The sequence below is a fragment of the Epinephelus lanceolatus genome, chromosome 4 (assembly GCF_041903045.1).
Source record: "Epinephelus lanceolatus isolate andai-2023 chromosome 4, ASM4190304v1, whole genome shotgun sequence".
Taxonomy (NCBI): domain Eukaryota; kingdom Metazoa; phylum Chordata; class Actinopteri; order Perciformes; family Serranidae; genus Epinephelus; species Epinephelus lanceolatus.
In genome coordinates, this window is record NC_135737.1 from 33,127,787 (window position 1) to 33,238,527 (window position 110,741).

The following is a 110,741-nucleotide window of genomic DNA, read 5'->3' on the forward strand; positions in this document are numbered from 1 at the left end:
TTTGATTGTCTGTCATTATTACAATGGGAAGTATTTCAATTCTGTAATGTATTTAAAGTGGTTGCATCCTGTTCTCTTTTCTTTTCTTTTTTTTTTGACGCCATGTTTGAACAACCCCGAGCTTAGTGTTTTAGACAGAGGTGATGAAAGAAAAACATATGTGTATTTAGGTTATACATATGATACTCTGCCACAATTAAGAACCCAAATTAATCTGACTTGTATACATGATGCTCATACTGAGGACTAAAAGCAGTCATCTGTTAATTATTTGTTCTGTTGAGTTCTGAGTGCTGGTGGTCTTGTTCTTCTTCAGATGTAATGAACAAGGACATTTTTTGACAAGGAGACAAATGGATGAAATTTTGAGATTTTTTTTCTCTTTCTTGGAATAAATCTGGTGAAATGCTCCTTTGGTTTCTGTCTCTAAAAGTGCACACAACACACACAAACTGTAGCTTCACCATGAGGTCAGGTGACAGTAGGGCTCTGCAACACTGATTATGTCATCACAGTGACATCTCTGTTGATCCTGTTGGACTAACCCACATACTGATACTGTATAAGCATGCCCAGATTAACACACTGGGGGCCCTGGGGCAAAAAATCTACCACAGTCCACTACAGCAAACTCCCCTCTCCACATTCTGCATGTAGGTGAAGGAAAATTATCATAACTTGTATCTGTACAATATCCAAAGCTCAAAGATGAGGCTTCAGTGAGGATATGACCACGTTATATTTAGCCTAGAAAATAATGTATTAACCTCATTAAACCAACCAACTGAGGTAAAATGAAATCAAACAGAAATTTGTTTGGGAATATGCATCACTTAAGAATTTGACAAAGGTCCATTTGAAGGGTTTTACACTAATGTTATGCCTAGAATGATGCCTATGTCCATACACGTCTGTATTTAATTAAATTAATTAAATTAAACCAATTAAAATGTGAAAACCTTGCTAGAAACACAAGCTATTTAATTTGAAATAATTACATTTTGTTTATTTGTTTATTTATTTAACCTTTATTTAATTAGGAAGTCCCATTGAGATTGAAAATCTTGTTTACAAAAGACACCTGGCCGAGGTAGCAGCCAATCAAAACATGTTCAAAATGCAACAAATACAACATATAATACAAAAATCCACAATAAAACAACAACTACTCAAACATAGTGGCCTCTCAAGAAAAACAAGCACATGTCTCTATCGCCACATTATTTAGGCTGCCCTTAAATTCATCAAAGGATTTAAGTGTTTCTAATTTTAGATCTATTTAGAATTTGGCATCCCTGTGAAAATCTGAAGGTATGGCTGCCCACTACTGTAGCTCACCTAATAAAGCAGGCGCTCCATGTATTGGGTCCTTGACGCAGCAGCTGTGGGCTCAATTCCAACCCACGGCCCTTGGAGCATGTCATTCCTACTCTCATGCTATAGCTGCTCTGTCAAATAAAGGCAAAAAGTCCCAAAAAATATCTGTAAGAAATCAAATCTAAAGGTATTCCAGGTCGTAAGAGAACCCATGAATTTTCTGTGGGAGTAATATTTGATTTATAAATTTGAGAAGAGGGACATGAACATACAGACTTTGCATGCAGAGTTATGCAAGTACATATTGCACCAATAAGACCAGGGCAATTTAAATTAAAAATACAAAAAGCAGAAGAGCTAACATACACATCCCCTTAAAAGCAAATGAATCCCAAACATACTGAACCACAAAATCTTAATCTGCCAAGAGGTGCAGCCAGAGAGGAGTCCATACAGCTTGTCCAAACACTCAGACAGCATATCACAGCCCAAACCCACTCAACAGCACCAAATTAAGCTGGAACCAAAAGAAAACTCCCAACAAGACATATAAAAATATATGTAAATCACAGTGGTGGTCTTTACACCAGAAAATTCTCTGACAGCAACAGAGAAAAATCTAATAAAACCTTAAATTAAGAAACAATTTTACTTTACAATTTGCACATGTAGATAATGTAACACTGATAGGGGGAGGGGCAGCAGTTTTACTTTTAATACTATAATTATTTTCTTCTGGCAATATTTCTTTACTTGAGTAAAAGTTTGAGTGCTTGGACTTTTAACTGTACTGGTGTATTGTTTCGTGGTGGAAGAAGTATTAAGATCAAGTAGCAATATAACTGTAAAAATAGTCAATTGCAAGTGAAGGCCCTGCATCTAAAATTTTACTTACAGTAAGTTCATTTACAAATGTATCTGCAACAAGATGTACCTTAAGTTTCAAATGTAAAAGTACTCATTATGGACCCTTACAGTGTTATATTACAATAAAATAAGATATTATTTTTGCAATTTTACTTTACAGTATGCACTTCTAGATAATGTACCACTGACAGGGGACTATTCTGCAGTATTTTTACTTTTGATAATATAAATACATCCCTCTGGCATTATTTCTTTACTTGAGTAAAAGTTTGAATGCTCTGACATTTACTCAAAATGGTGTGGAAGAAGAAGAAGCAATATAACTCAATAAAAATAGTTCATTGCATGTAAAAAATCCTGCATCAAAAATCTGATTTAAGTTAAATTACAAATGTATCTGCAACAACATGTATTTTAAGTCACACTTATTATGCACCTTGACAGTGTTAGGCTATATTACAGTAAAATAAGATATTGTTATTGTTGCATTAACATGTAAGCAGTAGCCTACTTAAATGTTGTAGCTGATGGAGGTGGAGGTGATTTTAACCAGTGTGCACAATAACACATCACATTTTATGAGCTGATAACACAATATTTCCCTATGAGAGATAGTTTGAAGTGTAACATCAACTCAAGTAAACTAAAAGTAAATTAGCCCACAATTGAAGTACAGCTAGTGGAGTAATTATACTTAGTTACTTTCCATCACTGGTATTTTTTAGTTGCTATATATGGGATTACTGCTCTTCCTTGACTCTGCTTCTAGTGAAGAAGACTGACTGTACAATATAGGGAACTACTGAATAAACCGTGTAATATAAATAGTCCTTGCTGTACTATATGTGTGACAAAGTAAATTATTGTAAAGTACAGGTGTAACTAAAGTTGAGAAATTGTTCCAAATAATTACTTTCTCGCGTGACTTGGAGTGCGTGAGCTCTGCGCAATGAGAACTGCAGATAGTCCGCCATTGCTGTATGAAGAACTATCGGATTTGGCGTTTGGCTGTCAACAATAAACTTGCGGTGCCGGGACGCGGAGCTACGAGGTCGAGTGAAAGCTCGTCGGCTGCTCCATAAACCAGTAGTCACCCCCGTCCCTCCGTGGAGAATACTTTCATGTGAATACAGAGCCCACGGACGAGGCAACCATGTCCAATCTCAGCAAAAGCGGCACCAAGAAGGACACCAAAATGAGGATACGGGCCTTTCCTGTAAGTGCACACCGCAGTAGGTGCTCTGCCTGCCCGGCAGGCGGTGACGCGATCACCGTGGTCTGGGCTGCTAGCTACATGCTAGCATGCTAACAGGCTAACCAGCTGAGCAGCAGACTTAGTACCTATCCGTAAACAAAGTGCAGCCGTCAAATGTATCAGTCGCCCCCACTCTTTGACGGCCGGTTGGGTGCTTACTCTTTTATATTAGCAGCACAGTGGGAAGTTTAATTAATCACTTTCATTGTCTTTAACGTTTAACTGCCTCACAACTCCCCAAACGTTAGCTAGCAGCGACATAGTCGATGCTAACGTTAGCCCTGACTCTTGACACTTGTTGTTTTGACTGCTTTTGGCTTTCTTATCAAATGCACGACGTGTTTGTGTCTGAGCTTTAAATTTGACTAGCATCTGTGCACTATAATGCAACCTATATTTCCACATGTCTGCAAAAAACAAGCAGCAACGTTGCTAAGGCTGCAGATGGATGCTAAAAAAACCAAATCAGTCAACCCAACGTTAGCTTTGGGTTTGCATTAATAGCAATATCATTGGTAGATATTTGTGTCGTTTCTGTCTTTATTTCAGTGTTAAAATCATGCTTTAGTGTTCCTCCCCTCGTCCACCTGGCACTCCCTTTGTCTGCAAGTCACTGATAGACCTCATTTATGAACTGACCTCATTCTGCTTAAACTGAAATTGAGTCTGTCTGTGACTGGCTGAGTGAGACTGCACATCAGCCAGATACTTGTTTTGTTACTCCTCTATGAGTAATTGAGTAATTACAAGTTGTGTGCAAGCTAACTTGTGATAATACAGAGAGGACCTTCACACATGTGAGCCCAGTCCTGACAGACTTGCTGGTAGAGCAACATCTTGACATGCATGTGTTTGGGCTTGTCTGCTGAGAGGGAGCACACACTGTTCCTCCTCCTTAGCTGCAGCACACATGTGTAGTCTTCTCCTTTGGCCAACATGCCTTTGGCTATTGAGATGTCCACGGGAGCATCTTAGTCCAAGCTGGTGCACCACAGCTTTGTGCTGTGCAGAACTACATGTTTTCAACCATTGTCAATAGTGGCTGAGAAATAAAAATCCTGCTCCTGCATTTTAAATCCCATTTGAACTCACAGTAGATTCCAGAGCACATAAGTAATGATTGTACAGCCACATGCAACATTTAGAAATGTTTTCTGTTAACAGATACAGCTATGCAGAACTGCAGTCCAGCAATATCACAAATATTTACATACCTAATTGTTCCTTAAAGTTTGACATTAACTGACTGACCTATATAATTAAAAGCCCTTACTCAAAGTGTATAGATACCTCAGAGAGCTGATTTTCTAAGAGCAACTAAGGAGGTTGCTCCAGTAAAGTTTTCTTTGGTTTAAGCCTTTCTGGGGTACACTGCCTAACCACTATCCCAGCAATTTGCTGGCTTAATTGGGCTTTCAGCCAGATTTGCAAAAGGTAAACTGAAAGAGGAAGAGTGAAAAGGAAACAGTGATTCATTCAAACTAATCAAAATGAACCAACATTACCTTAGATGCAAACATACCAGCCATATCACATATCTCAGCATTTCTAAAGAAACTGAAAGTTGCGCCTTGGTCCTCAACACACTGTTGGTACTAAGAAGTTGAGTCTTTTCTTACCGTGTGAGTTTGTGTTAAATACAATACACGGAGTCAAAATGTGCTGGCATGGCAACGGCAGTCCTTGGAGCTTTTAATGTAGCTGTCATCTTAGTACATTTCTGATGTAAGGCAGCTTTTTGGCCTAATTGATTCTTCCAGGTAGATCTGTCTTTCAGGTTTAATAAAACTCCTCTCTTGTTTTCTATAATCAGCAGATAATGAATAATTAATTGTGAATTGATTATTATAAAATATTATACACCTTTACCAAGCTTATGGTTATCGCCAGGGACCAATACAGTAGACGATTTATTCCACACTCCAACTCCTGGCCCACATTTCCAATGCAGAATTTGAATCTGAGGACAAAACTACACAGAGGTGAAAGTTTTTAGGAACAGCATCAATCTTGGTACTAAGTTTTGGTACAAATAATCACAGGCGTTATTCATCTTATTCAACCCATTACTGGCTGCCTTTTGCAGATGACGATGGATGAGAAGTACGTCAACAATATCTGGGACCTTCTGAAGAATGCCATCCAGGAGATTCAGAGGAAGAACAACAGCGGCCTGAGCTTTGAGGAACTGTACAGGAATGCCTACACAATGGTGCTCCACAAACACGGAGAGAAGCTCTACACAGGCCTACGGGAGGTCGTCACAGAACACCTCATCAACAAAGTAAGGCTAACACAGATCGCGAGCATTTGCAAAACGTTAGGCGTGATTTTATTTCAAATTTTGGGAATGCACAGGCAAGGTAATTAGCCCTGTTGAAAACATATTCATAAATCCCTAAAATCTCATAAATCACTGTATCATCAGCAAGCAAATATGCTTCTTTCCTCTATCAAAGGAAATTATAACACATAGAGTGGTGCCCCCTTTTAGGGATGGTTAATTTGCCAGACACTTAATGTCAAGTGATGCCATGTGGCTCACAGATTGAATTATAACATGCTTTATGCCCCAGTTTTTCGTTGTGTTTATCATGTATTTGACTGCTATTTAGCTTCAGTGCATAATAGATAATTATCAGTACATATTTGTCTTTAATATGAGATACTCCTGTGAAAATGTATGATTGGATCTCAATCTAGAAATGCTGGAATTATGGTTGATCTACAGTGACAGTTTGAGATACAAAGAAAATTGACGTGCATAGTTTCTACAATAATTAATTAAATCATGGAGCTGAATTTAAGATGGACAGCCTCTGCTCTGTAGCCTACTTGGTGCTTAACAGAATCTGTCATAGCCTTCATATTAAGATTCATGTTACTGTGTAGGCTGTGTGTCATCTTTCAAAACAAAGGTATTACCAGAAACCATGAGCTGTTTCCATTCATGAGCAGCCTTGTGAGGGTGAGTGAGTATTAAATGAAGTTAGAAAGCCAGGGAATACAATTTCAGATGGTTTTTTTTTTTTTAGATTTGTACACTCTTTAAGGATCACTCTTTTTGACAGATTCCCCATTTCTGTGAGTGGCTCCAAAGTGCCCACGTTTGTGGATAGGGTCCTTGAGTTGTAATCTTGTTCTGGGTTTTCAGCTGCATGAGGCTGGTTATCTTTCTACAAGCCTTTCATTAAACAGGCTTTGCCTTGTTTGTTGCAAGTGCAGCAGTATGTCTTTGAATGGCACCGTGACAGAGCACAGATTCTTCAAACTGGACATTTAGTTGATTTGTTTGCCTGGAGAAATCCATTGTAAGTGAAATGGTAGACCTGTCAAATGTCAGTGAATTGGATTATTTTGAGCAGCCTGTAAAAAAATGCAACAGCGGTCCAGTGCTGATCCTGTAACTGTGAGATTAATATGTTTTCAAATTCCTGCTGATAACTTCGAGAACCCATCAGTGAATGTTTTTCCCAAGCTGTCTCTTGCTTTTTGTTGCATATAATTAGTAACAAATTAAGCTTGGCCGTGATTTCTGTAGTGAATGCTTCTGTGCTGCTTACAGTGCTCAGACACCCAACAAGCAATATTTCAGTAGCCTGCTGTTGAACAGCAGCCAGATGGTTTTACAGCTTAATTAAATGTACATTCTCAACTTGGCAGGTTTAGTAAATTAGCAGTCAGGGAATATCAACAAGTGGCAGTTCAAAGACAAGAGAACCGACACCTGTGTATGTTTTTATTATCTTATAATGATCCAAATATCACTTTCAAAGAAATACAGTATTAATGGTTCTCGTGCAGCCTGAAAATCTACAAACTTATCTCCTCTACATCAGCCAGACTTAAGCATTAAAAACAACTCAAAGATTATGATTTTCTCTCACATCTCAACTGTTAAATCTGAAAGATATATTTTACAATATATGTTCATTATTATTGCTATGCAACAGTCACTCTGCTTCCCAGTTTGGTTAAATAAATTATCTTTTAGGCCCAATTTTTGCTGGTATTCTGATTATTGGCAGAAGGATTTGGAGATGAGAAATTTCTTTTAACAATGACACTGTTTGAGTTTACACTCTCAGCTCAATTTGCTGCCGGGCACTGACGAGGCGGCTAGAACAGCAGGTGAATTTTGAAGCCAACATAAAAGAAGCGACAGATGAAATTTCTCTAATTTAATCTTGGCTGAAGAAAAGCTTAAAATCCTGCCTGCATTCGTGCATGTCCGTTCATCCACAACCAGACCTTTCACTGAAAATATTACAGCTGCAGTTGGTGACTTTTATGAGAACAAGTTTTTTGTCATATGGGCTGAAACTGTCACTGTGTTCTGAAAGAAGTACACGAGACAGATAGTCTGTGAAAAAAAAAAAACATGCCCCTCCTTCTCCTCCTACAGCTTCTAACTGCATTTTGCTAGAATCTACTGCAGCTCACCAAAAACAATCAATCAGAGCCGAAAAATCTCTAACGCAGCTGTCAATCATGTCAGTCATGTCAATCATGGCTCATGAACTGTGTTCAAACTGTCAGTCTAGGCAGTGCTGATCAAACATGAATCAAGATTCTGTAACTGCATTGCCTATTTCTCACCTCAAATGTTTTCAGAAACATATTTTAATGTACTGTTAGGCTGTGAATGAGAGTTCGCTCTGGCTTTCTCATTCACAGTTAAATAGTACACCGAAATAGTTTCTGAAAACATTTGAGGTGAGACAAAGGCAATGCAGAAATAGAATCTTGGTTTGTACTTGATGAGCGCTGCCTAGTTTCACAGATTGACCGTAGTTCACAAGAGATTGACATGATTGACAGCTTGGCTCTAATAGGTTGTTTTCATTCATGTGCGGGAATGCCGTTAAAAGTGCTACAAGGCAATAGAGTAGGTGGTAGAATATAATTTTTGTCACAGATTATCTGTCGCAAATCATCCACTACAGGCATCAGTGTCATGTGCAGTGAGTAGGACAGCAGTGCTGGAGCTGGCACCAAAACGACCCATAATGATCATCAATTATAATCATATGTTCTGCATTTACTTTCCCAGGTAGAAAACAAACAAAGCAATTGTGCTTAGGGCACAAACATGTTTTATTTATCAGAGATACCAACTACGGCTTTAGGGTTTTTTTCTCTACGAAACCTCTGGCGTTCATGGTTAACTCAACTTCCTGTGTTTCCCCTGTTACTCCAAAAGACGTGGCAACCGCCTCACATAAAGTCTTCTTACTCGATAATATCTAATATCTAGAAGCTAATGTATGAAATCGCACTCATGTTTCAACTTAAGTTATTAACAGTGGTCCAATATAGTTTCATAATTAATAGCAGAATCTGAATTTTCAAATAGGTTTTCATATCCAAGGGATTTGCCTTGGTATTGTAGTGCATAACCATAAATATAGTTAGAGAAAATAAAGAAGATTAGCCAGAAAACAGTGAGAAAATATATAAAAATTAACAATTAAAATATATATAAACTATATATGTGTGTGTGGTAGAGCTGTATAGTTTGTGGGGGAATGTGAAAAATATTAACAAAGAATGAGCAAAAGTTCCCAGTCTGAAAAACGTGCAATACAGAGATAATATTCCAAACGATGCGTGTTGCGTCAGTGTTATGCATTGAGACAGCTGCAGAGACTGCGTGTTACTGTAAAGTTTATATATTACAATCATTAAACACAAGGTAAATATATGTCAGCTGCTGTAATTTAGGTATTGTTTGATATAATGTACCTGCAACATTAGACACTGTTAGAACAGGTGAACATAAGAGCAGCTTCATTTTAGCACCAACCAAAAATAGCAACCTCATCATTACCTTTGTAAATAAGCCATGAGTGTGCACAATGAGTCTTTGATTTAAAGGCATATTCAGAGTCATGGCTTTGCTTCCATCTTGAAGCTCGACATTTGATCTGGTTGTTAATAAGAAGATGTCAGTGAGTCTGTGAGGGTTGATCTTGTGTATTGGAAAGTGCAGAGGCGATAATTCATCATCTCTGTCCAGAAGAAGAAAGAAGGGGAGGTCGGTGTGCCCTTAAGAACCTTTCTCTACAGAGACGTTTACAATGCTGAGTCACACTGCAGTGTGACTATTATCAAGCTGTTGTATGCCTGACTAGTCGAGAAAGGTACTAAAGAGACAGCAAAGTAGGGTCACATTGAAAGACTGCATGAACAAGAAATCACAAAGAAAGTGTCAGCTTGATGCAGGAGCAGTTTTTTCTCTTCAGCAAGGCGTTAAAAAGATTTTAGACCTTCGTCAGGCACTGTGATGTCACTAAAACTTGGTATAATATGCCCATCTCATGCATGTGTTTGTTTCCCTCAAAGGTACGAGAAGATGTCCTAAACTCTTTAAACAATAACTTCCTTCAAACCCTAAATCAAGCCTGGAATGACCATCAAACAGCCATGGTGATGATCAGAGACATTCTGATGTATATGGTGAGTAGCTGATGTGTCTGGGGATTCTCAATGAACACATTTACACAGCTTTATAACAGCACACATCAGTGAGGGGAACACAACATGATTATAAGTTAATACAGGTCATTATTTAGAAAAACTTAAGGTACTTTTTATTCATATGTGCTCTGACCAAAGAAAGACTGCCCTCTGTCACAGCAGTGTAGCTTCATGTACACATGTAGATTCAAAGTGGTAAGGAAAGTTTACTGGCTGAGCTACAACAATAAAAAACAGCACATTCATGTAATGCTGTTTGCCTTCATTCTCTAATGTATTTAAAGTACCCATAAAACAGAAGTTAGAGCGTGTTTAGGTTCTGTAATGTGACCAATGAAATGGAAAATTTTAGCGGTGTACAGTTACAAAAGGGATTTAAATCAAATCCTTCACATTTGATTGGACTGCCAAAAAGTGGGAGGACTGTTTGTCTCACACTCACTTCCCTCGCTGTAAGATCAAGAGGAGGACGAGGGAGGGTTGAATGAATTAGACCTCCGCCGCATTGTTTTGGAAATAAAAACAAAGGTTTTGCCCACAGATATCCAAACACACATCTCTCTCCCTATCTCATATTGCTCCGTTAGCTAGCTACATCCCACAAACTTTAAAGTGTGGGGTTTTTTTTTTTTTGGTGTGGGTAGGTGGTCACATTTGATGGGATGAACTTTTGAAAATGCCTGTGAGTGTAGGATAGGTCATCAAACATTTGAAACTGTTTTACCTGCTTTTAGAGAAAGGGAAAGACAGAAACTGTGATGTGATGTTGATGTTTTTGTAAGTATATTTGGCATATAACAAGAGATAAATGATCAATTAACACAGGAACACAGAGTTAAAAGTGGTAAAATGTATTTTTCATTTCATGGGTGTTGCTTCTTACTCTTAACTTCTGTTATTACCACAGTAAAATAAGACTTTTGTGATTGTATTGGCAACTGTAACACTGGTATAATTACATCTCCTTTGGCATCAGTGTTTGGGACATAAACTTGCTTTCAGAGAATGGGTCTTAGCAGGATTAAATGTTGTGTAGAGGGATTGTTGTCAGTGCAAGAAATTGTGTGGAAATACACCGTGGTCGTATTTGCATATATATCAACAGAGAAGCGTATTTAAAAATGAACCAGAAACTCTTTAATGTGTCGTTCTTGCTGAGTCATTACTGAAGAATGAAAAACACCAGGTCTGCTTTACATGATAGCAATATCTTAGTTGTTGTGTTGTTGTGTCAGTACATAAGTGAGATATATGAAAGCTGTAGGCAGGGTCTGGAAGTCAAAATGAAATGAAATTAACCATGGTATCACATTAAGTATCACAACACTTGAGCTGAAACCCACTTTATAGGTCAACACAGAAAGACATTTAACCATATAAAAGATTATATCCAGTGTTGTCCAAGATACTAATTCTCCTTTTTCTGTGTTTATCCCACAGGATCGAGTGTACGTACAGCAGAACAACGTAGAGAACGTCTACAACCTGGGTCTTATCATCTTTAGGGATCAAGTGGTTCGTTACGGTTGCATCAGAGACCACCTTCGACAGACCCTGCTGGACATGATCGCACGCGAGAGGAAAGGGGAGGTGGTGGACAGGTAGCCAAAGACTCACAGACAGCATTGATTGCATGACAGTTTAATTAGTCGCCAGCTAATGTTGAGAAGTTAATATTAATTTAAGTTGCATATAAATTGGGGTGAAAATGGAATCAGCATCCTTCATATTTAGTCAGATAATTAAGGAAAATGTTAAATAATCACAGGGTGCGTGCTTTTGGCATAAACAATGAAAGAGCTTCAAAGTACATCTGCTACAATTAAACTTCCTGGGATGTTCATTGAAGCAGCCTCTGGCATTATAATATGTGCTTTTGATGTGCAAATAATCAAAAGTTCGATGGCAGCCATAGTGAGTGGGAAATGAACATCCAGATATATTTTTGTTGTTGTCTTTTTAGATATCGCATTTATTTTCTTTTTAATTACTGATTGTGCCTTCTGCATATGTCTTTCTTCTTCTCTCCACCAGGGGGGCCATTAGAAACGCCTGCCAAATGTTAATGATCCTCGGCCTTGAAGGGAGATCAGTTTATGAAGAAGACTTTGAAGCGCCGTTCTTAGAAATGTCTGCAGAATTTTTCCAGGTTTGTGAGAGAACATCATTTCTCTGACTCTTCATTGTATAATCTTCTACTTGGATCCTTATTATCTTGGCTACTTGCCTGGGTCCAGACCTTTGAGTCCGCCCACTCTACCGAGTTGACTGATTCATCTGGCATCCTGACATTAAACAGAGATGTTCGGTTAAAATTAAAAATGATACCGTGAGCGCTGCAGGAGGACTTACACCTTTTGTCAAGCTGTTGTCAAGTGATGCGCCAATACCAATGAGGAGTAATAACAACAATGACGACCGCTATAGACAAGATGGCTGCTATTATTGAGGCTATTATAAATCAAAATGCCTTCTCGATATTTCCTGACAACTTAGTTTGTTTTACTTCATTCTGCCCCACTCTTAAAAACCCAAGCAAAACAGGTATGTTGGCATGGCTACGCATCAGTGTGGACTTAACATCCACCACAGAAATCAGTTAGAATGGACGCAATGCCAGACTAAAGAAGGCAGCAAGCGCTGTCTGATATCAGGCAGCTTGGCTACATCTTCCCTTTTTGGGTTCCATATCAGTAAAAGTAAATCTAAGTACAGATGATTCTTAAAACATCTGTACAGCACGTACATACTGTTGGCCAGATAACTAAAACTATACAAGAAAAATGCAAAAAAATGGACAGGAGTTTGAGAAGGATATTGTCTTTTACAGCTTGTAAGTGTTTCTTGTTTTCACTCAGATGGAGAGCCAAAAGTTCCTCGCAGAAAACAGTGCCAGTGTGTACATAAAGAAGGTGGAAGCCAGAATCAATGAGGAGATTGAGCGGGTGATGCACTGCCTGGATAAATCTACGGAAGAGCCTATTGTCAAGGTGGTGGAACGAGAGCTCATCTCCAAACACATGAAGACAATCGTAGAGATGGAGAACTCTGGCCTGGTGCACATGCTCAAAAACGGCAAGACAGATGGTAAGAGTGCTGCAGTCCTGTGCTGCTTGTGCTTCATGTCCTAAGCATTTGTTGCTGATCATTTATTTAAGTTAAACTTAGTTAGTTAGTTAGTTAAATTTCATGCTTCACTCCAAGATAAATGAGAACCCAAAATTCCCAATTCTCTTTAATAAACTGTTTAACTGTCACTCACAAGAGATTTATGTTTTCCTGGATTGGTAACCCCTTGCTGACGTCACACACGATAAGATACAAGGAATGTAATTTTGATGATTAGATTTAGATGAAGATGTCTGTAGCCTCAGTGATGCCATCAGAAAATATTTTTACATCAGTACTCTCAGAGGTGTTTCAGTTCACTCTGCACCTATAAGCCTCTTTCTGAGCAGATCTCATTGGTCGGAGTAGATTTCTAATATGTGTGCTTGTGTGTGTAATCGTGCATATCCATCACAGATTTGGCGTGCATGTACAAGCTGTTCAGCCGGGTTCCCAACGGCCTGAAGACCATGTGTGAGTGCATGAGCTCATACCTGCGGGAGCAAGGAAAGGCCCTCGTGTCGGAGGAGGGAGAGGGGAAGAACCCTGTAGACTACATCCAGGTAAGACGAAGGGGCATCAGGACACATTAGAGTGCAGGGATGTTACTGCTCAGTCGTGTGAATCGGCGGGATCATGTTGTAAAATTTTCAATTAATTTGCTTCTGCAGGAGTAGGAGGATGTTCTGATAGTACACACGCTCTGCTGAAGCACACTATAACCTTTCAGCCGCACATATTTTAGGTGAATGAAAGAGATCTAACCTTGTTAGAGTTCATGGAGTAATTTCCACTGGCTCCGCACGCTTTAGCACACCATTGCGTGCCGAGCCTTGACCGTAAAGTACTTCCATAGCCTCCCAGCGGAGGATAACTGTTCTGACCCCCTGCGTTTGTGGCCACAAGCCATGATGGTCTCTGCCCTCAACCACACTGTGTCACTGCACTGTGCTGAATAACATGTGAGGTCATTCAGGCCACTAGAGAGCAGGCACTCATTTAAAAGTTATGTTCATCTCCCAGTGCTTTTAAAGCTCCTGTGTGAAACAGTCTTGTGGTTTGCAGTTCCGCTCCGACATTCCTGCTCTTACTCTTGTCAAACCGACAGCCGCCTGACTCTTTGTTGATGAGACCAGCTTTCCTCTGCTGTAGCTACTGTCGGAGCTGTAATTGCAGTGTTAAGCTACTGCTAATGTAAGCTGCTGCTGTGTTATCCCTAATCACCCCTGTCTTTCCTGCAGGGTTTGCTGGACCTGAAGTCACGTTTCGACCGTTTCCTCCAGGAGTCCTTTAATAATGACCGGCTCTTCAAACAAACGATTGCGGGCGACTTTGAGTACTTCCTTAACCTCAACTCCCGCTCGCCTGAGTACCTCTCACTCTTCATTGATGACAAACTAAAGAAAGGCGTAAAAGGGGTGAGCCCTCTTAAGGATACATACTCTTATTTTAGGACACGCCGCAGATGTTACTGTCCTGCTTATAGACTGTTTCCAACATTAACAGTCTAGATGGGCTCTTTTGTATTTCCTGTTGGAATGTGTCGCAGTGTATGTGAGTGACAGCTGCTGACAAGAAGTAATCATGGACCCATGCAGTTGCCTAGCAATGCAGTTCCAGTTAAAGTGTCTATTCTGGATTTGATAACACGTCGCAACATAAAACCACTTAGATTTCATGCCAAATCTCATATCACCCAAACAAGCAATGCTATTATTGTTTGTATTATTTATCATATACAAGTAGGGAATATCCTAATTAGTTGTAATGTGTCACGTGTTGGAGTTGCTGTGTATCAGAGGCAATGGGGAGTCCAGAGGCTTTATCAGATTGGCTCTGTTTATGACCTGCATCATGTTTTTTTTTGTCCAGTTGACAGAGCAGGAAGTGGAGTCTATACTAGACAAGGCCATGGTGCTGTTCCGCTTCATGCAGGAGAAGGACGTGTTTGAGAGGTACTATAAGCAGCACCTGGCACGCAGGCTGCTCACCAACAAGAGTGTCTCTGACGACTCTGAGAAGAACATGATCTCCAAGCTCAAGGTGAGCAGGAGTGTGATATAACCAGGCTATTTTCTTTGAAGTGCAATAATGAGATTTCAGTTGAGATTTTGGTTGAATGAAAAATCTTGAGAATTGGTCATCTAGCTCCAATGATTGTTTGTTGTTGTTCCTGTGCTTTATAGCTGCCTGTCCAATCCAAAATGTGCTCTCAACATTTTTCACATCCCTATGAAATTTTCAGTGTAATTTGTAGAGTCAACTTGTGTGATCTTGTTAACAGGGTTAAGGACATGCTGTATCAAATTCACAAAGAATTGTTGACCACCATATGACTGTTGATTCACCTTGAATAGCTTTTGATTAACTAAATGTGATCCTTCCTTGTTGCTCAGACTGAGTGCGGCTGTCAGTTCACTTCTAAACTGGAGGGCATGTTCCGTGATATGAGCATCTCCAACACCACCATGGATGAGTTTAGACAACATCTACAGACAACTGGGGTGAGGAGACGCTGCACGCCACAACTCATTCTGTCAAAAATAATGAGCCCATTTGCGATCTGTAATCAGTACATGGCTGCTTGACTGACTGAGCATTGCTGCGTTGCTCGGTTACATAAAAACAATTATGCATCTAACTATCCATATCCTGGGAATACATGGTGCTAATTTCTGACTTGTGCAGTGCTGTCACATGGTTTTTAGTCACCAGAGACTCTGACACTGTATCTGATTTGTCATTGTGGTTTGCTGAAGCATGTTAGAAATTAAATTAGTTAAGTGTGGAGTATGAATATTAATTATTTGTGTGTGTTTTGCTTAGTCATAGCTTAAAAAATCCTGTTTTTTCTCATTTATCTAAATTATTGTCTCCTTAAGAGGTAATCAGTGATTTGTTTCAGATATAAAGCACATGTCGTTATTTTTCGTCTCACTTTTTTTAAACTCAGTTTCTAACCTTAATTGCACCAGTAAAAATTGGTGTACTATAGTAGTGAGCTACAGGGTGTCATTGCATCAGTGTAGACTCAAACCTGATTGTGTGTCTTGTATTTTTTCTAACTTCAGGTGTCTCTTGGAGGGGTTGATCTCACTGTGAGAGTCCTGACCACGGGATACTGGCCAACACAATCAGCAACACCCAAGTGCAACATCCCCCCTTCACCGCGACATGCATTTGAAGTCTTTAGAAGGTCAGTCAGTGTCACACTTGAGCCGCGTTTCCACCAAACTCTTTTGGTATAGTACCCTTAAAACCAGAACGTAACCTGTACCTACATGTATCTAAACCCTGGATTTGTATCTGCAATCTGTGTTCTCACAGCAGACTACTTGTAAACATAGGCAGAGTTGTTACCGTATAGAAACAGCCGCACCTCACTGATCATTCATGGATTGCACACCGATCTTTTCAGAACAAAAAAGAGCAGGAGTGTTTACAGTCTCTGTCACTGTGGGGTATTTAAAAACAGCAGATGTGTGCATTGAGTTGTTTCAGAGCAAGAGTGACAGTTCCCTCTCAACAAATCAACAGACTGCAGTGTTTCTAGCTCCATCTTTTACTATCAGATCAGTGTGTGAGGCACCTCAGCAGAGGACCAGTGAAAAAACAAGCTGGTGTGGAGTTGTTTTATTGGTACCATCCACAGCTTTTGACACTGTAAAAATAACTGTTGTAATGTGTAATGAACTGAAGTGGACTGCTTGGTGGAAACGAGGCTTAGGAGTTTATTTCTTATGTGTGAATGGTTTCATAACAGCACTCTGTTCTCAGTCGAGGGGTTTCTGAAATGTGTGATGCAAAATTAACAGTCCTGAAAAGCCACATTATGTTTTGTTACAACCAGAGTAACAATCTTCTTAAGTTCCTGACCTGTTCTTGATGATATAAGCTTGTGTCTATCCCTAGAAATAGAATTATCATAAGTTGATGCCATGCTGTATTTCCATGCTCTTCAGGGGTCTGCTACATTGAGTGCCAACACTTAAGTTGAATTAATTGTGGTGTGTGGTTGACTCTTCTTAAATGTTTGCCCAGAGTGACTCTCCTCTGCTTGTAGGTTTTATCTTGGTAAGCACAGCGGCAGACAACTCACACTGCAGCACCATATGGGCTCTGCAGATCTAAACGCCACCTTCTACGGTCCAATCAAAAAGGTACGTGCCGCCTTATTTCTAAAAAGCTGCATGCAGTGATTATGTCAAAGAACACAGTACAAATATCTTTTGATAGGACAGTTATGTGTTGCGTAACAAACAAACACAAACATTCTAATTTATAGTGTCATGTAAATTTACAGTGGAACAAAATAAGTTTTGTTGAAAAGTTTAGAGGTCTGAAAGTTTCCCTAAGAGGTGTTTTTAATTTTCAAAGTTTACTTTTAAATGTAATGTGTCTAAAAACACCTTGTAACATCAAAGTGAATACAAAGAGTTATGGACGCAACTAAATGTGATTAATATTTGTAAAAACAACTCAGTAATTTTACAGAGAATGCAAAACTGTCAAGTTATTAGCTCTGGTAGACTGTCGTGCCATTTTTTTTTAAGTAGTTGGGATGCTTTTCTATTGTGAAGATGATTTAAGTTATTTGAGTAACAAGGGAATCTACATCTTTAGGACTACACATGATTGCTTGTGGGAGGCGATTCTGAATCATGTTCTTAGAATCTAATCTTTCGTCCCAACATGTCAAAAGGAGGATGGGTCAGAGGTCGGAGTGGGAGGAGCTCAGGTTACTGGCTCCAACACCAGGAAGCACATCCTGCAGGTGTCCACCTTCCAGATGACCATCCTCATGCTTTTCAACAACAGAGACAAGTCCATCTTTGAGGTACACAGTTTAATACCTTACAGCCCTATGCAGTGTCACAGTATGTTACGGTTCCTGTGGTTTGACAAAAACAGTTTGCCATGCCAAGAAAGACAAACAGCCAGTTAACTGATAGTGAACAGTTTCAGCAGGAACAGGTACTTCTAATACAAGTTTCAGATTCCTGCTCTTCTCACTGTTACGTCTCGCTTACTATTTTATCATGAAACTTGATCTTTGTAACCTGCAGGAGATCCAGCAGGAGACGGACATCCCAGAGAGGGAGCTGGTGCGGGCGCTGCAGTCTCTGGCCTGTGGGAAGCCCACTCAGAGAGTTCTCACCAAGGAGCCCAAGTCAAAGGAGATCGAGAATGGCCATGTGTTTACAGTCAATGACCAGTTTACCTCTAAACTTCACCGTGTTAAGATCCAGACAGGTACAAAAAAATCATGTTTCTTAAGGGGTACAGTAACATAATGCCTGATTTTGAATTTTTGACAGATTGTTACACATTTTATTTGTTGAACGTGGTCTTGTTCTTTTTGAAGATATAGAACAGTTCCTAAAATTGCAGCACTGAACTGTAATGCAGCTTTAAAGACAGGGAAAGGTATTACAAAGCATTAATGTCATGTCATATTCTAATCTCATGGTATTCAGTAATCATTTAAATGCATAAGCCCCATGTACCACAGTAAAATAAACTGAACCTTTCACCTTGTCACAGTCAAATTACTAAACGCACATATTCAGGAAAAGGACATGTATAACTTCAGTCTCACTGCTTGTCCTTTACATTTTTGTCCTTTGTTGTGCACCACCCAGTGGCTGCTAAACAAGGGGAGTCAGACCCAGAGAGGAAGGAGACACGGCAGAAAGTGGACGACGACAGGAAGCATGAGATCGAAGCTGCCATCGTTCGTATCATGAAGTCTAGAAAGAAGATGCAGCACAATGTTCTAGTAGCAGAGGTCAGTAGGCTGAAATGTTTTCCTTTTTCTCCCACATAAGCATATTCTTCCTATACACATCCTCTTCCTTTCAGTGAGCTCCCTGGTGATTAACTTTGAGTATGATTTACAAGAAGTGGTGGTGACTGACTGGAGTTGAAACTAAACACCCCACACAGTCAATACAAGGACGTCTTGCTAAGATAGCTTCTTTACATATGACGTCATGCATCAGTGCGCTGTCCAGATGGAGGGCAGGCAACTGGAGGCAAAGAATACCAGCACTGCACAAATGCCTAGAAAGTGAGCTGATTACAGCCGTTGAAATCGATCAAATAGGTAAAAAGCAAGGGCCACTGTAGGTCCCAAAAATAGTAGGACATAAAGGGGAGGAGTTAAAAAAAACTCAGAGAAATATCGACAGATGTGGATCAAAAATCTCCATCTTAAGTCTGAAGGAGCGTAGTCAACTAATGCCAGATGTTAAAGTCAAAGCCGCGAGTTGGATGCAGTTAACGTCACAGTGTGCTTCAACAACCTCTCCGTGTTTTTAGCCACGACACATATTTCTAATGGCGTTTCACCAGACCTCTGGGAGCAGTTGGACCTAAGTAGTAGCTAAAGTTAGCTAACATAAGCTAGTAATGTTGGCCTGACAACGGTGCATCCATGTACAGAGTGGAAATATAAAAGACAGGTATGTTTAAGCACATTTAGTCACCCATCGTCGACCCAACCGCACACAGAATAATTACTGTCCACTAGACTCTTGTATGCTGTCATTGGCATCCTTTAGTAACGTGAAGAGGTCTGGAGGATGAGGTAACTTGTTACGACAGTTGTTCCCACATCAGGAAAATAAGGCTAATTGTGTGAAATAAATCACTTTTCCTTGTTTTGTACGGATCACGTCCAACCTGAGTTTCAATGTTCTGACAATACCTGCAGCCTATAAGTTCATCCAACCCTTATGTATGTAGTCACGTTCCTCTATTTACAATTCATGCAGTGTGTGGATTTATCACTTCCTGCCCTCCATCTGAATTTTGAGCATCATTCTAGTCACATGATTTCAAACAAGCTATTAAATAAAAATGCTTTACATGTTATCTTTCTTTTGATGGCAGTCTGTCCACTATATTGTAGGAGAGCAGAAAATGAAAGCAAAAGATGTCAAACAAAGTGATGATCATTGTGAGAGCAGTGATGACGATGATGGGATGAAAAGTACTGATTTCTCGTATTGTTTTTCGTGTCTCCGCAGGTCACACAGCAGTTGCGAGCACGATTCCTCCCTAGTCCTGTAGTCATCAAGAAGCGCATTGAAGGACTCATTGAGAGGGAATATTTGGCACGAACACCAGAGGACCGCAAAGTGTACACTTATGTAGCATAAAACACGTGAATCCAATGAAAGCTAACATCGAGTTGAGAGAAACTGAGAGCCTTGTTTTTTTTTTGTGGACTGCTTTGCATTTGAATGAACTCGGAAGTGCTTTCATCATTGATTCTGGGAAACACTGGGAAGCTTAACTTTTCTTCCATAGAAATGTGTAAAAAAGAAAAAAAACGTGCAAAAGATGGGGAAGTTTTCTAGCAATATTAGATTTCTTCTGCCGAGAGAGATGAAAGGAGGGGGATCTAGTTTTGTATAAAATCATGTTTCTTGTGGCCTTTGGAGAGAATTGGGTGAGCCTGTTTGCCAATTTACTGTGTGCTGTTGAGAACGAGCGTAAACATGTTACAGCAAACGTGCGGCTACACGGAGACCAAGAAAACATTTGAATTCACTCCCCTCTTTTAAATGTTGATGTCAATGTGTTATGTTTGTTTTTTGTGGCACATTGATGGCTGTACAGGTTGACAAGACACTCTTGGCCTTTTCCTTCCAGAGGATTTTAAATTTAAAGCGAAGGACAAAGTGTTAACTGGTACAGACCTGGTTTACAACAGCAGCAAAAGACATTTTGAGTACTGAAGAAAACATGAAGAGTGCTTAATTTATGTTGCAACTATGTCTGTTTTTTGAGGTTGTTTTAATGTCTGATATGAATTAAGTGCACCTCACATAGCTGAAATATTTAATGCCATTTTCAATGTTTTGGCCAGGTCTGTACTAGTGGTTAGAGAGATCAAGAGCTGTAGCTTCACAGCATGCTTTTATCTAATGGATCAATCAGGGGAGTAAGATGCATAAAAGCTCCATAAATGGTGTTTGGTCTCTCATGACATTTTTTTTACTTCAGGCCTGCTGTATGATCGGCCAAAAAAAAAAAAAAAAAAAAAAAAAGATTTATCTCCTCTCTGAAACGGAAGGTTCCTTGTGGTGCAGCTTACAAAGATGATTTTTTTTTTTCCATTCTCGACTGCATTTTCAAATGGGTGGAACCAGTCTAGCACCATGTTCTAATGTGTACAAATTGTAAAATAATTATTGTACTCACTGCAAAGGTGGATTGTACAGGGCCTTGTTTTCATCATATTAAATGTAGAATAAAAAATTAAGGGATGGTTTTATTTTGTTCATGTGAAGGCCTTGGCAAACATCAGAAGTACTGGCCTCTAACCATAATTAAAGCTTAGCTTAGTGTTTGCAAGAGGAACTCTGGAGGCCTCTTAACTACCTTGTTTACTGCAGTATTTTCAGTGCAACTCTTCATCTTTCAGTTAGTTTTGTTGAAACTATTTTGGGCAGGTGTAGAATTAGCTCAGTGGTCATTTTGGAGGCTGCAGATGTATTATTTACAATATTTATTCTCTGATATAAAATGAGTGAACAGGATTTTAGACACTACACAAGTACCACAAACTACAGCCCTCAGAATAACCACAAAGTTGAACACCTCACCCAAACAGTTCCAACAAAAGCGTTATATGTTAACCTTTATGTTAAATGGAGCCCCGTCATGTTCAGTGTTAACTCCAAAACTAAGACATTTCAAAATAAATAATCACATAGATAGACAAAATGTTTAACACAACACAGAACCTTATTATGGAGCGTTATTTTGTCCTGCTAATTTATGGTTTGTTTCAGGTCATTTTTATTTCACAACTGAAGTTTCTATTTCAAGATTTAATTGTCAGCTCATTCAGTCCAAAGTCTGCCCAGCTGGTCTTAATTGACAGACAAAGACTTGAGGATAAAAAGTTGTATAATGGAATAAAATGGCACTGTTTATTAAAAACCTTAGAAAAAAAATAATCAATTATCTGGATTTTAAGCATTTATAGCAGGGGTGTCAAACACACGGCCCGGGAGCCAGAACTAGCCCGACGTGGTCCAATCCGGCCCTTTAGATGACTTTTCAAACCAGATGTTGATGCTCATGTGAAGGCTGAGAGGTTTTAGGAGCAATTTAAACAATGAGCAGCTACTTCCTGTAAAATACTACCTCAGAGGCTTTTCACTCTGACCAGAATACAGCTCTCTGAAATAACAATGAATACTTACTGTGGTCAAATCTAAAGACATTGAACACATTGTCATCCAGCAGCTTCAGTACAAAAGAATCTGTATCAGACTTCTACCTTAAAACAATATTAGTGGAACCCTGCTGCTAAAGCACTGACAAAACTTAAGATTGTAAATGGTTTATAAGGCAGGGGATTACTTCACCTGCTTCTTGAGCAGCTTTTACCATAGCAGAAAATAATGAGAAAATGCACATGTAACAAAAGTGAGAAGTAGACTGACTGAATTTGACGAAAAACTGAGACATATTGTTGAATTTGCACATATTTTGGAGGGATATTGCTGGCTATTCATCATTTGTTTTGTAAGAGGATGAACATTGTCAGAATGTACTTCCAGGTTTTGAAGGTGTTGTTATCTATAGGTCAATATGCAGTGGTTTTGCTGGATCAAATTGGGCTGTATGTGGCCCCTGAACTAAAATGAGTTTGATACCCCTGATTTACAGGATTATTTCACACTGTCATGGTTCAATGGTATATCTCTTTATTCATATGACTTTATTTTATGCTGTGATGATCATTTGTTTAATGTTGAAACCTCTGTGTCTCCATACATGAGGGTAGGATGTGTTGTTATACACAGATTGAATGTATGTGACATGTAAACATGTCTTTCACAGGTCGTCAAAACGCAGTGTGCCCCAAAAGCGAGTTTAATGCTCTTAACAGGGTGTTAGAGGCTCTCCTCCATACGTCCCCTGCACTTTTAAATCTGTCCACCCCGTCTGGACTGTCCCCTTTGTCTCCTCATATTGTTAGACGCATGCCATCTGCTCCGTGTTATTATAGGCGGCTTTAGATTGAAAGCAGCACAACTTCTGCTGCTCCCTTTCGCCCAGACTTCCTCAGTAGCTTCCTAAACATAGTCCAGCATGCATTTCTTCCAGACTTAACAGAGGGGGGCAGCTCCAGTGTTTTTTTTCTTTCTTACAATACATCCAGAGCCCATATTTTAACATAACGGTGTATGGTTGCCCGGTGACGTCAGCGTCCCAGCCAAGGAGTCCCATTTTTTTTGGAGCAGCCTGTGGAAAGAAATCAAGCAGGATGCTTTTCACTCTCAGTCCGCTGTGCTGCAGAGTAACTTTCAGTGCAGATGGCTCAAAGTAGTGTGGAAGGTGAAGCAACCGGACGATGTTTCGACGAGCGGCGGTGATGAAGAGAGCCGACGATGGAAACGTTGACTCCGGAGCTGAAACTGCCGAGTGAGTCAACCGTTTGTCTCAGCGCTAGCTAACGGAGGCTAACGTTAGCTAGCCAACTTTTAGCCGTTGTAGCCACAATGGAAATTAATTATAACCAAGACAGCATATCACAAAGAGGTCAACATTACAACCTAACAACTTAACTTTTACTTTAACCACTTAGCACTTCACTATAGGTGCTTGTAGCCGCTGTGCTCTTTATGGTATTTTCTCATTAATTGTTTTTTTTAAAGCTCATGTTAGCTAACAACAGATAATGTGTTGTCATGGTGACCACAGAGGCACGTTTCCAAACCAACCACCACAAGATGGAGACAGATTTTTGTCTCTCCTCCAGCCAGTGTTAAACCCCCCAAAACCGTGTTTGTGAGTCAGTAAGTCATATGCCTCTTATTATGTGTTTTATTCAGATCTGACTGCAGCAGGATGTCGTCATCTGGCAGTGAGTATCTCCTGTAATTTAAAATTGTACTTTTATTTTGTATTTGTTTTACCTGTGGTGTCATTATCTTGGTCATGTGATGGCCTCCTATTGGTTCCTGCTACTATATAGGTGGTGCCATACCTTTGTTGTGGGTTTTTTAAAAGCCCTGACAAAACACATCGAGTCAGAAACTTGTCTTTCTGTAAGTTTAATTCAGCATCTGCAAATGGTCTCACAACAAACAGCCAAGAATGAGCTGAGTGCAAAGGTAGAGCCCTAATACAGGAGCACTTTTAGGGTGTTTTCACATATAGTCCTTTTAAAACAAACTGAACTCAGTCCTCTTAAAGTGCAGCAAAGGTGGACCAACAGAGAATGGACTCAGTCCTTTTTGTGTTCACATTGTCAGTTCATTTGAAAGAGGACTCAGCTCTCTTTCAGGTCAACTTCAGCTTTGATGGGGCCTCAGTCCTCTCTCTGCTCACACTATAACGTTAGCCCATGTATAATATATGTATAGTTTGGTTTTTACTTTGACATGCCACTGCAGAGCGGTTACGAGCACCCCAGGTTTTAACAGATCTGGGGAAAACTACATTCTCCTACTCTGCACCTTGGACATGGAACAATCTCCAAAAGATCTAAAATTAGAAACACTTAAGGGCATCATAAATAATGTGGTGACAGAGACATGTGCTTGTTTTTCTTGAGAGTCCACTATGATTGAATAGTTGTTTTATTGTGGATTTTTGTGTTTTATGTTGTAGGTTGTTGCATTTTAAATGGGTTTTGATTGGCTGCTACCTTGGCCAGGTCTCTCTTGTAAAAGAGATTTTCAATCTCAACGGGACTTCCTGGTTAAATAAAGGTTTAATAAATTAAAAAAAAATCAAGCTCCTCGCTTTTAGATTAACTTAAAAATTGGAGGAAAACCTTAGCGTCTCTGTGTGCTGTAGACAGTTTGATGTATTCTACATTCCACATCAGGAGACATGCAGGATCTTCCGTGGACCAAACTTCTCCTCATCCTGTGTCCTTGTTACAGGCTGACATGGTTTTGTCTGTTTTTCCAAGCCTCCCAGTGCAACAACATGTGATCTAGAGAGCTAAATACAATGGCAAAGAGCAAAGCGAACCTGGAGCATATGTTAAGCAAACTGCAGTTCGGTTCCCTTTAGAGGGGTCTGAGTTCTCATGGAGTGTTCACATATGTTCAAAAAATGCTGAGTCACCGCTCTGAGTCTATTTTGAGGACTGATAAGGACCAAGTGTGAAAACCCCCTTGTGTGGTCTTAGTGTTAACATTATCTGAAACGGCAAGCCCAAGCTGAGGTAACATGGATTATTTTTCTTAAGGTATGAACTCATTGGTCTCCTGCTCAAGGAAATGGTCCCACTTTCAGCCTCAAAACAGTATGATAAGGCACTTCCAATGTAGGAAATTATTATGCAGAAAACCACTGTGAATAGTCTGGGAGAGTGAGGCTAAAGTTTGTGGTCTAGCAGTGGTGACGAAACAGATGATGAGACATGCCAGAATAATGACTTCTCCATTTCCAAAGACAGTGCACCAGTGTTAGTTTTGACACTAAACTAAAACTAAATCACATAATGCATTCTTGAATTGACAGTTATAATGTGACTGTACCTTGTTTCCAAAGAAGACACCATACAGCTTATTTTACAAACTGAGTCACATCTCCCCTGACAAGGAACCTGATCTTTGTGTGTGAAATCTGTGGAGTACCCCTTTAACTAACTTTTAAACTAACGTTTAATGGTTTCTGCTAAGAATTGGTGCTGCCTGGTTTTAGCATTTGTGTGTTTGCGCCTGTTTAAACTATCTCTGTACACTTAAATGCAGTGTGTGTGTTTGTGTGTGTAACCCCAGTTGAGCTCATGACCAGTCGGGTCAGGCAGCAGCGCCATCCACAGCTCCTTCTAATGAACTTGCATCTGCTGGCCAACCCTGGAGACTCACTGCTACTGCAGCACACCCTGGATCGCCTCCTCCGCTGGCTCTGCCCAAGCCTTCGCATCTTCCATGTGTCAGAGAGGGCGGCACCGTTCAGAAGTTACACCCGCCTCTGTCCTGTGGCAGGTAAGGATCATTACTGTGTGGTCTTGCATTTATTATACATATGTCTTGTTATACAGTAGGATCTCAGGTATTTAATGGGCAGGATGAAAAACACTGTTGTTCGCTTACAACCTTTTTGTACATTTTGTAGATGTATTTTTCTGCCTAAAGAGGAAAATAATAATTTCCATATGTGAGAACAAGACATGTTTACAGAAATTAAAACCATTTTTATGTCAACAACCCCCTCAAATGTTGTACTCTTAACTGAATACTACATTTACTCTGTGTATGGCGTAAACATGCCCTTCACAATCTTTCCATGCTAGAGCTGCATCTGTTTTTATTCAAGGTTGATTGAGGATAAACCTTTTTTATAATGTTTCAGGCTACCCTTCTGTGGCCATCACCTTTTTCCTCCATGAGGCCTACGGAGAGGAACGAATCCTCAAAGTGCTGGACTTCTTTCAGCGTCCACCCTGGCAGTACCACCATACCGAGAGCTGTGGCAGCCGAACTGGAGGGATCCACATCACCTCCAGCAGCTCCCCTGCCAATGCCATGCTGCGGCCCTACCTCCTGCCTAGCAGAGACTTCTATAGTTTGGGTGCAGGCATGCCTGTGTGGGGGGTTCGACCAGTGCACTGTGGAGGAGAAATATTACGTGTGACACTGTATAGTGGATATGACAACTACGAAGATGCTGTGCGGCTGTATGAGACCGTGCTGCAAAGACAGGCAGAGGAACAGAAGACGGGCTTCTGCTGGTTCACTCTCCACACAGGTACATCTTAAAAGTGTTGCCCTTTTAGTTTTATACTGTTAATATTCTAAAGCAGTAAGAAATGTATTGTATTCATCTCATCAAGTCCAGCCTCAAGGCTTAGCTTTTTTATTATAATAAGAGGGAAAACAAATAAGCAGGAAAGTGACACAAAATCATGTCTTTTCACCCCAGAGCCTGGGCTGTGCCTGCAGCTTGCTTTAAAACAGTTGTCACCAGGGGTCCGGGTGGAGCCATGCAACTCTGCCGTGCTGCAGTTTAGTGTGGAAGAAATTGGCCAGCTAGTTCCTCTGTTGCCCAACCCCTGTACCCCCATCAGCACTACACGCTGGCAGACAGAAGACCTGGATGGCAACAAGGTTCTCTTCCAGGTAAGTGCAGCTTAAAGTACAGTGTCATTGTTGAATGTGTCAAAATGTGCCTGAAGCCAGGGAAGTATAGACAGTGCTGGCAGGGTGGCTGCACTGGGGCCCATGGGGTGAGTGGGCCCTCCAACAATATGTAGGGCAGAAAACAGGCCCTTGTGAGTGATTCAGATTGCCACTTTAGAAATATGCCTGTGTTCAAAGAAGAATTCACCTTAAATTAAAAACGGTGTCATTGGCTATATGTCCTTTTAAAGGCAAACCCATATACGTCATGGTTTTTATTTGTTTTCTATAAAATAGTGAGTATCAATCTATGACAAAATATGGTATAAAATATATGCTCGTTTAATAAACTATAAATAAACTATAAGAAAACACTATTTAATTAAATTAACTATTTATTATTTTCTCTTGTTCTTGTGTCATGTATAGATATACAATGATGATTTCTTGGTAAAGGCCAATTCACAGTTTCCTTCGATCTACGAAGGACTAATTTGGTCCATGTGACTTAAATCTTGTCATCCACCCATGTCCGTGGGGTCCACAGGGGTCCACATTTAGCCCATTTTTTGTGACCATGCAGACTGTAAGCATAGCAAGCGCGCCGACTAGGCATGCTCCGATCTCTTGCTCCACACTCCAATTCAGTTTAAAACGCTGCTTTCAAGTCAGCCACAGCTGCCTCGCCACGCTGAAGTTAGTTTTAAGTTGAATATTTGACAGAGATTCACTCCAGATCCAACAGCATCATTTAGTTTCACTTTCACCCAATACAGTAGGACGGTAAGCTTACCTCACAGCCCTCCTGCTAGTGGACTGTCAGTTGTTCTATGAATAGAACCGCATGTGTGTCTGCGTGACTGCAGCTCTTCGCGGATGCTCACTGTGGAAGTTATGTCCGAGCCTTAATATGTATGTTGGTGTTATCCAATGTCAAGTCTCTATTCGATCATGTGACGAGACGATAAGATTATACGGTAGCTAGTTTAGTCTAGCCACATAACAAATAGCTAGTGTGCACTAGGGCCTGTCATAATAGCGTGCACTGTGGCCTGTTTTAATTACCTCACGCCACTGCCTGAAGCCCAGTGTTGTGGACATAATTGCTCAGTTCCTGCCCTTTAATTGTATGTTTTACTTGCAGCTTAATGACTGATGTTGTGTGTTTTATGTCTTTTAGTCACTCTCTGTACATCATGTTAGATCATTGTGAATGGAGGAGTATCATCCCCTTGATTTATGTCAGGTTAAATCATGAGGTTTGTCATACATTAGTGTGACGCAGCCCTACATTAACTGTAAACTCACAGCAGTCTGCTGGAAGGTTTACTCTATAATTAACTCAACATAGAGAGTCTAAAGAGCAGATCCTTGTTCTACTAAAATGTTATTTGTAGAATGGGAAATTTTGCACACAACATGTAGCTGGCCAGGTTCCCCGAGGAAATAACAAGCTCGCTGTGGAGGGAAAAGCAGCAGTTGTTTTTGATATAAAGAAACGTTAACGTGTTTTATATTTCATGTCATGTTTGACAAACTGATGATTACTTAAGCTGGAATGCATCACGGAAAAGCTTTTCTTCCATTCACAATTATCTCATGGTAAACAGAGACAAAGAGTTTAAAAAGACACATAGAATGATGAAGTCTAAAAGGCACGTGGTTGCTGTCTTTCACGGGGCAAACTCAAAGCTGTCAAAGGAGCCATATGTAAAGTGCGTAAATGTTAATTCTGTCAAAGTCACTTAACTTGCTTAAATCTCTCTAGTCCTAGTGTAAATCATAATCCCTGTCCTTCTGTCCTTCTGTGCTGCAGGTGAGAACCCCGGCTCAGCCTCAGCGACCTCTGACCTGCGCTTTCCCCCTGACCTGCCCCAGTGTGTCCCCTCGAGGAATACAGCTCAGGAGCTCAGGACAGAGCCACAGCTTGTCGCCCTGCAGCCTCACAACACCCCTGCCCTGGCAGACACACAGGCAAGGTATGTACACAGAAGTGTGAACTGTGAAGGTGTCTGTGGGGTCTTAAAAAGTATTAAAAAGCTGATATATCTATTTAGCAACAATTAGGGCCCTCAAAAGTTATCTATAACTCTTAAATGCCATTTTCTGAAGTATTACATCTTGTGGCTTGTTGTCAATATATAGATTTGTACAAAGATGATGTATGCCAAAGTTTTTGTGAATTTAATCATTACTCTGGTGTGTATTTGGATTCTGTGTGGTTTATATGTGGAATCCTGCTGGATTTGATGTCACCTAAAAAGCACAGCTGTAGGGCTCCCTGACCAGCTGACTGATTGACTGCTGCTTGATAACATTACACAAAGGTCCCTTAACGCCCCGGTGTTTAACTACCTAGCTAATTGGGAAATGCAAGTTTTCGGACTGATGGTCGGAGAACACAGAGTTTGAACCATGGCTGAAGCCCGTCTCTGAAAATAACCTTGACGCTGTTTGTGTCAGAAGGTGATAAGTTTAGCTTTGATGGGGGGGGGGGGCATTGTCTGGTCCCACATGCTAAGTCCTAGCCAAAAATGCCCTATGGGCTACACACAGCAGGCACCAGATACATTGAACTCTGTGTAGACTGAGGACCACAACTGTAAGTACACACAAAGACAGAAATATGCAGACACGTTCTTACGTCAACTTTATAAAGCCGCACCTACGCCTGGTTCTGTTTCATGAATGTACATATTTACAACCTAAGAATGTTTAGTTGTACTATCTTACAATCAATATGTAGGAATTTGACGTTAAAGAGTGTAGCTGATGTAGCTGGTTAGAACTCAAAGTGATGATGAGGTCTTAAAATGTATGAAAAGGGTCTTAGAAAGGTATTAAAAGGTATTTTCAGGATTCCTGCATGATGATGATTCACTCAGCTGGATATATAGCGTGTTAAATCTGTTGCAAATACAGGTGGTACTTTCCACAAACTGTTATTTGTAATGCCTGTGCTTTTCCTACCAAGACAAGTCAAAATGCCTGCTGTGAAAAGGCCTGTGGTTTTATACAGTTACACTGACCTACAGGTGGCGGTAATACACCAAAACAGCAGCAGTGCACCAACATAGGCAGCAAAGAAGAAGGCTGCTTGCAGTGAACATGAATGTAAACTATACAGGACTCAAAATACTTTACTGCATACTAGTCTGCTTTGAAAATGATGAGGATGGAAATGTTATCCACACATCCGAAGACCTCAAAAATACTCAAAATGTCTTTTGGCGAGTAACGCTGAATATAAAAATAATGTTTACAGGAAAACTCCACAGGTAACCTTTAATGTCTGAGTTGAATAACAGAAGGAAAGTTTTTACGAGCCATTTAATTGCATTACTGTGCAATTTGTTGAAGTCGATCAGAGTCTTCTACAGTCGTACGGTTTCATTCATGTTCTCTGACCCATAAGCCATTTTTTTAGGTTTCAAACTCATATTGAAAGTCATAATTTTGTATCAAAATCAAAGGGTATCCAAGATAATATACATAAAAATGAATCACTTCTAATAAAAACATCAGTCATATCCTGCAATACCATCTACCAATAATCTGACCCAGGGAAACCACACTAAATTTTCATGTCAAGTAAAGTACAATAGCAAAGGTTTCTAATTGCCCACTTTTGTGCCTCTTCTTGATATGTGTTTGTATGTCATCAGGCCACAGACCGCGCAGTGACCCTGTCCTGGAGAAGCTTCATGGAGGTGGTGGTGGAGCAGAGAGCCAGGGATCAGGAAGCTGCTGTAGCACCCCTCCAGGCAGCTCCTGTTACTCATCGCAGCGCAGCAGCCCTGCACCGCCCTCAATCACCAATCACCCTGACTCCCCTCTGCGCCCCTCCATCACCCGTTCTCTCTCCCATCTCCTTCTGGAAGAGGATGAGGAGGAGCCAGAGACCAACGTAGACACAGGAGTCCCCGTCTCGCTGCACTCTGACGCAGGAGTCAAAATAATCACTTGCTCTTCCTCCATGGACCTTTTGATGGCTCTCCACCCTGAGAGACCTGCAGCTGTTGGGGCTTCAGCTGTTGAGGGTCTGGCCAAGGAGCTGATTGAATGTCTGCCACAGACACACGCACATCCTCAGGTGGCCTCCAGGACATGGGGCTCCACTGGATGTACGGATGCAGCCAGGAAGGACTGTGGCAGCAGGACTGTAGCAGCAGGACAGAGCCCCTCTAAAGGGACCTTTCTGGAGAGCAGGACTACTGCTGTGCTGCTGTCAGCACGCACTAACAACGAGGAGCCAGTCGATGAGTTCTTCATCTAAATTCCTGCAATTATGTCACATGCTGTGGTAATAATCACAGTGTGAATAAAAATATGTCACAGGGAGGAGACAAGATGAGAAACCGTTTAAAGAGGATCTGAAGTTATGCAGGACACAGCTGTGCAGTCTGGGAAAAGAGCAGTGCTCTGGAATACAGAAGAAACCAAAGTTCAGGTGCAGGTGACACTTTCCACTCAGACATGACTCTGTGTCTGAACTCTTACAATGGTTTGACTTGTCCCATAAATGTCTACAATTTACAGTACAATTGTTTAAACCTATTCTAACACAGCTGCCAAGAGAGCGATACACGGTGAGTGATGTTTAAAACAGTGCAGCTAATAATATTCTTGAATGTCTCACTGACATTTATTTTTAGATCCAACTAATGATTTGTGCAGCTATTGTGCTAAAACAGCCTCATGAACAGGAGATGCTCTGTATGAAGTGTTACTGTCAGGGTACTAATGCCGCTCTGGGTCTCTGTCACATTACTCAGCTCGGCAAGCAAACGTTTTATTTTTCGATTGCATCTGAAACGGTTGATGAGCTCAGCGTGAAGGCTCTCTTTGATGATGCTGTTGATGGTGATTAGAAATCTGATGTAGTGTGATTGCTCTCCACAGTACAGCACTGTCAGTCTGTGTTACAGGCTTTATGTAGTAACAGTTGAGCCTAGTGGCTTTCGATTACATTTGTTTAAATGCACTTCAGATTGTCTTTACTCTAGTATTTGTGTGTTAAAATGTATAAGTGGTGGACTAGAGCTGGCCAAATTACTGTATTGAAGAGGACAGAATTTGTCACATAATTATTTTTTATCCCCTTAGATAGCCTAGAGTTAACAGGATTTATTTTAAAATAACCACTTAAAGAGAACATTTGGACTTTACAAAAAAAATTGTAATATATGTTTTTAATATTAATCCAACAATGAGTGTGTGCGATGTCTCAAACAGCCTAAATGTGTCCTGACATGTCTAGAAATGTTACTGTAAGGCCAGTATGGACTCGCACTGATCAGTTACAACAGATGATTGATAGTGATGATAGTGATTAAATTTGATTAGAGACAAGTCTGATAAAAGGTAATAATGTTTTGTGAGAAGAGGAAAGTACTATGCATTTAATGACCTCATGACTCAGGTCATATTAGTCTCTTCTGTAACACCAATTACTTTACATCTTCTCCTGTTGACTAAGGCCCTGTCTACGCCTATACAGATACTTTTGAAAACGTGTATTTTCCCTTCTGTTTTGGCCTGTCATCTACACACTAACCACGTTTTAGGGAATTGAAACAGATTTTTTAGAGCACCTTTAAAAGTGCGTTTTTTCTTTTCAAAGCTCTGGTTACTGTTTATCCTTGTGGACATGTAAAAAGGAGCAACAGAAACATTAACAAGGACGACCGGTTTGTCTACGTTTTATTAGTGCTGCTTATTTTAACGACTACTATACATTTAAACCTAGTAGTGCTGCACTATTTCACGTATGAAAGGAGCTGTCTGCTTTACCTAAAGTTATTTGGTCCACCAGAAATGACGGTTTTGGATCAGGCCTGGTCAAACCAGCAGATAGTGGGTAAGTTAGGAGAGCTGGATTGTTGTCAATGATGAGTGGAAGGAAAACTTTTGCATGTCCAGATCATCAGTTGTATCGTTGAGTTAGCTCCGTCCGGGAATCAATGGTGATCAGATGTCGATCGGTTGTCATTTTGACTGACGTTAGCCTGTGCAATTTACAATCGCCAGAAGAAAACGCTCTTCTTTGTGGAGTCATTTTTGTTGGGTAGTGTGGACAGAGATATTCTGTAAAACAAAAGCCGTGTGGACAAAAAACAAAAGGAAACGCAGGGGGCAAATATCCGTTTGGAAAATATTCATGTATGTGTAGACGGGGCTAAAACTATCAACTGTGGCCAATGACCTTTTAAGTTAAACCCACTAACAGATGAACCTGAGTCTGGTATTCTCTGTTGCATTACAGCCCGTGTTGGATCAAATGCATATATTTAAGGTTGTACAGTATGAGCTGCCCCTGTGCAGCTGCTCACTGGTCAGCAGGACACCGCAGGGAGTGTTTGTAACTGTGTATTGTGTATGAGTGTTAAAGCAGCTCAGTCAGAAAGCATCAACTGTGTCTAAAATAAAGTGTCTTGAGGCTTAGTATTAAAAGATAAATTAATAAAAAGCTTTCTCTTGTGGTCAGATCATGAAGCATTACTGTTCTTCCTGACATGTTTCCACCTGACAAAAGGTTTTAAGAGTCAATACCAATGTTAACGTCGCTGTCAGAATTAGGATAAGTGAACTCTATAGTGAGCTAAGTAATCAATGATCTACATCGGACTGACAGACGACTGCTCTGCCTGCAGTGATGGAAAAATCACACGCCAAGTGAATCCTCTGATAGGACGTAAAGGTCAGAGGCGAATGATGGATGTGTCACTGATTTATGACCACACTGTTGTCAAACCCCTTCAGTCACAAAGAAGACATTCAATTTTTTGGTTGAACGAGGAAACGTTCATGGTTACAGCTGAGTCATTGCTCAACTGGTACTTAAAATGCATCACCCTGAGGACACAGCTGTCAGCTTTGTCATAACATCCACCATTTGTCTGCCGCCATGTTGCACATAATGATGGACTACTCATCATTTTGTCCAAACAGTTGGTCCGACACATCTAACTGCTTTGACAGATGCTGAGCACCCTGGAAGCACAGGTAGTCAAGGCTCATAGTGGGAGTCAGCTGATACAGATTTGGGCCTTTCACTGTAGCACACAATGAACACGAGCACACAATCACAGGTCAAAGTCATTTATACAAATATTACATATGTACTGACATTACAGAAGAGATGATGAAAACATACAGTTTGATTTTTATGTCTCTGTGCAAAAAAAGAGAAAAGATTTTAAGGTTTTAAAAGCATAGTGCCAACTGAAAGAACAGTTCTTGGTCTGCTCATGTAAGAGTGCACAGTCCTTTTATTATCATACCTGTATTAATGAGGCTATACTTGTACATCTATATACAGTAATATCCATTGCCCTGAAGTATAAATACTATATGTGCTTCAAAATTTATAAACAAAGTGGGTTTATTTTTACTGATCCCTTCATGGCATGAGTTTTGCAACATAAAAAGTCAGTGTGACTTTAAGCTGAAGAAGTTACAGCACCTTTACGTTACACATCAACAGATTGCACTTTATCTAAAGCCTACAGCTCCCTCTGCTGGTCAAAGGATGTTGTTGCTCTGAGGAGCATTGCTGCAGCCAGTCCAGCTCAGATCCTTGGCCCACTGGCCCTCTCTGGTGACTCGCACCTTGACCGGGTCAAATCTCCAGAACTGCTGTTCTCTGAACAGGTAAAGGCGTCCGTTTGGACGGGTCAGCGCCCCATTGGTCCCCTGCGGCACGCCAGTCCAGTCTGTCAGCCTGCGGGGGTAGTAGGGCTCCTGGTGCAGGGTTTTGAGGTTAAGCACAGAGTAACGGGCGCCCTTGATGACGACCATGTGACCCAGAGGAGCGTAATAGAAGGCGCAGTCGGGGTGGCGAGGCAGCCCCAACTCACTGCTTTTCCTGGGGAAGCCGGGGTCCAGCACGCTGCTAGTGTAGCGCCACATCCGCTTCCCTGCACACAAGGAGACAAGGAGGAAAACAGTTAGAAATTCTATAAGTCAACAATAAAACAATTTCAACTTAAAGAATTTCTTTTATCAAATTCATCAACTACATGAGGTTGACAGATCGAACTCGCTCGGCCACCTGCTCTTTAAAAGATGTCAATAACACAGTATTAAGAAGCTCTGTTCTTTTAAAACTCATAAAAAAGTATAACCTTTGCAAAACTGTAAAGACACTGCATTCTACTCCAGAGAGAGCTGTAGGTTGAAGTATTTGAGAGCTTAATGTCTTGAGGAGATAAGACCTGCTACTTAGGAGAGCAAAGTGACGACAGTACCTCTTACAGCTCACAGACGAGACATGACGAAGACAAACATGAAGATGATAAGTTGTACAGTATAAATAATGCCTGAGTAGACTGTCCGCCTTTTGCATGAAACTGTTCTGCATTTAGCAGATAAGTAAATCTAGACTAACAGGTTTTTGGCCTTTAGCAGGAAAGTTAAACTTAGCCATAACTTCATTAGCCTTAAGCACAAAGGTGAAGCTTTAAAACTGCAGCTGTGTCCCAAGTGCAGAACAGTCTTTAAATACCACTGTACTATTTTAAAGGCACAGGAGAATTTATTTTGGGACTTTATCAGATTTGTGAAGTTCAGCAGTAGGTTACAGAATGTCTTTAAAAGGAAGTGAGATGATAATGAGTTCAGTGAGGCAGTACCTTTGAAAAAGTACCACTTGGAGTCCAGCGGGGAAAAGGCAGCAGCCTCGATGGCTGGAGGTAGGTCAGACCAGCGCTGACGGAGAGGCAGCGGGCCGGTCACAGCACCAGCAGACGATACTGTCCAGTACACACTGCCCCGAAACACCAGCACTGTCTCATTCTGGTCTGGAGATACAATCAGAACAGAAACAACACAGGAATAAATATAAAGGATATATAACACATTGAGGTCAATCTGACCTTTGTATGTTTTTCATGATGGATGACATACTATACTATGACGTTTTTCATGATTTTGGACGACATACTATACTATGATGTTTTTTCATGATTTTGGACGACATATTATAACTTTTTTTCATAATTTTGGATGACATACTATACTATGATGTTTTTTCATGATTTTTGACGACATACTATACTATGATTTTTTTTCATGATTTTTGACGACATGCTATACTATGACTTTTTTCATGGTTTTTGACGATATACTATACTATGACTTTTTTTCAAGATTTTGGACGACACACTACACTATGACGTTTTTTCAAGTTTTTGGACGACATACAATTTTTAATTATAAACTTTATTTCAATAGTGCTTTTCTAAAGATTTACTACTTCATAATACAATACCATACAATAAAAGAAAACAAAGAAGTAAAAGAACATCATTCACAGAAATTTCAATCTAAGTATAATTCATATGCTGTATATAAAACATAATATATCTAGAAAATATGTCCACACATACACATACATACGTATAGGCTTCTTATACATACACACTGCACATACACATAATTATACATACATACACATACACATATTAACATATATACATGCACATACATACACATACAAAATCATACACTGTTATACAAATCCAGGCCTGTACAGGTCGGTTTTAAAAGATTTTTTTCACTGAGGAACTGACTCAGCTGATTTGATGTTAAGGGATAGTTGTTCCATAGCTTTGGGGCTAGCATAGTAATAATAGCATACTACACTATATGACTGACTAAAAAAAGGACTACTTGCAAAGTATTCAGTTTTACCTCAGGATTCATGCATATACCTTGTCTTAACTCAATGACTTTTCCAGGACTTTCATGTGCATCTCAGAGTTTTAATCAGTGGACAGAGTTTGCACACGTTGCCATGGATTCATTTAAATGCAATTCTATATACTTTATTAGTCCCCAAGGGGAAATCATAATGTGTTAGAGAGTATGAAGACAGGAAGAGATGCGGCTGAAAGCTTCGGAAAATCTGGCGAGTGAACACAGGTACATGAAAACTTGATTCTTTTTCCTGTTTTGTTTCATTTTGACTCATTTTACTATATATTTTTCAGCTTTTTGGAGCAGCACCAGTAAGCACAGTCATGAAAGATGTGGCTGAATGTTATATATTAATATATCCTGCAGGCCTCACCCATAGTGATGGCATCAAAGACACCCTGGCAGTACAGAGGTTGCCCTGTGCTCTGATGCCCGCTGTGAAGCTCTCTGAACTCCCACTCCTGCAGTGTGGCGTGCAAAACCTGGCCTGGCAGCCTTACGGGGCGATCACCTAATGGCTTACCTGAGGGACAAAACAAAGCAACAAAACATTGAGCTGAAAGACGCCAGACAAGGCCATGAAAGACGGATCCACTTTCTGTCAAAATAACTTTAAGTGCTGTCTGTCCACCTGCTCTTAAATTTCCCACGAGTTATTTAGTTATATAGAGATCATTGCTATTTAAAACCCACCGTGACCAAACAAAGCTGTGAGGACAGACAGTGTGTGACTGAGGCACAGAGAGACTCATTTCTCATGCAAAAGCAATTTAAGTGAATTGGACAACATGGGAACAAATGGAAAGACAAACAGTGGAGACTTCTTCTCAAACAGGACTTGGATAATGTTAACATTTAAATCGTCCTTTACAGGATGTGGCTGGGTTGATGTATACTAATGGATGACATTTTGCTGCACAGGAAATAAACAAAGGACTCTAGTTAGAGCACAAACTGGAGCCTTAAGCTTAGTGAATTTTTAGCACTAAAAAAAAATCTCTTTTACTTTTGGCCTGTGCTGCCTTATGGTGCAGACTCCTGGCACGTGAGATCGAAAGAATAAAAGAAGAATCAAAGCAGGACAAAAGGAGAAAGCCTGACATACCGAAGCATAAGACGAAACGATGGTGCGTCAGACCTGATTACAGCCATTTTGTTTGCAGAGAGCTGAACAAACATTTGTGTAGGAGGTGGATAAAATCAGCTCACCCAAGAACAGGAGGAAGACGGCAAGAAAAAGAGATATACACACACACAGCACAGTGGATAACAGAAGGACAGCTGCATGCGTGTGTGAGTGTGGGCAGTGTTATAAGATAAGAGCTGGATGTCTGACGTTACTCAAACACAAAACTTTATGATGTTTACATTCACCAGTGGAGGAAGACGATTTCAGATATTTTGCTTTGGCAGAAATATCACAATGTAAAAAAGGCCTGCGTTCTGAATTTTACTTAAGTGACTGAGTATTACAAGCAAAATGTACAGTATTAAAAGCACGAATAATGCAGAACGATGCTTTTCATATTCTTGTGAAGATTATTCTTTTGCATTAACATGCTGAGTATTACCCTTTCAGGCACCTCCAAAATAAAATATAATGTGTGCAACACAATATTCTGTGTAAAAAAATAAACTAGCCTGTTTCCCATTGGTGGAGTTTATTTACATATTATTCATATCTGTTGTTCTTTGTTATGACTGTTCACGAGAGGTGGAGTACACTGCGACAAAACAAATTTGTTGTCTGTCCCTTGCAATCACCTCAAGACCCGTGGTGATCCAGCCTTTGTGGCCGTAGCACCTAAATTGTTTGCTGACTCTGTGGTTTCTTTTGAAAGCCAGCTAAATATGCATCAGTTTAGATGGGCGTTTGGGTAACTTGTATGCACCAGAGCTGTATTTTCTTCATACGTACGTATTGTTGTGTATTGTGAATTTTTGTGTGTGTGTGTGTGTGTGTGTGTGTGTGTGTGTGTGTGTGAAGACTTAAGTACACATTTAAGGCACTTGTACTTTACTTCATGCCACTTTATTTTTCCAGTTCACTACATTACAGTGGTAAATGTACTTTTGAGTACAGCATCTACCTTAATGCATCAATAATTATAATATATTTCACACAGTAACACTCAGAGAGGCCATTTTGAGGCATCCTTGAAGTGTATTTTGCTTAATACGTCATAACAATAACATGACATTTTCAATGCAGGACTGTTATTTGTAACTGAGTATTTCTACATTGTGATGTAATACATACTGCACATAATACATCGTCTTATGAGTCAGATTTATTTAATATAAGATTTGCCAAGGGATTTCAAGCAATCAGAGGAGCTCTGGAGACTGACATATTTCAGCTGCCTCGCATCTGCTTTTCATCAGATCTCAATGCCAACGTGAGGAATGGTTCACACACACACACACACACACACACACACACACACACACACACACACAACATTCAACATTCACATACTGCCTACAGCTCATGTCTGTAAGCAGATGTAGCATTTTCACAGCGCCTGCAGTCCTGTCAGTTACAGTTTGCGTCCACGTCTGTCTCTGTAGCTGTCTGACATTTACGTGAGACATCTGCAGTCTGCAGAAATTACTACCACAGGATGGAAATCAGGTTGATAAGCAAACATGTAAAAAGCATGTTGCTAAAAGAACCACTAAAGAACCATGAATACATTTGTGAACCAAAATAAAAAAGTCAGAGTGCACTGTTGTGGTGCCAACATTTCAGTGTTGATGAAAAACACAAACAGCTCAATGAGCAACTAAAATCTAATCATCTGTTCTAACTGCTGCTCATTAGTGGCTATTAATTCAATGGTAGTATCTGCAGTCACATAATAAATCAAAGTGGCATCAGGGTGCTGCTCTTATCGAGTATAACTGAGCCTAAAATGTGTGTCTGTGGCAGCGGAGTGGTCAGTTGCTGTTTTCTTTTTTAACGCAGAGCGAATAAGGGAGGCCCTGAGGAGACCAGGCTGGCAGATACCATTTTAGGAAGCTGAGGCCAGAAAATCTCCAGAGGCAGAGCAGATGGGACTCCTCATATATTAAACAGAAAAAGAGGAATCTGGACGGCAGCCTGCCTGCGAGCTCGTGTTGAGCTGAATCTCAAGTTCAGAGCTGAATTATCCAAATTACTGTGAGACTATCCTGAAGCAAACATTCCTGCGGCATGCTGCATCTTCACCGGCCCTTTGCAGCTGCCTCACACCTCATTTCAAAATCAAAGCAGGGGAATCACTTGATGCACTATTTGCATCTTGTACATTCTGAGCACCCAGAGGAGGTCAAGTCCTTGAAGGAGCTACTTTAAAGATGTTGTTTTGCAGCTGCTGCAGTGAAATCAGTATCATAGCAGTGCAGAAAACACAAACAACAGGAGAACTCTGCACATGTGGAAACCTGCCTTAAAAATGCCAGGAGGGACAACACACTCTCGGTAAACAGAAACTATTATATTTGTCATGCACAAAGACGTGTGATGATCTCACACTCTGCAACAACACCAGCAATCTATCACAACAGAGCCAACAAAACACACAGATAAACACAGTGTGAGAGGCTGGATAATAATGACACACAAACACGCTTCTGAGTGTGTGTATCTGTGTGTTGTGTCAGTGTGTGTATGTGTGTGTTTCAGGGCAGGGTGGTATTTTGACGTTCGCACCACCTCTGCTGCCCTCAGTCTATTTTCCCAGCAGCTGAGAGGCCGCAGAGCTGGAACTGGAGACAGGAAGAACTTAACTCTTTGTTTTCAAGATGTGATGTTTTATTGTGTTTGCCAAGAATACAAATTGAAGTGACTGAAAAAAGCTGTCTGTTCTGTCTCTCTGTTCTACAAATGAAGCCTTTCGGTGATCTCTTCCATGAATAATGCTGCCATGGACTTAAATCACACGTGAGCTTTGTTAGGTGTATACATTCAGTAGGCTGTATCTTCAGTAGCTAGCTAGCTAACCCTACACTTTTCAGGGTTTGATTTTGGTTTTGGAACAGGGAAGAAACGTATATCTTTTTCCAACCTCTCCAGGTAACGAGTGTCATTAATACACGACGTGCTCCAGGCACAACATTTAGCTCCAAATCCACAAAACCAGCCTGAAAATGAAGAAAATCGAAACGACTGCATAAAAGTCAATGGAGCACAGCTGTGTCTCACTACTGGCCTGGCATGTATACTACAGCGTTTTTGGTCATTTTTGTGGATCCATGTGCACGGCGATTGTTATCAAAACATGGTCGTCTAAACGCAGAACTTTTTTCAAAACGAAATTGAGAAACGATTCTGTTTTCAGTGGATCATTTTCGTGTAAACATGGCCTTAGCGAAGGGTCAATTGTGCCAAAGAGACACTACTTGGATACTACTAGGAAGATAGTGCTAACTGTTCCAGGTTTCAAAGAAATCCCTGCAGCATTTACTGCTCTACTCATTCTCATTCTTTGTTTGCAGCTGGTGGCCTTCAGACGGGCTCTCTGGCCTTTTCACAGCTCAGTGCCACCACTCATGATTTAATGGGCGGCAGAGTAAAAACTGTGTTTCCTCAAAGACAGGTCTGGTTTTATGAGTCAGTAATTCATGTAAATATTCCATCTATTACAATAAGAGTTCATTCTAAAGTGCAGCCTCATTTCACCATCATTAACTCAGCCGTCCTGAGACATTTATCATCTGTCCACTAAAGGTTTTTTTACCCTGACCACTCAGACTTTAAACCTGAGGAAAAAGTGGTAAAAATAACTCTGTGTCCAGTGAAGGTGTGATGTTTAGCGTTTCTCCTGACCTTAGGACCCCACACTTTTCACTCCACAGAGCAACATTCCCCTTGAGTCGCTGTTAAGCTTCATGAGGTATCTTAGAAATGTTTGAATCAGGGACATGATTTTAAAGTTCCCCTTCAGACACATGAAGTATGTTTGCTATGATTCATATTTTAACCACTTAAAAAAAAAAAAACTAAAAAAAAAACATGCTGAAATGGGACTCATCAGTGATTCATCCATATACTTGTGCCTCAGTCAGACTCAGATTGGGAGTCTGTTGTGCACCAAACTCAGCGTCTAGCAGTTGTATCAGAATGGTTAGTGTAGTTAGCATCTTTTAATTGTTCATGTTGTTTGTTAGCTTGTAACTGGCAGTGGCTGACAAAATATAAGTGGTTATGAAACATACAATAATATCAGAAGGAAGCTCCAGGGTCCAGTTCAAATCAAAAAACTGCACATACTACTGTTTGCTGTCAAAACTTTCACTAAGCAAATGCAAACTCTGCTCTCTGTGCTGATCGTCCACTCTGTGCTGGAGGTTTCAGATTTCTTTGCCAGTGTTATGTCGAAGTTTGTTCCCCCTGTTGATGTGTTTCTCGTATTAGACAACGATTGGCTTTCTGGCTTTGTTTATCTTGATGTATATGTGGCCGACACGTTAGATAACCTTTAAAGGAAAAATTTGGTTTCCTTGCTCATGAAAATTAAACAAGACTTTGAGCGATGGGCCCTGCTGAATCTGTCTGTTGCTGCTAGAATGATCAACTGTCAAGATGAATATTTTCCTGTATTTTTCATATTTATTTCAATGTGTATTAATCTGTCTCCCCCCCCCCTTTTTCTGCAAAGTAGAAAGTCTTATCTTGGAATTTGTCTGGAATATAAAGACTCCTCGGTTAGGACGTCAGATTTTACAGAGGCTGAAGACATTGGATGGAATGGCGCTACCGAATATTCTCTTTTAATATTGGGCAGCAAATATAATAAAGTTCAATTACTGGCTTTGATATGAGGATATTGAGATTCCTCCACTTGTTATCCAGGCTAATTCTACTTATCTGGTAGCTTTGAAGGCTCTATTGTGTTCACCTCTTCTTTTGTCTACCTCTGCTAATACAACAAATGTGACTGGCTTCCTGTTTGTAGTATTGTATACTGAGCTTTACTACAGTATAGTAAATGTCAGACATTTTAAGGAACATAAACATTAGTAAAACATTTTTTAACAATTCTTATTGACGCAGTATGAGTTTGTAACAACCCACATAAAGGATTTGCATGGCTGAATAAATCCATCTTCTCACCGTACAGCTGCTGCACTGCGATGATGTCGTCCCAGCTCAGCACCAGGCTGCGACCAAGTTTCCTGTAGTATGGCGACATCAGGGCGTGACGGACCGGGGAGTGCTCCAGTCCCAGAGTGTGTCCGATCTCATGGGCAGTCACCATGAAAAGGTTGTGTCCCTTGTGTCCATTTAGCGTCCACCTCTCCGCCATGTCGAAGTGGGCTTCCCCTCGGCGAGGCAGGAAGGCGTGAGCCAGAGTTCCTCCTGAAAGAATCAGAGACACTTTACAGTTCAACCCCTCATATCTGACTGAAATAAAGTTATATATTCACAAACACTGAGTGGTGGCTCGAGTAAGTAACTGGTCAGTTGTATAGTATTGAATTATTTGAATAGTGTATCAGTGATATCAGTGGATAAACTGAAACTATTATTAACACTGAAAACCAGTGGGTCAGGACCTTCACAACAGGTCACAAGATGATAACCAATGTCAGAAACACTAATATCTTATTTCAGTCAGGAACACTTTAGTCAAAGTAAACGTTATTTCCATTTGCAGTATTATATTTGGCAGCATGGCTCTGTTCTGGGGCCTCTCTGCTTTTCCTTGGCCTATGCAGAAAGCCTCTTCCAAGCACCTACGTGAAAAGTCTTAAGGCGGAGAGAGTACACCTCTCTGCCCTTCCACGTGCAAATGCAGAAAGCCTGAGGCCGAGAGAGCAAACCTCCCTGCCCTTCCATGTGCTTACATGTAAAGCCTAAGGCAGGGAGAGCAGCAGCAAAGACCCTCCAGGAACAGAACAAAGCAGCATCAATGACAAACAGAAATGACATTGATAAGTCAGACACAATATGAAAAGGAGGAGCTGGGGTGGAGGTGGGTTGCAAAGCAGCTTGCTGTGGAAGCAGCAACAGTAGGCAGGCCAGAGCAGTTTAAATAGGGCGCCCTGAATGAGATGCGCCAATTGGTTGTATAGAAAGGACTCGTGATCTATCAGCTGACTCCCTTCCATCAGTCAGCGGCTTCATCAGTTGATTGGGCTGTTTGAGATCAGCTGATGTAGCTGGGATGTGAGCTGAGCTTGACATCATGTCCTGCCTTTTCCTGTCTTATGTACACAGAGCACACAGAATAACCTTGTGTTTTACAATAAACCCTCTATTAAATTTTAAAATGAAACAGTTTGAGAAGATCACAAATACTGCTCCTGGATCAAACATGCACTCTGAGGAGGAGTTGCAGGTAGATTTAGCCTAATACTAAAAGGTCACATGCAAAAAACACTGGAGACTACTGCTCCGACTGTATCATACTGTACACTATTCCACACTTGTGGCACTAATACAATGTGTCCTGCAGGTGACCACACATCCTTAAATACACTGACCTGATTAGTTAATAAGATGTTTTTCAAATCATGTAAACTCTTGTTACCGTGTAATTCAGGTCAGTGCAGAGTGTGTATTCAAACTAATATTTTAATCTGGTTTATCCACAGTAATCCGGTTATTGTGTGTTCACATAAACAGCAGGATGTGTTTAGCTTTACTTATTCAGGAAGTTCAAGGGATGAATAACAAAAACAGTCATCACACACACACACACACACACACACACACACACACTAATTAAAACTATGGAACAGGCAGATAGATTAGTGATGACTTGAATCTCTGACCTGGTCCATCAAAGGCATTGCTGGCCCCGTCGTTGTGGTCTCCCTCGTAAAATGCCAGCCGGATGTCTGCAGGGCCTTCAGGGGCCTCCTGGAACACCAGGCCAGACACGTTGCTCCAAAGCTGGAAGGCAGTGCGCACTGCCAGCCGCACAGAGCCCAGAGGCAGGTGGCGAGGCCAGTTCACTATCTGGTAGGTCAGATGACGTTTGTACCACTTCTCTGCTGGAGAAAACACACACACACACACACACACACACAGAAAGAGGAAACAGAGATATGAGACCTGCAGGTATGAAGCTCACAATCTTATTCATCACAGACTTATAGCTGGTGCAACTGCAGATAAGCTCAGATAATCAGAAAGAAAAAGCTTGACAGTGTTTCAACTTCAACTGCTTGGCAATAAAACAGAATGTACCGTAATAATTCAGCATATATGAGTTATGAGAGCTACATATTTGAATGGCATGGGATGCTGTCTTCCCTTCCAGAGTGACAGAAGTGACCACTTTAACCTTTTTCCACCTACACCATATTCCATGAGTCTTTTCAGTTGGCTTTGTAAAAAATATTGGCTTGTGTGTCCGAGTCTGGCTCATTATTTTGTTGTTGCATGTACAGCTGCCACCGTAAAATGTTTCTCTATTTGATGTTTTCATTTTGCACTTGAATTACACAAGAGAACAACTGTTGTTTTACATTTGCGGAAATGTGTTTTTCCTTGTAATGCTACCACAGACATCCATGCAAAGAAATGAGCTGTTTGTTGACAAAAATGTTGGCAAAACACAGAGCCAGGGATGTTCAAATACAACAAATTAAAATGTATAAAAAGAACAGAAAAAATGAACAGCTAAAGCCTACAGCCTCACAGCACACATCAGTTAGATTTGTGTGGCCTGAATACAGCGCCCTGCTGTAAATACCAAGCAGCAACCTGCACAACTGAAAAGTGAAGCCAGCTGCAGCTCCTTAAATGGCTACTTGAGGTTGGCTCCAAGAGTGAGTCAATCTCCATAGACACCCATGATAAAATGCCCAACTTTACAGCAGAAAAAAGGCTGAAAGTTATGCATGATTAGGGGCGTGGTCACTTTGAGTAACAGGCTGTCTGTGAGGTGTCACCACAGTCTATGGTCCCATTTATACGACAACGATTTCAACTGAAAACAAAAACTTTAGTTGTGTTTTGGCTGATCGTTTACACGACAGCGGTGTTTTGGGTGCCTGAAAACGCAATGCTTTGAAAACGGGTTCCAGAGTGCAATTTTCCGTTCCGTTTTCCATCTCCGTTCTCATGTAAACTCGCAATATGCAGCTCCTCTGAAAACAGACTTTTCGCACATGCGCATTACGCTTCCAGTCACTAGGCATGCGCGAGAAAGTCGAGCATTACAACAACAATGGCGGACTCCCGAGCTCTGCTTGTGCTGCTCACCCTGTTGAATTTATCAACGCTTCTCCATCATAGTGTTGATTTACTGTAGCAACTCCACCTCGTCGTCCGTCCAGACAAACGTTCGTACGGTTGCCATTTTGTTTGTTTATACATCACCACTCTGTAGAAGGAAGCGTAAGCGTCACACCGCCAACTACTGGCCTGGCATGTATACTGCACCGTTTTTGGTCATTTTTGCGGATCCGTGTGCACGGCAATTGTTATCAAAACATTGTCGTCAAAGTGCTGAACTTTTTTCAAAACGAAAATGAAAAATGATTCTGTTTTCAGTGAATCGTTTTCGTGTAAACATGGCCTATGAGTCATGAGTCAGCCCTCACTCCTCCACAGTGCCACCTTCTTGTCCAAATATGGTCACTTCTTGCTCCAAAAATCCAACATGGCATTGGCCAAAATGCCAAACTTGAAGCTTCAAAACCTGCCTCCAGGAACTCAGCCTTGCATTTTCCCCATAGACTACCATTATAAAAGAGATGTCTCTAAAACTGTTAACAGGACACCTCAAACTGCAAACAAGGTACATTATACCTCCTTCTATCATGATTTCTTGTATTCCCATTGAGGTTTTATATTTGTAAAACTTTCCTGGAGCTGAGAAAAAGTGATTAAAAAATATGTGATGTCATCACAATTTAAAGCCTATGAGCTGAGAAGGAACTCGCTGGCAGGGCCAGCGGGGGAAACACTACTACACATACAGTGGGCCGCATACCACACAAGTGAACCTGGACGCTCAAAACCTTTTTTGCCGTATGCACCAGGCAAGGTGCTATCTTGCCATCCAGTATGTTCAAAACAGGAATCCACAAGCTATAGTTGATGTCACGGTGGCTATATAGTCCCTAATGAATGCACAATTTACTCATGCTTGAATGATGCTAAAATCTACCATGGCCAACTTAGTCCATGAGCCAAGGGCTGGTTGTGCCAATTTGGAGGGACCATTTCTCAGAGTGATTTTTTTTTTTAAAGTTTATGTCCATAGTGTTGGACAATGCATGATAGTATTGCAGCAATGGTATCTTTCTATGTGCTATCATTCCTTTTTCCATCCCTCCATCATTACAATTTTTCCATGTTTTTTCACACATAGAGCCGGTATAAAAGAGGGAGCTCTCCACAGAACATCATAGAGTTGCATATCATTGTAAAGCTTAGACTATAATCTATCTATCAGTTCCATTTCCCTGACACTGGGGATGACAGAATTTGACCTTTGACCTTAAACACTGCAACAGGACTATTCTGAATGCCTGTACAAATGCACTTATAACTAACACCATATTTTACTGATAGATCATTCCATTATAACAGAGCTTTAAAATGATATACTGCAAGAATAACAACTATAACAGCATTTCTGACGAGACATAACCTAAACTTTGTGAAGTTTGGTTCTGATAAAAAGTTCAGAATTTTGGATTGAATTGTTTGACTGGGGCGGCTGCAGCTTTCTAAGCAGCAAAAACACAAACTAATTCAAAAACTTTTAAAGAAATTCATTAAAAAGAAATTTGAATCAGTGGTTAATTTTTTTGTTTTTATATTATCCAATATTATATTTATACTACATGACTTTTCTTACTCTTTGGTCAGCACTGGTTCAATTGTCATCATCAACGTTATTGTTATCAAGATTCATATCCTGCACTATATCACTGTTTTGGGATAATTGGAGCTGTTTTTAATGAAAGTATATATTCTTGGCTTGTTTTTAAAAATGTACCTCTTCAGTAGAAATGAATGAGCTTGGAGCTGATGGTTTTAAAATTCCTGAGAAGCATCTGCCAAACTCCTTCATACACTGAGACAAGATAATCTGGCTGTTTTCTGTCTGTTTGCATACAAACATGTTTGAAATCATGTCTGCATATTTCTACCGGTTTTGTTATTGACATATAATGCGGTTTTGGAAGAGGTTTCATAAACAGTTTATATAATTATTACCTACTGGCGTAGCTACATATTTACATCTTGCATATCTGTATCATGAATCTGATGCCAGATATCCCATGTTCAGCCGGGATGTTTTGAAGTAGAACCTCTCTACATCCAAAATGATAGGATGTTAACCACATTAGCTCACAGCTGGGTAAACTAACAAGCACTCTGAGTACACGCTTGACTAAACAATTTACTTAAACACGTGTCTGTGGTTTCTCAGCTTAGACGTAATTACATGTGTCGCAAACTTCAGAATCTCACATTTGTTCAGAGACAGAAGGAAATTCAGCCGCTCTTTAATTTACTAAATGCTAATCTCTTCGTATGTATGTAGGATTAGTCATCGCAGCAATCTGGAGACAAAGCAAACGCATACAAGCTCTCATCCGTGCAGCACACGTTCACGACGGGCAGGAGGAGAGGGCGCCTCGCAGGAAACAATCATTAGATAATATGAACCTTTAGGGAGAGGCAGCTGGAGAGGCTGGACTGTGTAAGAGTGGATAGAGCTGCTGGAAGAGTTGCTGAACACATTTTAAACAAGGAGAAGAATTACAAGACATAAAGTCATCAATCATCAATCATCCACATTTTTATATTTGATGGACTTCTGGTAAATATTCGAATAGAAGATGATTGCTCTTTTGTTCCATTACACCTGGGCAAATAAACTTAAAATGCGGGATGAATATCTCTTAATAATATTTTTATTTTAAGTAATTAATCAATAATTTAAATGGAAACGGGCACATACACACCCTCTAACAAAGGACAACTGGACTGCAACTGTCAGTGAAATTAACTGTGCAGACAAACTGATCTTTACATTAAGATAAACTTTATTTTTATTTATAGGTCGAAACCAAAATGAGTACTACATGGGCAGCAGAGTACTTGTACAGGAACAGGGTCTATCTCTAATCATTTTTCCAGTATTTTACATGTCGTTTATATCATAACTAGTCCATACCCATTGGTAGCTTTGTCACCTTCTACCTATGCCAGTCCTCAATGCCTATGTGCAGTTTCACATAGATTGACCACGTCAGTGAGTAGAAAAACGTGGGACAGACAGAATGACTGACTGACAGAATGACACACTGACAGTTTCCGTGATTATGTACAGCATACCATACCATGACTTAGTCATACCAAAAATTAGAAAAACAAACAAACATTGGGCCACAGGGGGAGCCACAGCAATCGGTCGCATTTTAGCCATTTGTAAGCATTTTTCTGTTGTTATAGTGCCACCCACCCAGTTGCCAATTAGAGTTAAATTTCTCCAGTCACCTTGAGGCGTTCTGTTCTACATATCTACCAAGTTTAGCAAAAATCCATATGGCGGTTAGGCCTAGATAAGAAATTAGCTCTCTAGCGCCCCCATTTTGTTTGATGGGGTCAATAATGGAGGGGTCCCCTCAGATTATGTGTGGTCATATGCCTACAAAGTTGCGTGGTGATCGGTGAAACCCTTGAGATGTTATACACCTTTATGTGATGAGCCACGCCCTCCGCAATATTCATTGCCTTATAGAAGCTCAGTTTTAGTAAGTTTTCCAACTTTTGCCAAGAAGGAACTTTAGATATTGGTCCATTGATTATGTTCACAGAGTTTCGTGCAGATCGGTCAAACTTCCTAGGAAGAGATCGATTTTAAGTGTTTTTCAAAAAATTCAAAATGGCGGAAAATCTATATAACCGGAAGTTATGGGCTCTTGAGGCAAATTTGTTCCTCATGAGGAGAGGCATCTCTGTGCAAAGTTTCATGTCTCTACGACATACAGGGCATGAGATATGCCCATTCAATGTTTGCAATTTCAATCGGTTGCTATAGCGCCCCCCTTTGACCAACTGATGTAATATTGCTTCATTCATATCCTCTCATGACCCTCTACCACTGTGCCAAATTTCACATGGACTGACCAAGTCAGTGAGGAGAAAAACATGGAACAGAGACACAGACAGTTTTCTTCATTATATAGTAAGATTTCCAGGTTTTAAACACATCTGACATGCAGAAAAACAGATGAGGTGGTAATAACTCTAGCAAAGGGCACAGCCTTTTAAAAGTACTTGTACTTGTGTTGGTGAGAGGGCTTAAGAGGGTGAGACACAGAGTGCGAGAATCAAATAGCTAATGCACTTAAGACAACATGTCTAAGAGCTTTACACATTTACACATACTTTCAGATTTGAGGCTCAGCTAGAAAGTGGCAAGATCGCTCAAGCACACTTGCAGTTGTCAAAATATTTAAAGTTGCGGTCGATGTATGTTTGCCCCGACGCGGAGGCCAAATGTGAGTGGGAGGTCTGCACATACGCCTGTACTGCACACTTCTGCGAAGGACATGGAGGGCTGAGGCACACAGGTTTGAGACCGTAGAGCTTTGAGTTATTTGGATACAGTGAAATGATACACAGCAGAGAGTCATGTGAAAGATGAGAGCGATAAACAAGAGATATGCACTACATACTGTGAACCGCCATGAGACCTCAATAGCACCCTGGAGAAAAGAAAATATCTGGATATCTGGAGCCATTAAGACATGGGTCTGGCAATGACATCAGTGTGTGTAAACACACAAACAGAATTTGTGCTTCAGAAATACCTCAACGCTAATCTCAGCGTAATCATGAGAGCTATGTAAACTTTAACCTTAGCATTTAATGGAGGCAGCAGGGCCTTGAACACCACAGCTGTACGGGAGTGAATAAGAGTCAGACCTTTGATTTAGATTCATTTGAGGGAGAAAAAAAGATACAAGTAGTTAAGAATTCAACCTCAGGAGTAACATCGCTGCCGTTACAACCTGAATTCTGCTTTAAAAGTCTGATTTTTATTCACAGTTTAATATCTGGAACATTAAAGTCCGTGGAACACTTGAACCCACTCCAGCGTCATGTTTCATTCCCAGATGAAATACACGCTTGTTGCCACATGATGTGTGCAAATCTGTACTCTGAGCAGAGCTCTGGCGCCTTCCCTCCATCCCAGACCACCGCAGAATAAGAGGTCCCAGAGGACAGCAGGAGAAGCCAGGAAGTCAGATACACAAGACATTCCCCGACTTCCCTTATGGAAGCAATTATCATGATGCCCTCTATAGCAGCAGTGTGGGGAGGGTGGGTTATCACATGCATTAGGAAGTGACTGAGATCATCTGATAGCCAGGGTTATTGTTTGTGGAGGTGCAGAGAGATTTTGTTTGTTAGTGGTGTCAACTAAACGCTAACGTCGGCGTGCTAACATGCTCATGACAATGCTAGTGAGCTCCAATCTGTGTACGCGTTGAAATAATGTAAGTGATGAAGTTGTAAAATGGCAATAAAGTGTTTAACAGTTTCCAGGGAAGGACAAACATAGATCCACACCTCTGAAAAATACACACACACACACACACCTATCACACCTATCGCACCTCTAGCTCTTATCTTTGACAAGGGTGGTGGAATGTCAGCTCTGTAAATATCAGCGTGAACGACCACTGGATTCCACCACATGTCAAGGTTTGTTTTCAGTTTCCAGGAAGCTCACAGAGGCAGCTATGTTCACACAAAACAATATCACATCACACCACAGCTGAGAGTGAATAAACAGGCTGCAACATCTGCATGTTACTGGTGTCTGCAGGCTGTGATTAGCAGTCAGTGTCAGCCGTCGAGGACAAACAACGCCAAGAGACAAGCGTTACATTTAGATCATGGGGTCTACAGTCTGTGTTTGAAGGATATATCCAGGATGTCAAACTGACTCAGCAGCAACAACAGGCTAAAAAGACAAAGATAGTTAGAAGCTAAAGCTGAACTATAGGCTACAGATCACAGTGTAAAAGTGAACCACCACATCACTGCTGATCGCCACAGAAGACAATGAATATAAAGGGAAACTTTGCTGATATAGAACCAGCTGTGAGGCATCGCAGTGTGTGCAGATGAACGCTGTTGGGATTAACCCTGTACTGCTGTCAGCACCCAGACCTCCGCTGCCAGATGGGCAGGGATCTCGTTCATCTGCGCACACTGCGATGACACAGAGCTGGATGAATATCAGCAAAGTTTCCCTGCTTCCCTTCACTGGTTCCTGTACAGCAGGGTTGGTCTTTTTTTTAGAATAGAATAGAGTTTTATTGCCATTTGCACAAATACATCACAGTACAGGTACATTGGAATTCTTGTGTGTTTCTCCGAGCACCAGTTAAAAACAAAAGACACCAGTAAGCACTCTTCAAGTCACAGGCAGAAACATATCTGCTGCCACTGTTGGGCAAAGCAAACCAATGTTTGAGACAAAAGACACTGTTAGTAATCATTAAAAAGCAAAAGCAGCATGTGTATGCATTCAGTAGGCTATATCTTCAGTAGCTAGCTAGCTAACCCTACACTTTTCAGGGTTTGATTTTGGTTTTGGAACAGGGAAGAAACGTATATCTTTTTCCAACCTCTCCAGGTAACGAGTATTATTAATACACGACATGCCCCAGACACAACATTTAGCTCCAAATCCACAAAACCAGCCTGAAAATGAGGGAAATCTGAAACGACTGCATTAGAGTCAATGGAGCACACCTGTGTTGTTGTCGGACCCTGGACAGTCGGGACTTAGTGAAGGGCTAATTTATCCTGAGGAGGATATGAATGTCTGTACCAAAATTCACTGAATTCATCCAGTTATTGTCAAAACATTTCCCACACAACAGTAAATGTGAACTGAGTGGTGCTAAAGGAAAAGTCAGGGATCGTTAAATTCAGGAGGATTCACTCTCTGGGGACAAAAAATGTTTGAACAAAACTTCTTGCCAATCCTTCCAATAGCTGTTGAGATGTTCCAGTCTGGACAAAGTGGTGCACTGACTGACTAACACTGCCATGGGCTGTACACAAGTAATTCAAAGTTTACCTAACTAAGGCAGGTTTACTGGTATTTTACCAAGTCTGAATCTGTTCAAGCAACACAAAACTCTCCCAGTAAGCACTCTTCAAGTCACAGGCAGAAACATATCTGCTGCCACTGTTGGGCAAAGCAAACCAATGTTTGAGTACAAGGCGGCAGCTACACCACCTTACTACACTCCCAATTAAGTCATTACATTGCTACACTACATCAGTGGATATATGAATCCAGATCTAAAAGAGGTTTGGCCTGAGGGTGTAAAAGTATCTGCCACTCAACGCTGCTCTTTGCGTAATGCTGCTGCCACCTGTCACATGAGTCACGTCAGGGTCTAAAATAATGGCAGTCAATTGTTTTCTTCATCAAGAACAGACTGTAATCCACCCAAACACTCCGTCACTCAGCAAGATATCCACTCAGCCAGTAAGGTTTCTGGCCATTGAGGTAGTCAGCCACTCTGGCAAACAGTGTAAGCCAGCCCGTCAGTTATGGATGTGTTTACCAGAGGGAACATGTCAGGTACTGACACGAAGAGACAGCGGCAAACATCAGCTGCCGCTGCATTCCCTGAACATTAGCCAACCTCGTCAGTGACAGGAAGGAATGCAGCGGCTTCACACACCAAGAGGCTCGAGGCACGAGTAGAAAGGGAGGGAGAGGAAAACCTGGTGCTGTCACCAGACTGCTGCTGTTCATTCACAAAAGAGATTAAAGAATGACGGCATGTAAGAGAGACAGCAAGAATAAAACAGATGGAAACTTAAAGGTCCAGTGTGAAGGATATTAGGGGATATACATTGGCAGAGATGGGATATAATAGGTATGTTTTCTTTAGTGTATAATCATCTGAAAATGAGAATCTTTTTGTTTTCTTTCCCTTAAAATGAGCCGTTTAAATAGATAAGGAGCAGGTCCTTGTGTATGAAGCTTGCCATGTTGCACCACCATGTTTCTACAGTAGATTTTTTTTTTTTTAATTCAACACTGCTTCATATAGTGTTTTTACTAATTTATATCACCTGGTCCATTTGTTTTGGAGACAAAGAGACCTCTGCGGATAATTTGGCTCTCGGCAAAAACCTCCTTAACAAAGAACACTGAAGGAATTCCAACCAGGAGAAGTTTTAGCTGGTTGAAATCACCATTAAATCACCATTAAGCCTCCCTAAACCTTATACACAAGTGAAAAACATAAGGCTAAAATTGATCCAGATCCAATCATAAGTAATAATAATTTACTCCTGGGTCTGTGCTCTGACTCTCTACCAAATTTAATCGAAATTCAGTGCTTCATTTTTGAGATATCCAGCTCACATCAACATATTCACAGATTCCATGACCCATGTGGCTTCGACAACCTAAACTGAAGACCCATGCATGAGAAGGTAAAAAAAACGCCCCATATGGTTTAAAAAAATCCATTATAGTTTTAAAGATTTTGATCCTGGCTTCACTCAATATCTTCCACATGTTCAAGAGGGGACAAATTACAACTCTGAAAGATTTTCTGTAAAGCACCTTAAAATATGAGGGGGGACGTCAATTTCCTTGTGGAGTCTGCAAGAAATCTGGCAGCTGCACTCTTAACCACCGTTAAACACTTTAAATCCTGCAGTCTTTAGCCAGTTCAGATTGCAGAGATCTGCTCACCAATGAATGCATTTATTACGGTGTTTACAGCAGAAAATTAGGATAATCTCCAACAAAGGCCTCAATAATTCTTTAAAGGAATTTAGGGGAAGAAACAAACTATACCCACCAAGCCCAAGAGATTAATGAATGTTGTTTTTCAGGCAAAATGTGGTCAGCTCGTCATGGCCTTTATTTAGCCTAAAAAAATCATTAAAATTGTGTTGTGTTGGGCTTTTTACTTGTATTTGATTGGAGAGAGTTAATTGTGAAGGGGGAATGAAAGAGTGGATGACGCGCAGCAAAGGGCCACAGGCCAGAATCAAACTTATGGCAACTGCAGCAAGGACAATGCTTTTGTACATGGGATGCCTGCCCTAAACACTGAGCCACTGGGCGCCCCAGTCACAGCTTTTCCAAGACTTACATATAAATACATTTATCATATATCCCACCAAGAAAAAAGTTGTTGAAAAGACAACCTTGCCAGACGCTTGGTAGAAAAGTGAAAGGTGAAAAGACGTCTTTTGGTTGTTGAAAAGGTTTCAAAAACGTCATTCCTCGAGGTCTAAGTTTGGTTTAAAGCTGAAAAATATGATTCATGTCATTAATAAAGACAACCATTTAAGGACGTCCACTGACATCCAGTTTTGTTGAAAGTAAAGTTGAAAAGACGTCAGTTTTATGCGGTTGTTACAAAGTCTTGAAAACACTTGCGACACTAAACTGCAGTATATGTTGAGACACAGCTTATAAAATATAACGGAGGAGCCCAAAGAGCAACTGTGAACTGGAACTCAAGCTGCAGGATACATTGCTGTTGTTCAGAGAAGTCCTGAAATCTCCAAAATCATTTTACAATCATAGAGAAACTATCCAGTAGGTTACATGGGCTCAAACTTTCTCATCCCACAAAGGAGCATAAGTCCTAATCTGGAGCTGAAGTTTTCCCTTAATAAAAATGACGCACAGGAAACATGGACTTGTATAATTGCAGCTAAAAGCAGGAACAATCCAAGCAGACACGTGCAACGCCAGACACTCCACCAGCTTTAATTACACCCCTCAGCTCTATTTAGTGCTTCAGTTTATGGAGGAGGACCCTCCCAGTTAACTGTTGTCTTTATGACCACTCCACAACAGGACACACAAAACCTCCACTAACAAGGCACGATGAATGAGATCACAGCTTGCTCAGTTAGATCTCTGCTGCACAGAAACATACATGCTCTCTCATATAGATTCTCAAAAACAGGTATGAACATGTGACACACAATACCTTGCCCAGCAGAGCGCCTCCTGCGGTGCTGTGGTCGTCTGCTCTTTGCGGTGAAGATGGCGTTTACTCTCTGAGCCCAGATCTCCTGGCTGCCCTCATCCGACACCCCACAGCGGGGCTCGGCCATCTGCCTCAGGGTGGCGCTGTCAAGTCTGCCTGTGACAGGAAGCCGGGACAACCACTGGAACTCGCTGCAGAGACAGGAAATGTTTGTGTGATGATTTTCCTGAACAGGCATTTGGCTTTTCAATCAATTTAAAATGACCTGGATACTCAGTCTCTACCCACTCTGAACCTCTGCGGTCCTTTTGTGTTTCTGAGGAGCGGTGACTTACAGTAGATTGATGTGACGTCTCAAAGCAAAGGTTGGGGATATTGCTGCTTCATGTGCACCAAATGAGACGAACATGTTGACATTTTCCATGTTTGTCAATCACACACAGTTGACTACCCAATGCTCAGTCCAAGCTTTCAGCACAAGTGAAGCTTTTCAATCAGTTTCCATTACAGTAGTCAGTATGTGGGCCAGAGGGCGAGGTTCTTGACATTCCTGAATGGTTCAGAGAGGGTTCAGGAGAGGTTTCCCAGTGCAGAGGTAAGGGTGTGTTTTACGGCCCTGCGCTGATGTTCAGCCCTGGGGCTTGTCCCGCACCAAGCTCATTCCTAACACTGATGAACACACTGAACACCATCTAATTCTGTATATAGAGAAAAACATGTATCACTTTGTTCTAAAATCATCATTCGTTGCAGGACGTGTTGTGATTTGTTTCTGAAACAACTGCTAACCACATGTCTCCGGCTCACCAGCACGAAAAAACTTTAAAGCTACAGAAGGTAACTTATAAAACCCGAAACAATCATTTTATCCTAACAGTGGTACAGGAAACAGATGATGTGGGAAAAAATAAAGTTCCTCTGGCTGCTCCTAGTTTGTCTAATAGCTTTTGCAAGAATCCACCACACCTGAACAAAAACAACCAATCAGAGCTCAAAAGAGTCTCTGACACAGTCTCAAATGCAAAAGGAGTATGATGACAGTCTTCTTCTGTGAAAGTGAAAGAAAGCTTTTGTCACCGGTCTGTCTGTGTTTACTTGTCTTCGCCATGCACGTTGTCATTGTTGCAGTGCAGCATTAGAAGCCCTTTATACACAGATTTCACGCTGTAGGGCTACTACTAAGTCCCTTCTTTATGCCTACTGTGCATTTTTACGCAGAACCAAACAACAGCAGCACTTCCAAATCTGAGGCCATGGTTATTTGCTGGAAACCCCGTGGATTGCCCTCTCCGGGTTGGGAGTGAGTTACTGCCTGAAGCGAGAGAGTTCAAGTATCTCGGGGTTTTGTTCATAAGTGAGGGTAGAATGGAGCGTGAGATGGATCAGCAATTTGGTGCGGCGTCTGCAGTGATGCAGGCGCTACGCCGGACTGTCGTGGTGAAAAGGGAGCCGAGCCGGAAGGTGAAGCTTTTGATTTACTGGTCCATCTACGTCCCAACCCTCACCTATGGTCATGAGCTCTGGGTAGTGACCAAAAGAATGTTATCGCAGATACTAGCAGCCGAAATGAGTTTCCTCCATGGGGTGGCTGGGCTCAGTCTTAGAGACAGGGTGAGGAGCTCGGACATCCGGAGGGAGCTCGGAGTAGAGCCGCTGCTCCTTCCTGTCGAAAAGGGTCAGTTGAGGTGGTTCGGCCATCTGATCAGGATGCCTCCTGGGCGCCTCCTGTTGAAGGTGTTCTGGACACGTCAAACTGGTAGGAGGCCCCGGGGCAGACCCAGAACATGCTGGAGGGATTACATATCTCATCTGGCCTGGGAACACCTTGGGGTCCCCCAGGAGGAGCTGGAAAGCGTTGCTGGGGAGAGGGACGTCTGGGGTGCTTTGCTTGGTCTGCTGCCCCCGAGACTTGGCCCCGGATAAGCGGATGAAAATGGATGAATGGATGGACCCAATGACGGCGGCATGATTCTGCCCAAGTGTGTGATTACACACTGCATTTTGGCATAATGGGCACGACATGTAACACAACAGCCTTGGTCTCTAGTGTGACAGAAAACATACACATCAGCAGCGATTTCTAAACAACAACAATGGCATTAAAGTATCAATAGCAGTCATCTACTGCCCCTGTTATATGACAGCTGAACTTGTCCTCTGCTCTGAGGGTAAGGAGCTCCTGATTCTCATTGTTTTCCTAATTTGCAGACATTTACGGCCACTGTTCTTCTTTGGGTTAGCCGCTAACTGCTATTAGCTACTTTTTAAATCTCCCACAGCGGGTCGCACACATAACACATCGTCAAAATGTCACACCTGTGCCACCCATAATCCCGTCTTGCAGGCTGTCCTATTTATACAGACACCACTTCGGAGTTGTTACTACCTCCCATGACGGCTTTAAGATGCGACCACTCTGTCCCCCTATTCCACGATCATACCTTATATACAGAACAGTGAGGTGGCATAATGGCGTGATATTCCTGCCCTGAACAGGCAGTGCAAAAGGGGCTAGAGATTCCTCCAGGCTCTGATTGGCTGTTTTCGTTCAGGTGTGGTGGATTCTTGCCATCAAAAAAGCCATCAGGAGAAACTGAAGGAGCCAATCTGACAATTTTCGCAGATCATCTGTCTCATGTACTACTGTCAGGATATGGTGACAAAAGTTACCTGCTGTAGCCTGAACAGAAGAAGACCACCTACCAGATGGCCGAATGCATCTCAGCTGCATCGTGGACGTGGTGGTCCTGATGCAGGTAGCCATACTTCTCCAGAAAAACCTGCCAATGATATAAAACTTGTAAATACTACTCTATCATTATTTTGCATCCAAGTACTCCACAGTGAAAATATGATTATCTCACAGTAACACTTTACTTCTCATTAAATCACTCTGGTAAATTCCCAGAGAGGCGTACCTCCCCATGAGGGGAAAAATAAATCATAAAAGTATAAAAGATAATTTTCCATTTGCACTGTAGCTGCTGTAGGCTGCCACAGCAGATGTATAGATCTGGACCACCCATAGGAGAGAAAAATCCCCGGGGTGTCCCTGAAAATTCATAGTTATTTCACAAGAATTTAATGCATACTTTAACGCCTATAAAAGACTGTAAAATGAACCAACAAGGTACATGACAACAGCTGGTGTTGCGTTGCGGTTTGAGATTAGCCACATTGATAGTTTAATATTACGATCTCTCATGTGGATGCAGCAGGTTTCATGTTCTGACAACAGCAGGCGCAGCTATGATTACAGATGTGGTGAAGGTGGGATGGAAATTAAAATTAAGGAGATGACAGACAAACAGGAATGTGCAACAAAAATGTCCCTTTGTCCTTTCAGAGACACTGAAACATGCCAGGAGGCCTTTTATGTAGGAACAAGAGTAAAGTTGTGGATATAAATGTAATAGCCACATGCTGTATGCTCCGACACAGCAGTGGAAACCACAGTGAGGCAATTAAACTGTAAAATCACAAAACACCCTGAGACACAAATAGTTGCACTGGGTTTGGTCTCTGGATGTCTCTATATGCAGCTATAGCACATGGCTGAAAGGGCCAAATTAACTGTTGCTGTGGACAATAAACTAAAAACGCAGACAGTATTTGTTACATCTAACTTTTCCTTGATATAAGTAGTTTCAAATATAGCCTGAGGGAAAATTCCTCCAGTATAGTTCTCTTTTAAGTTGTCTTGTTGTCTTGTCATTTTAAGGCACAGTTTAACCCTTTTGTTTTGTTGAGATTAGCTTTATTTCCACTTGGGATCCCACCGACACCTGCTGCATGTATAGAGATGAATGAAATTAATATGAAATAACAACCCTGTCCTTTTAATTTCTGTTTTGTTTTCTTCCTTTGTTCAGTTTTGTTGTCCTTGTTTTTAACTGTATGCGAATTTCTGTGTTGGTACATTGAGAGCAACGACAACAACAAAAACATTAAAGTTGGTTTTGATTCTGGTCTTATTATAACACAAAAGGTAGAAAAGGATCAAATGGATCACTCAGTGTTGGGGAGTTACATGTAATTAAATTACAAAATAAATTAACTGTAGTTAGTTAAAAGGGAAAAAATATGTAATTAAATTGCAGTTACAGATCCAACTGTGATTAATCCATATTTCTTTGGATGCACTGACGCCAGCTGCTGTTGATACATAACTGTGCTTATCTCATATTCCTGCAGTGACCGCTCAGCACTGCACTTGTGATATATGCTGAAAAGTTTCAATGAAAACGATTTTGAATTTAAAAAAAATGTTGGTAACATAAAGCTGGAGAAAATGCGATGCACCCTTAACAGTTCAACTTGAAGATTCTATAAAGCCTGGGACCCATTATTAGACTGCCAGGAACAATGAACTCTGGACTGTCTGACTGAGGCTTGAATGCACCATGATGTACTAGTTATGTTTTTTTTTTTTTGTATGCTCGTTTAATTATTATTAATATTATTTATTTTTCTTGTTTTTTTCTCTCAATGTGATCTCCTTGCTTTGGTTGTTGTTAGTCTCCAGTATCCTTATTTATTTATTTATTTTTTGCACATAACTGCAACTTGAGATGACAACATATGTCAGTATCTTGTAAATGTTGGTGATAACAAAGGTGTAAAATCAGGATATATTCTTCTATAAAGATTTTCTTTATGTAGAATATAACATTTATTCTGTTGTTTTGCATCTTCGCACTGTGCAGCAACACCTTCTTTTGTTATAGCCAATTTCTGGATGAATTTCGGCTTTATTGCCCAGTTTAAAACATTTATTATGAAAGTTATTAAAAAGTAATCAGATATAATAAGTTACTATACTTTTATAAGGTAGTTAAAATTGTTGCATTACATACCCTACCACATTTTTAACACAGTAACTAATAATCCGTAACCTATCACATTTCAAAAGTGACTTTCCAAACCCTGGTAAACATTCCTGTGGCTTCAAACTCAGCTTGCACATTTGATGTGGACAATATAGCATAGGGGAGACCAGAGATGGTTGTAAGAAAGGGATAGTTGTAACATTCTCAGTTTGGCCAACTAGAAACGAGCTGTGGTGACATCATCAACATAGTCCATGCCCATTTACAATTGGAGCTCACTGGTGAAGCCGCATGTCTCTGAGTCCCGCATGTCTCTGAGTCCAAATTTGTCTGTTCTAGAGCCTAAAAACAGTTTTTCAGGTGAGAAACCAAACATTTTCATCACAGTTGTTTTTTGCATAGTGTCCATTGTGTTGTATGTACAATTGTTTCACTTACATAGGTTCAAGTAGTAGTTTCTCTAGTTTAATTTGATGTGTTTCATTAGTGCTAGCTTTGAAGCTGAATGCTAAAAACTGTTAGCTCTTTCATGGCTGCTAGGCATGGGGAGGGTTGTAACAGTTCTTAAAAAGTGTGGATTTTGGGCCCACGAAGCCTGCACCCCAGGCAAGGACATCTACATTTGCCACAACTTCCAATCAGATTAAAAATAGGCTATAGGGATTATGCCTTAGTTTGCTCAGATAATAGTTACTCTTCGAAAGTTGTTCAATTGTTAAAATGCTGTTCAAACATCAACCTTTTTTGTATTTATGTTATACATTTCTATTTATTTTAATATTATAATTATTGTATCCTTACAAGTTTATTGTTCCTTCTTTATTATTCATTGAAGTGCTTTAATACATTTAGCCTATTGTGAATCTTTTTTAAGCACAATAATTTAATTGTTACATCCATCCCCCAGCTTGTTACATCACCCCGGTACTGGGGTACATTGTAACAATATACCTCTTTGTATTTGACATTAATTTCCATAATCTGTGATGGTGTAGTAGAGGTCAAAGTATGTGTTATTTATAGCAGACAAATATGGGTACCATGCATCAAAATTTAAGAGCTCTAACAAAAACAACCACTGAGTTACACTTGCTCAAACAAAAAGTGTTGCAATCATCCCCAGTCTCCCCTAATTTATATTAATACAGAAAATATAGAAATGTTCCATGTTTTATACTGCGTTATACATGGAAAAAAAAGTTTAATATACTTTGTTTTCAGAGGTCAATCACAAAATGCTCAGATTTCCATTTTTACATAAAAACCTAATTTATATTTGGGGCCAATTAGACCCGGGAGAGGTTTATACTCCAACAACAGAAGTTCAAATAGGCTTATTTAGGAAAGGTGGTCATCACCAATTACAGATATTAAGCCTTTAAAGTAGTTTGTAGGTTATTCGAGTTCATTTTATAGCTTCAGTCGAAAGCAAACAGTTAGAAATCATGTTTATTTTTCATGAGAACCAGTGACTATCATTAAGTACAAAGGTAATAAAACGATGTTAAAAGCTGTTAAAGTCGACCAAGATCCCACACAAATAACTCGTTAATGCCACCATCGCTTAAGGTTATTCCTTAAGCACTAGCCTTTAAGATTTTCGCACATATTTTACCTCCACCTGTGACTCAAGATACTTCACTTGACTTCAAAACACTACTACTAGGTCAAGATAAAGGAGTACCCCCGGGTCCGGGACCAGCGGTGATCCCCCGGTAGTGTGCGCCGTGATGAGGGTGGTCACAGTCAGGATCCAGGCTGCCCTCATGTCCCCTCCTGCTCCGGTCCGCTCCGGAGGTCGGCGGCTCATCGCGGGACAACCTCACTCTCTCCACACCGCTCCTCGCACGGCGCATTGCCGATGAGCTCCAAATATTTTTTTCATGGCTGTCTTCCCTGGCTGTCAGTGACTGAGAGCATGCTGCTGCTCGCCTAACATCTCCATCCCTGCGAGCAGTGACGGAGCACAGCCAGACACCGGGAGTGTTACAGGGGGAGGGCCAGCACCGCCCCTCTGTGCCCGCCTGCCTGCACACAGCTGAGGGCCAAACACCAGCAGAGCACGGCAGCCTCTCCTGCTGTACATGCATATACTAGTGCAGCTTTTCAAAGTCTGAAACTGTCTTTAATGATGGAACAAACTCACACAAAGCACAGGGAAAAGATCACAGTTTTTAATATTTTGGAAAAAAAAGAACCCAAGTAAAACATTTAATCCGTTCATACAAAACAATGGTACGAAGTCTACCTCACAAAAACATCTGCAACTAGAATTTGAGAGGAAATTAAAAAGATGTACAAAGAAATAACAAAAAAGCGGAGAAAAACAAAACAAAAAAAACAAACATCTGACCCCATGCCAACAGTGCCAATCAGCCCCAAAGTCCCTTTACAGTCGCTGAAGGCATCCGCCCCTCGCTCACACGAGTGGGAATAGTTGGGATGTACTGGCTGCAAAAGGTGCACAGATCGGAACATCTGATCCCAGTCCTCCCCCCCAGTGTTCCCAAGCTACACCCCCTCTCCATGGCGACTCAAGGGCTGCGTGGTTTCCATCTGCTTAACACTTAGTATGGCCGGTCTCTTCTGTCGTCTCTACGGTCACCTCTGCAGGGAGAAGACAAAGACGTCTGTTACCAGCTGAATTTTTATTTAAAGACCAACATCCACTTGTGTCATTGAATTAACCGCCACCATCCGACCGACAAAGACGAGGATGAAATATGGTGTCAGTTTATCCTCGTTCACCCGCCCCTTTGCCTTTGAAATCTGTAAATGGATAACATCATTTGCTTTCAGTAAAAAGACCGTCCTTCCTTTAACAGCACTCGATTAACGCAGCACTTCACCTTCAGCGAGCAGCAATATCACGATTTGCAAATACCCATGACCATATAAGGGCACAAAAACGCCAAGTGAAGGGTGTAGCAGGAATATTCAGACCAAAGTGGCTTCTTAATAAGCAGCAACTTTAAAGGCTCTTTGGTTTAAGAGCTGTCGGGTGAGACTGAACACCCAGTATTAAATTGTTTATGAATTAGTGCACATAAGGAACATGACAAATGAAATACCCTTAAATCAGTAAGTATGTATAATGAAAAAATAATATGGACACTATTCGTCTACAACATCAGAAGACCAAAATGAAATGGTAACATTTGGAAAAAGATTTTACAGTCTCCTCAAGTTTTAGTGGTGTTCAAAGGTTACAGTGATGTTTTCAATGCTCAACAGCTTAAGTGTTACATCATTTCCTGTGAGTTAACAGTGCACTATAAAGATTATTGTATACAGTTAGTATGAAGTGTTGAATTGAGAAACAGCATTTGTCTTAAGCCAGGTTACATATTTGGAATTTGACAGGCTTAAGACTGCATGATATGAGGGAAAAATGTAATAACATTGACTATGGCAATAACAATATCACTTGCAATAAACAGATATTAAGTGTACCAAGTAATTGACTCAGACCTGCACAGTTCCTTTGCTTGTATATGTATGTATATTTTTATTTGGGTCTTGAGTTTTCAGTCATATCCTTTATTCACCAAAATTAGTGTGTGCAAGGAGGTTTTTCAAACAAAGGAAAACCTGCTTGAAAAAAAAAATGGGAGTGTGCCTCTCTTTTTTTGTTTTTACTGGTGTGTCAAGTTTGACTGCACGGATGGGCTGGTTAGTCAACAGTGGAAGGCAGCATTGAGCCTAGTGAAAAGGTTACTGCTTCTTTTTTCTTTTCTTTTTTTAAATCGCTCCCTTATTCAGTCTCGCTCTTTAAGTTGGTGCCTAACAAATTTTTAACTGTTCAATGAGAGCTACTTAGATGCAGACAGGTGATATTCTGTGGCGACAAAGGGGCTAAAATTAGCACATTCCCTCAGATGTTGTATTTTCATCACTGCCGATCCGAGCTGGAGCCGATAAATACCACTGACTACTTCAGATTCATTTGTCCAGGGAGTGAATGTCGATTGTGACCTTTCCCATTAAATACAAAAGCCAGCCATTATCTCAGTAAGTTTTAATCCAGTGGGAAAGGGGCTGTAGACAGAATGAAACCTACAATACGTTTACTGATAACTTCAGTTTATTTCTTCTGTTATGATCGCCAGCACCTGTCTGCTCTGAGTGCATCTACTGTGTCTCTCTCTGGACCACACACAGATATTCCCTGAAGGAGCTCCGCTACTGTTATGGCCAGTCGAATTACTCTTTTTGCATTATATTGTGTGTGGCAGCAGTATGTAAGAGATTGAGAGCTCCCGTTTTCTTGTGTGGATCTTTGTCTCCCTCCAGGTGCTGGTACCCAGTGTCAATTTGATGCCCCTCCCAAGACATCGCTGCTGTAGGTTGGCTGATCTGGGGCGCAACAGCTACTCTTACAGCATCTCTTAATCTTATAGCATCGTTCTCAACCCAGTTATAAGTTTCTCTATGACATGAGGAATGTTGACTTGTGTTTCAACTTGTATATTGTCTATTAACTGCCCTTTTCTCTAGGACGTAAACAAGCCTACCTGTGTCTGTCTTTGCATGGCACACTCTACTGATGAAGACAGACACAAGCAGAGCAGAGAGTCTTGCAGAGTAGAGCAGATGTAGCCAAAATTGCTTGCTCACTTATTTGAGTGCTAGCCTGATGGGAAACTGACAGATTGTATTTACTGGCTCCAGAACATTAGAAAATCCTTATTGTTGGATCCTGCCTAACAGCATGGCATTAGTGCAATATCCTAGTCTTTTGAGATGCATTTACTGCATAAGCTGACACTGCAATCACAATAAGGCAGGCTGCACCCTGTTCTGGTCATATACTCACACTAAATCACCAAAGACCCACAGATCATACAGAATGCCAGCTTACATGTAAAATGTACACAATGCAAAAACAAAAAGGCTTTACCAACCTTCCCATTTTGTAGCCGCCTCCATATCCTCCGCCGCCACCTCCTCCGTAGCCTCCACGGTCTCCTCCACGGAACCCTCCTCCACGACCTCTGAAGCCGCCGCCTCTGTCTCCGCCATAACCGCCTCTGCCTCCACGATCTGCAAACAGTCACAACAAATGTCACTAAAACAAAACTTAACTTGAACTGTAATTTCTTGTTTTAGTTTTATTCAGTGTCATTTACTAATTCTGCATGTTTTCAGGAATATGTACAGACAGTGGGGAAGGTCTGGAAATAAAGTTAAAAGCAGTCACCTCCAAATCCTGCATCTCCTGGTTTGGGAGCGCCACACTTGTTACATTCTTGCCGCCGGGCAAAATTCATGTTGCCACAAGCACTAAGGACAGAGAAATCAGACAATTTGTACATGAAACGACTTCACAAGTGAGGCCCTTCTGCTGTAGATTAATAACCATTTTTTTCTAAACTGACACATACCTGTTGGGACAGGGCCAGTCTCCTCCTTTAATGTCGAAGTTGGGTCCACCTCCACCACCACGACCTCTGAAACCTGACAGACAACAAGTGGTCAAACTTAAGGAGCAGCAACGTCAACACAAGCACTTTGACTCTGACACTAGATATTTGAGCCCTGAGACAGCTCACTCACAACCCACCTCCTCGTCCGCCTCTTCCGCCTCCTCTCTGTGTGAACTCAGCCCTGCGGGTGGCAAATGTTACTTTGATGGGTTTTCCATTGAACTCCTTGCCTGAAATGAGAAGACAACTTATGTGTCAGAGGGACCCTGAACAATACGAGTGTGAGATTTGAGAAACTGAAAGATTCGCCAGTGCTCGCTCTTACCATCAAACCAGTCAATAGCAGCTTTGGCAGAGGGCGGGTCATCAAATGACACTGTACATTCTCCCTTTGGCCGACCAGTGGCCTTGTCGGAGTAGATGTTGATCATTGGCTGGCCGGTCTTCTTGTTCACCTAAAAGCAAAAAATTTTAAAACACAGGATTTTCAGTAACATAGTAGAGATGCATTCAGGAAGTAGTAGCGCAGACACTGACTATGTTTACCTGCACACTAATCAGGGCTCAACAATAAGGATTGCCCGATTGCCCGGGGCAAGTAAAACTCAAGGTCGGGCATGTAAACTAACAACTCACTTGCCCGATCGGGCAAGTTGCTAAAAATAGTAAAAGTTAATAACTAATTGATAAAATAAATGTATTTTAAAACATGCTCGTTCGGCTCTGATGCAGCGGTCTCTCTGCCTGAAGTCACAGGCACAGCTGTGTAACAATGTCCTGCCCACAGCCCCCATTGATATTATTTTGCGCGACAAACGCTTCATGTAATAACAAAACAGTATACTAATTATGGTGTTATGTCATCGTGTCATTTCTGTCTCTACATGGTCACGCATTAACAATTCTCCTCTGCTTTCTGTATCGCGCACGGCGGAGTTCCGCCACCCACCCACACCCACCCACCCAGCCCCACACCCACACCCACACCCACACACACACACACGAGCACGCTAGAGCGGCTCGGGCCACATTTTCCTGACCAAACCTGACCCCGAGCCCGGTGCAGTTTGTCAGCTGACAAAGTTATTGTTATGGACAGTGTGTAAATAACCATCAGACTGCTGTTACGCACAGACAAACACGCTGCACTCCAAGCAGCGTAGCACGGCACTCATGCTGAGCTTGTGTTGCGTTCAGGTGTTGTCACGTAAATAACAACTTCCAGCACTTAAATAGGTCATAGCACAAAATAGCAGCATGTCAAGTGACTTTTTACTGTTATTATATTCAATAAAATTTTATGTTCCTAAATCTCGAGACACCTCATATGTAAGCTAGACAGACATTTCACCTGCTCATTGCTGTGCACACATGTACTGTATGTACTTAGTCCTAAAGAGCCCTTCTGGTGCCAGTAGATACATAGAAACATCCCAGCAGGCTGTGCTTTGTAAGCATACAAAAAGTTTCACACATGTGAAAATTATTTTTCATGCGTGTGCTTCACCTCCGCTGCTACAACTCCATCCTAGGGGAAACACTGCTGTGTGCGTTTTGTGCAACAGGTGGATGTGGTAGTCTACTGGTAGAGTAGAGAGAGAGCTAAGTAGCGTTGAAGTAGAGCAGGGCAGAGAGATGGAAGCAAAGTATATTAAACCCGGTGTTAATACAGCAGAACTGGAGAGAGGGGTGAAAAATAAATAGAGGTGGGCATGGGCGCAAAATTATAGATGGAGAATGATTGACACAATTTTCACTTTAAGCCCTGACACTGTCATATTTGTGTAGGGATTAAGCTACAATACATGACATATGTTGTTTTAACTAATAAATACAGTGTGAATAAAGATTACATAACATGAAAATAACTGCAGTCTTTGTTAATTGATAGCCGCTTAAATTAAACAATTTTTATAGGGCAAGTGAAAAAAAACCTTAGCGTTGAACCCTGCTAATGTTCCACTATTAGGGTACGTCCACACACAATTAATGTCTCCTCCACACTTTTACAATTTCTAGAGGCTGTGACTTCACTGGCCTAAGTTTACCGAAGTTGAACTCCATAAATATGACAGTTTTTGAAATCCAATGTGGGTCACATAAACAGCAATGTAGCATTTTCTGATTAAGACATCCTGGTATTGTTCAGGTTTTAGGGGCATTCTTTAGACATCTAAATGGCAAATTTGTAATATGAATCTTTATTAGGGGTTTTTACCACAGTCTGCAACACTCTTGCCCGTTTATGGTCGGCTCAGTGCACCGTCATCTAACACACTGTACATAAATAAACTAGCCATCAGTTAGCTAGGCTGGGGTAGAGATGCAGGCCCCAAAGAAAAGTCCACATTTCTAGTTGGAAGTGGCAACATAGCAACTTTTAAATATCAAAAGACTAAAAGACCTTAAAACCTTTATTTCAGGATTTTCAATATAGGTATTTTGATGTAGTAAAATATCTCTACCTAAACCTTTTTGAGTAGGTGGTTAAAGGAATAAAAGAGGAAGGCTTTGCACAGTCAAACAAATCCACCACTGGTGGAGACTTTGAAAAAAAATCCTACTTTGATGCAAAGCAAAATGGCACAAGGGCTTCAGCTGTTCCACCTTCGCTAATTTTGATGTGATAAACCCGTTAGATCACATTAATTGGAGTATGCGTAGCGGCATATAAGACTGAATATTAATTGCCTGTTTAATCAAGTCTCCACAGTGATTACAGTGCATGTTACTGTGTAAATGAATGCCAACATGCCAAGAGACTAATTCAATACCTTGATGATCCCTATTTGTTTGAAGAAGTCTCCGACTTCCTGAACTGTGGCATCTTCTCCCAGTCCCTGGACAAAAATGGTGTTGTTGTCGGAGTTATCCTGCTCACCAGCTGTGGAAGAGATCAATGGAGAGAAGACGTCAGCAATCATTGCATTGAATTCTACATGGAGATCTTTCTGGACTTTTGGGAGTATTCATAGTCATTTTGCAATAACCCCATTCACCCTGACTGTATATATTCTGTTTGTGTAAATAATCTTGTTCAGTTATCTATCCATCTATCCATCTATCCATCTATCCACAGTACAGGCCAAAAGTTTGGACACACCTTCTCATTCAATGCATTTTCTTTATTTTCATGACTATTTACATTGTAGATTCTCACTGAAGGCATCAAAACTATGAATGAACACGTGGAGTTATGTACTTAACAAAAAAAGGTGAAATAACTGAAAACATGTTTTATATTCTAGTTTCTTCAAAATAGCCACCCTTTGCTCTGATTACTGCTTTGCACACTCTTGGCATTCTCTCCATGAGCTTCAAGAGGTAGTCACCTGAAATGGTTTCCACTTCACAGGTGTGCCTTATCAGGGTTAATTAGTGGAATTTCTTGCTTTATCAATGGGGTTGGGACCATCAGTTGTGTTGTGCAGAAGTCAGGTTAATACACAGCCGACAGCCCTATTGGACAACTGTTAAAATTCATATTATGGCAAGAACCAATCAGCTAACTAAAGAAAAACGAGTGGCCATCATTACTTTAAGAAATGAAGGTCAGTCAGTCCGGAAAATTGCAAAAACTTTAAATGTGTCCCCAAGTGGAGTCGCAAAAACCATCAAGCGCTACAACGAAACTGGCACACATGAGGACCGACCCAGGAAAGGAAGACCAAGAGTCACCTCTGCTTCTGAGGATAAGTTCATCCGAGTCACCAGCCTCAGAAATCGCAAGTTAACAGCAGCTCACATCAGAGACCAGATGAATGCCACACAGAGTTCTAGCAGCAGACCCATCTCTAGAACAACTGTTAAGAGGAGACTGCGCGAATCAGGCCTTCATGGTCAAATAGCTGCTAGGAAACCACTGCTAAGGAGAGGCAACAAGCAGAAGAGATTTGTTTGGGCCAAGAAACACAAGGAATGGACATTAGACCAATGGAAATCTGTGCTTTGGTCTGATGAGTCCAAATTTGAGATCTTTGGTTCCAACCGCTGTGTCTTTGTGAGACGCAGAAAAGGTGAACGGATGGATTCCACATGCCTGGTTCCCACTGTGAAGCATGGAGGAGGAGGTGTGATGGTGTGGGGGTGTTTTGCTGGTGACACTGTTGGGGATTTATTCAAAATTGAAGGCACACTGAACCAGCATGGCTACCACAGCATCCTGCAGCGACATGCCATCCCATCCGGTTTGCGTTTAGTTGGACGATCATTTATTTTTCAACAGGACAATGACCCCAAACACACCTCCAGGCTGTGTAAGGGCTATTTGACCAAGAAGGAGAGTGATGGAGTGCTGCGGCAGATGACCTGGCCTCCACAGTCACCGGACCTGAACCCAATCGAGATGGTTTGGGGTGAGCTGGACCGCAGAGTGAAGGCAAAGGGGCCAACAAGTGCTAAACACCTCTGGGAACTCCTTCAAGACTATTGGAAAACCATTTCAGGTGACTACCTCTTGAAGCTCATCGAGAGAATGCCAAGAGTGTGCAAAGCAGTAATCAGAGCAAAGGGTGGCTATTTTGAAGAAACTAGAATATAAAACATGTTTTCAGTTATTTCACCTTTTTTTGTTAAGTACATAACTCCACATGTGTTCATTCATAGTTTTGATGCCTTCAGTGAGAATCTACAATGTAAATAGTCATGAAAATAAAGAAAACGCATTGAATGAGAAGGTGTGTCCAAACTTTTGGCCTGTACTGTATATATGTTTATGTTTAACTATATATATATATATATATATATATATATATATATATATATATATATATATATATATATATATATATATATATATATATATATATATATATATATATTTGTTAATACTATTGTTTAAAAATTTATTATATTTTCACATATCTTTCCTCTCTTGCAAGGAGCACCTGTAACATAAATAATTTCCCCTCGGGGATCAATAAAGTATTTCTGATTCTGAAATCTGATGAACTTGAAATTCTATTTTTTTTATAAACTCAAATAAATTAGTGCTTAAGAACTTGGGCTTTAAATGTTCAAACTCAAACTACAACTGGCATGTGCCATCAGAAATTTTCTGCGCTGGCCATTAAAGGAGGATATCAACACTCATAGCAGATTACAGTGAAAGATTTTGAGACTCTCACCTGGTTCATCCCTTGAGTCGTAGTCTCGAGAGCCTGTAAAACAGATGAGAGGGTGGAAGAGAAAACTTGAGCAAGGAACCTTGAGACTGTCACACTGTTTCACACAAATAAATATTAACTTCATCCCTAACAATGCATAATGATAAAGAAAATTAAACAATGTTCATGTTTAAGGCTCTCTGATGGGTGTTTTCATACCGTTGCATCACATACCAACACCGTGCAACAAGAACAGAATTGTTCTGGGTTTTCTTTTTTTTTTTTTTGAGCTTACACCAGAAATGAAAACAACCAAAATGTCTCCAGTTTTAGAAAGTTTTCCTTCTTCGTCCTGGAACACCTCTGTCATTTACAATCAGCCCTTGTCTTCATGCAACAATACCATTATTTTACAACTCAGGCTCCATGTTCTTTACCATATCTGAAGTCACTTAAGAGAAACCCTGCTAAGAATAATAGGTGGAGTCCCTTGGGCTCTGGACATGAAAATGGTGGCATTCACTGAGGTTTTTTCTCTTTTATCCCCCTCTCTTTTCTTTTTTGCTAACTCAAGTTCTTTCCTCCCCAACCGACACAGTTCTGATGCTCGTCACTTACCACCGTAATTTTTGTAGCCACCACGGTCACCACCTCTGCAGAGGAAAAATTGGAGATATGATGGCTTTTCCTTTGTCCCAACTGAGAGCTCAAAGCTCCCCTACATCCCCATCAGTTTGCACTCCTGCCAGGGTGTGCGACTATGGTGGAAATGTCTCACACGAGGAATGTGTTAGTCTTTGACATTAGAGATCAATGAACAGACGACTAGGCAGCTCTGACTGAACAATCAGGTAGACGAGTGACGAAGACCATTATCACATCTGGGTCACCATTTACAAAGAATTTAGTACTTTTGCTTTTTACATGACCAGATTGGAAACCAGGAGCTGGAAAACCAGCTGATTTTCTTTTTAACATGAGGCCAAATTGGTGTGAAGGGGTGTAGCAACTGATAAGCAATCTTCCAATGAGTGCGTTTATGAGATCCTTTTACTGAGGTCCAAGTTTAAGTTCAATCACTCTGAACACCTGTAGTATAAAATGTAGATCCATGTTAACACAACACACATGTTCGCCATTGTCAAATATACAACACTTGAATGAAACCTGTTGAATGTGAAGCAGCTGAAGATGTGGCTCCAGGTCTAAGGGCATCGTCTCAGTGGAGTTTCCATTGTTCAAAAACTATCATGTGGTCCTCAGAGCACAAGAAACACACCAAAATTGAGTGTCTGGCAATTGAGAAAGTATGGCTGCGTGAGATTTAACTTTGATAAAATTATGAAAAAGAAAAAAAAAGTGATATTTGACAAAAAAAGCTCCTGTCTAAGTGAGAGGGATTTGTGAGAACAAACTAACAAGTCAAAGCTGAGCCACTCGGCTTCCTAGCATTACCTAGTGTACCTGTTTAGATCGTACCACACTGGGTCTTCCAAAAATTCTAAATGCATTTTTTTTGCCTTCCTCGTGGGCAGGTACCGTAGCCAAAACCCCCCAATTGCAACTTTTGCAAGTCATGAAGGGGAACGGGATCCATTTACAATAGTGAAAAAGATCATTCATCACCGTACACATCTCAGCGTGGAGCAAAAAAGTTTTCCATTCGTTAAGAAAGCACTTTTCTGCATCTTAATGTTGTGCTGCAGCATCGTTCACCTTGCAGAAACATCTGCTAGAGAGGTAATGCTAGTCATTTTTCAATAGCATCTCACTTAACAGCCTCTAAAAATGACACATGGTGTCTCTTCAGATTTGATAGGAAAAAAAATTACAAACTCTTCTGTTGCAGAACAACAAAACCTGTCATCCCCATGTCTGGGATAATATGACTGGACAACCAGGTCTGTGATACCTTTAAAGCGTGTCCTTGGGCAGACATGTTCAGGCTCCAATCATTACTTAAGGCCCAAATGACAGCAAGGAGATCGTTAGTGGGTCAAAGAACTCTCACCTCTGATTAACCACCTGCTTCGAGTGATTATCGATCATTTGATCATAACAGCAATGTGGATTTAACACCAGCATGTCTCTGATGAAAAAACTTCAATCAGATTTTGATGAAAAAATAAAAAAGGATTAATCTGAAGGTTTGGGCAAGTGGAACAAAGTGTGGGGTCGGTGAATATTACCTATGTGTTCTGTGACGACTTAGGATAAATCCAGTTTGTATACATTAAAAAAAAAAAAAAAAAACACTAGAGTTTGGGAATCTGGAGCACAAAGCAGATGAGTGGTGAAAATTGTCTATGTGGATGGTTTGTCGTTGAGTGATGATGTGCTGAGCGACAACAAGTCATGTCTTATATTTCACAGTCAACAGTGGTACCTTGGGGGTAGTGGCACTATGCAACTTACCCCATACCATGAGGTCCACCTCTTCCACCACGGTCGAAGCCACCACTGCGGTCATAGCCACCACTGCGGTCATAGCCGCCACGGTCATAGCCACCACGGCCTCGGCCTCTGAAGCCACCTCCTCCCTCGGAACGTTCTCCCTGGTCACGTCCATACCTCCCACCCTGACCACCTCCTTCACCTGATGAAAAGATAGACTGAATGAGCAACTTCCCAGCCTGATTTATTAGACAGCAAATTTTGGTTGCAGTAGAAGGTACTTAAAGAACAGGTGTAGTCTCTAAATGCAATTAAAAACCAGTCATTTTTACCTTCGCTCCATCTTCCATAGCTGCCGCCACCACCTCCTCCTCCCTGGCCACCATAGGAACTTTGCTGTCCATAGCTATCTCCTCCTTGACTCTGACTACCATAGGAGCCTTGCCCGTAAGACGGCTTGTCGCCATACCTGAAAGTGGTTTTAGCAAAATCACTACAATTAGCACAACAAAGATGCCCAACATTTGAACCCATCAATGAGTTGTTTGCACCTAGACAAGCAGATAAATTAAAAATTATTTACAATAAAGTGGAGCAAAAAATACCACTGTTTTACAAACTGACATTTCAGTCCCCCAAAATAAAAGTTTTGCCTCTGGCTTTATCAGATTTGTAACAATAATCAGAATATTATATTGCTTTGTGATGCTCCAATTCTTGACTTAAGATTTTTTTTGGATTATTAAGTGGATCTTAATGTTACCAAGACACTGAGGCAAAGAATGTCAGTGAGAATTATTCTGCACAGACAAATCATAGCACTCACACAATTTATGAAAGTATTTTAACAAAGTCACATTAGTGTCTTACCCAGAGTCCTGTCCGTAATTGTCAAAGCTCTGTGGCTGAGATTGGCTGTAACTGTCTGTGAAAAAGAAAATTCACAAAATTGAGAAATTAATTTCAAAACAATCAGCTTCTGACAGATGACAAAACTCGCTATAACAGAAGTGCATTGATGACCATCTTTGAGATGTTCTGCGGTGTCTTTCCGTCCACTTTTATATTTAAACATTCAGCTGTAAATAGGGTCAAGGTGCTTAAGAGAGTAGAATGACTCCTTTTTAACATGTGGTGATTTCTTTATCAGTGTTAAGTATTAATGTTTTCCTTTTTCAACAATAACATAAGCAATTACTTTGCCTTACTCCATTAACACTGTAAATTCAATGGAGCCCATCGCTTATGGTCAACTCCTTCTAAAAGATGATTGATATCTTAGGCCTCAAAAAAACAAAAGCACAACTCATTCAGCAAACATTTAACAAATCAGTATTAATTCCCTAATTAATGTCTAATTAATGTCCTAACAATGCAGTTTTAATGTTTGGAACTGCTGATTTGTAAACCAAAGATTTACTGAATGAAACATGGTGCTGAATTTAGCAGAAAACCTCAGTAATATTAGCAATGACCTAGTAATAGTATAAACAACTTTAGGCACTCATTTACATAATGTGACAAAGGTGCGGTAACTCTGACACATTGTCGGCCTACTTTGAAACATAAACAAACCCTGCACGCAACCATTGGTGAAATGTCCCTAGGCTTCCTTTAAACTGTTCACAGGTATGTGCACCGATGCCATAAACAAGATAGCTGGTAAAATCCAAGTAAAAGGTTGGGGGCAGCTATGCTAAGTCTGTGCTCTGACTTTTTACGGTTAGGCTGAATCAATGTTGTTAGTAGATAAAAATTAAGCCGAATGACAGTCCCTGGCGTCCTTGCTGTGCTTTTCCGTGCATGGTATTCTCTCAGGGTGCTTCTGCTTCTCCAGCTGGGTGACTTAATGGGTTGAATAACTACTTAATTGTGTTAGCTGTACTGTTCACTGTAGCTACATAGTCAAAATGACACAACTGACAAAGGCGCACTGACAATGATGATGCAATAAACTTTGTCAAAATTATCTTGTTAAACTAAAAAGAATCAGGGACTTATGTAACTTTTGGTATTTTATTAGAATTAGTATATAAAGTATTCCAATCCATAAAAGCTTCAACTGATACTGTAGTCATAATTATGACTTATCACTCTGCATACACAGTGCCGACTCCTTTTCTGAGTGAGAATTAAACTAAAAAGGCATCAATGCAATGTACCATTCATTGCAGTTCTGCAAGCTACTTTGATTAGATACACACATACTATACCTTGTGGACCACCACCACCGCCGCCGCCACCTTGCTGGCCATAGCCACCATAACTCTGTCCCCCATAAGAGCCACTGCCATTTCCTTGTCCATAACCCTGTCAATCAGAAAGCCCAGTTAGACAGTTACAATTATAAAGCTTTCAGCAGACAGGCTGACAAGTTATTTGGGGAAGGGTCTTACCTGTCCGCCCTGCTGACCGCCATATGATCCGTAGCTGCAAAGACATGATAAAAACACTTAACTTCCGGTTTACAAAAACATCATATGGGTCATATGGGTCTCAGATATATAACTGAATACATACATACATACATACATACATACAAACATACATACAGAAAGTTAATGTCGGGCTTGTGTGACTGTACATTACCTTTGAGAGCCACCGTAGCCTGAATCTGAAAGAGAAATACATCAGAGGTTTAATGTTAGCTTAGCTCAAAAGGCTACCCGCACGCGTCTGGTTAAAACACACCAAGTATCAAAGTGACTAAGCAGACAATTGACAAATAGCTTCAGGACAGACGTAGCTCATCTAAGTGGGGCAACTAGCTACTTGCAGCCACACGCCAACGGGCCCGTTAGCACGCCGCTCCGGTAAAAATGGCGGTCAATTTGGTCTCGGCTTGGGCTAACGCTTGAAACGAAACAAACTGCCATAAATGCTGTCCCTCCTCGGCACAATTAGCTTAAAAACAAACTGTTTCAATGCAAGTAATGCCAATTGACTCCAACACTAGATTTGTTAAAAGTAACGCAAAACGTGTCTGGCTCAGCACTGAAACAATGGGATCGGTATAAACAAAGACGCATTCATTCTCCCCAACTGACACCGTGAACTAACTGTTAGCTAGCTAGCTAGCGGCGACAAGGCCTTGTTCATTCTGCGGTGTTTCCACGTAACGGCACTGAGGTTACGGCACAAGTGTGAGTAAATATGTACAACAAATTGTGGTTTTAAACATCCGTACTGAAAACTAATACATTCAACGTTATTCAAACACTAAAGCTAACGTTGCCCTGCTAATGAAATATGAGCCATGTTCCATGAGATAGACGGCGCCCTTCTTCTGGCCTCGCGGTTGTCCGCTACATTAGCTCCAATGCTACTCGACCCACTTTTCATTATACATTTCAAAAACGACACAAAACAACACTGACACACTGTAAAATAACACGTTGACTTACCAGTGGCCATTCTGTGACGTTGTGTATATAGTTAAAATACAATGAAGTCTATTTAGCTGATAAAAACCCTGGTTGACATCTACGCAGCGACACTGAATTGAGCCGGAGCACAGTGCGACACTTCCCTTATTCAGCTTCTTCTTCTTCCTGTTTAGCACGCGCTGCTCGGATTCACAGATAAGTTATAACACCGCCACCTACAGGTTCACAGTGTAATAGGAACAACACCATGGCTGATAGCTGCAGTATGTGCTCAGTTATTAGTTTAAAAAAAGGCAGAACTAATATTAATCTCAGTCTCTGTCATACCTGATGGTATCTTTACTCCAAACAGACACTGAAAATTAGAGCACATCAGTATTTTTGCAGGTTTCAGCTTAGTATTGATATTGTGGGGGGGACGCAGAAACATGACAGAAGCAGATGGCTTTTGTTTTGACAAAATTGTAGACATTCACACTATAAACTGTTGCAGAAAATGCATGAACTGCTGCACAGACATTCACCAGGATATAGAAAAATAAGCATTTTGATGCTCAAAACTCTCTGGTGGAGGTCCTTTCTTAAAGACGTTTCCCCTCTCATCCAAGAAGCCTCTTAAGTTCTTCATACATTCACTTCTGAAGAGGCCTCTTTGCTGAGAGGTGAAATGTCTTATAGAAACTTAAGCAAGCCCTGTTGTCGATGATATAGCATGTAGGGTTAGCATGAGATACGCTGGATGTTAGTTATGTAACAGACAAAATACCAGCGTCATCAGTTGCCAGTATTCTACATCAAATTGGCATTGGCATTAGACATTGACCTTATATTGAATTTCGGTCACCTGACATCAAAACCTAGATTCCACCTAATATCAACATCTAACAACGTTGGTGGCTGGCTGGGTTCATATGTGCCCCCCTACCCAGTGTTAAACAAAACTTGCGCCCCTGGTCATTCTCTGAGGTGACAAAAACAAGGTTGTATTCGTGAATGTATTCATGCATGATTAACCCAAAGACCTTTTCCATATTTTTTTTTTGATGTGACAGTAGGAAAAGTACAGTATATTAATTTATGGCTGCACTCCGTTTAGTTGTAACCATTTCAGGATCGTGGATTTGTGCATACTCACTCCCTGCAGCTGGCGTACTGGGACCCTGCACTATTCCATATGTAGTCTTAGATTCTCATTTTTACTTTTGTGATTTTCTTTTTACTCATAATATAAGAGCACTTTTGGAGATAGCTTAAGAAAACATTTCATTGCCAATGATTGCTTCACTGGAATAGTTGTGCATATAACAAATAAAGTACTTTGTTGTAAAATGTTTCTGGACCTTTTTATCAAACTGAAAAGACAATGTAAAAGTTTATTTGTAACCCAGAACAGGATTTATCATATCCAGTATTGACTAGTAGTGAAATACATGTAATAAAACTATTAGTTTAACTACTTTTTTTTTTTTTTTGCAGTAGCTTGCTGGCAGTTTAACTAACAACATAATGATTCAAGTAGTTAGAAGTATTGACTACTGCTTTTTTATCAACAAAATTTCAGAAAGTTGTTGCATACTATTTTAGAAGTTACCTGGCAAACTGAGTAATCCTGCTCAGTGCAGTACCACCACCTGGACTCTAGTTTCTGGGAGGCAGGTGCACACAACCAAAGCTGCATTTCTTGCTCTTTCCCATGAATAACAGGGTATTTTATTTATTCATTTGGTTTATGTATGACCTGTGAACAAGTGGGCACTTTCGTAACAAACTCAATTGATTGCATTTTATGCTGGCATGTGACTTCTTTTGTATATTTGTTATAATTTCATATCACATACGCTGTCAATTTGATCACTTTTTACAAAGAAGCTTGACTTAACCAAACTAGATTTTTATCCCTAGGGTCGCTTTGCTGTACTTCCTTCAGTGTTAAAGAATTAAAAGCATGCAAAGATATGCTCTCAAAGTAGCTTCCTCAAGACCGATCATATTAGGCCTTACAAAAGATTTTGTTTAGATACCCTATAATAAATAATTTAGCACATTTCCTTCTTGGATGAGGCTGTTCCTGCTGGTTACTCATGATTACAAAACATTTAAAGCAAACACACTGCAGCCCTGTGTGATTTAACCTCTCAACACTACTGCTATGAGAGCATTAGTGTGACGGAGCTGAAACCTCACGTTTGACGACAAGTTATACTGATCGCTTTACACACACAACTTTTGTTTGCAATACACTTCCACACAAATCCAGAAGTTTGCAGTGTGGGTGATGTTGTGTGTGCAGCCACTGTACATGAACAAACCTCATTAAGTTTAATTAATCATAAAAAGTCACATCTGACAAATTATTCCAATTTTATTCATAAAAAAATGCATGCCTTGATAAAATCAAATAATTACATCATAAATTGGAATGACAAAAAAGTGACAGTACTGAGTAAAGTGACTTTCTACCACAATGTAAGCATGGAAGAAATAAACAACAACAGTGAAGCGTCAGGGTTTAAATGCTAACTGATAACATAAGGCAGTGTTATAAAGGCACAGGCTGCATTTTAACTGGTTGGCAGACCTCCTCACACTCACCATATTCACACTTATGTACTTAGCATCTGTCTCTTAGATGAAACAGATGCTCAGAGACAAAACATTTCCATGTGTCTGGTCATCTTCTCCATGTAGTGGTGCATATGTAATTGGACAAAACAAAATACAAAAATACAGATAATTAAACTGAGGTGGTCGTCACGTGTCTGAGTGTTACTGCCACGTGACAAACCCTCGTCACACTCCTCTGCTGTCAGATGCATATAAAACAAAGAACCACCAATCAGGAGGCCAGATCTGGATTCAAGGCAAATTTCAAATTAACATTTTACAAATATTACAGGGTAATGTCAGATTAATTTTTTATCTTTAAAGGCAGGCTTTTATGAGAAATAAAATCCACATAATCTAATATTTTTTTCTAAACATGATCTTCTCCTTTGCACCACTTCTTGTGCCTCTCCAAAAGGTTACTGCTACTGATTAAAATGAACAGCAACTTATGCATAAGAGGCAAAATCCCTTGTCAAAATACAAAGGCAAATATAATTGTACCTAGTTTGTTACATCACACAGTTTCCTCACAGAATTTTTTTACATATTCTCTAAAATATTTAATGTGTTGTAAGTACTTTCAAAAGTACGACAAAATCAGCTCCGAGAGAAACTAATGTCATCAACCTGTCACGTCTAAAGCCTCTCCGAGTGTTCACACTGCAACAGGAACACACATCTGTATATTCACTTCAACATATGATCCAACATACTGCGGTGTCACGTCCACGATTTGTTACTCAGTCAGATAAAAGTTAGGAATATTTCAAGATGGCAAAATGAACAAACTTCTTTTAATTTAAATCTTTATGTTCACAGTGGAATTATATCAGGTGCATTCAGAAGTGGGGCGCGGCGAGACCCTGCCCCATGCCAAGTCATCAGTTTGTAAAGCTGCTCTGGTTGACTCATCAATATAAAAATGAATCTGATCAAAATTAAAGTGGAAATAGACATTTTTTGCATCAGAAGTAAAGTGAACACACAATATAGTGGCTATAGAATAATGACACCATCTGCGTTTACACTGGCTCCCTATAGGCCTCGCTTTCATTATACAGTTCTGTCTGACACTGGATATGATCTCCTGGAAAAATGAGGCCTCAAGCACAAAGGACGTGCATCAACAATTGTGAAACTAAAACAGGAAGAGGATAGCGCTTTTGTCTTCCCGGGTAGCCATCTCCAGTTACCAAAGAGTATCAGTCTGAGGTCTTTGTAGTTACAATTCCCAGTAGCGGAAATGGCAGACAGTGGAACAATTGAATTAACTGGACAAAACTCTGCAGCAAAATGAGCCCTGTTGCCAGGCTCAGAGGAAAACAGAAAGAGATCTGGTCATCTTTGTGTTTAAAAAGTTGTCCGTTTCCACTTTAAATCTAAAATGAAGATGACTCTCTGCTGAATTTGCATGAAAGAATGAGGAATTTAAAGCCAGCAGTGTCCTACACCCAACCCCCAAGCACCCAGAGTTGCAGTCAACCACCCGATTGAACAAATTCATTCATTTATAATCAGATTCTTAATGATCTCTAGAAACCAGTTGGGGTTGTTTGGTCTGAGACCACGGCTCAAGTCAGGACCCCCCAGCAGACACAGGCTGGTGGTCCAGAAACATAGTGTAGCATACACAGGAAATACAGACTAAAACTGCTGAATGTGTTTATCGACAAAACCTGCTGAGGTAGTGTTTGCCTCAAGATCTTCTGCTACCTCTAGTTTTCATGAACCAGGGTGATGAGCAAGTGTTAAATGGTTTTATATCCAGTCCTGATAAAACAAGACACACAATAAAAAATAGAAAATTTAAAACCAACAGTTGAGTAGTGAGACTGATGCTCTTTAACTCCAGACGTCTTGCGAGTAGCGTCCCTTCGTCATCAGTTTCTTGATGTAGTCTGTGGCCTGTGTGCGCGTCATGCCTCCCAGTTCTTCTCCTATCTCGTAGAGGGCCGTCTGCACGTCTTTAGCCATGTTCCTTGCATCCCTAAATCAGGAGAGCGAGATCTCTTAATGCCTGATATACACTGGAAGACTTTGAAAAGAATTCAAGTATACTATTAAAAGACTGAAGTCTGACGTCCTCTCAAATCTACAGACAGTGTGACTTCTCGAGTCAAACACTATACTGGGTTACCAAACATTTTCATGACAAAATTTCCAAACTTTTCCATGACTTTTTAAGCACCCATAACTGTTTTTTTTTCTTGACCCACTTGCCCAGTATCAGATTCAAACTCTTTTCAAACATAACTTCAGATAGCTGGCACACATGAAGGTAGAGACAAACCCAGGTTGAAAACGATTAAATGCTCACGATGGTAAACTTAACACTGTCACACATCGACACATATTAGAGCTACGAAGAGTCAACAGCTACAGAAAATTAATTTGCCGTTATGTTACATTACATGGAAGGTTATCCACGGAACAATTTCACAATACAATACACAACAAAATTCCATGTTTTTCCCCCAAAACTTTTCAATGATTTTGACTAATTCCAGGACTTTTTCCAGACCTCGAAAATGTGATTGTGAAATTCCATGACTGTGGGAACTCGTTGCTGGAGATCTTGCAGGGTCACTATTTGCAAGACTACAACTAGATTCCTTTTGAAATTATTTCCTATCCTGCTCCTGGTGGAAAATATTACGCCAAACTCCCTTTAAAAAATATGCCATATTAACAATTCCTTACTAGTCCACAAAAACACATAACTCTAGAAACACAAGATAAAAGGCGCCACATGTCGACAGTATTCTTGTCAATTCAGCATCAATATAATCCATAAAGATAAACTCTATTTGTGCACAAGCTTCACATTTGAATTTTGCCACCTCAACTAACTACCAGCCTCCATTGGTTAGCTTAATATACGCCAAATATAACACAGACTCTTATTCACTCCACAGCTCCACCAGTTTCTCCTCTTTTTCCACAGTAGAAGAAAACTGAACCTTCCATGTTTACTGTCTACCTGGTTTGTTGCTACCTGTTTGGTGTCGGACAGAATGCAGATACTTGTTACTGGCAATGTTCACGTCATTGACTTGAAATTGCCTGAAAAGTCGCTTGGTGTAAAGCCGGCATTAGATGTCTGGTTGTGTTAGTTTCAGGGTTGTTTTGTCTGGATTTTGGCGGATTTTTCAATTTAATAAAAAAATATCACCAGTAAGCGGTCATGTTCACCTAAAACGTGGTGGAAGTTATTTGCTTTTGATTCGTGAATGATGGGAGTATTAAACCAATAATAACTATCCCTCTAGGAGGTGCCGAGGTGCCAAAGGACCAAAGACAACGTGGGTTTCCATATATTTGTTTTCCCTCCAGTGTACATCCTAATTCCTTTATATTAAACAATATCAACAATATCAACAATTCAAGTATGCCAGAATTCAATAACTCAATTCAATATTTCTTCACAACATAAATAAATTTATATTAAAGTCTGAACTTTGTGAAACTTTTGGTGGTCAAATGTATTAATTACCCGCAGACGTAGATATGAGCGTTGTCTGTATGAATCAGCTTCCAGAGGTGCTCCTTATTCTTCTTCAGGAGATGCTGCACGTACACCTTTATTTTTGAAAATGGAAAGAGAAAACTTTGTTCACATGTGCATCATATGGTCGGAAAGTTCCAATAAAGGGTCAATAAACGTACAGAATATTGTGGGGTTTTTTTATGTGTATGTCTGTTCTCTAATCCACTCTCTATGTTCTCACTTCAACAAAACAGTGTTTAATTATTTAAATAAGACAAGGATCTTTTTCTCAGCTCTAAGGGACACCAACAGCAGTGACGAAATCACCCGTACCTTGTGCTCCTGGTCTCTGGAGAAGGCGACATTAAGCTGCGTTACAACTTGATTTTTCTCTGCTTCCTCCAGCTCCTCCTGGTAGATATAATCCTCGTTCTTATGTCTGCAGCCGAAATACATCACTGTCTCTCCAACCTCCCTTCCTGTAAAGGAAACAAAACATTGTTATTCTGTGCGTGCTGATGATTCCATTCAGGCTCTTCCACAGAAGTTAAAAATATGACTCTCAGATCAAACTGCACGCACATTTATTGTGTTTCCTAAGTAACTAGACAATTCCTACTATAAGAGGACCTGTTATGCTTTTCTTTATTTTCTGCCATATGTATATAATGTTACAATATTGGATATTCAATATTAAACGTGGCCAAAGTTTAAAATAATGAGGCAAACATATTTAAAAGTGGACATATTTAAAAGTGGACATGGGACTTAAAGACACAGGCGCTAAACATAGCCTTCACAGAAAGAGGGTGAATACAGGTGTTTCAGTACAGACCATATGGGGAAAATAAAGTGTTTTGAACATTAAAGCATGTAAATATGTTCTAATAGAAACCCAAAGTACAAGTATGAACCTGAAAATGAACACAGCAGGTCCCCTTATACTATCAATTAGGTCTGTGTTGTGAGTAAACAAGAAGTTAATAGCTGAATTAAGATAATTAAAGCCCTGATTATGTGTGTCAATCAACCCTTAAATACTTTTGTGATGTTTTGTGTGGGTCGTGGAGCGTGCACAAGGACAGGAGTGACACAAACACATGTGGAGGTCATTACCCTCATCTTTCTGTCCTTGTGGAGATGTAAGGTTGTAATAAGGTCAAAAAAACACACACACAACAGTTTCTATAAATACCTTGCTCTTTGAGCCAGCCCCTCTCCTGGATGAAGCCCATGAAGGGAGCAATTCCTGTCCCAGGGCCGATCATGATCACTGGGTTGGTGGCTTTGAAGGGGAGGCGGAACTGAGACTTGCGGATATACATGGGTACGGTGGACTTGTGGCCGTTGTCAGTGACCAGTTTGTTCTTTAGCCAGTTGGTGGCAACTCCCTTGTTGAGGCGGCCGGTAGCGGTCTTGTACTCCACCACTACTGCACAGATGTGGATGCTGTTGGGGTGAACCTACAGAGCAGAGGAGAGTTACCGACAGCCCTCTGCCTCAACTCTCAGATCTGTCTATAGGCTGTATAACATGAGTGGACATTGCCTCAGGGTCTGAAAAGTGAAGCCAATGCCGAAGTGCTTTGAACATGCATTCTTTGTAATGGCCAGCAGGGGGCGCCTCCAGTGGCTGCAAAAATACATCTGATTGTACAGAAGTCTGAGAATATAACTCTACTTCTCACTTGAATTATCACCTCAGTAAACATTTTCCTAACAAGTTTATGGTCATAATCACAAGTTTCAAGTACAGAATGATGTTCGTTTTGTAAGCTGTGGTCCCATTTGGAGTAAACAGAGAATAAAAGAGGGCATTTTTTTAAAGAGCGTGGCTACCATGGCGACCTGTCAATCAGGACAAAAGCACAGCAATGCCTATCCTCCACAGCTCCACCCTCTCCTCCAAATATGGTCACTTCTGGCTCCAAAAAAATGGCAACGGCCAAAATGCCAAACTTGAGGCTTTAAAATGGTGGTCCACAAACCGGTGGGTGATGTCATGGTGGCTACATCCACATTTATACGGTCTATAACTGTGACCGACATTTTTGTGCATCTTTGCTGCTAATACTATCAAAGAATCTTTAAAAATGAAGTCATTGACAAGTTAAAAATGATGTGACTCTGCCTCTCTCGGGTGATTTAACAGGGAACTACCTTCGAGGAGGAGGCGATGGAATAATAGCGAGCCTGGAGACGAGGCAGCAGCTCACACAGGTGGTCTATGGGAGGCTTCAAAGAAGGCATATCCTCCAGGATGGCGAGGATGTTTCTACTGGCATCCAACACCCAGTTCTGGTAGAGTGCCTGTAGAGAGGCAGCAACAAAAAGGTGGTGTAAGAGGTTGAGACAGATTGAAAAAAGGGCATTGATAACACACAGAGATGGGCGAGATGTAACTGCAGCTGTGTTTGTGTAACATGAGCTTTACTTCCTCACACTGACCTTGCCCTCAGGTGAGGAAGAGGCCATCTTTCGCATATTATCCTGGTCTTTGGGGTCAGAGGCGTACTGTGCCAGCTCATAGAGGACGTTGGTGCGAGGAGGGTGTGTGATGTCCAGGTAGTGAGTGAGGGCCGTGCGGTAGGTGGTGGGGCAAGGGAAAGGGTGCTTCTTGTTTGACTCCTCTGAAAAATAAAATAAATACATTTTATTGGGTATCTAGAACATTCATTTCATGGTCAAACCGTCATAAATGTTTAATAAAAACTTGTGAAGGGCAAAATATAAATATAATGCCAACACTACAGGTGATACTGCTCTGATTAATCTACGGAGTACAGATCACCATTACCCAACCATGCTTTGTTCAAGTTAATTTTTGATTGGGGCTTATAAAATACACGCATGTACAGGAAGTTATAAAGTGATTATCTCAGATTGTGCAACAAGTCTTTCATTATTAAGGGAGAGTTCAGATTTTAGAAGCAGGATAGTATAAGGTACTTATCCAGAGCAGGGATACAAATCGATTCCGCATATTTTAAACAACTTTGATACTAATATTCTGCAGTATCGATACACTGGTACCAGCACCACATTCTCTACTGCAGTCATTTTGCTTTTCTCTGCTACTAACCAAAAAAGAAAAAGCCATAGTTGTCATGTTATGAAAAAAATTTAAGGTGTGTGCCCTCAATGTAATTTGTTTCTGTGATATTGAAATGGAACTGAATTTCAATCATTTTCAAGGTACTGTACTGAAGTTAGAAATTCCAGTATTGTGATAACACCAATCCATAGTCAGTGTAATACCTTCACTACATGGAGGTCAGCACAGCCCCAGTTTGGAGAAACAGGCAGTTGTGCTGACACAGTAGCTGAGCTATGTACTGCTGTGGATAGGGTTAGCAGCAAAAATGTATTTTAGCCACCTAAAACAATTCACATCCTTCTCAGTGTGTTACGGTTCTGGCCATATTTTGACGTGTATCAGTTTTTCTGTGTCATTCCCAAATTTGACTGTGAGAGTGAGTGCTCCTTTCTACGTCAGGTGTGGAGTGCTGATTGGCTGGCAGTGTGGGCTCGGTCTGAATGTGTCGACCACTGATTGGCTCCTCTACTACTATAGTCTGTTGGCTTAAACCCATGGCTTCCCAACAATCCGGATGTCTGACAGCAGCGGCGTTCCTGTCCTCAGCCTCCAAACCTCCTGTATTGTGTATTTGTTAAATCTAGAGATTTGTATTTCGGTAGTGTTTGATTGTGCCTCCTGTGGGCCATCATAGTGAGTGTTAGTGTGTGTAACAGACTGTGAGCATTTAACAGACTGTTTGTGGTACTAGTTTACTTTTGTTATTTTTACCTTAACTTTGAAGCTGTAGGGGTGGGCTGCCATTTTATTTTATACACTTCTGTCATGTTTTCTGATGCATCCTAGGGAGCCAGATTTAGTGAATGTCTAGTTAGTATGTTTGGGGTTTAGATAGTAGTTTTGTTTGTCATTTTGGCCTTGGTCCACCTGGAGTTATTTTTGCTTCACATTATTGTTAAACTAAGTTAATTTTCACACGATAATAAATACTTTAACTTTGAATTGTAATTGCTGCGTTGAGCTGTCTGGTTTGGGGACCGGGGAGGCAACAGCCTTGTGCACTTTCATGTTGCGCCCTTACTCCCTTTGACGGGGGCGTAACTAAGTGTACACTATATTGGGAATATTTTCACATCTTAATCTTACTCCATAAATGCCGCAGATCAGCGGTTTGGGTCAGACTTTCAGATCTTTACAGAGGAGACAACAGACACAACAACAGCAACAATAAAGCGCTGTTCACTGCGGGGACAAGAGGAGTATACAGAAGAAGAACTTCTGCAAAAGGAGACAGAACGGGCCAAAAGACAGACATGCGTAGGAATGCAGAAGTTCTACAGTTGAGAAAATGTAGTGCCAAAAGAAAGAGCAGCCTGGTGGCAAGGTAAAGTGAAAATATTCTCAATATAGCGTCCACTTACACCAATATTCACTTTTTTTACGTAGGCCTTTTTCTACGCGGCTTAATTATTTTGCTGCTGCACCCATCACTGCTTAGCTTCCGTTGCAGTACTCCTGTCTGCTTCTCCAAACTGGGGTAACATCTACTGTATGTAACACACTGCCTATTGATTAGCACCTGATAAAATTCCACTTTATAAAACTTCAACTACCCCTTTAAGCACTCACTGTCATTTTCAATGATGTTAATAAACACTGAACAGGAGCTGCCTTAAATGCTACTTGTGCCACTACAGAGTACACGTGGTGATCTTCATGACCACAGGAGGAACATTAATTCCTAAGAAGAGTCAACACTTAATATTACAGCAATAACATGCAATAGCGGTCATATAACAATATACCACTCATTGGCAGATGTCGCGTGTAGATATCAAGGGAGGTTTTCGTGAGAGGGTTTCAGGGACAAGCGAGGGAAGTCAATGTGCCGCTGGCGTTCAATGCCATACCATCAAGGTTGTTTAGAGAGATAACCACATCAAGGTCCACTCCAAGGATTTGTCCCAGTTTGTTCACAAGTGCAGAGTCATTTGTGGGGAAAACAGCAACGTGGTCTCCTGACTCATATCTGAAATCACAGATGGTGAAAAATTCAGACTTTAACCTGTATTCATAAAGTCTCACAGCAGAACATGATTTTTTTTTCATCTGGTCCTACGTAGTTATATGAAAAGCATAATCCAGACATTAACTTCAGCTATATCCAACAGGTCTCACCTGATCTTGGAGCCTGTTATATCCAGTTCCAAGTGCATAAGATGTCTGTCCCCTGCTTTGTTGAGTTTGCGGTTGACAGTGACTGGAGCCAGGAAAGGGTTTTTCGAATCAAAGGGCCTACAAATAAAAAAGCAACACTTATATGTCAAAACGTTATCACAAAGGGTTGAGCATGGTCACTAAAGAGATGTAAAAGCTCATTTAAATCAAAAATTAAAAAGATCTATCACTCTATAAATAAATGTATTATTAAAGATTTTTGATTAAAGACTATTTGATTAAAGAAAAGCTGCAGAAATGTGTCTCCTCCGTCCACTAGGAGGCAGAAAGCTTCATTTTCCAACAGTGACCTTTGGTAAACTTTGTGGTTGGTTATAAATGTGGGTGAAATGTGAGCAATGAATGAGCAGACAGCGCTTTAATGATGAATGACTTCTGGCAGTGAGCAATTTCTTTGCTACGGTACTCACGGCTTTTGGACCTCGAAACTCTTCAAGCGGCCAATTTCTCCTGTGTACACTTTGTTCATGTTGATGTCAGTGTGCTCCTTCAGCTCGTACTGCCGTATGCTGTGAGGGAAAAGGATTTCAAGTTAGCTTCCTCAGACACTGCATATACACACACAGTGAAATCAATTTAGATCTTAGTGGAATAAAATTAAATCTGCCAGTTGCTGTTGCTTTTTGCCCACTTAACTAAAAAAACACCTTAAAAATGATTCTTTGTATTTGTTCATTTCACAGACAGATAGGTGGGGTTTATCAGAAATCAGATATGTCCTGATTTAGCATTATATAACAAGTCACGTCTTAGTCAAAACATGGGCGTTTAAAAAAAGAGTTTGAGTGGACTATGACCATGTGACACTGATGTAAACGATAACTCACACTGGCTTATCAGTGTGTGGCGATCACGCTGTAACTTCAGTCTGTGGTTATTTTTTTATTTAAACCTCAGCTGAAGTCTGGAGTCATCATGGAAACTCTACTTAAGGAATCATAGCAAACCTGAAAATACAGCCCCCTTCTCTTACTGAAAAACAGGCATTACATGAAAACTACCTTACTTAACCTTTAATTCAGACCACATAAATTAGTGTTAATGTACAAGCTTTCCTCTTGCGTGACGTCATCTGTTTAATGTTCACAACTCAAAGATAATACAGAGCTGGTAAAGGGTGAAGGTAGGAAAAAAAACTTAAGGGTAAAGATAAGACAACTTAAAGACTGATGGGGACAAAAAGGGAATTTGAAATGATGAAAGATAAACGCATAAAAGGAGAAACTGTTCATGACTGAACCTTGATTCATCTCCCAAGGCTTCCACTCCAAAGTGCTCGCAGACGGCCGGCCAGAACTGCTCTCTCCATGAAACAAAGTCCTCTTCCAAACTGAAAAACAAAACCAATCGAGTTAGCTGAGGAAGATGTCTGAATTCACAAACTAGACATTGTACTGAGATGATAACCATGTGCACTGTTGAAAACTAGATGCCAACCAGTCACGTTACAGTTTGCATCCATGTCTATCCAGGCTCATATAATATAAATAGTGAATACTTTGAAGGAATTTAATAGAACGTATTAAGTGTATTTTTTTGGCAAACACATCTTGCCACCAGCAGCACAGAAGTTCTGTACAGTCAGCAAAGTTTCAAGGCGGAGACCCAATATTCGTGTCACCGATTCAGTATCTGACCAAATGTCTCTCGTTCTATTCCAGAGTTGTGATGTTTAATAATGTCAAGACAAGTATTTTGCAGAACATTATGATGTCAAAGTGAAGTTGAGCTTTGGGATATAAAATGTCATTATTTCTGAGTTTTGATCAAAACCACTGTTTGTGAGGTCACACTGACCTTTGACCAACAAAATCTAAGTGGTTCATACTTGAATCCATACAGACAACCCAAAAACATAATGCCTCCGGCCACAGCTATCACCTTAGCGGAGGCATGGAAATAAATACTGATGTTTCTTAAGACTTAAGGCACCTTCAAATCCACTGTCGTCAACGTACACACATGGAAGTTGTGCTCCAAAGCAAGAGCGACACCGTTGCAGCAAGCGTTCCCAAGCACCTATTTTTTAGGGCATGACAGCTGCTCCCTGAGATAAACAAAGTTCAACTTTTGAAACGTAGCAATGTGCACTACACCATATGACAAGTAGCAACTAATTACAGCCAAAAGACATCTTTCCTTTCTTCCGAAAATATCAGTGTACAATAACTGTGAAGATTAAGTTGATCATTTATTTTGGTGCAGGGTTCCCCAGAGCTTCACATCTGTCCCACAGACAACATTTTAGGCCAAAAACACACTTAAAAAACATGCCTGGAAGAAGATCAGCTCCAAACTCGAAATTTCCGGTAAGTAAGCTGTGATGCAGTGCAGTGCTGGTTATGGTTGCTTGGACACATCAGGCACAACCTGCCTCTGGCCCTTGAGAGCTGGCACAGTGTAGGCACAAGAGTGGCGCCCGACTCCATGGTTTCCAGGCAGTAATAGACACAGCATGTGTCCCAGCCCTTAAAATACTCCAAGATGATGTTCTGTGTTTTGAAAATACCAAGACAAGACCTACGACTGGGCCCAACATGCTGATTTTTTCTTATATATGTGTGTAAGTATGTGGTTGATGCAGCAAACATACTGATGATTATTGTGATTTTTGGGTTAAAATGTACATTTTGTCTTGAAGGAATTATAAAATAACCTCAAGTTAACAAGGACCAATGTGTTCAGTACATTTCAAGATAGTTTGTGTACAGAAGAAGGTGACATGATAGTTTGGCTGCCTACAGTATGATTAAAGGATTGCTGATTATGGTCCACAGCATCTCACTTGTGCTGCGCTGAACACCTCTACACTCAGAGACATGCTTAGTCATCACGTCCCTTTTGACTCAGAGGATCAACAGGTCACTTACTTGCCATCATCATCTCCTAAGCCAAGATCAAAGATGCGCTTGGCCCCGAGTTCTTCGAGCCTTTTGTCAACGTATTTTCCCATTGCATTGTAATGTTCATATGTCTTGTTGCCCAAAGCGAATACCTGGAGACAGAACAGATCAGTGTGTGTGACTTTGGAAGCATTTATAATGGAAATAACATCACATGATGAACTTGAAATCCGTGTTGGCGATGAATCTAAAACCTGTCACAGTTAAACAATCAAGCAGTGCAGATGATTGATGGCTTTTCAGTTACCATGTGAACGTCAATCAAGTTTTTTCATTTATTCTACTAAAATAGAATGATGAACGAGGAAATATGCAATTAGGGCTATGCTGATGTTTTTTGACAGTTGAAGCTGCTATTGAGGTTTTCAAATGACGCTTAAAATCTCTGTCATATGTTATAATGTCATCACCCTAAAACAATAATGAATTCTCAAACAAAATCCTCAGTTTGAAGTAAGTGGTTCATCTGATGAAATGAGTACGTATGTTTTAATTAAATCAACTTTCTTGAAGGAATAAATGTAATTTACGGTGCTGCTAGAACATCCTGTTAATACAGGTGCGTACCTCCCTTAATGTGCGGTAAACAGGCTTTTTTACTGTAGTCAATTGTTGTTTCTGAAAGGCTAAACACCAACATGTTTGGACTGAAGCAAAATATTTCATTAGATAAAAGCATGTTTTGAAATTTGGAATGGATTAAACTCATATTCTTTTGATATATTTTGACTTTTGGACTTTTGGAAACAATCCTACGCAACCACCACTGGAATCTAATTCTACAAATAGTATGATACTAATAATTTTAGTGTGGCCTGCAACTGTGTGGAAATAAAGGGTTCAAATACAATGAAAAGACTTGCAAAAAAGCTGCAGAGCATTCAATTGTAGGCTTAGAATTTGAATGCCAACATTGCTTCAAACTATTTGGTACATGCCACAGTGAATAATGTCTTACAAGAGACCCTGAGCCATCTCTCAGGGAATGTAATGTATGCAGTCACTCTGATACAGCCCTGAGACACCAGATAAACTACAGCAGGAAGGACGTGACAGTTCTCCACACTTTAGCTTGATTTCCCACAGTCATGTTCCTCACTCCAATAAGGTCAGGGACTCTGCACCCCAGCCCTCGACACAATGACACACACGCACAGACAGAACAGACAACACAACACACAAAGCCCTTTCATTCATGATGCACACAAAGCCTGACGCAGCTAATGCTGGAGAGGCTTGAGTGCTGTACATCAGCGATATAGGCTGGCGAGGCAAAGTGACATAGCGTGGCTGACAAAATAAACAGGCCGCGGAGCAGCAATCGTGAAGTAAATCTGAATATGCATGTGACTCATATGCTTTATGTTCATGACAGGGGTACTGCAATTCCAGCATGTGTGTACCAGTGGTCCGAGCTGAATATTTTTCCATCGTCATTTACATCAGCTGAGCTCACATGATTTTAACACCAACGATGCGTCCATTAGTCAATCTAAAGCAAATATTCTGATTAAATGTTACAGTAATTTCTAATTCCAAATGTTTCATGGTTTCTCAGTGGTGAGATTTAATTGCTTCTCTTGGTCTTTACTCACTAAATTTAATTGTTTTTATTGGGTTTGACGACCTTATATTGGGCTCTATAATTTTGTGATGGGCATGTTTCTCTGTTTTCCGATGTTGCATCAACAAAACCATTAATTGAGAAGATAACTGACTTATTATTTGATAATTAAAATAACTTTTAGCTGCAGCATAAGCTTCAACAAACCAACAGATACACACGCAGAACAGAGGGTAGCACTGTTTGTATAGACATCATGCACAGTACACAATCTAACACCAACATGTTTATGAACCACTAACACCAACACAAATATTATATAGGTACATTTTAAGATTTTGACAATTCTCAACATTCTTGTAAGTGTGTACAATAAGTGTTTGAGAGGAAACTTAAAGGGAAATTTCAGTTTATTTCAACCTGTCTCCTATCGTCCTAAATTTGTTTCAAGTAATTAGTGACATAAAAATAATAGTTAGCATGTTAGCCGTTAGCCTAGATACAGCCGTAGCGTCAGACCTGTTAAAACGTAAGTGAACGGGCAACCTTCAAGTGCAAAGTTACTCCACTAAACAAGCTTTTTTTCCACAAAGACCGCCTCATATCGTTAGGATAAATGTCAGAGAACATATAGAAAACGACATGTAAACGTGTTGTCTTACCTTATCGGTGTGCTGCCATGTTTGTTTACCATTTAGCTCTGCTTTCCAAAGCGTGCCCGAAATATATCTCGCAAGCTCTAGATAAAGCCCAGCTGGATACTACTCCAGGTGGAGGTGTCTCGTCCTCGGTCACATCCAGACCTTGAAAATAAGGCTGCAACCGGTCCCATTCCTTGCAACAGAGGCATTCCTCTTCTGTGGGCACTGGGGCACAGCATTCACAGGTACACCACCAATCTCCAGAGCTACGCAGCCTTGCAGCAGCCATTCCTCCTCTCTCGTCCTCTACCTGTTGCACCTCTCTCTCTCTCCTCCTCCGTTCTTCAATTTCACGAAGCTCTTCATCAGTGCATTCTGGCTCAAATAAATAAGGGCGGCCATAAAACTCTGCAAAATCAAATTCCTCCTCCACAAAGTCGAAGTCTGGCAAAAAGTCAGCCATTATTCTATAAATCTTTCATAAAATAAATGAATGAACTTTTCAGGCTACTGTCCGGTTCTGCCTTCCAGCTGTTGCTGCTTGTTCAGGCACGCTATGAGATCGCTGCTTGTTCTCGCGATATTTCGGCCGCGCTTTGGAAAGCAGAGCTAAATGGTAAACAAACATGGCAGCACACCGGTAAGGTAAGACAACACGTTTACATGTCGTTTTCTATATGTTCTGACTTTTATCCTAACGATATGAGGCGGTCTTTGTGGAAAAAAAGCTTGTTTAGTGGACTAACTTTGCACTTGAAGGATGCCCGTTCAATTACGTTTTAACAGGTCTGACGCTACTATGTGCCCGGCTGTATCTAGGCTAACAGCTAACATGCTAACTATTATTTTTATGTCACTAGTCACTTGAAACAAATTTAGAATGATAGGAGACAGGTTGAAATAAACTGAAATTTCCCTTTAACGTATACAAAATGTAAGCATAAAGACTCACAGTGTAGTTCAGTCCAGAGAGGTCTTCATCATCATTTTCCTGCAGCCAGTCGTAGAAGTCCTGAGCGTTATCTGTTGGGTCTCCCTCACCGTAGGTGGCCATGCAAAATATGGCGAGGGAGTTTTTAATGTCAGATAGACGGGACAGCTCCCCCTGGAAGATGAGACATCATAATCAGCGACAGTGAGCACTGATAAAGTAATAATGTAAGGAAGTTTGTATTTAAAATCTGTCTGGCTGTCTCAAGAGGCGTACTGACAGCGAACGTGCAAGAAGAGTTTGGCAATATATTAATATAATATCAATATCATGATATGAGACTAGATATGGTCTTAGATTTAAAATATTTAGATGTTTAGATAAAACATAAACACCATGGAGAACACTGTGTGGAGGTTGAGTAATCATGAGTCCACGTGTTAAATGTACTTTTATTGTCTGCAGACATTCACAGTGAAGCTGCGTCCACAGTTTCTGAAACAAAGACTGTCTACTTCTCACATTGGGGGAACATTTCTCCTCTAGACTGGAGAAAGTCATCTTTTCTATTATAAAGATCTCCTTGATTATGTCCATCCATTGTTTAAGGCTTAGAGGCTCAGATTTGTGCTGCTTTCTTGCTGGCAGTAAACAGTATTTTACACAAATACCAACTTTTTATTAATCACGTCTTCGCTTATTGCACTGAAACACAGGACCTTAACATCAATAGGTATATCCCAAAATTTTTTTTATAATTGAACATATTTTTCTCAGAAATACTTGGACACACCAAAAAATGTGGGAGTTACTGGCATTCATGTGTCCGCACTATGTCTTTCCTGGTTTTAAAGGCTACATTATGGTAAAGTGATATAATTTCCTGAACTTACCTAACTGTTCTATTATTTGCTTTTACCCACTTAGTCATTAAATTCACATTATGTATCAAAAATCTCATTGTGTAAATATTTTATAAAAGCACAAACAGTCAACCCTACAATATCACAGCAAAATCGATATTGAGGTATTTGGTCAGAAATATTGTTTTTGATTTTCTCCATGACGTCCTGTGTATAAGTCATTAAATGACAAACAAACCCAGGTATGTTATCTATGTCAATGATGGTTCCCACAGCAGTGTTGCAACACCTTCTTGGATAAAGCCTGAGGTTATAATATTGTGCACTGCATATTACTGTGATTGTAATAGCATACACATAAGGATATAGGCCTGCTGCGTCTTTGTGTGTCTTTCATACACTGACTTGTGTGGACATGTTTTATTTCAGCACAGTGAATTAGAAGAGATTGTATTACTCTGGCAGTTACTATAAATTGTTATTTGGCTGGTGTACAATCTGCCAGGGGATATGTATTATATTATCGTCAAAATGACTGAAGTCTCATGTCTGGAAAATGCAGGAGAATCAGATTATAACCACTGAGGTGTTAACCAAATGACTTCTGCAGTCCTCAGCACTGCACTGATACTTTTTCCATGATGAAACTGTCACAAATAATTAACTGGCAGCTATATTAAGTTAGATCCAAAAGAATGGGGAGGATCTCGGTTAATTTTAATTCTGTGGTTTGTGTGTTGTTCCACTGATGCAAATTACCATTTCGTACTCCTCTGGATCGGCAGCCATTCCTTTCATGCCGTAGCGCTGAGCGTCTTTGGACAGTCTGTTAGCAAATTCCTCTGCTGTGCCCGTCTGGGAGCCGTAGAACACAATGATGTTCTTGCCCTGGTTACAGATTGACAGAAAAGCATTTACTCGGGACATGTCAAAGCCTTCTCAGACGACTACAATAAAAAGCTGAGCCATTTCTCATGTCTGACAGGCTGCTTTATCAAACACAGACAATGTGCAAGCACAACAGATGCTGCAGATCTTTGGAAATCATCTAAAATATATTCAGAATGTACTTTCTCCATTGCCAACTAGACTACTTCTGCACATGACAGGGAGATGATATAACCCAAACTGCATGATGAACAAAAAAAAGAAGCTTCCCATGATTGGACTTCATTTCAAAGCAAATAACAAACAAAGACAGACAGACAAACAACCAAACATTTCTTCGACATACAGCTTGTCTTGACATAAACAAACAGCTACATCTGCACATGTATTTGCGGGAATCATGACATACTTTCTCCTTTCCCACAGTGTTGCTACGATAACTCATAACAAAGAAAAACAGAGACTAAATTAAATGGCACTGCGGACTAAAGTTCTTCTCTGCCACCATTATGGTATCTGAACTATTTGCTGCAAAACCACATGTTTCAAAACTACAAGTCTTTTCTCAAGGCTGCCTTGAGAACAGAGGACCATCAAAGTCAAAACAGTGTTTTGTAATCCAAACCTCCATATGGTATAATCACATTGGCAGAGAGACCATTACAGTCATCATTAGCTCCATCCAAAAGAGCAAAAGAGGAGAAAAACTAAATTTACTTGAACACTACAATCCCACTTTTTATCTGAAGTACTTTGACTTGAACATCAAACAGGTTTTAACTGGGGAAAACAACGTCAAGGGCCCAGTTTCAGAAAGAAGGGTTAACAAACTCTGAGTCCAAGCCTGAGCTCTGAGTTGATGAACGCTGAGATGGAGACTCTGAGATTTCAGTTTCGGAAACGCTGATCAGTGTAAAAAAAGACATTATCAATGGAGCTCTGATACTACGATTCACCATGGCGACAAATAAAAGGAAGAGCCTCCATTTTAATCCAGTGGACATGGAGATATTAATGCATCTATTGCCAGGCTCTGCATATATATATATATATATATATATATATATATATATATTCTTTTTAAAAAGAGCCTGAGTCAGAGTGGGAGAGGCATCATTAAGTTAACATAATGACGGTTTATTCAGTGATGTTCATTAATCCATCATTTAGGCCACAACCTACATCACATTTTAAATATATTTGTACAGCTTTAATGTGACGGGGACAAAACAAAGGACCAAGCAACTGAAGATGGAAAATATAGTTGAAGATTGGAAAAATGCATAAATCAAAGACATGGCGACACAACTGAAAGCCCACAGTCTGGACCAGTATTTTTTTTTTTTAAGATATTTTTTGGGGCTTTTTAGCCTTTATTTGATAGGACAGACAAGTGCGAAAGGGGGGGAGAGAAAGAGAGGGAGAGACATGCAGCAAAGGGCCACAGGCTGGAGTCGAACCCGGGTCGCTGCGGCAACAGCCTTGTACATGGGGCGCCTGCTCTTCCACTAAGCCACCGACACACCAGTCTGGACCAGTATTAATGTGGTCGGTGATTTACACTTAAAAAGGTACGGGGTTAAAATACTTTTTGTGACATCTATTTGGATCTTTGGCTCAAAAGCTTTCGGTGGCTTTGTTTCAGCTACTTTAACAAATGTTATAAATTCACATAGGTGATCATAGGTATGATTGTGAGTGTGAATGGTTGTCTGTCTCTATGTGTCAGCACTGTGATAGTCTGGCGACCTGTCCAGGGTGTACCCCACCTCCCGCCCAATAACGATAGTGCTCTAACAAACTAACAGCTGTCTTGTAAAGAGTCACAGTTTAACCTAGAAAAAAAACAATCCACTCGCAAAAAGACGGACAAACTCAAACTCAGAACCCATCATCTGACAACGATTAAGCATAAAAATGTAGGTATCCGAGTATAGAGATTAGGACTGGCTTTATGCAGTTAAATATTTTACCATGAGGGTAAAACCCTCTGTTCATTGAAATGACTGACAGCTCATAAAAGCGGTAACTTAAGACAGTCCTGAGTAACAAACTAATTTCCAAACAGGATTTTGATGTTGACAGACCTAAACCTCTAATTAATGCGCTTTGATATGCGCTTTGACACGGACTGAATCAAGGAGGAAATGAAACATCGTGTTCAGCTCTGTCAGAAGGAAGAACACGGAGAGATACTCAGGATTTGTTGCCAGTGAGCAAGTTAGGTTCACAGAGTCAAGTTTCCACAGTAACTAAACCAAAGTTTAAGTAACCTTTCTTTCTGAAACTGAAAACCCAGAGCTTCCCTCATCTCAGTGTCAACTAACTTGGAGTTGTCACGAAACCTGCTTTCTGAAACAGTCCCCTGGTTTAACGTTAAATACCCTGAGTAATGTTTTGAAACAATAGCAACTTAACTGCTCCTGGTGAATATATGTGTGTTGGAAACATGAGATGGTCGACACAGAACACAACCGAAGCAGAAGTGATGGGAAGGATTAAGTAACGTCACTCACTGTTTTCTTCATTTTCTCAATGAAACTGGTCTCTCTTGTGGTGGGTGTTCTGGAAGAAAAAAAAAACAGGTTAGACTTGTTATTTAAAACTATAAAGCAGTGACCACGTTCACCAAACATCAGTTTTAGGAAATGAAGAGAGAAAGTGTCGACTCATGAAATAATTATTTACAAGGTCATCCTACTTTTTTTGGGGCATTTGCCTTTAATGGACAGGACAGGTACGTTTGAGGGGGGAGAGAGAAAGGGGGGATGACATGCAGCAAAGGGCCACAGGCTGGACTCGAACCCAGGCCGCTGTGGCAACAGCCTTCTATATGGGGTGCCTGCTCAGTGCTCCACCAGCTAAGCCACTGACGCCCCCAAGGTCATCCTACTTTTATTTACAGTGCAGTTCGATAATTTTCACACTGGAGAGTTGGAGGTACTCTTTTTAATTCAAACACCTTACTAAATCTTTTATCTGTATAAATCTGAGGTGAATTCACAACATAGTAAAGAGTTTGACTTTTCCAAGTGGAAATAGAGGCCTGTTTTACTGATTTAACCACAAACATCACTGGTGTAAACAAGCCTTTAACAGCACTACAGGACACCAGAAATGCACATTTAGCTGTTGTCTGGTGTTAGTCTGGCAATGATGTGGCCATCTGTCAATAAATCTGAGTGCCAGCAGGTTCTGTCTTCTGGTGCAGGATCATGAGATTTGATCATTTTACTGACATCTACATCACAGCTCGTACCTTCAACCAGACAACAGGAAGGGAACACTGACTGACGCACCATGTATTAATATTTAATTAGCCTTTATAAAGTTTAAATATTGCAAATACAAATGTCACTTTGGCAGCTTACTAGAATAATAAAACTGTTTGATTTTCAGTCCACTTCATGCATTTTGCTGCAATAAAACTTAATGTGAAGATTCAAAGCAAGATTACAGTTGGACATGGATGAGTTTAATGAACAATGGTCCCTGGTAACGGGCAATGCCAGAACTCTAGCTACCGCTCTTTGTCCTTTTGTTTGCTTTTTAAATTGGTACTATTGTTACTGCCCTGCTCTACATATAGGTGTATTTCCTGTGCTCTTAAATGTAGGGTTTTTGCACCGACATACAAGGTGTACTATAGGAAATGATATCACTTGTGTAGATGTGTTTACCATTGTTGAATGTGAGCATGAGAAAACCTAAAATAGGGTTTAAGATGTGAATTTTGATGTACACATCTCCTCCGTATTGTACTTTATGTTAAGTGTTTTGTGCTATACATTGAATAAATAATAAGTTCAAAAAGAAAAATGAATGAACCAAAGATTAAACAGATATTGACAAAGTTTTCCTTTGGGAAACAATTCACAGTTGGAAAAAAAGGTAATAAATTGCAATATGTGTACTCAGCATATCTATGGTATCATGGGGCCTCTGGTGATTCCCAACTGCATCATCTACTACGTAACAAACATCAGAGTAAAACTGGCTGATCTATCAACTTAATATTTTGCTGACCTTTAGGAAAACTGCATCGTCACAAGTCATATGATCAGAATTGCAAAAGTCAGATTGTAACAGTGCTCAGGATTCTCAGAATGAGGGTGGCTGAGCCGGTGGCTAGCAGCTAACAGTGCTAAGTCCATTAACTGTGCTAAACAACAGCAGCAGTGCTGACAGAGCTAATGGTGTTAACCAGGGCAGAAGCAGTTGGTGGGCGCTATGCTTCCTCGATGACGCCATCCCGACATCACGGGTAACCACCGTGTGAACGCAGTGCAAAACAGCAGCCCTGAGCTAGCCATTAGGATACACACATGCACTAACATGGACATGCAGCCAGAGCGTCTACCACAACAAACCACAGAAAAGCTCAGATCACAACATACACAGAGGTAGCATGACCTCACTCTCTGTTCAGGATGCCATTATTCCACTACATCTTTACATAGCAAACAGCCATTGGCCACTATATGAATGCCCTGAGTGTAAAACACAGAATCTTTTAACACTTATCAGTTACTGAATCTGTTTTATGCACATGAAGAGCTTCATCTGATGTATTGCAAGATTTCTTTGGTTTAATTTTATGTGATTCCCTTATTCATTCGCCATACTGCGATATATAATCATTTCAAAAACATATTCTCTTAATAGCAACTTGTGAATTTAAATAATCAGCATTGAAATAAATGTGCTGCCAAAACTCTCGGGGTAACATGGTTAAACTGTCCAGTCATTGTTAGTGTTGTTGCTAACAACAGGGAGAAGCAGAGCAATGACTCAGCAGCCATACAAGCATTAGTCATATTAACTATATGTACAAGGCATGTGCTAAACATTAGCATACATCATGCAGTTTTCCAATATTAAAAAGCGTGAAGTGGTTGATTCATGATAACTTCAGGTTACAGCTCATGGTAATTCAAAATATTGATTCAGATTCATCCAGGAAGTAATTAATGGACGGGAACAGATCAAAACAACATGTGTGTTAGTAAAAAAGGGAAGTAAATCTATTATGGAGCTGAATAAAAGGCAGTGCCGCTTCATTCAGCATCAAAGCTCCAAGTGGACAGCTGCACTGAGAAAGGATTAAAAAGGCCACACATAACTACAAGCAGAGATAGTACGCCAGATGAATGTTTTCTGATTTTCCATATCCAAAAGCAACAAGGCTGTAGGATAGCCATGAACGCTACGAGTAGACACAATATACTAATTTGCTATATTTGACCTCTAACACACATTTAGTCAAACAATTTACAACCTAAGGAACAGCGGTGTGCAGAGTGGAGGCATGTGGGACTGATGCCCAACATGCCATAAAAATGAGCCCCCGTGGTTAATACGGGCCGCTCTCTGGAGCTAAGTGTAAATTCCTGATCGAAATTTGAAACAAGCCTTTGCCCCCGAGCTGACGCATTCCCCACAGATTTAGCAGTATCTGTCTGAGCACCTTTCAGCTGAGACCATCTGCTTCAGCGGCCCTGAAGTCACTCAACGTAGAGGATTTTTCTGCATCATTAACAAATAGCCAGGTGACCAGAGTTCAAAATCTGGAGTGCCATGTGTAAAACTGAAAATAAAATGTGTACAGCAAAACACATCCATCTGATTTAATCTGTGTAACACAAACTAATATTTAATGATATTGTGAGAATCATTTTGTGAGGATATGGATCGATAGGATCATTAATAACTGCCCAACTGGGAATTTTATGGGTTACTAAGTTTCATTTTCATCTTGTATTCGCAGAGTACAAAGTCTTAGAAGAATATACAGGAAAGAAATAAATAACATGCCAACAAAATCATCAGTCACATCATCAGTGTTGTGGATCTACTAGCTGCAGTAACATCATTCAAGGAAGACAAAGTTGTCTTTGCATATCACACGTTTTGAATATTAGCATTCCTAAAACAGGAACAAAGTAATATGCCACGCCAGTTTGACGCTGATAACATGCAAATGCATGATCTCAAACACCTTTTCCTTCCTGCAATGGCTCGAGTCCCACGTGTAAACACACTCACTCATGCTGGCATTCAGTCATTGTTTGAGTAATTTACAGTTTAGTCCAAACAGTCCAGAGCTCATCATCTGTGTATATTGTCTAATTTTCCATTCATTCATCCACACAGGAAGTAAACCTTTTCAAACAAGCACAGTAAGTCACATCAGTCTTGCCCTGCAGCACTCAAACATGGAGGTGATTTTAGGATGTTACAACCAATGACATGTTTCTGGCTATTAATTTTAAAAGCCCTAATAAATGTAAACAAGGTGGAAATGTGCGAAACAATGATGGCTAACGGAGCAGTGTTTGAGGAGCTTGTGGAAAAGGGGAGAAAAAAACAGAAGCCCCAATAATCAAATTGTGTTTGTAGTCGAACAGATTTCATGACCATCTCTTACATAACCTACTGGGAACATTGTATGGCTTTTGAAACTGCTATCTCGCCACTGTGTGTGCGAGAAAAAGGCAAAATACACTTAGTGTAGAGCTTAATCTGGGAACAAGCCACAAGTTCAACATTTACTGTACAAATCACTCACAAGGTGTCACTGAAAAACTTCAACGCACACGTGTGATCTCCGTCTGTCAAACTAAACAATACCCAGTGACAAATATTTACTACTATTTTAAACAAGAATCATTAGTCGGCCTTAGACGAAGCAGTAAATCAGACTCTTTACTGACCTCTCAGCAGCATCTCTCCTGTCCTCTGGCAGGGAGAAGACACAGCCCATGGCATGCAGCCCTGTAGCTCACCACTGCCACTAGCACCACTGGCTAGGCCACGCCGGGAACCGCCACGCTCAAAATCAAAAGCAGGACGTCAACGCTCCACAACCACAGGATGGAAAAACAAAACCAGTCCAGAGAGACAGCCGGACACTCGCAGATTTGGAAGAGCTGCCTTCACCTCAGAGGCTCCAACACGATCTGAACTCTGCCTCTTCCTGTGCTGCTCTCTGAAATCAGCAGCGTCTGTTCTCTACACACACAGAACTCCACACACACACAGACTACAAGCCCTGTCAGTGTCTGGCAACCGCTGAGGACACAATGGTGGGAAACTGACTTTCCCATAAAATGTAGCCGAACTGCAGACCCACACTTTTGACTCACACAAACACACACTGAAACACTCTACGGGCTGAAAATGCCTTCCTCCTCATCCCCGCCCCTTTTCCTCTCCGGTCTGAAAGGTGTTGGGAACGAAAAAGTCTACAAGATCCATTCTGAGCATTTGGCTGGTTATCAGAGCAACTCCTCGGAGGACTACTGAAGGAGGGGGGAAAAAGCTGTGAATGGTAGTTTTTTTTTCTAAAGTATCCCCCGCCCCCATCTCACTGGAGGAGAGAGGGGAATGTCATTGCTATGGCAACCTCATTTATCATAAAAGGATTCCATTTGTGACATGGCCTTTCTCCAATGGCAGAGCAGCTCAGCCCACACACACACATGCACACACACACACACACTAAAAAGAAAAACAGGGGAATGGGGAAAGAAGAAGAAGAATGAAAAAAAAAGTAACTCAGGGCAAAGAAAGGGTTGCTTGTCTTTTGCCTCAACTTTCCACCTTTGGAGAGGACTCACAAAAGCAGCTTGGCTCGCCCTCCTCGTTTGCTCTCCAGGGAACTTTCAAAATGGGTTCAGGGCCAAAAACAAAAGCACAGGAAAGACATGGAAGACTACGCCCCCCTTCATAACAGTTAGGTAATCACTGCTCCCTTTAAGGGGAGGGGAGACCAGCTCTGTGCTCCCTTCCTGTATTCCCGCCCTCCACAGATGCACACTATTCCCAAAGCAAAACGTGCTCTACAGGGGTCTTTCCCCCCTTCAGGGCCAGCCTTCTGTTTCTACACAAATGGTCAGGATCTCCCCCGCTCGGTCCTCCAACACTGTCTCCATTCACATAGCTACGCAAGACCTCAGCCACAATGAGTGAGGCTGCTGCTGGCCCCAGGCTTTACTATGGTGACCAAGGAAATTGTGTTGTGGGTGGGGAGGGGCTTAAAAAAGTGGCCATTGGAGGGGGAGTCCAGTGAAATTAAGCCAAGCCTCCACCACTCCAAATAATAAGCGATGAGTAGGCTTAACGCCATTATTACATAATTACCTAATTGTGATTATTTGAGCTGATTGCAATCATTGTGCACATGAAGGGAATTTAAAGCCAAGGTTACAAGTGTGCCAACAAACAGAAATTAAGTTAATTAAGTAACAGTTAATTAAGTGCATTTCCATCTGCTTGGTTGAGGCAAATAAAGCATCTACCTGAGCACAATGTTCTTATGTCAAGAAAAAACATGGAAAAAGACAGGTTTGTAGTCTTGACCTAGGGCAGGTTCTTCCATTTCACCTCATATTATTTCATTAATATTTAAGCAAGATGATTACAGAGAGGTGCTGGTAACACGTTTCTTAACGTATAGCAGAGTCTGCTCTTGGTCTCCCCAAAGTGCATTAATGTCTTGGACAGCTACGGGGAAATTTATTCTGTAGTTGTCACTTCCATCCAGCTTTTCTAATAAGCTGATTCTCTCTACACCAAATCTCAGCTACCAAACCACAGCTATGCAGATGACACTCAACTATTCTCGTCTGTTCCCCAGACTGAAACCTTGGTGACACAACAAATCTCTGCTCGTCTGGCTGACATCTCTGAGTGGATGTCTGCACAGAGCTGCTCTTCCTTCCAGGAAAGGCATCTCCCATCCGTCATCTCTTCATCACCATTAGGAACTCTGTAGTGTCCGTGACTCTGACTACAAGGACTAGGGTGTGACACTGGATAACCAGCTGTCTTTTGCTGCTAACATCTCTGCAACAACCCACTCCCTCTGACTCATTCTCCACAACAACAGGAGGACAAATTCATTCCTCACCCAGGAGGGGGCGCAGGTTCTGGTCCTGGCCCTTGTCATCTCATGCCTATATACTGCAATTCACCTCTGGCTTGTGCGCCTGAATAGGTCATCTGACCTCGGCAGCTCACCAAGAATGCAGCAGCCTGGCTGATCTTTAACTTTCCCAAATTCTTCCACACTAATCTGCTCCACCAAATCCCCCATTCACTCCTGGTGGATGCTCAAATCCAATTAAAGACACGGGTACTTGCCTATCATATTGTGAATGGCTCAGGCCCATCATACAAGCATGACATGGCCTGTCCAATATGCTCTGTTACTGCAAATCAACTTGCTACTCCCTCGGAGTGAAGGGGGCTCAGCTAGCACTCTACAAAGTCAAGACTGCTGCGTTGACTTCGCAATGGTGGCACAAACTCCCCATTGACATCAGGACAGCAGAATCTCTACATGTTCTGTCGCTGACTGAAAACTCATCTGTTCAAACCCAACCGTATCCCATAAAATAAAACAAAAATGAATCGATGAATTCAAAATACTCTCCCCTGCGATTAAGCAATAGTTTACACTGGCTTTCTGAGCAGCCATTGAAATTAACAACATGAATTTACTTACAGTTGCAAAGCCAAACACAACAGCACCACAGTGTGGCATAAAATGAAACCAAAAAGACAATTAAATCTTTAATCAGAATTATCTGTATGGCAATGAATCGTCAGCTGAAATTTAATGATTGTGAACTGAGGCCTAGAGACACTCTCGCAGGAGAGAGAGGGGGAGATCAGATAAGTTCCTGAGAGAGAGAAGAGGGACTGTGTAACAGTGCAGGACAAAGAGACAGAGAAAACAAAGGTCGCTCCTAGTGACACATTTACAAGCTACAAGCCGTGCACTCTCACACACTTGCAGGGCGCATGTAGAGACAACTTGATACCATCTAAGTGAAGGATAATACTGTTTTTCTAACTGCATTTACGTAATAGGAAAGGAACCTAGTGTATACATATACAGGAGACTACTTAAGAGTTAGATCTGGCTTGCAATATAATAATACTAATACTAATACTAATAATTAACATATACTGTGATGGATACTCACGGTGTGTCAAGCTTCTTGAATTCGGGGATGGGCTCGGGCTTCTTGCGGGACATGAACCAATAAAGGACAAGGCCAACAATCAGGGTGAAGAGGAAGATGTCCAGGTTGCTGAAAAGAGGCTCCTCTTCCTCCACCATTGGCTCGGTGTGGGTGGTGGTCTCAGCGTCCATGTCTGCCACAAAAAGTTAATCAAATTTGATCAATGGGCCAAATATTTCATAGTACTCTTGTATAATAAATCCCTTTGGACTGTTGGCTAGATTAAACAAGCAGCTTGAAGTCAGTTGTTTTGACCGTGAGGAAGATGTGTTACTTTTTTACTATTCTATAGACTGAAAAATTAATCTAAAACCACCCACCAGTTTTTTTTTTAACATAACCATAATCTTATAATGATTGAGTGAGGTGAGATTTAAAATCAGCATTTTAAAAATGAGTGTTGGTTCTACAGTCTCAGTTAAAAATTCCCACTGAACCAAACTGGGGGCTCTGGCATAAAACTGGTTAAAATGCTGCACAGGACGATATGATTGCTAACATATGTGTGCAGCATTCTACATGCCATACCATACAATGATAGCTTTTGTGCATGCATTATTGGACAATTAGCTCTAGGTATTATAACATCATAACCTACTTCTTCCGACACAGCAAGAATTTCTTGTCGTGCATCAACAACGGCGGCTCTTTTCACACAGAGCATGAGAGGACTTCATGTTCTGAGCTCTCAAGTTTCAATTTGGTTCAAGGACTGAAAACAAAGAGATCCGATTCTCTCTGATTCCTGTAGGCTGGCTGCTGCACTACGAGAGAGCCGCTTGACTAACATAGCCATGTACACAGTAATCGGCTTGCTCACTACAAGACCTCTGACTTACTGACAGATAAGGAAAACCACTTCAGCTATGAATGCACAGGGTTACCTGTGTGCCAGACCTCAGTAGGCACACAAGTCATGGTGACTTCACAGCTTGTGATAATATAATCAGGAGAAAACATATTACCAATAAAACCAAAAGTATTTTACTTTATCTTTTGTTTTTAACATCTTTTTTCCTCTGTCATGAATGTTTTGATTATCTGCACTTTGTGTTGCATTTTATGCATCAATTGCAATATATAAATTAAGTTTTACCTATTGTTATTATTAATATTATATTTAAGAGTTTAAAAAGTCTGTTAACAATGCATTAACTTATATTCACATTTTATGCAGAAGCACACAAATGTTTTGATAAAGATAACTTTAGTTATTAAAGAACTGAGACTGTGCGAGATTTCTGATTGCCAAAAATAGTTTCAAATTACCTGAAGTAGACCTCTGCCATCCCTGTGCTAATATTTCTTGTTATTTTATCAGTTGACGTACACAGATAAGATAACTGCAATATGAACTAGTTTATCTGCTGGGACAATTAACCTGTGGATAAATTTAATGGGGATTTGGGAGTACTGTAAGGCGCTATAACATCAGTATTAACTTTTTCCCAAAAGCAGAAATCCAAACACACTTAAGGGACACCTGGCTTTTAATTGATATTTATCATCATTTTGTTGTTTTGCATTTTGTCTTTATTGTAGGGTCCACAGTATAGAAGCAGGAAAAAGGAGGGCAAAGACATATGATATGCACCAAGGGTCCCCAGCTGTAATCAAACAAGGAATACCAACCTACAATAACCTTTGTGGTTCAGTTGAATTGTACTGGATTTCACTAAGAGGTATATTTAGTTCACCACATCTCTATAAATCAGTAAAGAATGAATAATTTTCTAAAAATAATGTTAAGTCTGATCAATCTAAACTAATGGCCACAATCTACACCACGGGTACAGTGTCATTGTCTTTTGTCTGTTGTGTTATAATATCCATGCCGACTTCGTTGTGAGTCATCTCTCAGGAGGCTCAATTAGCAGTCCAAACTGAGAACACCAGTATCACCTGTCACGTCCATAATGTATTATATATGTAGGTGTAGGGTTATCTGGCACAGGTAGTAACAAGAGGAGACAAGCCTAACTACACAGGAAATTATTAATTCATTACTTTGACAATCAAGACTAGTTATTTTTTACTTGTTGATTTCACAGCCTGTGGAGTATGGCCTTTCAAAGACATGACATGCAGGAGAAAATGCCCATTAATTTAAGGAAGTGACTATTCCAGATGAGGAGAAGAAGCCAAGTACGTGACACACACACTGTATCCACTGTGTGTGCGCCAACTACAGGCTAGCACATGGGTTATTCAAAGTCATGTGAGACTGCCAAGAAAGCCAAATTAAAGAATCTTCAATAGCTGCTGCTATCGAGGGGCTTAAATGATCAATGAAACCAGATGTGGACGAGGTTTACAAAAGTTCACTGACAATCAGCCTCTTCTGCTTAAAGCAAACACCGGTATTGTGTAACACTTGACGTATCTGCGCCGGTTAACGACAGCGTGTATGAATGTTACACGTGTAATTCAGACACCAGATTTATTTGTTTAGATTAATTAAGTCATAGCTGACGTTTCCTGTCCAGAAAATAACGCTGGTGTTCAAATAACACTGTGATTATTGAAAAGATAACCAGCGAAACAGGAGTTTGGGCCCCGGCTATTCCCTGGAACGTGCCAACGCTGGTTCAAGACATACGCTTTTAAAAATGACAGTTTAATCTAGAGTCAAATAGTGTTGTCTAAAATATACAAAGCTTGTATTTTCAACTTTAGCTACACACCAAAGAAACGAGTAATATGAGTTAGCCACAGTTTGCGTAACACCGGAGTCAGCACGTCCCTTTAGCTAATGTTTCACTGAAAAAAACTAACTGTATTTTAAGTTTCTAGTTTCTAAGTGAATCTATTATCGCTTACGTGTAATTCCCACAGACTGCCACAGACTTCAAGTCGATGTAAAACAACTTTAAGACGTGAGTTTGGTGTCAAGCTTACCTTCGCCTCCCCTCTCTGTGTCAGGCTCACACTGTGCTCAACGCGGAAGAAAACTTTACGCCATGTAGGATCAAACCAACTCCATCCTGGCCGCGGGGGTGGACCCGTCCACTCTCAACACCAAATAAATTAAATGTACTCATATTTTCATTATTAAAACGCTGCACACGCTTTTCTTTTAAAGAGACGCTTCCATATAAATTCCCTGTTCAAACTAAGCGTGTTTATTTTCTTTTTATTTCTGCGAACACGTGTCTCATCATGGACGGGTCCTCAGAGGCATTACCTAATATCGCTGTGCGTACGTAACCTGCTATAATAAATAACTGTCGAGGTGCAGCAGGCAAAGGGTCATGGTTATGCAATTTACCCAGCACAAGAGACTGTGTATCCTCACCGAAAGGCAGACTCATCAAAAGTGTCCTTCTCGCCTCCAGGGGTGTTTATGTTCACAGTGCCAAGGACACATGTTGCACAGACCATCTACCTGTGAGGATTTTCTGCATGGTGGAAGAAGTTTTCAGGTTATTCACTTAAGTAAAAGCAGCAAGGCCACATTATTTAAAAGACAGTCTGTCATGCATTCAAAGTTTTGAGTAAAACAGCCAAATATCACAAGTGTTTTCATTTTAACTGTAGGTATAGCGTGTACTGTGTGAGTGTATATGGAATTACTGTCTTCCTAGTGCTCCATAAATGCAGTTTAAATGAAGGACCTTGCCATATCCATACAAGACATTATACTGTACAGTTATCTACAAGACTTGCGTTAACCATGTACAGAATAATAGGCCTACCAGGCTCTGTGGTTGTATATATTCAAAGTTTGGTCCTAGTTTTTAGTTTTCTGTTAAATTTCCAGTTCTAATTTTGGTTATTTGTTCTTAAGGTTTACGTTTATTTGTGCATTTAGATATAAAGAACAGAGATAAGTAGAACAGTTTCATGGTACCTCACCTAAAGGGAAGAATAGAATATGCATAGCTTTAAAAAATATGACGACGCAGAGTAAAATGACAATAATACACATATCTTCCACACAAGCAACACTGCTGAGGAGAAATAAACAGAACATTAAATCAGTATTATGCAGAAATTTGGGGCTTTTATATCTTCTCATATACCCATTTCTGTTTCCTTATGTTGTCCTTTGTTCATCTGCATTTTCCCATTAGGATTAATGAAGTGCTTTACAGGCCTGTCTATCTTATACTTTATATTTCTGGCTCACTACATGTCAAATGAGCTTTTAACTCCACTTACTTTTCAAATACCAAATCAGTTTATACAACATGAAGCATTATTACATACATAAATTAAGATACCCAGTAGTACATTAATATACTGAATTAGCTCACCCTTTAAATTACAAAATTATTCTACTGTTAAAATATGAATACATCATTAATTGTGATGCAGAACAGTAATAACAGACAGGGGCCTCTCTGCATGATGAGTACTTTTACTTTCAGTAGTTTAAGTACAGTTTGTTGCTAATACTCCTGTACTATCGGACTTTTATAAGTTTGGTACTGCTTGTTTGACTTAAGTAAATAACTTAAATACCTCAATTTCTGCCTGCCAGTGTTATATTGTATGATTTTGATTATTATTTCTAATTTTAATGTTGTATTAGCAGGCGGAGCTGGAGCTCATTTTGATTAGGACTGCGAGGCAGTCATCAATGAACCACATTTTGTAAGATCTTCATGAG

The 110,741-nt window shown here is 40.6% G+C and overlaps 5 protein-coding genes across 9 annotated transcripts; 2 read left to right on the forward strand and 3 right to left on the reverse strand.

The window, feature by feature from the left end:
* Nucleotides 1–3,130: 3,130 nt before the first annotated feature.
* Nucleotides 3,131–21,299, forward strand: cul3b (cullin 3b). The gene is made up of 16 exons (XM_033631907.2): nucleotides 3,131–3,400; nucleotides 5,526–5,723; nucleotides 9,785–9,898; nucleotides 11,360–11,520; nucleotides 11,954–12,068; nucleotides 12,778–13,006; nucleotides 13,445–13,590; nucleotides 14,269–14,445; nucleotides 14,900–15,070; nucleotides 15,424–15,531; nucleotides 16,099–16,223; nucleotides 17,091–17,187; nucleotides 17,730–17,864; nucleotides 18,094–18,280; nucleotides 18,670–18,815; nucleotides 20,059–21,299. Exons 1-16 carry the CDS (start codon nucleotides 3,338–3,340, stop codon nucleotides 20,188–20,190), a joined length of 2,304 nt encoding a protein of 767 aa, XP_033487798.1. The 5' UTR covers nucleotides 3,131–3,337; the 3' UTR covers nucleotides 20,191–21,299.
* A 1,744-nt stretch (nucleotides 21,300–23,043) lies between these two features.
* Nucleotides 23,044–33,626, forward strand: fam124b (family with sequence similarity 124B). 2 transcript variants are annotated; one of them, XM_033630643.2, is made up of 7 exons: nucleotides 23,045–23,476; nucleotides 23,887–23,918; nucleotides 25,792–26,001; nucleotides 26,369–26,764; nucleotides 26,939–27,135; nucleotides 28,952–29,114; nucleotides 30,801–33,626. In XM_033630643.2, exons 1-7 carry the CDS (start codon nucleotides 23,406–23,408, stop codon nucleotides 31,409–31,411), a joined length of 1,680 nt encoding a protein of 559 aa, XP_033486534.1. In that variant the 5' UTR covers nucleotides 23,045–23,405; the 3' UTR covers nucleotides 31,412–33,626. The 2 variants fall into 2 exon arrangements, with proteins under 2 accessions (XP_078023278.1, XP_033486534.1); XM_078167152.1 differs by lacking the exon at nucleotides 23,887–23,918 and having other exon boundaries at nucleotides 23,044–23,476.
* A 594-nt stretch (nucleotides 33,627–34,220) lies between these two features.
* mmp28 (matrix metallopeptidase 28) lies at nucleotides 34,221–62,597 on the reverse strand. 2 transcript variants are annotated; one of them, XM_033631075.2, is made up of 8 exons: nucleotides 62,314–62,597; nucleotides 58,504–58,580; nucleotides 55,801–55,991; nucleotides 44,596–44,814; nucleotides 42,932–43,177; nucleotides 37,208–37,357; nucleotides 35,769–35,936; nucleotides 34,221–35,054 (listed from the first exon to the last, which is right to left on the reverse strand). In XM_033631075.2, the coding sequence occupies exons 1-8, from the start codon at nucleotides 62,437–62,439 to the stop codon at nucleotides 34,660–34,662; spliced, it is 1,572 nt and encodes a 523-aa protein (XP_033486966.1). In that variant the 5' UTR covers nucleotides 62,440–62,597; the 3' UTR covers nucleotides 34,221–34,659. The 2 variants fall into 2 exon arrangements, with proteins under 2 accessions (XP_033486966.1, XP_033486965.1); XM_033631074.2 differs by having other exon boundaries at nucleotides 44,596–44,817.
* A 192-nt stretch (nucleotides 62,598–62,789) lies between these two features.
* Nucleotides 62,790–77,109, reverse strand: taf15 (TAF15 RNA polymerase II, TATA box binding protein (TBP)-associated factor). 2 transcript variants are annotated; one of them, XM_033631078.2, is made up of 16 exons: nucleotides 76,959–77,109; nucleotides 76,144–76,168; nucleotides 75,951–75,984; nucleotides 75,768–75,864; nucleotides 74,425–74,479; nucleotides 73,887–74,023; nucleotides 73,576–73,756; nucleotides 71,779–71,813; nucleotides 71,182–71,214; nucleotides 68,830–68,939; nucleotides 66,381–66,510; nucleotides 66,193–66,285; nucleotides 66,014–66,086; nucleotides 65,830–65,912; nucleotides 65,534–65,672; nucleotides 62,790–63,236 (listed from the first exon to the last, which is right to left on the reverse strand). In XM_033631078.2, the coding sequence occupies exons 1-16, from the start codon at nucleotides 76,966–76,968 to the stop codon at nucleotides 63,197–63,199; spliced, it is 1,275 nt and encodes a 424-aa protein (XP_033486969.2). In that variant the 5' UTR covers nucleotides 76,969–77,109; the 3' UTR covers nucleotides 62,790–63,196. The 2 variants fall into 2 exon arrangements, with proteins under 2 accessions (XP_033486969.2, XP_033486970.2); XM_033631079.2 differs by lacking the exon at nucleotides 71,779–71,813 and having other exon boundaries at nucleotides 76,959–77,098.
* A 2,175-nt stretch (nucleotides 77,110–79,284) lies between these two features.
* Nucleotides 79,285–109,174, reverse strand: porb (P450 (cytochrome) oxidoreductase b). Of its 2 annotated transcripts, XM_033631004.2 has the most exons (16): nucleotides 109,028–109,174; nucleotides 106,091–106,262; nucleotides 98,615–98,663; nucleotides 95,970–96,098; nucleotides 94,369–94,521; nucleotides 91,179–91,303; nucleotides 89,549–89,638; nucleotides 88,719–88,817; nucleotides 88,249–88,365; nucleotides 87,981–88,099; nucleotides 85,482–85,663; nucleotides 85,194–85,343; nucleotides 84,230–84,497; nucleotides 83,368–83,513; nucleotides 83,041–83,126; nucleotides 79,285–81,534 (listed from the first exon to the last, which is right to left on the reverse strand). In XM_033631004.2, exons 2-16 carry the CDS (start codon nucleotides 106,258–106,260, stop codon nucleotides 81,390–81,392), a joined length of 2,028 nt encoding a protein of 675 aa, XP_033486895.1. In that variant the 5' UTR covers nucleotides 106,261–106,262; nucleotides 109,028–109,174; the 3' UTR covers nucleotides 79,285–81,389. The 2 variants fall into 2 exon arrangements, with proteins under 2 accessions (XP_033486895.1, XP_033486896.1); XM_033631005.2 differs by lacking the exons at nucleotides 106,091–106,262; nucleotides 109,028–109,174 and adding an exon at nucleotides 102,812–103,071.
* Nucleotides 109,175–110,741: the final 1,567 nt, after the last annotated feature.

Bases quoted from the DNA above. Each gene is read 5' to 3' on its own strand.
- cul3b (XM_033631907.2), top strand. From the start codon at position 3,338: ATGTCCAATCTCAGCAAAAGCGGCACCAAGAAGGACACCAAAATGAGG. The intron at 5,724-9,784 runs GTAAGGCTAACA...TTTCCCTCAAAG, and splicing joins CAGAACACCTCATCAACAAA to GTACGAGAAGATGTCCTAAA. The intron at 11,521-11,953 runs GTAGCCAAAGAC...TCTCTCCACCAG, and splicing joins AAAGGGGAGGTGGTGGACAG to GGGGGCCATTAGAAACGCCT.
- fam124b (XM_033630643.2), top strand. From the start codon at position 23,406: ATGTTTCGACGAGCGGCGGTGATGAAGAGAGCCGACGATGGAAACGTT. The intron at 23,477-23,886 runs GTGAGTCAACCG...TGTTTTATTCAG, and splicing joins TCCGGAGCTGAAACTGCCGA to ATCTGACTGCAGCAGGATGT. The intron at 29,115-30,800 runs GTATGTACACAG...GTATGTCATCAG, and splicing joins CTGGCAGACACACAGGCAAG to GCCACAGACCGCGCAGTGAC.
- mmp28 (XM_033631074.2), bottom strand. From the start codon at position 62,439: ATGAGCCGCCGACCTCCGGAGCGGACCGGAGCAGGAGGGGACATGAGG. The intron at 55,992-58,503 runs GTAGGTGGTCTT...CTGTCTCTGCAG, and splicing joins GAGATGCATTCGGCCATCTG to CGAGTTCCAGTGGTTGTCCC. The intron at 37,358-42,931 runs GTGAGAAGATGG...TTTGTCCCTCAG, and splicing joins CGCAGTGCAGCAGCTGTACG to GTAAGCCATTAGGTGATCGC.
- taf15 (XM_033631078.2), bottom strand. The intron at 74,024-74,424 runs GTAAGACACTAA...AACCACTTTCAG, and splicing joins AATTACGGACAGGACTCTGG to GTATGGCGACAAGCCGTCTT. The intron at 63,237-65,533 runs GTTGGTAAAGCC...TTCTCCCTGCAG, and splicing joins GGCGGCTACAAAATGGGAAG to AGGTGACCGTAGAGACGACA.
- porb (XM_033631004.2), bottom strand. From the start codon at position 106,260: ATGGACGCTGAGACCACCACCCACACCGAGCCAATGGTGGAGGAAGAG. The intron at 96,099-98,614 runs GTGAGTGACGTT...ATCTGTAACCAG, and splicing joins TTGAGAAAATGAAGAAAACA to GGCAAGAACATCATTGTGTT. The intron at 94,522-95,969 runs GTAATTTGCATC...CTCATCTTCCAG, and splicing joins ATCCAGAGGAGTACGAAATG to GGGGAGCTGTCCCGTCTATC.